Source organism: Molothrus aeneus, chromosome 9 (genome assembly GCF_037042795.1).
Source record: "Molothrus aeneus isolate 106 chromosome 9, BPBGC_Maene_1.0, whole genome shotgun sequence".
Classification (NCBI taxonomy): Eukaryota; Metazoa; Chordata; class Aves; order Passeriformes; family Icteridae; genus Molothrus; species Molothrus aeneus.
In genome coordinates this window covers 31,150,624-31,291,994 of record NC_089654.1, presented here as the reverse complement: position 1 = coordinate 31,291,994, position 141,371 = coordinate 31,150,624, and the positions used below count along the sequence as shown (strand labels likewise).

The following is a 141,371-nucleotide window of genomic DNA, read 5'->3' as shown; positions in this document are numbered from 1 at the left end:
TGAGCTGGAGGCTGGCGGCTGCAAGCATTTAAGGAGGCTCACCAAAAATAAGACTTACACAGAAAATGGGGTATCAAAGTCACCACTGGCTTCTGAGATGGAGACAGGAGAAAAGCTGAGAATCCAAGTGGATAAACTTATGACTGAGAAAAATCATCTTAGGACCCTACTTGCTTCAGCAGAGTGTAAGGAAAGACAATTATTTGAAAATATGAATAGGGAAAATTATAGAAGAGAGAAACAAGATCTGAGAGAGGAAACCTTATTTATCCCTGTTACTGAGAATTGAACAATTGCAGAAACAGTTCCAGGAAGAAAAGGAGAAAAGATGAAAACTGAAAGAAATGGCAAAGGTGATGCTTAAGCAAGCTACCAATTCCTGTATTGTGCAGAGTCCATTCAGGTGGCTGATTTGCAAAAGCATTCCAGACACAAGCCAAGTGAGACTGAAATGCAACAAGGGGAGCCCTATCAATACATACTAATGACCCATACATCCAGATTCCAGTTGGTTCTTGTCAATGATTAATTACATTTCTAATAGATACAGGAACACAACATTCAGTACTAATGAAGCAGGATGCCAAGAAGCTGGGTGTATGACCCAGACGCTTTAGTAAATGGAGCAAATGTTATCTGCCAAGCTGCTAAGGTTAATTTATGGGTCCCAGATGAGAAGTGGATATTGGCTACTTGCTTTGCAACCAAAGATCACAATGACAATATTTAGGGTTTTGATGTTCTGAACATTTAAATCTGTTGTCTGCCTGATGGCAGTGAGTCAATGTTAATGTTTGAACATTAGCCCAAACCCTAAAAGAAGTTCAGAGACTGTGCTGACTCCACATGGCATCTGCACTCCCTGATCCAAGGACTGCTAGTGTGTCCCCGTGCTGGATTTTTACTGCAGGGAGAAGTGGAATTTCTGAAGTTCTGGCCTATTTGGCCCCACTAACAGTTGAAGTACCCAATACTCCAAACCTAACAGCCACAATATAAGCACCCATGTGCTTGGGCATTGATGGGGTGGTGACAGCAGGTGATTTACAAAATTGTGTGTTTGACTCCTGAAATGGAATGACAGTGCTTTTACATGGGAAGGAAAACAGCTAGCCACAGATTATAAAGTGGAGAGGGGAGGAAAATGCCAGCAAGACTTTCTGCCCTAGTCTGTTTGGTGTGAGAGCAATGTCTAGAGCCCTGGATATATTCAATACTGGAATTCGGCTCCAAATGCTGCAACTAGGTTTTTCAATGTGAATGACAGTACCTATTCTTGTGAAGGGAAACACCTTGTCCAACTGATGGTGCTGCAGATGATCATCTGCCAGGTGGAGGTAAAGGGCAGCAAAATGTTTTCATCCTAAAACACTGCGACTAATAATTTATTTTCCAAGGAAAAACAGTGTCATTCCCTTTTGGGAGCACATATGAGGAATTTGGAAACCACCTCTACTAATGAGTATGTCCAAGGATTTCTCCAACAGAAGAGGTTCCTGGAGAGATAGGTCTTGTTTGCCTTTTCCTTTTCTGGGCTGACAATCATCTGCAGCACCAACAGTAGAACTAGGTGTTTCTCCTTCCAAGGAAATGTGCTTTCATATACTTTCTGAGCCCAACCTCCTAAATTTGGTGCCAAGCTCAAAATTTGGATCCATCCAAGGGTTGCTCCCATTTGAAATGTGCCAGGACAGAAAGGTCTTTACCTTGCCTGGGCAACCTCTCATCTGCCTGTGAAACTCTGGTTACCTGTGGCATCATGGGTCCACTGAGCCAGAAATAACTCACACTTGTGTGGCCAGGCCAGACTTGCCTGAGACACTTTAATCCTGGCAGCCCCATCCCCCTGTCCATTGTTGTGATGCTCTTCAGTGCCCGACTCCTGGGTACATGAGCATCCACAGGAGGGACTTTCACAACCAGCTTCTCCCCTAGCAGCGATGACTTGCCCCAGTCCAGCAGCCCTGATGCATTTCCATTGTGTTGCCAATTGCCCTTTTTCCATTGTTCCAGGCACCCCCACGGAGCATTTGCCACCATCCATGAGTCAGTGCTGAGGCAGAGTGTTGGCCACTTCTCTCATTCAGCCATATTCAAAGCCAGCTAGATGGCTTTAAGCTTTAAGCTCTGTAACCTGACTGGATCCACCTTGCCCTTCTGTGGCTTCCACAAGTTGTCGTGTAGGACTCCATACAGCAGCTTTCCATTTTTGATCCATCCCTACAATATGGCAGGAACCATCAGTAAAGAGAGAGTGAGACTTCATTTCCTGGTAGTCAGGGCGTCCTTAGCATGTGCCACCTTCAGCTCTTCCCCTTCTGATGATAATATGAAATTTTTGCCTCAGGGCCAGTTCGTAATGACTTCCAAGATGCTTTTCCCTTTGAACATCCAGCCCAGCACTGGCAGTCGGGTGCAAGTGAAAGCTGTGCTTTGGTGCCAATCACTTCTGAAACAGATGGAACCTCCTCAAAAGCTGCCAGTAACTGCAGTGTGGTGTAGAGATATAGCTGGACTCAGATCCTTTGTATCCCAGACTCAAGAGCCATAGGGTGGTCCTCAAACTTTCCCAGGTACCTTCTGCCAGAGGCTCCAGGATGGACCACTCTCCCTGACTACAGTGTGAAGCCTGTTTTCCACACTTTGTTCTCTCCTGACTGGTCCAATGGCTACTGTAGGAACAATCTCCTCTAATTTGTTCAAAAGCTTGTTGCTGTGAAGGATCCCACTTGAAATCAACCTTCTTCCATGTCACATGATAGAGAGGGTTTACAATCTGACTGTAACATGGAATATGCATTCTCCAAAACACCATAGTGCCAGGAAAGCCTGTGTTTCCCTCCTGTTGGTCAGTGGGGACATGGCTGCTATTTTGTTAACCACATCCACTGGAATCTGACAATGTCCATCTTGCTATTCTACTTCTAGAAACTGAATTTCCTGGGCACGTCCCTTGACTTTACTCTGTATTATGGCAAAATCAGCCTTCAGGACGATCCGTCTCCCCTCGCACCCCCATGGAAAACCCACAGCCGCCACTCCACGTGGCCAGAACAAGCCAGCTGATACTTGCTGCCAAGTCCAGGTCGCAGCAGCCTGTTCAGCTGGGGCTGAGGGCAGGCAGGTGAGGCTGGCGCCCAGGGGGCGCCACTGTTGCCAGGCAGGTGGGCAGCCCTGCCAGGGGAGGGCTCAGAGCCGCAGTCCTGGCAGTGAAACCGCTGCCCCCTGCCCACCGGCCCTGCAATAGAAGTCCTGCACTGGCAGCGCCTGCGGGCACCAGCCAAGAGAGACCCCCGGGAGGGGGCCAAGCTCCAGTATGGCTGCCAGCGCCAGGAGCGGGACTGTCCTAGGTTAACTATATATGATGCTTCTATCCCAAATCGTCTTGTTGTATTTATGCTGAATAATAAGTTTTGCACCTTTAAGACTTGTTCCAGAGTGAAGAGGGGAGAGAAGAAGCGTGCAATTTGTTTTCAGACACTGCACTCACTCCTCCACATTCCTGCTCCTGGACTGTGTTGTCTGTGGATGAACAGACAGTGGGACAGAGCTCTCCTTTGCTTTTAGTTAGTTTTACCTTGCTGAGGCAAAGAAGTTCCCTGGACTGTGATTTTTTTTCCCCCCTTTTCTTTGGACCTCTTGAAACCTGCTCTGGACTGAACATCCAGAAGAGCACCGGCAGCTGCACCTGTGGCCCACTGGGCTGGGACTGGGCCACGGCATTTCCAGCACCAGAGGGGCTGATAAGAGACTGAGTGACCTGAACTGCAGTCCGGGGAGGGGACTTTTCTGAGTTTGTCATCTCTTTTGGAGCAGCAAGAGGTTTTATTGTTTAATGTTGTTTAGGTTTTATTGTTTCAAAAACAGTTTTTTCCACTTTTCTATAAAAATGTATTTTCTCCCAAACCAGTTGAGGGAGGGGCCAAATGAATCTGCTTTTCTAGAGGAAACCCTTTGGGGGTTCTATCCCAAATTTGCCCTGAACCAGGACAAATACATTTAGTGGCACCCAGCACGTGGCCTGAGAAAGTGAAAAAAACCTTTATTAATTGTATGTTAGTTGTGCTTGCTCTGTAGTGGGTAAAAGCAGTCAGTAGCCACATTGCTTGAATTTGTAATGTTTCTTGGGGTGGAGGCCTTCATTCGTTCTAGTCTCTAGACTTTTTTGAGGTTTCAATACCTTTCTGGTCACTAAGATTATTGTCCCTAATACCTAGTTTTTACAGTAGAGAAGCAAAAATTAGAATAGCTATTGTGCTGGGCTTGGTGATAATGATTTATAGCATGTTTACAAAGATACTGGAGTCTGCTTATGGTATGTATGGTTTATGGTTTCTTCGTCCTACCCTGTGTTCCAGTTCCAGTAATATGTTTTGGGAATTTATTAGTAATTGCATCTGATTTGTTAGAGGAGGAGCAGGGAATGAGGCTTTCCAGCCTTTCCTTTCCTTCTTCTCCTTTGAATATGTTATGTCACCTTTTGAGAATGTTCATTTTCCCCTGAATGTTAAAGAGACCATTTTTCTGGTATTTAATCTAGTAAGCTTCCTCTATATGGTCTTCAGCTTCTCTAGAATGAGGGCTGAGATGTCCAGAAGAGCTGATGAGACCCCTGACCCAGAAGTAGACCCAGGCGTGGAAAATCCTGAGTAGTGTGGAGAATGGGAAAATATGGGCCAAACCCTGAAGGAATTTTCTGACCCTGTAGACTGAGATTTTCCATGTGAACAAATTCAGAACCCAGCTGAGGCAGGAAAATACCTGAAAGAGAAGTGCCATGATGACTCTAAAGAGAAAAAGCTCATTGCAATAAGCTGGACCCTGGCCTATGCTTATTGCACACTGCTAGATACTGTAGGGCAGCAGATAGAGGCAGGGGGGCAAAGAGATAAATCAGCAGCTATCCCAGTCAGGCTACAGCCAACACCCCAGCTACTCAGGTTGTAGCTAAACCAGACAGAGAACCTAAGCCACTGGCAATCGCTGCAGGAAAGAAGCACACAAGCAAAACCAATCGGCCAGCAACCGATGATAATGATCCGGTGGAAGGACCCTCAACACCAATTACTGATACAAAAGCCAAAGTTAAAGCAACTGACACAACATCAGAAGCCACTATTGAGTTCTATTCCCTAAAGGACCTTTGTGGCCTAAGAAAGGATTACACTTGAAGACCTGACGAATCCATAATTAGTTGGTTAGTCCATCTTTGGATGCTGCAGGCGAGGCTACAGTTTTGGACTGCACTGAAGCGAGGCATTTGGGACCCCTGTCACATGATCCCGTCATCGACCAAGGAATGATGAGGGGGGCAAACCCTCACAGCCTCTCGGCATGGGTCCTGGAAAGTGTAGCACAAAGATACCTGTGTGCAGACGATCTCTATGTGCAGCAAACTCAGTAGAAGACCATAGAACAAGGGATCCAACACTTGAGAGAAATGGCAGTGGCAGAGATTGTCTTCTCAGATGATGTGAACACTGTAAATCCAGACTTGGTACCATGTACATCTGTGATGTGGCAAAAATTTGTACAACTTGGGCCACACGAATATGCTTCTGCTTTAGCAATAATGAAGCGGGATGACAGTGAAGAGACTGTGCTTAATATGGCAAAGAAGCTCCGAGCATATGCAGATACTTTACATGGCCCAACACATGCCAGAATTGCAGCGGTGGAAACACGTCTGCAAAAATTAAAAGACAAGATGGACGAGAATCACGAGAGACTCAGGGAAAAGATTAAAAAGAGCTTTCTCCAAATCTCAGCAATACAAATCAAAAGTTCTGGTATCCAATGCAAAAATTCCCCAGATAGGGAGAGAAGGTACACCCCAAGAGCTGAGCTGTGGTTCTTCCTGCGTGATTGCGGAGAAAATGTGAGGAGATGGGATGGAAAATCTACTGCTGCTCTGGCACAACGGGTACGTGAACTCAAGGAAGGCAAGACTCAGAGAGGAAGTTCCAAAAGAGAAGCAGCTCTAGCTCTATCTTGGTTTGGAAAGACAGGAGTCTGCTAAGGAAGGCAGGAGTCTCCCCTGAAATGGAGAATGTAAACCCTCCCCACCCCTCTGAATTGCTATAAATTTTAAATTAAGGGGCTCTCAGGCAAAAATATGGGAGCAGGAAATAACAGCTCTTTAATAGGGAAGAAAAATAAAAGGATAAAATAAACAATGCAGTACACCAGAACAACACTGACAGAGTCAGAACTCAACCTGACACCCTGTTCGTCAGGGTGCTGGTAGCAGTCCAATTGGAAATGTGGCTGCAGTCCTCCTGAAGTGCCAGGTGTGGTTCTGTTGGACCAGGGGGTCCTGTATAAAAGGGTGTATTCTTCCTCCGAAGATCCAGTGGAAGAAGAGGCAGCTGCTGTTCCTCAGGGAAATCCAGTGGAGAAGCTGTGCAGCTATTCCAGGAGCTCCAGATTATATCTGGGTACCAATGCTTGGCTCCTCCCACTGGGCAGAGCATCTCCCAATGGGATGCTATAGTTCTTATCAGTCATGCAGTGACATTCAATAGCCTGTTATCAGCAGATGTCCCCTCCCTAGGGAGGAGTGATTGTGATCACTCAGAGAGAGAGATAAGGCAAACTGCCCACTTGACAAAAGACAACTGCCATACAGATGGTAATACAATACATCTTGCCTTGCAATCTGGAACAAGCTCCGGTAGCCCATAACCAAGCTGCCACATATGATGATGATGACAATATTTTCAATCCCCTTGAAGGAACCTTGAAGACATATGCCCAGGGAAAGAAGGATAACCAGGCTTAGAGAGGCCCTGCCTCTGACCAGGTAGAGGCTTGGGAAAACCGCATTTTTTGGATTGTGTAGATTCATTAGCCTGGCACATCTGAACCATAAGAATATAAAGCTTTAGTCAACACTGGTGTGCAGTGCACATTAATCCCATCAAGACATGTGGGGGCAGAATCTGTTTCTATTGCTGGTGTGAAAGGGAGATCGCAGGATTTCACTTTGGTGGAAGCTAAAGTGAGCCTGACTAGAAATGAGTGGAAGAAACATCCTATTGTGACCGACCCAGAGGCCCCATGCATTTTGGGCATAAATTACCTCCAAAGTGGGTATTTCAAAGACCCAAAGGGACTCAGATGGGCATTTAGAATAGCTGCTGTAAAGACAGAGAGGGTCAAGAAATTGAACACCTTGCCTGGACTATCAAAAAACCCATCTGCAGTAGGACTCCTGAAGGTGGAAGAGCAACAAATGTTGATTAACACCTTGACAGTGCACCGCTGACAACACCAAACAAATCAAAATGCCGTGACCCCCATTCACAAAATGATCTGTGAGCTAGAGAGCCAAGGGGTGGTCAGCAAGATCCACTCACCCTTCAACAGCCCCATTTGGCCTGTGTGTAAATCTGAAGGAGAATGGAGATTGACTGTGGACTACTGTGCATTAAATGAAGTGACTCCACCACTGAGCACTGCTGGAACTCCAGTATGAGCTTGAGTACAAGGCAGCAAAGTGATACGCCACTATCAATATTGCCAATGCACTTTTCTCCATTCCTCTGGCAGCAGAATGCAGAGCTCAGTTTGCCTTCACCTGGAGAAGTGTGCAGTACACCTGGAACTGACTGCCCCAGGGGTGGAAGCACAGTCCTACCATCTGCCATGGACTGATCCAGACTGCACTGGAAAAGGGTGAGGCTCCAAAACATCTGCAATATATGATGACATCATTGTGTGGGGGAAGATGGCAGCAGAAGTGTTTGAGAAAGGAGAGAAAATCATCCAGATTGTCCTGAAAGCCAGCTTCGCCATCAGGAAGAGCAAAGACAAGGGACCTGCTCAAGAGATCCAGTTTCTGGGAGTGAAGTGGCAAAATAGGCAGCGTCAGATTCCCACTGAGGTCATCAACAAGATCACAGCTATGTCTCCACCATACAGCAAGGAAACACAAGCTTTCCCAGGCGCCATAGGTTTTTGGAGAATGCATATTCCTGAGTACAGCCAGATCGTAAGCCCTCTTTACCTGGTCAGCCATAAGAAGAACACTTTCCACTAGGGCCCTGAACAGCAACAAGCCTTTGCCCAAATTAAGCAAGAGATCGCTCATGCGGTAGCCCTTAGCCTGATCAGGACAGGACCAGAGGTGAAGAACATGCTCTACTCTGCAGCTCGGAACCATGGGTTGTCCTGGAGCCTTTGGCAAAAGGTGCCTGGAGATACTCAAGGCTGACCACTAAGATTTTGGAGTCGAAGCTACAGAGGGTCTGAAGGCAACTATACTCCAACAGAGAAAGAAATTTCAGCAGCCTATGAAGGAGTCCAAGCCACCTCAGAGTAGGCACTGAAGCACAACTCCTCCTGGCACCCCGACTACCAGTACTGGGGTGGATGTTCAAAGCAAAGGTTCCCTCTACCCACCATGCCACCAGTGCTACATGGAGCAAATAGATTGCTCTCATCACACAGTACGCCCATATTGGAAAACTGAAGAGCCCTGGGATTCTGGGAATAATTACAAACCATCCAGAAAGGTGAAAACTTTAATCTTGCTGATAAAGAGGAATAAAAAGTGACATGTGCTGAAGAAGCACCACCATATAACCAACTGCCAGCAGAAGAAACATGATACACTCTTTTTACTGGTGGTTCTTGCCGCATTGTAAGAATGAAACGAAAGTGGAAAGCAACCATATGGAGCCCCATATGACAGGTCACAGAGGCCACTGAAGGAGAAGGTGTGTCAAGTCAACTTGCAGAACTCAAAGTTGTTCAACTGGCCCTGGACATTGCTGAAAGAGAGAAGTGGCCAAAGCTCTACCTCTACACTGATTCATGTATGGTAGCCAATGCTCTGTGGAGATAGCTGGAGAGGTGGAAAAAAGCTAATTGGCAGCATAGAAAAAAATCAATTTGGGCTGCTGATGAGTGGAAAGAAATTGCTACCAGGGTAGGGAGGCTACCTGTGAAAATCCACCACATAGATGCCCATGTCCCCAAAAGTAAAGCCAATGAAGAACACCAAAACAATGAGCAGGTAGACCAGGTTGTGAAGATAAGGGTGTCAAAGATAGACCTAGATTGGGAACTCAAGGGAGAGTTATCCCTAGCTCGATGGGCCCATGATGCCTCAGGCCATCAGGGTAGAAATGCCACCTATAAGTGGGCAAGAGACCAAGGGGTGGATTTAACCATGAACAGTATTTCTCAGGTTATCCATGACTGTGAGACGTGTGCTGCCATCAAGCAGGCCAAGCGAGTGAAGCCCCTATGGTACGGTGGGCGATGGTCCAAGTACAAGTATGGGGCAGCCTGGCAGATTGACTACATCCCACTGCCCCAGACACGCCAAGGCAAGCACTACGTGCCCACAATGGTGGAAGCCACCACTGGATGGTTGGAAACCTACCCTGTGTCTCATAGCACTGCCCGGAACACCATCCTGGGCCTTGAAAAGCAGGTCCTGTGGAGACATGGTATCCCTGAGAGGACTGAGTCAGACAATGGGACTCATTTCAAGAACAGCCTTATCAATACCTGGGCTAGGGAACATGGCATTGAGTCGGTGTACCATATCCCCTACCATGCACCAGCTGCAGGCAAAGTGGAGAGGTACAATGGACTGCTAAAAACCCAGTTGAAAGCCTTGGGTGGGGGATCTTTCAAAAATTGGGAGCAGCATTTAGCAAAGGCCACTTGGTTAGTTAACATCTGAGGTTCCACCAAGCCAGCAGGTCCTGCCTAGTCTGAGTCCCTGAATATAATAGATGGAGATAAAGTCCCAGTGGTACATGTCAGAGGTTTGTTAGGGAAGACCCTGTGGATCAATTCTGCCTCGAGTACAGACAAACCCAGTCATGGGGTTGCCTTTGCTCAGAGACCAGGTTGCACATGGTGGATAATGCAAAGCGGTGGAACAACACGATATGTACCTCAGGGAGATTTGATTGTGGGGTGAGAATGATATGCAAATATCACTGTTAGTTGGATGTTACTGCCATTGTCTGTACATTAAACCATACATGAGATAGAAGGAAATGTGTGTCGAAGGTCTGAGCAGGTGAAAGATGGAGTTTTGAGCGAGTAGAATGAAAGTGGGGAATTCAGCAGTGCTATAGTATGGGGCCTGGTTTCAGTGGTCCAGTGTGGGGATGTGACGGGGGCATGATGGGTATTGCTTGTAATTTTTTGGGGGAAACAGATGGAAGTTTTTACTTGAATAAAATGCATGATGTTTGGTAGTATATTGACAATATGGGGATAAGGAGTGGAATGTCCTAGGGTGACGTTATGATGCTTGTATCCCCAGTCGTCTATTCTGTTTATGCTGGATATCATGTTCTGTGCCTTCAAGACTGGCTCTGAAGAGCAAAGTTTTGTTTTGTTATCAGCCTGCTCACTCCCTCACACTTGGCGGGCACAGAGATGGAGCAGTATATAGGGCTGCTTTTGTGGGTTTTTTTGCACTTGCTTTCGCTTTGCTCTTGCTCCTGCTTTGCTCTTGCTTTTGCTTCTGCTTGTTAGTTAGTTTAGCTAGGCAGTCCAAATTTTCCCTGGACTGTTTTTCTTTCCCTTTTCTTGGAACCACTTGAACCTGCTGTGGACTGGAACCTGGGAAACACCGAGAGTTTGCACCTTGTGGCCTGCAGCAGCTACCCCAGCACCAGAGGGATTGATAACAGAGCAACCACCACCAAGAGAGACTTTCTGAATTTGTCATCTTTTTCAGAGTAGTGAAGGAGTGTTGCCATCCAGTATTGTTTATTTTGTGTGCTGGGGGGGGGGGGGCTTTGCCTGTTAATAAACAGGTTCTTTCCACTTCTCTCTGAGGAATCCTTCCCGAACGAGTTGGAGGGCAGGAGCTGTGTGGGTTTGCTTTCTGGAGGGGCCCCCTTTGGAGGTTTTCTCCCAAATTTGCCCTAAACTAGGACAGTACCTTAATGTTGGGCAGTGTTTTATGTAATCTTCTAGTAGTTCTTTTGTTTCATACTGTGTAGTAAGTAACTCCGTTCAAGACCTTTTGTCTAGTATCTCCTGTCTATTCAATAAATAACTAATTTCATAATAGACCTGATCTGTCACTCTTACAACTTGCGAGCCAGAGTGGTTTAGGTGCAGGCCACCTAATTCAAGCTGTACCCAAAATCTTAGCCTAAGACAGGGCTTGTCTGAAGCTCCCACTCTATTCATAACACCCAATTACTTGTAGGTGACCCCAGGAGTCAGTGCTGGGTCCAGTCCTGTTCAACATCTTTACCGGTGATCTGGATGAGGGGATCAAGTGGAAGTCAAACTAAGTTCACAAATGACACCAACTTGTGTGGGAGTGTGGATCTGCTGGAGAGCAGAAAGGCTCTGCAGAGGGATCAGGACAGGCTGGATCAAGAAGGCTGAACCAGTCTTCTCCCTCATTGGGGCACCTATTGGGTAGGAATCATGTCCCAAGTGCCTCCACCTGAGGGACTGGAAAGGGCTGGAGCAGTTCTTGAGAGACTCACACACCCCAACCCATCTCCCCCAGGAGCTTTTTCATCAGGTTTTCTCTTGCTGTCTCTTCCTGAAGCGTGAGTGATGGAACAGCCTGGGGGGGCACCTGGGGTCAGCCAAGGTCACCTACCCCAAACCTCCCCCACTTTTAGAATCCCAGGCTGGTTTGGGTTGGAAGGGACTTCAAAGGTCATCTTGATCCACCCCCTGCCATGGGCAGGGACATCTCCCACTATCCCAGGTTGCTCCAAGCCCTGTCCAACCTGGCCTTGGACACTTCCAGGGATGGAGCAGCTGCAGCTTCTCTGGACAACCGGTGCCAGGTTCTCACCACCCTCACAAGGAGGAATTTTCTTCCCAAAATCCCATCTAGCCCTGTCCTCTGGCAGGTGAAAACCCTCACCCTCCATCCTGTCCCCTGACAAAGGCCCTCCCTAGCTCTCCTGGAGGCCCCTTTCTATATTTTATCTCTCTATAAGATTTATACCTACACACATATCAGCCCAAAAAGTGACTCAGGCAGTCCATGACTAGTTGTGGCCACCTGGGGCAGCCCCTTTTGGGGGGTGCGGGGGAGTGCCGAGATCTATGGGTTATTTTAGAGAGCCACATGAGGTTGTAGAGGGAGGTTTGGGAGGGTTCTGAGGGTTTATAGGGTGTTCACGGGGGAGAGCTATGGAGCATTTTGAGGGGATCCTGAGGGTATTTGGGATCTGCTGGGGAGTCTGTAGGGGATGGAGGGATTTATCTCCACCTGTCAGGGAAGTTCACCACACAGGCTCTGTTCCTGATTTCTATGAAATCTTGATGCGCACAACACACAGGAATGTTTTTCCTGCAACTTCCCTGGCCCCAAGAGGGACCACGGGAGTAGCATGAAAAAGTGGGGAGGCTTGTCCATCCCCTACATCGGCCATTGCAGTTTTGATTCAAATTTTAATTAAAGGCTGAATGGTTGCTGATACTGCGATAGAGTCAGGGTCTTTCTCTACATTGTTGTCATCACTCCAGTTCCCAGGAGACACTCGAGGGGCGCTTGGAGGCCAGCTGGGGGGTGCTTGCGGGATCATTAAAGGGTCTGGAGGGGCGCTTAGGGGAGGCAGTTGGAGAGCACTTGGGGGTCCAAGAGGACACACAGGGGGCATTTTGGGGGCAAGTAGGGGACGGGGGGCGGGCGGACATTGGGACCATGAGGGGCACTTGAGGGTCAGGAGAGGGAAACTGAGGGTACTTACGGGGCCCAGGGGCGCACTTACGGTTCAGGGAAGCACTTGGGGAGCAGCCGGGACGGTACTTCTGGGACAGTCCTGGCTCTGGTGGAACTCTTCAGGGGCCGTGGGGCATGACGGGAACCGCAGTCCCGGCTCTATCGGCGGCCTACAGGGACCCGCGGTCTTTCGGGAGTTGTAGTCCAGGAAGTGAGTAAACTGGCGCAAAACCAGCGGCCAATGGGAGGTGGGGGCCACGAGGGATTTTTGGGGGCTCAGGGTGAGCTTCTGATGCCCCCTTGACCCCCCACAGCGCCCCCAGGGGCGGAAGGACACCAGAAGCCCCCGGTGCCACATCAGCCATGAGAAGGTGAAGAAGACAGGTGAGCCCCACTCCTAAGGGTTTGGGGGTTCCCCGCCCTGATGCTCCCAATAAACCCCCAGACGCCCCTATAGACTTCCTAGTCCCCACAGACCCTCCAACGCTGTCCTGGGCCCCCCAAAACATCCCACAGACCTCTGGACTGTTAACGACACTCCAAAGCCCAAGGGTCCCCCAAAACCCCTACCTGGACCCCCAATATCTTTCACAGATTTTCCTCAGCACTCCTAGAGTCTCCCCCCAAAATCCCACAGACCTCTTCTAGATGCCCTATAGACACCCAGTGCCCTCCCAACTACTCCTGATTTCCAGCACTCCCCGTACAACCCCCCAAAATCCCTTCCTCAGCCTCATCAGAGCCCCTCCAGACACTCCAAAGACCCTCCCGGACCCCCTAGAGACACCCAGCGCCCCACCAACAGCTGCTTTTGAGCCCCCAGAAGCCCCCTAAAGCTCCTGGGGACATTTGGGGGGAGAGGGGATTGGGGACAATCCCAAAGGTGAGGGCGGTAAGGGAGGGAGTTTTGGGGGTCTCCCCACCTCCCGGGTGCAATTTTGGGGTGACATTGCTTTATTGGCCCCACCATGCGTTGGGGTTGCCCAGGTGGGCATTCCAAGAGGATCTTGATGGCCCTGGGGAAGGGAAGGGAGAGCAAATGGGGAGTTAGGGGGACCTGGGGAAGGTGCAGGGGCATACCTCTGAAATTTGGGGGTGGGGATGTCTTGCCAAAGGCTTCCCCTTATGGCCTGGCGGTGGCATCGCAGCATCCAGAGGAGGAGGTCCCCGAGAGGGCCTGGGGGGGCTGCATGTCATGAGGGGTGGCAGTCCCACAAGTGTTCCCCCAGCCCCACAAGGGACTTCCTGAGCCAGAAGTGTCTCCCCAACCCACAAGTGCCCCTTCAGCCCCTCAAGTGACCCCTGACACACAACTGCCCCCCTGCCCCACAAGTGACCGCCCTTGGCCCACAAATGACCACCTTAGCCCACAAGAGTGCGTCTAGCCCCACCAGTGACACACTGAAGGATTTCTCCTTTAATCTGATGTGTGTGACGAAACTGCCACAGGGTATGGTCCTGTAGGGACCACTAACGGGTCTCTGGTGGTCATATTCACAGAATGCTTCCATATTACACGTGACCTTTCCTTGAACGTTTTCCTTGAGTGTGCACTGTTACTTCTTGTTACATAACTTGACAAAAACCCCACTATATTCCTCATTACCTATTTGTCCACTGGGTCCAGCTGTGCTTGCGATCCTCTGTGCGTGCCTTTAAATCCTTTCAGCTTTTCTGACAGTTGTCTTTAAGCTCCATCCAGCACCTTCAGGGCAACTGAAAATTTCTCTTCTCCGTGTCATTTATCAGGACCCCCAAAACCCTTCCAGAGACCCCCATCTTCCTGGAGAGACCTTGTGGTTTGGGAGGTTTAGAGGGCTGAGGGGATCCCTGGGTAGTTTTGGGGGATCCCCATGTAGTTTTGGGGGTCCCTGGATGGCTTTGGGGGTGGGGTCTCTGTCTCTGGACAGTTTTGAGGATCTCTGTGGGGTTCAGGGTTTCCCCGTTTTTATGTCTTCGTTTTAAGGCAAAAGCCCTTTAATTCCCTGTTTGCCATCATCTCTCCTGGCTCCAGCTGGTTTTCTTCAGCTTTTTCAGTCATTTGGGCCAGAATTTCCCATTCGCTGGAATTCCCTGCTGGGACTTGGATCATTAATTTTGGGTAAAAAACATCTGGAGTTGGCTTGTCCTTTCCCCAATGTCATGGGGTCAGAAGGTACCATGGGGACAGCAATTCTGGGACTTCAGGGAATTTGGGATGATTGCTATGGGTGCCACACCTGTTATGACATTCCTGTGGGTCCCACACCTGTCACAACCTCCCTGTCAGTCACATCCATCAAGATGTCCTGTGAGTTCCACTCCCATCATTTCCTATTCCTGACAGGATCCAGCTGCCAGTTCCCAAATTCTCTGGAACTGTGAGTCATGCCCCTTGCTTGCCTCCCCCTGCCCCCATCCTGAAATTCTGCTGAATCTGCCCAAATCTGTATGGTTTGGCTGTGGCTTGAGTATTTTTTATTTGGGTATAAAAAGAGTGACTTTGGGACAAACACTCTGTGGCTGAAGGGGCCCGGGAACTGAACTGCCAAGGGGCTGGTGAGTGGGAAAGAGTGGGGAGGCTTAATTCCCTGTTTATTCCTGGTTTTCCGTGTTGTTTGGTGATGGGCAGAAATTGAGGATTTTTCTGCCCAAATTTCAGATTTTTTTACCCTTTCCCTTCCCCAGTTATATAACTTTGGCCCCCTTTTCCCCACAAGTTTCATAATTTTAACCCTTTTTCTTTCAAAATGTTGGGTTTTAAACACTTCCCAAATCTCAGGGGTTTGCCCTTTTTGTGCATTTTTCTCCCAAATTTCAAGTTTTTTTGTCCTCATCATGCCCAAAATTTGGTGGATTTTTTCTTCACCTTTTTGAGGCCAAGTTGAGCATTTGGGAGGGTTTGTGTGGGACAGGGTGAGTGAAGGGTTTTCCTGGATGTTGAGCCCCATTTGGATCCAAAATTGGGGGTTGTTGGGCAAAAAAATACCCATTTTGACTGAAACTGGGGGGATTTGGGGAAAAATTCATCCTTTCCATGAAGTTTTAATGTGGATTTGGTGGAAATGGGGTATTGAGGTGGCATCAAGGGCAGGGGTTGGTGGGAGGGCTGTGTAAGCATTTTAACCCCATTTTGACATGAATTTAGGTGATTTTAGTTAGAATTAATTTGTTTTTAGAGTGAACATGATATAGATGGAGACTCTGATGTGGCCTCAAGGGGATGTTTAATTCCTGTTTAATGCCATTTTGACCAATGTGGGGGGTGATTGGGGGAAAAATATATTTTGACCCAAAATGGGATAATTTGGGAAGAAAATCCATTTTGATCCAAATGTGGAGAATTTTGGACAAAAATTTTGTAGTTTCAAATGTTTGGAGTAGATTTTGAGGCAGTGGGGGCCAAAATAAGCCCCAAGAGGTTTCCATGTGCTGAAAAAAGGCATTTTTGGGTAATTTGGAGGTTATTTGAGGCTTCTGGAGACATCCCAGGGCTCACATGGATTTTTCCCATAAAATAACAGTTTTCAGTGATTTTCAGTGTTTTTCATAAGGATGGCACAAGATGGGATATGGTGGCTCCTCCTTCCATTCTGTGGTAAGTAAAACTGCTGTTTTCCACACAAAATCCCCAAATTTCCTGGATTTTGTACATATTTCCAGGCTTTTTAGCACAGAAAATGAAATCCTGAGTCCCAGGGCTTGTTTTTGCCTGAAAATTCCTCTCTTCCCTCATTTTGCATTTTCTCCAACAACCTCTCAGCTGAAGATTTATTATTTTTAATCAAAACCCCCCATTTTGAAATATTTTTTTAATCCAAAAGCCTTTAGAATCTTCTTTTTTCATGAATGCCTCTACAATTTCATGGGGAAAATCCCCTTTTTCCTCACTTTCTACAGGAAAAAAAGAGTGCGCTTTGTCCTGGTTATTTTGGTTTACTTTTTGGTTTTGGGGTTTTTTTTTGGGGGGTTTTTTAGTTTTTTTTTGTGTGTGTGTGTGGTTTTTTGGTTTTTTGTTGTTTTTTTTTTTTTTTTTAGCTAAAATTCTAATGATTAGTTTTAGTGTTTTTCCAGGACAAAACCCCAAGATTTATATGCTGGAACTGTATTTTCTTCCCGGGAAAAACCATATACTTTAAAAAGATGTTTTTAAATGAAAAAAAGTCCTTTTATTTGCTCTTTTTAAATAAAAGAAGTTGGTTCTTAAGGAAAAAACCCCCTTTTATTCCTTATTTTCCTGGCTTTTTTCTAATTGTCATGAAGACCTTTTATCAACCCAATTTTTAGGTAGTGTTCTAAAGAAAAAAATACTTTTTATTCTCTTAATGTTTTCTTGTTTATTTTTTTTGTTCAATTTTATTTTAAAAATTAATTTAATGAGGAAGAAAAGCCCTCTTGAACTCTCTTTTAGGTTTCAGGTACTTTAAAGAAAAAAACCTCTTTCACTCTGTTCTAATTATTAAAATTCCAATTGCTCATTTCCCTCCTAATGTTTCTTCATAATCCCCCTTTTTTAAAAACACAACTCTTATTCATGTATTATTGCAGAAAGCCCCCTTTAATCCTCTTTTTTGTTCAAAGTTAAACCTCATTATTCCCTATTTTTCCCCCAAAACACTAAAATTCCATTTTTTTTCCAAAAAATCACCTGAATTTTTTTTTTAATCTACCATCCCCAATTCCCTATTTTTTAAATTTAAAAAAAATCCTTTGATGGGCTTTTATATATACAGAGTTTTATTCAATTTTCATCTCATTTTCCTGGGTTTTTTTCCCTGCCAATCTCAAGATTTTTTTTTTCCTCCCTTTTAATTAGGAGAAGATACCCACTTTTTTAAACCTGCTTTGGGGCAAAAAATGGCTATTTTGTTGTTTTGTAACATTAAAAAAATCCCTGAAAATATTTTTGATCCTTGTAAAGTATCTTTTGTTTAGTCTTCTTTTATATATTTATATATATAATGTATATTTTTATATATGCATTTTATCTTATACAAAAGACATAAAATTTTAATTTGCTAATAATAATATTAAATAGTGTAATTGAATAGCATCATATTGATCAATAGGACAGTAATTGCTTATTATTACTTATCTATATTTTTATGTGTTGTGGATATATTAATAATATACATACACTGCAACATTTCTATATGAATATATAATATCTCTACTGTAATTATAAAAAATACAACGTATGATCTATAATGCTGTAATTATCTTATTATCATTATTCTTGATTTCCATTTTTTAGTAAAAATTTCTATGAAAATTCAGTATAAACTTATTTAAAAGTTTATATGGATGTACAAAAGATGTGAACTATGGGAACGTAATATGTCTTCTATTAATATAATATATTACTGCATTTATTAATATAGCAGACTATATATTGCTATTATATATAACTATATCTAGTTATTAAGATATAATTATAAACTATAGAATAGATATAAATTACTACAAATATAATTATATAATACAATTCTTATTTTACAATATAATATGATGTAGAGTTGCATAATATATGAATGACATTGTTATTGTATTACATTGTATTATAACAGTATGTAATTAATGCATATAATATTTATTAACATAATTATATATTATTATATTCTGCATTACAATGTAATGTCTACTATTATAATTGTTATATTAATTGCATATAATGATAGATTATATTGCAATATAGTATAATATAATGGTATATTATTTTTATTCTGGTCTCTAATATATTCTCTACCTTTGTAATTTTGCACCTTACTGCTTATTTTTGCTTGATTTTTACAATTTTTTCCCAAACCGTTTCTATGAAAACAAGAAATAAAATTATTTAAAATCATTATCTGTATACTTTTATATAGAGAAAATATAAATCATCTACTGTTTTATATAATTATAAAAATAACATGTAAATTTATTTTCTACTATTATTAATACTGAAATAAATTCAATAGCCACAATGTTTATTATTATATTACTTTAATTATGTTAATGTTTATGGAGTTGGATTAAATATTTGCTGATATTTCTATCAAAATTAAGTACAAAGTAATAGAAAAAATACTACTATATATTTAAATATAAGTATTGTATATCACAGTTTTATAATTAATAGATCTGTATAATAATAACATGGAAAATTGTATAATGAAGTTATATAATGGATAATAAGTATAATAATACAGTAACAGGCCAAAATGTAATTGACATATTTTCACTGATATATGAGTCCTATATTATTAATATTTTATCAGTGTGCTAATAAGTAGTAATATACTTAAGTATATTGCATAATACTAGTAATATATCATGAACACAAGGTATAATAATATAAATATCTAGTAATATTGTTGTATTAAGGAATAATATTTTATGTAATTAATATTAGTTAATAAAACAACATTATTTCATATTTTTAACACATTGATGTATTTTAATAATTTGTTAATAGAATACAAATGTTGTTTATTAACATAACAAGCTGTAAATAGAATTTATATTATTATTATTATTAGATATAAAAATGAACTCTATAAATTGGATACTGCAGTCATATCTTTAATGTAATTTCAGTACAATTCCTACTGTAAAATGGGAAAATTGATATATAAACACATACAGTAATGATATAAAAATATAAAAGCCCCCTTTATATAACCCCTTGGTTAACATAAAAATTAACCAAGTCCCCCTTTTCCCCCTCTTTTCCCAGCACTCTCCAGTGCCAGCTACCGGGGCCGGGAGTTCCTGGCTGTGTTCCCACAGAACGATGACGAGTCCCCCAGAGCATACCTGCAGCTGCTGCTCACCTCCTATGGCCCTGCTGATACCCAGGTGTCAGTGATGCTCCATGGCGGCTCTGTCACCAAGAACATCACCCTGAGGCCAGATGTCACTGTGCCCTTGCCTCTCCCTGCTAACCTGGAACTCACTGGAAGCCACACTTCCCATAAAACCTTGGTGGTCCAGGCCAGCGCTGACATCTCCGTAGTGTCTGTCAGCACCAAGAGCTACACTGTGGGTGCCACTGCCCTCCTACCTATGGAGAGCCTGGGCACCAGGTACTATGTAGTGACACCTGTTGGGAACTACACTTATGGCCTGACTGAGTTCGTGGTGGCCACTGGCGCCACCACCACTGCTATCAGCATCACCACCACTGCCACTTTCCACTATGCTGGGGCCACTTATGTCCCTGGTGCCGTGCTCCGCCTATTCCTGCAGCCCTACCACAGCCTGCAGCTCCAGAGCAGCCAGGACTTCACTGGCACAGTTGTGGTGGCCGACACCCCGGTGGCCGTCCTCAGTGGCCACACGTGTGTCAAGGTGTCTGCTGGCTTTGACTTCGTGGTGGAGCAGCTCCTCCCAATGACAGCATGGGGTAGGAGCTACATGGTGCCACCCAACCCACTGCAGACAGATGTTGACTTCGTTTATGTGGTGACAGATGAGGACAACACCATCACCTACAACACCGGGAGTGGGAATGCCACTGTGGCCATGGCGGCAGGGGAGGTGCAGACATTTGTGCTGAACCATAACTCCCACCTGTATATCAGTGCGATGGTGGCAGTGCAGGTGGTGTTTTTCTTCAGCGGGTCGTCCTGGCAAGATCCCTTCCTCCTTGTTGTCCCACCTGTCACTGCCCATTGCACTGCATTCCGCTTTAGCAGTGTGCCCAGCCAGTATAATCATGCCATCCTCATTGCACCCACCACTGCCACTGCCACCACCACCCTCAACCATCAGCCAGACACCACCATGGCATGGCAGGCCGTTCCTGGCACAGATTTCTCCTGGGCCAACATCACTGTGAGAGCAAAAATGCAGAGCGCTGAGAACTCGCAGGTGCCCATCGGGCTCCTGGTATTTGGGTTCCGGAGTCACACTGGATATGGCTTCCCGGGGCTCTGTGCTGCCAGTGAGTACAGTCAGTCCACTGTTTTGTCACCCCAATGGTTGGGTGTTGTGCAATTGACCATTCACGGGTTTTCCCCTTTTTTTCAGTCCCCACACCACTCTCCTGTGAGGATTTTCTATGTGAGGAGAGGTGTGAGATGGTGGATGGACAACCAGAGTGCATCCAGGAGACTTTCTCCACCTGTTGGCTTGCTGGCGGGTCACACTACCGCAGTTTTGATGGAAAAACCTTTGATTTCATGGGAACATGTGCCTACACCTTGACCACCATCTGCGATCCCGATCCCACCCTTCCTGTCTTCTCTGTTGAGGTCACAAAGAAGGAAAAGGAGAACTCCAAAGTTTCCTCCATCAGCTCCATCACCATCCATGTTGACAACATCACTGTCACTGCTGTCCAGTCAGAGAATGGGATGGTGAGGGTAAGCCATCATAATTTCCCAATTTTTAAAAATTTTGCTGAAATTACATATTTATCAATGATCTTGAGGGTCTCTTCCTAAATAATTCCTGGATTTGCTGGTGTGCAGGTAACCCTTGCATGAAAACACTTCTAGTCTTCTTGAACTCTATGCCAAATTTTGATGGATTTTGGTTGTTTTGATGGTTTTTGTTGTCCTCCAGGTGAACAACCACCGCTCGCACCTTCCCATCTCCCTCTCCCAGGGGAAGCTCCGCATCCACCAGAAGGGCAAATCCATGTTGATCCAATCAAATTTCAAGCTGAAAGTCCTCTACAACTGGGGTGATCATGTAGTGATCAAACTTCCGGCTGCTTTTTCTGGAAAAGTCTGCGGAATGTGTGGGAACAACAATGGGAATCCCCAAGATGACACTCTCTCTCCTGATGGAAAACAAGTGTGGGATTTTGTGGAATTTGGGCGGAGCTGGAAGGTGACCAGTGAGAGCAGCCACTGCCAGGACACTTGCGACGGTGACTGTGGGCGGTGCAGATGGGACCAGGTGGTGACATACAAGGCAGAGACCTGGTGTGGGAAGTTGTCCCAACATTCTGGGCCATTCCGGTCATGTCATGACACTATCAGTCCTAATATCTACGTGAAGAACTGTATCTATGACCTGTGTGCCAATGAGGGGCATCGTGATGCGCTGTGCCACGCCTTTGAGACCTATGCTGATGACTGCCAGGAGGAGGGGATCAATATTTCCGATTGGAGGACAACAGTGGGATGTCGTGAGTAGAGGATGGTTGGGTGAAAATACTCCTTGGGGTGGGAAGAGCCTAATTAATGTGGGACTAACGATCCATAGGATCATGGGTTGGGAAAGGTTATGGCAGCAGATCCAAGCAGGAAACCCATGGAAGGCCAGGGAGATTCCAGAAAGTCCATGTAGAAAGTCCACAAAGTCTGTGGAGTCTCTAGAAAATCTGAGCAAGAAGTCCTCAGAGACTCCAGAATGTCCAGGTAAAAGGTCTAGGAAGTCCATGGAGACTCCAGGATATCTGCGTAGATAGTCAAAGAAGTCTGTTCCACCGTGTGCTGCCCCACCCTGACTGCTGTCTCCCTCCCTGTCCAGCTCTCACTTGCCCACCCAACAGCACCTACAGCACCTGTGGCCTCGCCTGCCTCCCTACCTGCAACATCCCTGCTGTGTCATCCAGCTGTGCCACTGTCACCACCTGTGTGGACACCTGCATGTGCCACGAGGGCCTTGTCCTTGATGCCAATACCTGCATCCCCCCTTCTGAATGTGGCTGTGTCTTTCGGGGTCTCTTCTATGGTCTTCGCGAGGAATTTTGGGGTGACCTCACTTGCACCCAACGCTGTGTGTGTGACGCGGAGAAGCGGCAGGCAGTGTGCTGGGATTCTGGTTGTGGCACTGAGGAGGAATGCCGGGTGAAGGAGGGGATCCAGGATTGTTATCCCAAAAGTTTTGGGGTCTGCACTGCTGTTGGAGCCACCCACTATGAGACCTTTGATGGCAAGAGGTTCATCTTCCAGGGGACATGTGTCTACCTGTTGGTAGGGTTGTGTGAGGACACCCAAAATTTGGTGGGATTCCAGGTGTTGGTGCAGAATGGCCACCGAAGTGACAACCTCATGTTGTCCATCACCATGGTGACAGTCAAAGTCTACAACAAAACCATCAGCATCAGCAGGGAACATCCTGGAAAAATCATGGTGAGTTTAGGAAATGATCCCTTCTTTTTTCACCACATTCTCCACCTTGTCCCAAACCTCATCCCATTAATATCTGAAATGTAATTAAATCAACATAATTTGGCTGTTCCAGATCAAGTGGTTGATCAACCTCCTCTTGGGACTTGGTCCTTCTCATTCTCTTAAATCCAAAATTTAATTCAATTCAAAATTTAATTAAATTGATGCTTTTTGATTGCTCTGGCTGTTGAAAATAGTTTACTATCAATTTGCAAAGTTGATCAATTTTTATGGTTTTCTCCCCAGATTGATGAGCAGTTGATCAATCTCCCATATCACTACAGTGAAAGAAAGATTGTTGTCTATCGTCACGGGCAGGATGCGGTGGTAGTGACCAATTTTGGCCTTGTTGTCACCTATGACTGGTACAGCCACGTCACCACCATGGTGCCCAGTGGCTTCACCAATGCCCTCTGTGGGCTCTGTGGGAACTACAATGGTGCTGCAAGTGATGACATGATGATGAGGAACAACCATGTGACGTCAGACCCAGATGCCTTTGGGAGCAGCTGGAAGGTCACGGATGTCACTGGATGTCGTGAGAGGTCAACAGTGGAATGTTCCAGCACTCTTGCACCTTCCCGGCTGCAGCAGGAAGTCTCTGGGATGGGGTGTGAAATTATTTTGGAAGTGGATGGACCTTTCAGAGCATGTCATAGTCATGTTGATGGCCACCAGTACTTCCAGAGCTGCATCCATGACTCCTGCCTGTTCCCTGATCAGGAAGAAGGGATGTGTCCAATCATTGCCTTCTACGCCACCGCATGCCAGGCTGCTGGTGTGTCCATCGGGAGGTGGAGGACAGATAATTTCTGCCGTAAGTTGGGACAATGGGAGGGTTTTTCCTTCAGCAGTATCCAAAGGATCCTCAGGTCTGCTCCAAATCCATGTATGAACAACCTAGAGGTACATGGGAATCCAGTGGGAATTCCACCCAAAGTTTTGGTTGATCCCATAATCCACCCAAATTAAACCTTTCCTAAGGAAGAAGTTGTCTCATCTGGAATAATTTACCCCCTCAAAATCTCCAATTTCCTGGTGTTGGCTAAAAGGTGGATAATTTAGAGGGAGAACCATCAAAAAATGTACCAAAAATAGTGGAATTAGGTTAAAGGGATTCAGCCTGGAGATCAGTTGAGGACCCAATGTGGAGTGATCCCATTCTTTGAGTGAATGTTACATTTTTCTCCATACAAAGGTGAGAAATTGGGTGGTTTAGTGGAAGAATTCCTATTGAAATGGGCTGGGATGTTCTTTATGGATGATCATTGGATCATCATCCAATAATCATTGGATCGTCATTTGATGATGCCCCTTGTCACGTGCACAGGGATGAAAATTGAGAGTTTGCCATGGGCTAAAAAACCCTGTATTTGGTGAAGTTTGCACCTGAATTCCAGGAATGTTCCAGGATTTGGCTTGGAATTTCCTGATTCCTTATGAATCCCATTGTTTCCCGGCAGATATTCCCTGTCCTTCCAACAGCTCCTATGAGCTCTGCTCACACACCTGCAAGCACACCTGCAGCGCTGACTCTGCCACATGCCAAGGGCGGTGCCGTGAGGGTTGCACATGTCAGGATGGCTTCATGCTCAGCGGTGACGAGTGTGTCCCCATGTCCCACTGTGGCTGCAGCCACCATGGAGTCTACTACAAAGAGGGGGAGACATTCTACCCCACAGAGCAGGAGGTGTGCCAGTGCCTCTCTGGTGGCACTGTGGAGTGCCAAAATACTTCCTGTCCTGATGGTGGCCATGGGAAGGTCGTCAGTGATGTCGTCCAGTCTCCCTTGCAGCTGTACAGCACCTGTGTAGCCACAGGTGACCACACCTATGTTACCTTTGATGGGATGGCCTTCAACATCACTGGTACTTGCTCCTACATCCTCACCCAGACCTGCACAAGTGAAAACGTGACATCATTTATGGTCACAATCCAGAAGGAGGCGCGGCAGAAGGGGAAGGTCTCTGGGATCCAAGCGTTGTCTGTGGAAGTCTATGGGGTCACCTTGACCTTGAAACAAGGAAAAAGGGCAGATGTCATGGTAACGTGGCACTTTATGTTCCAAATCTCATGGGATCCCCCCAAACTGGGTTTCTTTATAGAAGGGACACCTCAGCCCATCTCCCATCCCAGTCCAACTTTTCTTTCTAAGCAAGATCTGTAAATGCATTAAAACCTTGGTTGGAAGTTGTTTTCCCTAATTTTTTTGTTCTACCTCAATCAACCCCAAAACTCTGTTTCCTTGGTGAGGGGAGCCCTCACCCCATCTCCAAGACTAATCCATCCTCATCCAAACTTTTTTCTTCCAAGTGGGATCCACAAATCTGTCAGAATATTGTTTGGAAGGTGTTTCCCCCAAATGTTTGGTCCCACCTCCTCACTGGAGGACTCTTCCTTCTCTATCCCAGGTGGATTCCATCTCCCACCACCTCCCCACCATCCTGAGTGAGGGACAGGTCCAGGTCTACCCACATGGGACAGGTGTCCTGCTCCGCACTGACTTTGGCCTCGTTGTCCACTATGACCTCGTCCAGCACGTGATGGTCACGGTCCCCCAGACCTACATGGGGCGCTTGTGTGGCCTCTGCGGCAACTACAATGGCCAAGGCAATGATGAGTTCCAGCTTTCCAGTGGCCAGCTGGCTCCAGATGCAACAGCCTTTGGATCTGCATGGAAAACAACAGATACACCTTGCAATGACACCTGTCCCAAGGATGAGTGTCCCACCTGCACAGAGGAGAAAGTGGCAGTCCTCCAAAAACCCAACTATTGTGGCCTACTCACGGCCTCTGAAGGTCCCTTTGGCTCCTGCCATCGCATCATTGACCCCATCCCGTATTCCCAATCCTGCATCCATGACCTCTGTATGATGGGAGGGGACACACATGTCCTGTGCCAGAGTATCCAGAGCTATGTCACTGCATGCCAAGGTGCCGGTGTCACCGTGGGGGCTTGGAGGACATCATCCTTCTGCCGTGAGTTTGGGAGGGCACAGGGGCAAATATCCCCTCTTTGGAGTTGGGAAGATCTCTAGGTGATACTGGAGTTTGGGGGGGGCACAGGTGGGGAATGTTCCTTGTTTGGGTCTGGGTGACAGTGCTGACACATAGGACATGGGATGATGGTGATGGGATGAGCTTTAAGGTCCCTTCCAACCCAACTCAATACATGATTCCATGAAACTTCCAGCCCCCACCTGCCCAGCCAACAGCACCTACTCCCTTTGCACCAACACCTGTGCCAACATCTGCACCGGAAATACCACCACCTGTCCCCAAACCTGCACTGAGGGCTGCCAGTGCCACCAGGGTTCTGTCTTTGACGGACACAGATGCGTTCCCGAGGATTACTGTGGATGCTTTAGGGATGGGGAATACTATAAGGTAGTTTTTCTGGCCTTTTTTCCTGTTTTTAGGCATTTGTGTCTTTTTTCCCTTCATTTTCTCCCTATTTTTATATGTTTGCTTCCTTTTTCCTTATATTCCTTCTTCCTTTTATTTTTATGTCCTTACCTATATTTTTCATGCATTTGTTTTCCTTTCTCTCATATTTCTCTGCATTTACTTCTGTTTTCATGGTGTTTTCCTTCTTTTTCCTGGCTTAATGTATTTATATTTTAAAAATTAATTTCCCCACATTTTCTCTATTTCTTATGCATTTACACCTTTCTTTCTTGCATTTTCCCCTACTTTTCTTTCTCATTTTCCCAGCACTTTCCCCTTTCCATCCTCCTATTTTTATGCCATATTTCCCGTGTTCCCTTTCTTTCCCCCTATTTCTAGGCAGTTACATCTTTTTTCTTCTCTGTATTTTTCTCTGTGTTTTGTGTTTGCATTTATTTTTCTGCATTTTCCCCATTTTTCCTTTATTTATGCTTTTCCCCAGCATTTCCCCCCTATTTTTATACATTTATGTCTTTTTTTTCCTGCATTTACCCTTTTTTCCCCCTTTTTATAGGGAAGGTATGCATGTACATCCCTTTGCCTAGCAATTTGTTCACTATTTTCCCTATTCTTCTGCACTTACATCATTTTTTCTGCATTTTTTCTTTTTATCTCCTATTTTCATGGATTTCCCTTTCTCTTTTCTCCCCCCTGCAGCCCCATGAGATGCTTTTCCAGGATCACTGCCAGCGCCGTTGCACCTGTGTCCCTGGCCAGGGCCTTACCTGCCATGACCACGCTTGCACTGAGGATGAATTCTGTGAAATCCAGGAAGGGGTCTTGGGATGCATCAAAAAAAGTGAGGAAAAATTGAGGGAAGAAGGGAGTTTTAGATGCAAAGTGGATCTGGGAGAGATTGAGGGGTTGATTGGGGAAAAAAGGGTAGGGGAGGTGGAGGGAACAGAATTCTGCCTCTAAGGGTCAGGGATGGGACAATTCTTCCCATGGTTTCTCCCAAGGTTTCTCGCTTGTTTTTCTTCCTCATCCCATGATGTTTCCCATGGTTCCTCCCATGTTTTCTCCCATCCCATGGTTTCTTCCATGATCTTTCCCATGCTTTTTGTCATTGTTTTTCCCATGGTTTTCCATGCTATGATTTCTCCCATTGTTCATTCCATGGTTGTTCCCATAGTTTCTTCCATCCCGTGATTTTTCCTATTCCATGGTCTTTCCCATCTTGCAGTTTTCTCTCTTATATGACTTCCCTCCACTTTCTTCTCCATCCTTTTGCCCAACCCATGGCTTCCCCCAGTGTTTATCTCCTATTTCACCCAGCCCATGGCTCATCCTGCTCTCCCTCCCCTCCCAGACCCCTGCAAGTCCCTGCACTGCCGCCCCAAGGAGCGCTGCCGGCCCCGCGGTGCCCAATCCCGTTGTGTCCCAGCCCTGGTCGCCACATGCTGGGCATGGGGTGACCCACACTTCCGAACCTTCGATGGCCTTGACTTTGACTTCCAAGGAACCTGCACCTACACCATGGCTGAATCCCATGGGAATGACCCTGGGCTGGTGCCCTTCAGGGTCCAGGCCAAGAATGACATCCGTGGTGGGATCCAATCTGTGTCCTATGTCTCCCTGGTCAAAGTTGACATCTATGGACAACGCATCTCCTTCCACCGGAATGAAAATGGAAGAGTCCGGGTGAGTTGGGTGGAGAATTTGGGCTTTTTCCCAACTTTTTGCTTCATCCAGCTCTTCCCTACCTCCTTCTTCATCCAGCAGTGCCAATGTTATTTTGGGATAAATCAATCAGATTGGGAGGCTGATTGTTGAAATATTGACATATTTTGGGAATAAAATGTTGGGATATGTTAGGAATAAAAAGTTGAGAAATTATGGGAACAAAATATGGGGAATAGAATATTTGGATATGTCAGGAACAGAATGTTGTGATAAGATTGGAATAAGATGTTGGGATTTGTTGGGAAAAAATATTGGGATATGTCAGCAAAAAACCAGGAATAAGATGTTGGGATAAACTGGGATAAAATGTTGGTGTGTCTAGGGAATAAAATATTAGGATATTTCAGGAATAAAATATTGGCATGCAACAGAAATAAAATACTGTGGAGTGTTTGGATATTCTGGGAATAAAATATTGGGTCATAGTGGGAATGGAATATTGGGACCTATCAGTAATAAAATATCCCTGGAATAAGGGATATGTTGGGATATGTAAAATGTAAAATGTGGGGATATGATGAGATTTAGTGTTGGAATATGCTGGGAATAAAGAATTGAGATATGTGAGGAATAAAATATTAGGATACATTTGGAATAAAATATTGATGTATGTTGAGAATAAAATATTGAGATAACTGAGAATGTTGGGCCATTGGCAGGTGAACGGGGAGGTGACGCTGCTCCCTGTGCTCCTGGCAGACGGGAAGGTGCGGGTCCATCCCAGTGGGCTCCGTGTTGCTCTGGAGACAGACTTTGGTCTCCAGGTCTCCTATGACTGGAACTGGCACCTCCAGATCAACCTCCCCAGCAGCTACTACCGCCACGTCCGTGGTCTCTGCGGGAATTTCAATCTCAAGCCCCTTGATGACATCCCTGAGGCTGGTGACAACATCACTGCAATTGTCACATGGGCCAAAAACTGGAAAAGTGCTGACTTTGAGGTTGATGACCCAATTTGTTGGGATTATTGTGATGGAGTATGCCCAGTGTGTGATGAGAAAAAGAAGGAGCTTTATGGCGGGAACCACTATTGTGGGATCATCAAAAAATCCTTCCAGGGGCCCTTCAGAGCATGTCACAACATAGTGAAGCCTCATGACTTCTATCGCAACTGCCTATCCGACCTGTGTCTGAGCAATGGGGCAAGGTCAATCCTCTGCCAGGTGCTGGAGACCTATGCAGCAACGTGTCAGAAGCATGGGGCCATGGTCCATGACTGGAGGACGCCATCAGGATGCCGTAAGGGCTGGGGTTTTCTTTGAGAAGGGAAAGAGCCAGAGTGGGGGAGGAGGGGAATGGAGTGGGATGCATCCTGGGTTGAAACCCTCAAATCTCTCAGGTGATCCTTGGAAATTCTCCTGGTGCTCCAGCTGCTTCTTGTGTCCCAGAACCCACCACATCTTTCCAAGAATCCATCCTACATTTTCAAGATCTTTCCCACATGTTCCAGGCCTTTATCATTGTGTTCCAGACCTCATCTTGTGCATTCCAGACACCATCCCACAAGGCCCAGACCCTTGCCACATGGCTCAGACCTCATCCCACTTGTCCCAGTCTTTTCCCACATTTTCCAGACCTTCCTCCTTGCAATCCAGGCCCTTCTTGTTTCCCAGATCCTTCCCCATGTTCAAGACCTTTTCCCAATCCCCACCTACTCTGTTGAATGCTGTCCACTCCCCTAATCCCTCCCTCATCCCAGTTTCCTCCCCCTGCAGCCTTACCTTGCCCTGAAAACAGCCACTATGAGCCCTGTGGCAATGCCTGTCCAGCCACCTGCTCCGACTGGGACAGTCCAGCCACCTGTGACCAGCCCTGCGTGGAGACCTGTGCCTGTAACACTGGCCACGTGCTCAGTGGCGGACAGTGCGTGCCGGTGTCACGCTGTGGCTGCACCCGTGATGGCCGCTACTACCATCCTGGCGAGGAGTTTTGGGGCGATGACACCTGTCACTCCAGGTGCAGGTGTGACATGGAGCTGGGAATGGTGGTGTGTGAGGACTCCGGGTGTAAGCCGGGTGAGGTGTGTGCAGTGGTGAAGGGTGTGCGGCGGTGCGTGGCCAACAGACACTCCATCTGCGTGGCCACTGGTGACCCCCACTATACCACCTTCGATGGGCGCCGCTATGACTTCATGGGTACCTGTGTCTACCTGTTAGCTGGGCTCTGCTCCACTGACCCCACCCTCATCCCCTTTGCTGTCACTGTGGAGAACAATCACCGTGGCAGTCACCTGGTCTCCTTCACCAAGGTGGTCACCATGGAGGTGTACAACATGACCCTCAGCCTCAGCCAGGAACATCCCCAGAAGGTCAAGGTAGGGATGAAGGAGATGATGGGGGTGGTTCAGAGTCATTGCATGGCATCTGGTGAGGGCTCGCTCAAGGTCATGGTATGGTCTTCAGGTGCGCTTCAAGGTCATCACATGACACTTGGGTGGAGTTTCAAGGTCCTTGTAAGGTGTTTCGGTGGATTTCAAAGTCATTTCAAGGCATCTGGTTGGGTTTCAGGATTCTTGTATGGTGTTTAGATGGGTTTCAAAGTCATTGGGGTGGCGTCTGGGTGGGCTTCACCTTGGTGGGCTTCAAAGCCATTGCATGGTGTCTTGGTGGGCTACAAAGCCGTTGTGTGACAGCTGTGGGTTTCAGGGCAATTCCATGGCATTGGGTTAGGTTTCAAGGTCATTGTATGGTCTTCAGGGGAGTTTCAAGGTCATCATGTGGTATCTAGGTGGTCTTTAAGGTCATTCTATGACACCTGGGTGGGTTTCAACTTCTTTGGGTACCTCATGCCACCTGCAACTCTCTTGCCAGGTTAATGGTGTCCTGTTGGACCTTCCCTTCACCCACAACCATCAGCTCCAGGTGTCTCTCCGTGGTGTCCATGGCTTCATCACCACTGAGATGGGTGTCACTGTGACCTTTGACTGGTACAGCTACGCCCGTGTCATCATCCCCAACACCTATGCTGGCGCCGTCTGTGGCCTCTGCGGCAATGCCAATGGTGACCCCCATGACGACTTTGTCACCCATGATGGCCACCATGCTGACAATGAGACCCACTTAGGGGACAGTTGGAAGGTCAGCGATGTCCCTGGGTGCTCAGCTGGGTGCAGCGAGGGCTGCCAGGTGTGCAGTGATGCCCAGAAACGTGCCTACCGTGGGGATAAGCACTGTGGGCTGCTGGGGAAGAAACGGGGGCCCTTTGCTGCCTGCCATGACATCATCGACCCCGGCCCTTACTTGGATGACTGTCTCTTTGACGCCTGCCTGTATGAGGGACACCAGGACACTGTGTGCCCGGCCATTGCCACCTATGTTGCTGCGTGCCAGAGCCAGGGCGCTGCCGTGCGGCCGTGGAGAACGGCTGCCTTCTGCAGTATGAGGGGACCTGGGGGGCTTGGGAGAGTGCAGGGGGGATTTTGGAGGGCAGAGAGGGACACAGGGTTTGGGCAAGGAGTTTTGGGCTGTCCATGGAGGTATTTGGGGTGTCTGGCAGGGGGAAGGGGAGTGGGGGCTGTCTGTGAGGGCTTTGGGGTTTCCATGGCAGGTTTGAAGTGTTCCCAGGGGTTTTTGGGTCTCCATGAGGAGCTTTAGGGTGTTAGTGGGGGTTTTGGGGTCTACACAGGGAGTTTTGGGGTGTCCATGGGGGATTTGAGGTCTGCACGAGGGGAGGCCTGGATGAGGGACTCTAGGGTTCAGACAAGGGAGTTTTGGGAAATCCATGGGAATTTGAGGTGTCCGTTAGGGTTTTGAGGCTTTGCAGGGAGTTTTTGCGGGGGTTTTGGTGTTCCCAACCCTTCTCCCTTCCTGACAGGCCTTGTGTGCCCCCCAAACCAACACTATGAGCTCTGCGGCCCTCCCTGCCCTCCCACCTGCCAAGGTGAAGTTGGACCTCAGGACTGCTCTGATGCTTCCACATGCTTTGAAGGTTGTTTCTGTGATCCTGGATTTTTCCGGAGTGGGGATAACTGTGTGCCCCTCCCCCAGTGTGGCTGTGTTTTGGAGGGCCGCTACTACCCCCGGGGAGAGCAGTTTTACTCTGCGCCCCCCTGCACTGAACGCTGCACCTGCTCCGAAAATGGGAGGCTGGATTGTCACCCCACTCCAGGCTGCTCCAGTGACGAGGAATGCACAGTGCAGGACGGGGTACTGGGGTGCCACCCCCGCACCTGCAGACAGTGCCAGGTTTTGGGGGCAGGGGCTTACAGCACCTTCGATGGGCACCTGGGGAATTTTGGGGGGTCCTGCACCCTCCTACTGCTGGAGTTGGAGAGGGGTGAGCCTGAAGAAGAGCTGGAGCCTATCACAGTGGCCTTGGAGCAGGAGGACACAGAGGTGCAGCGGGTGACGGTGGTGGCGCACGGGGTGACTGTGGTGATGGACAGGGGACAGCAGTGGGAGGTGATGGTGAGTGGAGGCCCTGGGGGCTTGGGGTTGCAAGCCCTGGTTCTGGGGGAAAAAAGATACTTGGGGGGCAAAAAAGGGAATGGAAATGGGGTTTTGGGAGGTGCAGCAGTGAGGAAAGGCCTTGTTTAAGGTGAAAGCTCTGACTTTGGGGTGCACACCCTGTTTTTCAGGAGCAAGCCATGTTTTGGGGGCAATGCTTTTGGGGGTGAAAGCCTGGTTTCGCAGATACAAACCCTGTTTGGGGTACACACACCACTTTTGGGCTGTACAGATCCTTTCTGGTGTGCTAGCCGTGTGATTGAGGTGGAAACCATGATTTTGGGGTTGAAAACTCTCTTTTTGGAGTGTAATCACCATCCCTTTTTGGGATGTAAACCATGGGTTTGAGGTGCACAGAAGGAAGTCCAGACCCTAGTTTTGAGGGTGCAAACCCTGCTTTGGGGGATGCAAAACCTGGGGGGGTTTTGGGGGATTAACCCACCCTTGGTCGTCCGACTTCCCTTTTGAGATCCTCACCCCTGTCTCCCCCAGGTGGATGGCGAGCGCCACTTGCTGCCGCTGTGGCTGCGTGGGGGTGCAGTGGGGGTGGCGCAGGTGGGGTCCCACCGGCTGCTCCAGGTCCAGGGGGGTCCCAAAATCCTCTACGATGGCAACGCGTATATGGTGCTGACGCTGCCCCCCGCATCCCACCGCCCCCGGGGCCTCTGCGGCAACTTCAACGGGGACCCACACGACGACGACCCTGACAGGGAGGCTCTGGGCATCTCCCCCCCAAACTGCACCCGCCTGGCGCCCGCCCCCAGCTGCTCCCAGGCCCAAGCAGGGCGCTGCGCAGTTCTCGAGGACCCCGAGGGACCCTTTGCGGGGTGTCACAGGGTGGTGCCGCCCCGCACATACCTGGTGACCTGTGAGCGCCAGGTGTGCGGGGGGGATGGAGACCCCTGCACCGGCTTTCAGGGCTATGCAGCCGCTTGCCAGGCAGCTGGAGGTGCACTCCAGGAGTGGCGGGAGGCCACGGGTTGCTGTGAGTACATGGAGGGCTTGGGAGTTTTGGAGGGGGTCGGGAATTTGAGGTGACAAGATGATTGGAGTTGGGAATTTGGGGTAGTGAAGTTTTGGGAGGATGGGAATTCACGGGTCAGGATTTTTGAGGGGGCAGGAATTCTGCAGGGAGTGGAAATTTTGGTGGGGGTGGGAATTTGGAGGTTTGGGGGAGTGGAATGGAGCAGGGTCTCATTCCTGCATGGAAAAAGGGGTACATGTCTGCATTACTAAGCCCCCATCTGGGGAATGCTCAAATCACACCCCCAAAGGGGACCCCCCCCCCCAAAACGGGGGGAAGCCTGTGTCCCCTGGTGGAACCCTGTACAACCAGTGGGGCCCCCGTCGTCTCCAAATGGGAGCCCCATGGGAGCATCCACCCCAAAGATGGGATGGCATTGATCCCAGAAGACACCTATTGACCCCAGATGACCCCCCAGTAGCTCCACTGCCTCCCATTGACTCCCTTTGTTTCTTCCCTCCTTTTCCCAGCCCTCACCTGCCCTCCCAAGAGCCACTACCAGTTGTGTGCCCGCACCTGTGAGCACACCTGTGCAGGTGTGTCAGCCCCGCCCCCCTGCAGTGAGCGCTGCTTTGAGGGGTGTCAGTGCGCTGAGGGGCTGCTGTTCGACGGGGCCCGCTGCGTCCTCCCGGGCACCTGTGGCTGCCTCCACCAGGGGCGCTACTTCCAGGTGAGTGTGGCCCCAGTGCCTCCCAGTACAGCCCAGTTCCAGCCCTAGCTCCTTCCAAGCTCCCCATGATGATCCTGGGTCCCTTCAGTGTGCTCCCACAGTGTCCCCAGTCCCTCCCAGTACACCCCAGCATCCCCCATGTCACCATTTCTCCATGTGTGTCCCACTTTCCCCAGACACATCCCCCAGTAGACCCTTTAGCCCAGGGTCTCTCCTCACGGTGAGAGCTCAGGGTCTCTCCTCCCTTCCAGTCTCCCCTGGTATTCCCTGTATTGTCCACAGTCCCTCCCAGGGCAATCGAGTCCTCCCCCAGTTTCCTCCCCAGTGCTCCCAATCCCTCCCAATTTGTCTCTGTTCCCTCCACAGTTCCTCTGAATGCATCCCAGTTTCTTAGTGGGGTAACTTAGTGTCCTTCCCAGTGTCTCCCAGCATGTCCCAGTGTCTCCCTGTGTCTGCACCAGTGTTCCCAGTGTCCCCCAGCAGGTCCCAGTACCCCCAAAGTGCCCCCCATGGGGGACATGGGGATGTGTGGGGACATGGCCACATGCTGGGGACATGCTGGTGGTTCCCATGGGCACCCATTGGGAATATGGAGACACACAGGGGATATGGGAGCCATGGGCCCCCTTCCTTCCTCCCATGAGACCTCACAGCGTCATCATCCCCATGTTTTGGCTGTTTTAGGCCACTTTTCCCCACTTTTCACATTTTATCCATGGAAAATAGATCGCTGAGGCCATCCTGACCTCTGACTGCTCCCAATCCTGCACCTGCCGGGGGCCTGGGGGCCTCCAGTGCCGCCCCTTCACTTGCCCCTTTGGCCACACCTGCGGCCTCCGTGATGGCACACGCACCTGCATTGCACGCCCAGGGCACTGTGCTCTGTCCCCTGCCACTCGCTTCGTCACCTTTGATGGTGTCACTGGCCCCACCCTGGTCACTGGCATCTATGTGGTGGCCAGCGTGTGTGACCCCCGGGACCCCATGTGGTTCCGGCTGCTGGGGGACATCAGGGACGTTGGGGACCAGCCAGCAGTAGTGGCACTTCACCTCTTCACCCCCCACGGCCTCATCACTGTGCAGAGGAACAGGAAGGTCTGGGTAAGTTTTCACCACCCTGGCTGGTACCCAAAAATGCTGTCACCACTGCATGTTGTCACTCTAAACATCATTCTAACCTTCATTTTAATTAAAAAAAAAATGATATTTTTCCCTAATTTCAGACCTGGTAAGAGTCCACATGGGTTGACCCATTCTGCCAGCACCACAGGATGTTCTTACCTTAATTTTTCCCAAATTGCTCTATTATGCTCCCAGTTTCCTGCCAGTGAAGCACCTTTGTGGGTCATGGTCACTAAGAGACATCCATAAATTGACACACCCCATAATTTTGACCAAAATTGCTCTTTATTCTCCCAATTTCATGTCAGAGAATCACCTACATGGGTTGTCCCTCATCTTACCCCCACCATGCCTTGATGCATCCCATCATTTTCCCACAAACTCCCTCTTTTCCACACAGATTCTTCCAACTACCCTTCACCCCTGCATCACCCCAAATCCCCTTTTTTCCATTATTTTGGTGTTTTCCAGCTCAACGGGATCCCCACTCCCCTGCCCGCGGAGTTCCCAGGACCATTGACCATCACGGAGACACGCACAACACTCCGGATCAGTCGAACCCCGGGATTTCTGGTGGAACTGGGCGCTGTGGGGGTGACAGTGGAGGTGCCCAGGGAGGCACGGGCGAGGCTCTGTGGCCTCTGCGGTGACTATGACGGTGCCGCCGGCAATGACCTGCGAGGGCCCGATGGGACGGTGACAAGTGACACACGGGCACTGGCCGAGGCCTGGCGGGCACCCGACTTCACCTGTCACCATTGAGTCAGAGATGACACGTAGTCGGATTAGAAAGCAAAGTGGCAAAAACTCTTGTTTATTTCATCCTCGCTTCTTTTATAGCTTAGTTTGCGACAGGTGGTCATTTAATCAATACATTTCACCTGATTGGCTAATTAAAAAGACACCCATTTGTAAACAATCTTATTAGAAAAACCACCTGCAGGCTGTTTTAATATTTGGCTGTCATTGTTTATCCCCAGCTCCCTAAACCTTTCCAGGCTGATTCTGGGAAAACTTATCTAGCTTTCTCTATCTCTGATCAGGCTATCACATCCACAATCACCCAGGTGGGTGATACCAGGGGCACACTGGGAGAGGGGGGATTGGGGCGTCTTGGGGGTGGCACTAGAGGGAACAGTGCCAAAAAAAGGGAGAAAGCCTAAAAAAGAGGGGAAGAATCCCCCAAAGAAGGGAAAGAAGGCCCAAAAGATGGAAAAGAGACTGAAAAGAGGAAAAGGAGTTCCCCAAAAGGGAGAAAAGAGCCCTGAAAAGATGGGAAAGGAGACCAAAAAGAGGGTGAAGAGCCAAAACTGGGGAAAGGACCCCAAAATTTAGGATAAGAGACCAAAAAAAGGAGCAAGAGCATGGGGGGGGTGGGGGAAATAACCCCAAAAGATGGGAAAAGAGACCCGTAAACAGGGAAAGGAGTCAACAGAGGAAAAGAACTGAAACAAGTGGAAAGAGATAAAAAAAAAAAGAGAAAAGAAAGTGTAAGGGATCCCCCAAATGAGAATAGAAACTCAAAGGGATGGCAAAGACACCAAAAATGAGTGTAGGACCCAAGAATTGGGGAAAGGAATATTAAAAAGGGAGCAAGAGCGCAAAAAAAATAGGGGGAAAGAGAGACAAGAAAGAGTGACACCAGAAATAGGAGAAAGAACCCTCCACAAAGGGGGGAAGAGGGGTGGGAGAGAAGCATAAAAAAGGGGAGAAAAAAGATTCCAAAATAAGGGAAAAGCAAATAAAAAAGGGGGAAATAGACTCTTAAACTGGGGTAAGAGATGAACAAGAGGGGAAAGAGTAAAAAAATGGGCATAGCAAGTCCAGAAAAAGGGGAAAAGACCCTTAATTGGGGGAAACTGCCACAAAGTCCCCTTTGAGTTTGTCTTTCTTCCCACCCAGTGATGTGGAAAATTGACATTTCACCTGGGTGGTCATGCCCTATCACTGGCATCATCATCAAACAGCCTCAGATCCAGAAAACCTGGATTTTTATAAGTCCCAAAACTGTGCTTTCATCCCCAAAATGAAACCTGGGAGAAAACAACATTTGCGGGTCACCTGGGATAAAATCCTGGGAATTCTGGGAAAATGCTGGGTGGCAGTGGGGGGCTGTTGAGGGCTGTTCCCATGTTCCCACCCTGTCCTGCCACGGGTGGTTCTGGGTTCTGCGTCCCCCCTTCCCCCAGCCTCCCGTCGGTCAGTATTTCCCAACGCCTGAGTCCCGGGGGGGGGGGGGCGGGGAAGGGTGGGGTGGCACCCGGATGTTTGGTGCCAGGGAGGGGAGGGGGTTCCCGGACATCTGAGTCCACCAGGGGAGGTGTGTGCTACGGCACACATGGAGGGGACCCCTCACCACTATCCCCAGTTCCTCCCAGTACATGCCAGTACCCATCCCCCAGTCATCCCCAGTGTGCTTTCTGGTATCCCCAGTCTCTCCCAGTACAACAAACCCCTACCCCACCCGTCTCTTTCAGCTTCCCTCAGCTGCCCCCAGTATACCTCCATGATAAATGGATATGATTCGTGCTAACTACATTGTAACTATATGAACATTTTAGAAATTATTTGCTAATAATGGGAAAGCAGATGGACCCTTTACAGTTGTTACATGTGAAAAATAGTATACAGGATATAGTATAGAGATAAGCTAGATCCTAAAACAGAATCAGCCTTGGGATGAGCAAAGTTGGGACGATTCCAGATCTGTAGTGGTAGAGTAGTGGTCTTATCTATGAAATAATAAGGCTTATTTGGAACATAATGCTTAACTTTACATAACACAAAGCTTAATGCACATGCACAACCTGCATGGTTATTCAGGAGGCAGCGAGGAAGATGGTGAGCCTTCCTCTGAAAAGACTACCAAAAAAAACCAGTAGACCCCAAGCGGAACATGTGCTATGCAGTATAGTGACGTAGATTTTAAGAATCCAAAATAGGAGATTTGGGGAATATGTATGTGCATATAGTATATAAGCTGTGTTTGCATTCCATTGTTCCTTGTAAGGGAGGCAGGGTAAGAACACCCCCCCCCCCCCCGCCACGCCCCCATACCCTGATCTGTTTTACTTATGCTTTATATGAACCTTAATCATACTTAATTAACCACTGCCAAATTTTTGTATATGCTTGATTATATTTTATATACTTGATTGTATTTATTTTATGTAAAATTGCTGTTTGATTAAAATGGCTGCTAAATTCAATTTTGTTGTTTATTAAATTAGACATATAGAACTTCATTCATAAGAATTTGGTGATGAAACCTGGGAACTCCAGCCTGGGGGAAGGGAGGCTAGTCTTGGGAAGGAGGTCCCCACCAATCTTTAAGGTGGTCCCAAGGTTAGACTCGCTTCCCTTGGAGAAGGTGTTCCAATTACAATAAAGCATAAACAAAAGAAGCTAGCGATAGGAAGCACAAAAAAGGGCTCCCTTTAGGAGTGCCATCTAAAGGTAAAAGTGCCCATGAAATGTCTTGTGCCCAAGAACCATGAGGAAAAGCGGACTGTGTGAGTTGGGCAGGGGGGTGGCTGTGTGCTTGTGTGTGTGTGTGTGTGTGTGTGTGCATGGAAATTTCGAAAAGTAAAAAGCGAGCAGAAAATGATCAATTATTGTATGTTTGAATGGACAAAGGAATGATAACTGATATTAGCCAAAGTTCGGATCATCTGAAGACTGGATTTGTCAGGATTTAAATCTGTATGTAAATTCAAAGGACCCTTTTGATCAGGAAGAGAGCAACGATGCTGCCTGTGGCTTCCCTGGGGGGAGGGGTGAATTTATTGCCCGAAGGCAGGAAAGTGAGGGTTATCCATTGTATCCTTTACAAACTAGAGGGCAAGCAGACAAAAAGGACAGACAAGAGCCATGGGATCCATTAAATCAACTCCCACCCCCTTACAGACAACGTAATCAGCCCATTCAGCCCCAAGTCCCTGAAGGTCCTCCTGTAAAGGCAAATGCACCCCCTATTCAGGAGGAGCCAGAAGCACAGAGAACTAGAGGTGGGAGGGGATGGGGAGAAGAAAGTGACGAGGGAGATGGGGAAGCAGAAAAGGGTGATCAATTATACCCTCTCAGAGAGGTTCCAATGGCAAATCCAGTGTCAGGACAGGGACCTACTGGTATGTGAGTGCTCCCCTGAGCACAGGGGACGTTAGAGAATTTAAGAAGCAGATGGGCAAGCTGTTAGAGGATCCTATCGTGTGGAAACCCAGGGCACCGGGAATAATTCTCTGCCTGCTCTGGGGTGCCCTGACCCCCAGGGAAGCACTGACTTTGACACTCATTCATGGAGAAAGTTTCCTAGACTTCAAGATAGACTAGAATCCACAAAAGTGTGAAATAGATTATGGAAAGTAGTGTAGGTGTCTCACTTGGTGAGAAATTTAGGGTTTGGTATTTTTAGTATGTTGTGGATGGAAGCAAGATGGAGGGCACAGGGTGTCATCCTGGGTTTCTTCTTCATGCTTCTTCTTCCTTCTTCTTCATGGTTTGGGTGGCATTTTGTAATTGGGCAAAAAAGTCTGCATTGCAGGCTCTTTGGGATCAGTTATTGGGTTAAAAGGGAAAATAATCCAGGTGTCAGTTCTTCATTGGATAGTTTAGTCTTAGGAGTCCTTGAAACGAGATTGTTGGCCATTTCGTGCCTTCTAATGAAAAGCTGCCAAACTCACAGTAGTGAGACTGTTTTACTGGTAAGAAATAATAAGCACTTGAGTCTGAACATGAACTACCGTCTCAAGTGCCTTTAATCCAGACACAGAGAAACTGACAACTGGTACCGCCACACTATTGGAGTAGCAGAGAAATTAGATCAGTTCTTGGAGCTGAATATATACACCTGGGTGGACCTGCAGTCTATCCTAGGAATCTTGTTTACAATGGAAGAGAGATAAATGATTAGACATTCAGGAATGCGAGTTTGGGATAGAGAACATAAGGGGCAGGACAGGGAGGATCAGAAATGGCCTATGCAAGATCCAAATTGGAATAATCAGGAGGCGGGACATAGGCAGAATATGAGTGATCTCCGGTGAATGATTATCCGAGGAATTCGGGAAGCAGTGCCCAGAGGGCAAAATATAGGAAAAACTTTAAGTGAGCATCAAGGGAAGGATGAATCCCTGGTAGAATGGTAAGAGAGACTAAGAAAAGATTTGCAGCTATACTCAGGCATAGACCCCGATACCACAGCAGGGCAGGTTCTTTTGAAAACACAATTTGTAGCTAAGTCCTGGGGGGACATCAGGAAGAAACTGGAAAAATTAGAAGATTGGCTGGATAGGGGGCTTCAGGAATTGTTGAGGGGAGCACAGAAAGTGTATGTAAGAAGGGATGAGCAAAAGCAAAAGACGAAAGCAAAGATTTTGATAACAGCACTCAGGGAAACACAGGCAGCCATGAACACAGGGAAGTCCTCAGGAAAGTATAAACAGCAGAAAAAATCAGGCTCCACCTCTGGGGACATGAGACCCACGTGTTTTTCCTGCCACAAGAAGGGAAACGTACAAAATTCTTGTCCTACCTCTGGGGGTACAGGACCCACCTCTTTTTATTGCCACAAAAAAGGACATCTGCAAAAAGTCTGTAGAAAAAGGCAACAGGATGAAAAAATATTTCCAAGAAGATTAGGGAGATCAGTGGCTCTATTTAATGAGGACCAAAACGCCAGAAGACCACTTGATAAAACTAAAGATAGGTCCTCACAAGGAAGAAATAACATTTTTAGTGGACACAGGGGGCCTCTAGGTCCACAGTTAGAAAATTATCACAGGGTGTGAAATAAAATGTGAATGTGTCCCAGTAATTTGGATTAAGAGAGAAGCTTTTCAGGTCACTGTGATTAAAAATGTGCAAATTGAAATGTGCAAAAAATTTGGATTGAATGATTTGTTACCAATACTTGAGGCTGATAATAATTTATTAGGAAGGGATTTAATAACAGCCTTGGGGATTAAAATAACACCTTGTGAAGGAAAACTTAAAGTCTATTCTAAAACTGAAGATGATAATCTGGAGATTAGTGACACCATATGGTATTCCGATGAAGTAGGAAAGTTAAACATTCAGTCTATTTGTGTTGAAATACAGAACCCAGAAATCCCCAATAGAGTAAAACAATATCCAATATCATTAGAGGGTTGGAAGGGATTGAAATTGGCAATTGAGAATTTAATACATCAGGGAGTATTAGAACCCTGTATGTCTCCACGTAACACCCCCATTCTTCTGGTAAAGAAGCCCAATGGTAGTTACTGACTAGTTCAGGATCTCAGAGTGGTGAATCAAAGAACCATTACCTGCTCTCCAGTAGTAGCTAATCCATACACATTACTTAACCAATTACCCCCTAATTACACTTGGTACAGTGTAGTGAATTTAAAGGATGCTTTTTGGACTTGCCCTCCGAATGAAGGCAGAAGGGATTATTTCAGTTTTGAGTGGGAAGATCCAGACACAGGCAGAAAAGAACAGCTTAGGTGGACAGTACTACCCCAAGGTTTCACTGATTCACTGAATCTTTTGAAGTTCTTTGAGTTGCCCAAAGGAATTAAATTGCTACAGTATGTAGATGTTAGTAGCAGGAGAAACCGAAGAGGAAACTAGAAAGGGTACTATTAAGCTTTTTAATTTTTTGGAAGAAAACAGGCTGAAGACATTCAGGTCAAAATTATCAGTTTGTGGAGTCAGAAGTGCGGTATTTAGGTCATTGGATCAGTAAGGGAAAGAAAAACTAAATCCTGGCAGGGTCTCAGAAATATTAAACATGGGACCCCTGAAGTCAAAAAGAGAAATAAGGCAGTTTTTGGGTCTTCTGGGGTATTGCAGGCAGTGAATAGAAGGATTCAGTGGAAGAGTAAAATTCTTATATGAGAAATTAACAACAAATCACTTAAAATGGACCAAAAAGGATCAGGAAAACTTTGAACAAATTAAAGAAGTCCTACTGCAAGCTCCTATACTAAGTCTTCCCTTTTTAGACAAGCCTTTTCAATTATTTGTTAATACAACTGATCCAACAGCTTATGGAGTATTGACTCAGGACTGGGCGGGAAGGCGAAAGCCAGTAGGATATTATTCCAAATTACTAGATCCAGTTAGTAAGGATTGGGCAACAGGTTTACAAGCTCTAGTAGCAACTGCTTTGTTAGCAGAAGAGGCTTGAAAAGTAACCTTTGGGGAACCATTGGAAGTATACACTCCCCACAATATTAGAGGAATTCTCACTCAAAAGGCTGAAAAATGGTTAACTGATAGCCGAATATTAAAATATGAGTCCATCTTGATAACCTCCCCTGAATTAGAGCTGAGACTGATGAATGTACAGAGCCCTGCCCCGTTTCTCTAGGGAGTCCTAGAGAAAGAATTAATACATGACTGCACAGAAGTCATAGAGCTTCAAACAAAAATACATCCAGACCTAAGAGAACAGGAACTACAAACAGGAGAAAAATTATTTATAGATGGATCATCTTGGGTGATAGATGGGAAAAGAAAATTTGGGTATGCCATAATTAGTAGGGAAAAACTAGAAGTAAAAGAACCTGGTTCCCTTAGCCCCTCCTGGTCAGCACAAGCCTGTGAACTTTATGTGTTATTTCGTGCATTGTTATTATTAAAGGATCAGGAAAGGGCCATTTACATGGACTCAAAATATGCTTCTGGAGTAGTGCATACTTTTGGAAAAATTTGGAAAGAAAGGGGACTTATAAACACTCAAGGAAAAGGATTAATACACCAGGAATTGGTAATTCAAATACTCAAAGCTTTGAAGAGTCCAAAAAAGATAGCAGTAGTTAATGTGAAAGGACACCAGAGAGGGAGAGATATTAAAACAACAGGAAACAATTTGGCTGATGATGAAGCTAAAAAAATTGCCCTGAGGGAAAACAGCAGTGTAATTATGACTTTTCATGAAGCAGAAACACAGAACGAAACACTATACTTTTCCTTAGCAGAGGTAGAAGCCATAAATAAGCTAGGGGCAACTCTGAAAGGGGGACAATGGATTCTCCCTGATGGTAGGAATATAGTACCATAACCTGTGGGAGAGTCAACAGAGAGGGGGAATTGTGGGAATCCATAAAAACCAGAGGGTTTTGGGAAGGTGGTAAAAAATACAGGCCTCAGATGCAGCAGGAATTGTGAAGTGCTAAAACAGCAGAAAAAGATACCTAAGTGGTAGAGAAGATGTGAGAAATAGAACAATAGAGCTGTGTAGTTTGGCTTTCTAAGTTGCAACAAGTTTATTTAGTAGATATGTAGAAGGTTAAGTATGAATAGAGCTCTGTGCTTTGTCTTTTATAAACGAGCCATTGTGTTTGAGAATAGGCCACTATTGTTTTAACCAAAGCTACGTGTGCTTAAGGTGATTGGATAGAACTACTGTCAGCATGCTTTTGCTCTACGTAATTGGCTAAGATGGCTTTATGGTATGTTGTAACATTAAGTTTCTTTGGCTTACAGCCGGACCAGTGAGTTGTTAGCATCTCTCCTCTCCATTGTCATAACCATGTAATGAGACTGATGCTGAAAATAAATAGCTCACAACACTAATCCCAGTGGCCCCGTCCCATTTGTGTCTGTATATAAACTGCCGGCGTCACAACCTTTAGCCCAACAGATCCTAGACAACTTACACTGACAGACTCAGTGGGGAACAAAGGCACTTTGTGATCACTTTCTAAAATTTTATGGGTGTATAGGAATATTTGAAATTGGGAAACAAATTACTCAGGGATGTCTCACCTGTCAAAAAGTGAACAAAAAGGTGTTGAGGAGTCCTCCCTCTGGAGGCTTCTGGACAGCCTACAGGGCATTTGAAAAGATCCAAGTTGATTGTACCGAATTACACAGAGTGAGCTGGTGGAAATATCTATTAGTTATAGTAGATCAATTGGCTCAGTGGGTAGAAGCATTCCCTGTGGCTTGAGCTACAGCTCAAACAGTAGCCAAGATTTTGTTGGAGCATATTATTCCAAGATTTGGATTAGTGCAGGCTATTGATTCAGATCAGGAATAATTAAAAACTTAAGTCAAACATTAGGAATTACTTGGGAATATCATACCCCATGCCATCCTGAAAGCTCAGGATGAATTGAAAGGATGAATAAAACTATTAAACAGCAACTAACTAAGTTAATGATAGAAACCAAACTGCTTTGGACCAGGTGCCTTCCCTTGGCCCTGTTAAATGTTAGAACCAAGCCCCACTCTGAAATGGGGATCACACCATATGAGATGTTATATGGATTGCTTTACCCTCAAGGGATGACAATGGATCCCTCAGTAATCGGGGACAAAACCATTCAGGGGTATATTACAACTATCGCAAAAAATTTGAGGGAGCTAAGAGAGAAAGACATTTTAGCTCAGACAACTCCCCTGAATTTTCCAATATATTCTGTTCAACCAGGACAGTATGTGTTGATAAAGTGCTGGAGAGGAGAAAGTTTAGAACCTCAGTGGGAAGGACTGTTTCTTGTTCTTTTAACCACAGAAACTGCAGTTCGAATGGCAGAAAGAGGCTGGACTCGTGCTTCACAGGTAAAAGGACCTATACCCAATAAAGATTGGAAAATTATTTCAACACCAGGAGACCTGAAAGTAAAATTAAAAAGGACTAAAAATTGATTAAACCATTTTTACTAAGGTCCAAAAACACAGTATAAAGTGAAATTGTAATTAATCCATGACATGGCTGATGAGAGTACTTGGTGCCCAGAGGCTACAGCTCATATGGAAAATCCTTTTTGGCTGTGGATTTCATGTAATCCTGTGATACATTTGGTGTGCTACCCACATGTCAAAAGAATAACACAACCCCAGGATATCCAAACATGGTCATCGGTGTGCCCCTTATTGCATAGTAAAATGTGAGCAGTGTAAAGTGGTGAAAATGAAGTGGCTAAGACAACTATATCGGCATGGAATAGCTGTACCTTGTGTAAGTCTCTGTCCGAAGTTCCTCTCATCTGCCTCACAATCAATGTGAAAGGACAGAAACTTGGACCACTGAAAAGACCCTGGTCGGAATTCTGGCCTTGCTTGAAATGATTGCTCACCAAGATTCTGAGAACCCTGCTGGTTTACCAAGATACTGTGTGCAGGTGTGTTTGCTGCCATGGAACACCGAGTCTGGCAAAGGGGGGTGACTTGCCCTGAATGCTTGCACCTGCTTCATGGTTCCTGCTCCAATAGCATGTGAATTTCCCCACCTCTTAGCCTGGTTGGACTTTTCTGGGGTAACCTTTGGTGGTCCCCCCACGGAAGACCCCTCACCTGCTTTTCAACCACCGTGACGTATGGACTGAGATGGAAGAAGCCTCTCTCTCAAGGACTGAGACATGAGACCTCTATACAGAGAAGCTCCCCCCTCCCAAGGACTGAGACTGAAACCCCTAACATGAGGGAGGTGTGTGGGGGAGCCGACCCGACCAAAGTGAGATATTTGCCTGCAGGTGTGGCCATTGGACCAAGAAGACAATGGTTCTCACCTACTGCTGAGAACGTGGACTACCTGTTACATCTATTCTTTATTGTATCTGTTTCTCCTGTCGGCAATTTTCAATAGACTTACCTGTTCCCCCCCCACAGCAGTTTATCATAATAAAACCCCCTGAGTTAACCAGAGATTTCGAGATTTCCCCAATGTAACAGGTGGATACTCAGCCAGACTGCAAAGGACTTCATCACTACATTTGGTATCTTTAACCCCCTCTCTTTCTCTCTCCCCCTTTCTCTATGTTTTTTCTCTCCCTTAATCTCTCTATCACATTTGCTGTGGTCATTCAATAAAAGGTGCATTTGTTTCAATAAATACTGAAATCCCCACTGTGTTGTGTTTTGCACCCTAAAATGAACCATCACAACCCCCGCTTGTATGAGTGGATCGTGACACCTTGGGACCAAAGAGATGTAGCTTTCATGATTAATTGTATACGATGTTTTAGTATAATAGAGCAAGACTTTAGAATGCACAATTGTGTTTCAGCACAGACCAGCATTGATACTTACTTGCAACAATTTATAATAGAAGATCAAGCACAAAGAGCATTTATTTACTTAGCGTATCACGCGGAACAATTAGTGGCTTTGAGAACACTCCAAGAAAAACAAAGAGTAATAAAAGTAAGATGTGGACATAGTAAGATACCCAGAAACAACAGAAAAAGATAATTAATTGTCTCTCTTAATCTGTTTAAATTACAGACCATAGAACCCCTTTGATAATTAACCATTAAAGGTTTGTGTTTTGTAATCACAACTATCTTTAATCTATTAGAAAAATTAGGCATTCTGGATTGGCTGCTGACCACAACTCTCTTGAGTCTGGAGGCAGAACAATGCTGATGGGAAAGGATTCGACGCTTCCTTGATTAGTGGGAAGAGCCCAGGCAGACTGAAAATTTTCTCAGAGGCCTCCAGCGATTAACACTAACAGATTTTATTGAGGAGCTGCAATTCCAGAAAAAGACACTGTTATTAAGAGAGTCCAAAAACAATTAACACACTGGAAGTGTATTAAGCATGGCTTAGAATGTCACCCATGGATTTGCATTATTTGTACATTTTGCTTTAATTTGTGGTGGAGAGTAACCAGAGCAGAAGAAAAAGAGAGGCAATTGATTTATTTAGCTTGCTTGGATCGCATGTGTGAACACCTAACCTTAGAAAGCCTTTTTAGTGATTTTTTTGAACACCTTTGAGACAGGAAGATGGAACCTTTTATGCAGCGGTTCAACTAATAGAGAATTTAGAATTTAAACGAGTCCTTGCTGTATTAGTTTTTGAGGGTAAGAGAGAAAACAATCCATAATATTATAGACTAGTGTATCATAATTAACAGTTGCTGTGGAGAAGGAATCTATGTACCATGCCATAGACACATTCCTGATGCAGATTGGCATTCCGAGTGTGTCTATTGGTGGCAATGAAGACTTAATAACCAACCCTGACTTCAGAGCAAAAAGCGACCAACAAAGTGGATAGTTAGCTGAAGTAGTGTGAAAGCAGATCTTATTGAGGTTGGCATATCTCTGGAGCTTTGTTGATTTAGATTAAAGAAAAAAACAAAACCAAAAAGGAAGTAGCTGACTAACCCAGGGAGAGAGATAGGGCAGTGCTGCAAAACTGTAAGTAATTTGTGCCATTTTGGAAACAAAAATAGTTAAAATGGCTCATACAAACTTTATGAGGCTAGGGTACCAGTGGGACCAAATGTACCAGTGAGTAGATCCCAGGAGATAAACTCTGCTACCAAGAAGATTGACATCTTGGCCCTTGTCTGCAACCCAAGGGGCCTTGAGGAAGGTAGAGAATTAGAACTATTGAGGGTAATTTTCACTGTGCTTATTATGATACCCTTGGCAACTGGCCAAAACCATAAAACTGCCTGGGACAGAGTCCGAGAAATAAGAAGGGAACAAGCAATGCAGGAACAAGCGATGATAAAACAAGCAGCGCAAGAGCAAGCAATGAGAAAACAAACTATGCAAAAACAATGTTGTAGGAGTGTCGGGGGGTAGGACGGTTGGGAAGGACGGAGAGCAGAGATCTCTGAAGCTAGGTCATGGAACTTGCGGTTTATTGCAAAGGGCCTGGGTGCAGGGGTCAGCTGGGAGCTGCCAGCCACAGCTCAGAGCAGGCCCGAGAGAAGAGAGGGATAGAGAGGATGAGAGGGTGAGAGCGTAAAAGGGTAAGAGAGCAAAAACGTAAGAGAGTAAAAGGGGGTAAGAGAGCAAAGTTCCTGTTACAATACAATAAGTCTTCTTCTGTGTTGAATATTCTGATTCTCATTAACCAATCTAGTACAATCTACAAATCCTATAGCATTTACATACAGCCTATAAGAATCACTACATTACCATACTGTGTTACATTTTAAACCCTAAAAACTCCTCTTTGGACCCCTTCTGCCAAGCTGGTAAAGTCTGCTTGGACCCTTGGACCTGCCTGCAAGCAGAGGGTATTGTTCCATCAAAAGGGGATTACCTTCAGCTGGCCATATCATTGTTTTCCTGTTGTTCAGTAACTGAGGTATCTCAAAGCTTGCTTTCATTTCAATCTCGCTTATAGTTTCTATATTCTCAAAATCTTTTGCCAGGCAATCATATTTATAAGGCTTTCCTGTTTCATCTTCCCCAACACAAAGTCCCAATAATTCTGATCCCTGTGACAAATGCAATCACTCTATGTGAGTCAGGGACAAGATGGAACCTGTGTTCGTGGCACATCCATATGTTAGTGCTGCCTGTTACGATTGCAGCAGTTTTATAGATGTTTGTGTTAAAAATAGAAAAATGCATTAGGTAGGGAAAAACTTAGGCTTCAATGGACAAGTTCCTTATCCTTACAGTGATCAAATTTGTCCTTGATATGAAACATTTTTTTGTTTTGAGAAAGATGAGAATGGAAATGATTCAAGTACAAATGTAAGAGGTAGAGCATTAAAGGAGAAAATAGAAGAAAAACAAAATGAAACAAAAAGGAATATGAAAAGGATCACAGAGAAAGAATTAGAGGAACTGAATGAGTTATATAAACAGTTAAAACAGCAGTATAGCGACTGGGATTTGCCAACCTCAACTAAGAACCTTTTTCTAGATTTGATGCAAGAAATTGCCACAGAATTAGGATTATCCAAATGCTGGATTTGTGGGGGACTTAGAATGGCTGAAAGATGGCCGTGGAGAGGTGACAGTCTAGCTCCAGAACAATTTTTAAAATGGAATCATACTCAAATTTCCAAGACATTAAAATGACCCTGGGGGATGGATTTTGAGTCACCAAGTAATTGGAACAGTTTGTATAACTCGAGAAGGAAGGAAATACAATGAAGTGGTAGGATATACTCCTTGTATATCTACTTTAGTAGTAAATTCAGATAATAATACTAAGACCTGGCGATCCAGAATTCCTACTGGATATTGGGGAATAACAAAAGAAATGGATTGCTAGTGGGATAATCAAACTGATTTGTGCTGGCATAGAAATCCTGGAGCTAACCCCTACCAATCCATAAACGACCTAAAATCCTATTGGGAACAATCAGTTAAAACAGTTAACAAATGGAAAGCCCCTGATGGAATATATTGGATTTGTGGGCAATGAGCATACAGTGAGTTACCTCGAAAGTGGGAAGGAACCTGTACCTTAGGAGTTATATGACCCTCCTTCTTCATCATACCAAGGTCCAGGAGCAATATACTAGGAACACCACTTTATGAAACCCTAGAAAGGAATAAAAGAGACTTAAGCCTCAACTTTCCAAAAGCAGGAGGAAACCAGAACTGGGGGAAGATGAAGGGCCGGCAGAAAGAATTATAGCCTATTATGACCTAGCTACTTGGGCTGAGGATGGATCCTGGGGATATAGAACCCCAGTTTACCTATTGATTCAGTTGATAGGGCTTCAGGCAGTAGTTGTGGTTGCTTCAAACCATACTTCTGATGCCCTAAAATTGCTGGCCAAGCAACATTCATAAATGCAAGCATTTGCATATCAAAACAGAATTGCCCTAGACTATCTGTTAGCAGAAGAAGGGGGAGTTTGTGGCAGACTAAATGAATCTGAGTGCTGTGTGGAGATAGATGATCATGGGGAAGCCATCACAAAACTTGCTGAAGAAATTAAAAGAGTGGCACATGTACCAGTTCAAAAGTGGAATTCTATTCTGAAAGCTGATTGGTGGGATAACCTCTTTAGAGGTGCTTGGTGGAGGAAGCTGGGATTTATGCTATTACGTTCTACTTTAGGATTGTTGTTTTTACCTTGTATGATTCCATGCCTTATTAGACTAATCCACTCAGTAATTCAAGGACTGCAAATTACAGCAATGCCCATTGATCCAGAATTGGCAGCAAAAAAGAAACCAAATTCTTTGATGATATAAAAAGCAAGATCTACTCGCACTCAAGGGAAAGAAACTGAAAAGAGGCTGACCAAATGTAAAGAGAATGCACTAGCACAAGAAATGCTAATCAAATCTGAGAAAGAGTGCAAATAGCTTGACACATCATGGGAGATGTTAGAAAACTTAGAAGTAGAAATGAGAGAACATTAAAACCTGCATTATTGGGAATATAGAAGATACCGAGATTCAGTTTAATAAAAATCACTAATCAATATGATCAAAAAGGGAAATGGGGGAAATAGTGATAAATGGATATAATTCATGCTAAATAAATTATAACTATATCAATATTTTAGAAAATAATTGTTATAAAGTAAGAATGGAAAAGTATATGTGATTAGAGTAACAAAGCAGATAGGTCCCTTTGCAGATGTTACATGTGAAAAATAGGATTCAGGATGTAGTATTGAGATAAGCTAGATCCCAAAACAGAATTGGCCTTGGTATGAACAAAGCTGGGATGATTCCAGGTATGGAATCTAAATTGAGGCTTTATCTATGAAATAATAAGGCTTATTTTTGGAACATAATGCTTGCTCACCTAACACAAAGCTTAATGCACATGCACAACCTCCAAAGTTATTCAGAGGACAGGGACAGCAAGGAAGACAGCAAGCCTTCCTCTGAAAAGACCACCAAAAAGCCAGGAGACCCCCTAACAACAAGTGGAGTATGTACTATGCAGTATAGCACATAGTGACGTAGATTTCAAGAATTGAAAATAGGAGGAGACTTATGAAAAAAATTAATGAATATGTATTTGCATACAGTATATAAGTTTAGTTTGGATTACTTTGTTTCGTACGTGAGGCAGAGTGAGAAGCCCTCCCCGTATCCCAGTGGGTTCTGCTTATGCTTTATACGAACCTTAATGATACTTAATTAATCACTGCCAAATTTTTTTGTATATGCTTGATTATATTTAATATACTTGATTGTATTCATTTATATACAATTGCTGTTCAATTAAAATTGCTGCTAAATTCAATTTTGTTGTTTATTAAACTAAACATATAGAACTTCATTCATAACAGAGATTAAAAAAGACCTTCTCCAAATCTCAGCAATACAGATCAAAAGTTCTCATACCAAACACAAACATCCCCCAAATACAGATAAAAAGTATACCCCACGAGCTGAGCTGTAGTTCTACCTGCATGGTTGTACAGAAAACATGAAGAGATGAGATAGAAAATCTACTGCTGCTCTAGCACAACAAGTGCTTGAATTGAAAACCAGCAAGAGTCAGAAAAAAACACCACCAAAAAAATAGTCACTTCAATAGTCCATAGCTGAACTGCCAAGTATAATGATGATGACATGTCCAATCCCCTTAAGAAAACCTCCAAAACATATGCTCAAAAAAACCCAAAACCAAGCTTAGAGGGGCCCTGCCTCTAGCCAAGTAGAGGCTAGCGAAAACCATGGTTTTTAGACTTCGTGAATTCATTAGAGTAGCACATCAGAACCACAAAAATATGAAGCCTTAGTCAAACTGGTGCGCAGTGCGCATTAATCTCATCAAGACATGTAAAGACAAAATCTCTTTCTGTTGCTAACATGACAAGAAGATCACAAGATTTTACTTTAGTAAAAGCTAATGTAAACCTGACTAAAAATAAGTAGAAGAAACACCCTATTGTAACTAGCCCAAAAGCCCGATACATTTTAAGCATAAACTTCCTCCAAAAGAAATATTTCAAAACCCAAAAAAAACCTTAAGTCAGCATTTCAAATAGCAGCTATAAAACCAGAAAACATCAAACAATTAAACACCTTACTCAAACTATCGAAAAACCTGTCTATAATAAAACTCCTAAAAATAAAACCACAACAAATAGCGATTATCACTTCAACAATACACCACCAACATATAAAGCAACTCAAAATAATATAATTCCCATCCATAAAATAATCCATCAACTAAAAACCAAAAAGTAATCAACAAAACCCATTCACCCTTCAACAATCCCATTTAGCCTATACACAAATATAAAAAAACCAAAACTGTAGACTACCATACCTTAAATGAAGTAACTCCACCATTAAGTACTACTGTACCAAACATATTAAAACTCCACTACAAACTAAAATCCTCGACAACAAAGTAATAGACCACTATTAGCATTAGAAATGCATTTTTCTCCATTCCTTTAACAACAAAATCAAGACTCAATTTGCCTTCCCACAAAAAACATAAATACACCTAAATCCACCTACCCCAAAAATAGCAACATAAGCCCACCATCTACTGTAAACTAATCCAAACTAAACAAAAAAAAGTAAAGCTCCAAAACATCTGCAGTGCATCAATAATATAATTGCATTTAAAAAACCAAAATAATTTTAAAAAATCATCTGAATTCTCCCAAAAACCAATTTTGCTATCAAAAAAGGTCAAAAAACCTACTGAAAAAATCCAATTCCTAAGAATAACAAAATAAACAACATCAAATTCCCACCAATGTCATCAACAAAATCACATCTCCACCACCACCAACAAAAAAACCCGCAAGCTTTCTTAAGTGCCATAAGATTTTAGAGAATACATATTCCTAAGTACAACCAAATCATAAACTCTCTCTACGTAGTTACCCACAAAATAACACTTTCCAAGAGAGCCCTAAACAACAACAAACCTTTGCCTAAATTAAGCAAGAAATCACTCATACCATAGCCCTTAACCCAATCAAGACACGACCGAATATAAAAAAAACATACTCTACAACCAAAAACCATAATCTGTCCTAAAGCCTTTAACAAAAAATACCTAATAAAACTCAAAACCAGGCATTAAGATTTTAGAATCAAAACTACAAAAAATCAGAAGCCAACTACACTCCAACAAAAGAAAAATCTTAGCAGCTTTTAAAAAATCCAAACCACCTCAAAAACAATAAGCACTAAAACACAACTGTCAGCAAAAGAAACACATTTCACTCTTTTCACTGACAGTTCTTGTCGCATTGTAGAAATAAAACAAAAGTAGAAAACAGCTGTATAAAACCCAACACAACAAGTTGCAAAAGCTACTTAAAAAATCAAGGCAACTTGCTAAACTCCAAACTGTTCAATTAGCCCTAAACACTCCTAAAAAAGAAAAGTTGCCAAAACTCTATCTCTACATTAATTTGTAGATAGTAACAAATGCTCTATAGAGATAGCTAAAAAAATTTTTAAAAGTAATTAACAGCATTAAAAACCCCAGTTTAGGCTGCTAAAGAGTAAAAAAACATCGCTACCAGAGTAGAAAAGCTACCTATAAAAATCCGCCATATAAATATCCATGTGCCCAGAGAAAAACCTAATAAAAAACACCAAAACAATAAACAAGTAAATCAAATACAAAAATAGAACTGTCAAAAATAAACATACACAAAAAAAGTTATTCCTAGCTCAATAAGCCCATGATGCCTCAAGTCATCAAGGTAGAAATGCCACTTATAAATAAGCACAAGACCAAAAAATAGATTTAACCATAAACAGTATTTCTCAAATGATCCATGATTATAAGATGTGTGCTGTGATCAAGCAAGCCAGGCACTTAAAACCCCTATAGTACAGTAAGGGGTAGTCCAAATATAAGTATAAAGAAGCCTAGCAAATTAACTACATCACACTACCTCCAACCCACCAAAGCAAGCACTATGTACTTACAATAGTAAAAACCACCACAAAATAGCTAGAAACCTAGCTATTTGTTTCTATGAGCTGTGCCTCACGCTACAGCCCATAACACCATCCTAAGCCTTAAAAACCAAGTCCTTTAAAAGCATAGTGCCCCTAAAAAATTAAATCAAATTATAGGACTCATTTCAAGAACAATGGTATCAACACCTATGCTAGAAAACATAGCATTAAGTAAGTATATCATATCCTCTACCATACACCAACTACAAGCAAAATAGAAAAGTACAATAAACTAGTAAAAACCACCTTAAAAATATTAAATGAGACATCTACCAAAAATAAGAGCAACATTTAGCAAAAGCTACCTAGTTAGTTAACAACCAAAGTTCCACCAAGCAAACATGCCTTACCCAATCTAAACCCTTACATACAATAAACAAAGTCCCAATAATACATATCAAAAGTTTATTAAGAAAAACTATTTGGATTAATTCTGCCTCAAGTACAGACAAACCCTTTAGTGGGATTGTCTTGGCTCAGAAACCAAATTGCACATAATAAATAATACAAAAAAAATAAAACAACACAATGTATACCTCAAAAAGATCTGATTGTTAAGCAAGAATGATGTGTATATATCACTATTTGCTAAATATTACTACCATTGGGTATATATTACTATATACTGTATATATACATGTATGTATAATATATATGTTTGTAGAGATAGAATATGTATTGTAGTAGTAAGCTGATGATATAGGGATATGGGGTGGAATGTCCTAGATGACTTTGTGATGCTGAATTGTATCCCCATTCATCTGTTTAGCTCAAAGACAAATTTTACACCTTTAAGACTGGCTCTGAGAGCAAAAGAGGGGGAAAGAAGAAGCACACAGTTTGTTTCTGAAACTGCACTCACTCCTCCACATTCCAGCTCCAAGACTACAACACAGACAGCAAGACAGCACTCTCCTTTGCTTTTAGTTAGTTTTTAGCTAGCTGAAGCAGAGAAGTTCCCTCAACTATAGTTTTCCTTTTTCCTTAGAACTATTTGAACCTACTCTAAACTGAAAAACCAGAAGAGCACCAACAATTTGCACCTATAGCACACCAAGACTAGCCTAGGCCACAACATTTCCCAATGCCAGACAAACTATTAAAAAACTAAGTAAGCGAAAGTACAACCCACAAAAAATCTTTCTAAGTTTGTCATCTCTTCAAGGCAACAAGAAGCTTTATTCTTCAATATTGTTCATTTTTTTGTACTAGTGAATACTTTGCCTATTAAGTAAACAATTTTTTCATCTTTTCTACAAGAAAATATTTTCCCAAACCAATTAGAACAAAATCCACTTGAATCTGTTTTCTAAAAAAAAAAAAAGCTTTAGAAATTTTCTCCCAAATTTGCCCTAAACCAAAACAATGACTCTCCTAACCACTCACTGTAATTTCAGTGTGGATCAATTCTGCTTTTTCAAGAAGAAGCATTGGTGCAGCTTATTTAAGTATGTGCCTGGCATCCACTAGCCATGCAAATTATTTACCCTGCTTTACAAATATTACACCTGGAATAATTGCTCAAATTACAGGTGTCTGCCCAAATTACAGTCAAGCAGGAATATTTTACTGCTTGGAGTAAAATATTCCCTTGGAGAGGAATATTGGAGGCTGTAATAGTGGAATGGAATTTGTAACATTCATAGAGAGGAAAATTAAAAAAAAAAAAAAAACTAACGGAAATCAGCAATTTGGCTTGGAAGACATTTTGTGAAACACAACTCCTAAGCAGTATCAGGAAGAAACATTTTGAGCAAGCTAACCCTCAACAACCTCAGCTTCAAAGATCTGGGAGATTCTTGAACAAATTAAATGGACCTGTTCAGAGCTCTACAGTTTATTTCAGCAGCATACATTTCCAGACATTGTGAGATACTTCAGACATAATACAAGGAAATGCAGCACATTCAGATAATTTCCATCCACATAACATGGGATGGTAAACCATCTTAGCCTTTTAATTTGATGTATCTAAACCAGAGTCCGCAACTTCCAAATACTTTCATAAAAGGCAGAATCCCAAAAAAAGTAAATACTTGCTTGGTGCTGCAAAGCAGCTGCAAAGCTGGTCTGCAGAGCTCTCTCTCCCTGCTGCTCACATGAGTCCTAAAAGCAGTCTTCTCCATATTGATGAGAAAATCTCTGCATTGCCGAACAGATTGCTGCCTAAAGTTTCCTTCGTAACATGTGCATAGAAACAAACATGTGCATGTGAACGGTTGTTTGTAATCTTCAAAGTGTGTAAAAGAAAATTGTCGTTAGAGAGCACGACACAGTACAAAGTACCACGACTCCATCAGAAGGGTGCAAGAGAGATTTATTACAACAATATATTGCTTTTATACTTTTTCAAGATATTTACATTCACTTAACATACACATTCACTGCCCATTGGTTATAGGAATGAAACAAAGTTTTCAGTGGGTGACCAAGGTGCCACATCACTCTGTGAGCCAGCTAGAGTCTGTATCCCTTAACTTTCTGTCCTTCATCACATCTCCATGGTGACAACCTCGGTGTCTTCCTCAGGAGAGATATGGGGCTTTCCTTATCATCAGGAAGCCTTTGCTGGCTCACAAGAACAGCACAGAATGTCTTTCCTACAATTCCCCCTTTTTGTATTTGACCCACAAATACAACTGCTAAGGACTTCTGCAGGGCCCTTGCAAAAATTCAAGCAGATGGAGGATCCATTCTTCATTCACTTACAGATAACCAACTTCTACCAACTCCACAACACACACACACCCTCACAGTCTTAAGGTTCATATACAAACAAAGTACATAAAGACAGATCTTTAAATACTGTTACAGACCTCGCAATTTCCCGACGAAACATTTGTAGCAGAATGACACCTTCACTTCTAATCAAATAACTTTCTCCCACACAGAATCAGAGACCAAGTCATCTGCCTAGTCACCACTTAGAACCAAATAGCATCCATTTAACTTTACAACTGGTTGCTGCTATCATAATGGGCAACCAACCTAGTTGCTAAAACTGTGGACTTCAGTTACTAATTCAACCCCCTGTGCAAAGGCAACACTTCTCCCTTAGATGCATCTAATTCCCCTATTTTGGGACTGTCAGTGCCCTGCAAAAGGAAATTGTACAAGACACACTTTTCAGTAGTACCAACCTCTCTGTAAGAGAATTCAAGGAAAAGAAGCAAAAGTAACATCCACCAACTTAAATTTTGGATTTTCAGCGTAAGCCTATAACTACCTTTACTCTGTCTTGAATTACCATCTTTACCACACATTCCTTGAGGGTCCATGCTTCCATCCACCTAATAACCAATGCAATTACCTACTCATTTTGCTCTCACTGTAGAACCCCCCATCCTGTCCTTTTTTGTATGCTCCAAATAAGGTTTAACACAATGGGCAGAGACCCAATGAGGGCCATTTTCTGTTAAAACACATGTGTATCCTCTTCCCCATGTTACTAATTCCACTGGGACAGTCCACTTTCCCATGACTAAATCTTTTACCCATACCTTAATACCTTTCTTAAAGTTTGGCTGTTTTGAATTCAAAGATGAAAAATGGTAGAATAGAGGAGACACTTGTAAGTCAGGTAAAGGACACAAGAAGTTTAAATGGCTTTGTCTAATCTCACTTGAGGTGACTCCCGCTGCATTCCCCCTTTTTGTTTTTGTACCTGGTGCTTCAACACACCATGAGCATGTTCAATAACTGCTTGGCCGGTTGAAGCATGAGGGATACCAGTAGAATGACCAACACCCCAGGCACGAAAAAACACTTGCAATTTCTTTGAAACATATGACGGGCCTTTACATGTGATGGAACGCCTAAGATGGAAAAGGCGTGGCAAAAATGATAAATAACATCCTGAGCTGTTTCACCTGCCAACGCTGCGGCAACCATGGCATGAGAAAAGGTGTCAATTGTAATGTGAATGTACTTTAAATGGCCAGATTCAGGCGTTTTTGTAACATCTGTTTGCCATTCTTGGAAAGGGAGTAAGCCTCTAGGATTACTACCATAATATTGTGAAACATGAGACATATGACAATCAGGGCAAGAAGAAATAATTGACTTTGCTTCACTATGTGGTAATTCAAATTGCTGCCATAGTGCCTGAGCACCCTGATGAAAAAATTGGTGAGATAGAACAGCTTGCTGTAACACACTAGCCACCGTTTTTGCTGCTGAGGCAGCCACAAGGGAATCCACATAGGCATTACCTTCAACAAAGAATCCAGGTAGCGATGTATGGCTATGGATAGGCATAATAAGAATGCTTTCGATTACAAATAACAATCCACAATTTTAACAACATAACAAATAATGGTTTCTCCTTTACATTATGCAACACAGCTTGATCCAACTGCTTCACTAAATTAGCAACATAAACACAGTCAGTAACTCTATTTACGGAACTAGGAAATAAGATAAAGGCCAAGAGTATGGCACAAAGTTCAATTAACTGAGGAGACCCTTGTTGAACCATTACTTCATATTCCCAGCGGTCATCCTTCTTCCAGGCTACAGCAGCTTTTCCAGTTCTTCCTTATCCATCTGTAAAAACTGTTGCACCTTCCACTGGCACAGAAGAGCAAAGTTGTTTCCCCTGAAAAGGAATCCTCTTAGTGAAATGCAAAATAGGATGAGAAAGTAAATGATGTGCTATTTGACCTGTAAAGGAAGATAAAGCAGATTGCAGCTCATGATTGTTTTGAAAACACCACTCAAAATACCATTGTTGTACCGGCATGACAATAGTTACAGGATCATGGCCTAAGATCTCATGGCAGTGTCTGTGATCTTTGATAATGATGTCTGCAAAAAGCTCATACAGGCCGGGAGCTGTTTTTCGGGACCCGAAAGACAAAAATATCCACTCCAAAATATGCAATTTATCTTCCCATTTATTATTCCATTGACACAACAATCCACATGGTATTTCATCATCTCTCAAAATAAATAATTGCATACCAGCAGAAACATCTATCCTAGTAACAAATTTAGATGTCAAGGCCAATTCAATTTCTTCTACAGCCTTTCTGGCGCAGCAGTTAAATGTCTTTCATCGGTAGAGGAAGCTATCCCTGATAGTAAGTCATACAAAGGTTGCAGTTGATGATTGGTTATCCCCAAGTATGGCCTAAGACAATCTATTGCACCAACCAATTTCTGTATGTCAACAGCAGTTTTAATATCAATGTCCAGTTTCACAGGTTGAGGCACAATTTGTGTATTGGTGATTATCAAGCCCAAATATCTCCAAGGCATCTGTCTTTGAAGTTTCTCCAGGGTGATAACCAAACCAAAGGCTTCTAAATTTTTCACAGCACATTGTTTGAGAGCCAAAAATTGTTGTTTATTTTTGGACGCCAACAAGATATCATCCGTATAATGATAGCAATAACAATTGCTAAATTGCTCTCAGACCTTATATAAAGCCTGTGCCACAAACCATTGACAAATACTTGGAGAATTTATCATTCCTTGAGGCAAAACCGTCTACTGATATCTTTGGGCTGGTTCCTCATGATTTAAAGAACGTACAGTAAAGGCAAATTTTTCCTTATCCTGATCAGCCAATGGAATTGTAAAAAAGCAATCTTTCAAATCAATGACAATTATTTCTCATCCTTGTGGAATCATTGTAGGTTTTGGGAGACCTGATTGTAAAGCACCCATTGCGGCCATCACAGCATTTATCGTGCAAAAGTCTTCATTTACCAGATTTCTTTTTTATTACAAACACTGGTATATTCCATGGGCTAAATGATTTTTCAATATGTCCAGCTAGTAATTGTTCTTTCACTAAGCCTCGCAGGCCAAGAAGCTCTTCAATAGGCAGAGGCCACTGATCAGTCCAGACAGGCTTATCTATCAGCCATGTCAAGGACACAACCAGACGTTTAAAGCCCTGCATCCCAGTGGCCCCCACTAAAAATCCATTGTGATCGTAACACCCCATTGGGTTAAGCAATCACGTCCCCATAAATTAGGCTGAGCATTAGTAACATATGGTCTAATATTAGCTTGTTGGCCTTTCAGATGTGTTACAGTGATCACAATAGCAGATGAAGCACCAGCAGTTGACCCACCTAACCCAAAAATTCCAAAGGTTGATTGAGTGAGGGGCCATGTTGGAGGCCAAACATGCTGTGAAATTATAATTACATCTGCTCCTGTGTCAAGTAAACCTGATATTGTTGTAGTTTCTGGGTGACATCCCTTAGCAGTGACCAAACATTGTATTACTGGACGCTCATCTGTCACCTTTGGAGTCCAGAGAACCTGAGGTGATCCTGTAGATCCAAAACCTCCAGTGTCATGACTCCAGTCCACTACAGTTGAAACACAACTCATAAAAGGAACAAGTTGAGCAATACAAGTACCTTTTTGAATAACAACAGGAGGTTCACGAACAGACACTATAGCCTGAATTTGTCCCACATAATCAGAATTAAGAAGACCCAAATGGACAATTAATACCTTGAATAGTGCTACTAGATCTTCCCATCAGAAAAGCACTCAAACCTTGGCCTATAGGACCATAAGCATCAAGAGGCACTTTACATATACCTCTTGTCAAAATAGTTACTGTATCAGCTACCACCTCTCGTGGCTCCTGTGTATTGGACACAAATGGAGAGCTTTGCAGTGCTGGCAGGGCTCGTGGTTGTCGTCGGGGTATTTGTGTCTCCACGTGCCCCTTCACGTTCCTCTTCCAGTTTCCCTGCACTTTTGACCACCTGAAAAAGATCTTAACTTACAAAATTTAGCAGTATGGCCAAAGTTACCACAACGATAACAAGGCACTTTACTGGTCCAAATTACCCTAGAGAGTGCATATTGTCCAGTAGTTTGATGGCATTGGGTCTTCACATGCTATGATCCTTCACAAGCAGAACATCTGGGTGAGGACTTTATGACTGTTGCCAAAGAAGCCAGTTTATATTCAACTGAACTGACCTTTGAGCAAGCAACTACAAGATCAGACAGTGAGGGATCTCTTGGTAAAGAATCAATAATTCTCCTACAATCATCATTCGCATTTTCCCGTGCTAGCTGTCTGCATAAAATTTGCCTCAACTCATCATCTTCTACTTGCTTCTCAAGGGCTGCAGCAACCCTCTCCACAAACTGCAGAAAAGGTTGCTTCACCCCTTGCTGGATGGTAATATACCTCGGTTTAGGAGCTGCCATCTCCATTGTTTCAAGTAAGGCACTCATACCCAGCTGCTGGGCCTGTTCCAGAACCAGGGGGTCCCATCTTGCCTGTAAATCCAAGTTAGAGAATGGTCCATTATCCAGCAAGGCATCAACACCGTGAGGTGGATCGTGCTGAGGTAACTGCATATTGTCCAGAGCTACCCTTTCAACCATTTGTTTCCAGGTAGCTTGAAATACACCATACTGCACTGGCTGAAACAGAATCGTAGCAAGGTGAACAATATCATAAGGTGCAAGTACATCAGCATTTAGAACATGAATCACTTACATCACCTGTGAAGAGTTAACATCATACTGATCTACTTTTGACTGAAGGTCCTGTAAAACCCTTCATGCAAAAACCTGATGGCTATCTTGTTGTCCTCAGTTAGGAGCAGCTTTGAAAACAGGAAAAGCCACAGGCCCACCAGAAGCAGCAGCAGCAGCCATCTCCATCCTTTTCGGTGGACCTATTTTCTCTAACAAATTCCAATCTCCCACTTCAGCTGCTTTCATTCTCACATGCTCCCAAAACAGCAAAGGGTGTTGAGGAGTCACAGCCACCTGGCAGGGAGGCAGAGTCCAAGAAACAGCAGGCCTGCATCTGCTATGAGGTCTAACAGAAACAGACTCCTGCATCTTTTTAGGTGTATTTATAACCGGCAGTTCATCGTCAGAAGTATCACTAGACAAGGAAGGACACAATGTTAAAGATTGCATTTGTTCAACCAGATCAGGTGGGGGGCGGGGGCAGATGGCTCAAGAGGGGTGGAGAGGAGGAAGATGACTCTAAGGAGGGGTGGATGGCTCAAGGGAAAGCGGTGGGGGGGGGAGCAGCCGATCCACGGGAGGGTGGGGGAGTAGCAGCCGACCGAGGGGAGGGGGAGGGTGAGGGGGGAGCAAGTGGCCCAGGGAGAGACAGAAGGGCCGATGACCCAGCCTGTTTTTCACTTCGCTTCTTCTGTAACTTCATTTTTGCTAATTGCTGTGCAGGCGTAAGATACTTTGGTTTAGTACTCAGTTCAACTAACTGCTGAGCAGGTGAAGTATACAAAGGTTTAACACAGTCTTTTGGAGATAAATACCGAGGAACAGTCTTAGCCTGCCGTTTGATTCTCCTGATAGCAAACCCTGGGGGAAGCTCCACAGCAGCTGCAACAGCCTCCTCGGGGGGAGATTCATTGACAGGCTCAGCCTCATCTTCCTCCCGTTCTTCTACTTCAGTTTCTTGCTCTAATTCCTGCTCCTCCAATTCCTCCCCTCTATCTTGTTCTGCTTCCCATTCCTTCAATGCCTCATACAACAGTCTCCAGGTAGTAGCCAAATCGACAACCATCTTATCCCCCTTAGATATCACTTCCCATAGTCTCTTCCCAACATTTTTCCATGCCCGGACACTGAAGGCAGTGTCGGCATCAGCTTCAAAGTCCTGTGATTTACACCATATCAGTAATCTACAAAGAGCATAATCAGAAGCTTGAACATTTTTTCTTCTCAACAAAGTTTTCCATGTGGACAAAACAGTCTTTTCCTCGTTTGATAAATTATTTCCCATTATTTTTCCCAATAGCTCACCTCGAATCAGATCTCTGAATTAGATCCAGACCTCCGCAGCGTCCTCGCTGCCTTCACTCATTTTTAGGGTACCCTTCAACTTTTTTTTTTTCTCTCTTTTTTCTTTCCTTTTTTACAGTCCAGTTGCAATCACGCGGGCGGCCACCAGATGCCGCTAGAGAGTGCGACACGGCGCAAGCACCAAGACTCCATCAGGAGGGTGCCTAAGAGAGATTTATTACAGCAGCACCTTGCCTTTATAGTTTTACAGGATATTTAGATTTACTTAACAAACACATTCACTGCCCATTGGTCATAAGAAAGAAACAAAGTTCTCAGTAGGTGAACAAGGAGCCACATCATTCTGTGAGCCAGCTAGAGTCCACATCTTTTAACTTTCTCTCCTTCATCATGTCACCATAGTGACAACCTTGGTGTCTTCCTCAAGAGAGATACGGGGCTTTCCTTATGTTCAGAAAGCCTTTGCTGGCTCACAAAAACAGCACGAAATGCCTTTCCTACATTTGACTAAATTACAACAACCACTGCAGTCATCCTTATTGGCTTTGGGAACACAGCAGTGGTTGTTATCAAACATATTACCAAATTGGGAAAAGGTAAATGTAAATTATCACAAATTGGAAATTGATGCATTTGGTGCTACACAAAACAACTTTTCTTTGGCTCTCAGCTGTATCCAGGCACAACTGTGGATGCAGTCAGTTGCTGCCTCAATTATTATAAGAGAAGGAGAAGAAGGCACTTTTCCTGCTGAAATTCAGAAAATACTTTGGGACAGTGCCACTGATTTTGAAAGAGAATTCCAATCCTGGTGGAACTGGGTGAATTTTACTTATGATCCCATTACAAACACAGCCACAGCTCTTTTGTTAACCATACACAATGCCTCAGCACATTTGATATTTCCTATTATTGCATTAGGGCTGAATCCTGATGGAGCTATTCCCTATCTTTCTGAACATAGAGAATGGGCTGTCAAACTGGTGAAAAATGGCAAAATGTTAATTTGGAATCTTGTATTGTCTGAGAACAAGGCTTCATCTGTGAAAGTAATGCAATTATAGCTCAAGACATTTGTTTGGACACAGTGAAAATATCTGTCATTTTGAAATTCATCCTAACAAGACTTCTGAAACAGTACTTCTATATATAGGCAATGGGTATGCATGCTTTAGAACTACTTGTGATATAGTATTAGTAGAAAACGTGGTAGTAGATACTAAAAATCATTCAAATTTTTGTGCTTGTAATTTTACCTATTTATATACAATATTCACATCCTCCCCCAAATTATCTTTCAGCTATATCGTCTAACACCAAGAAAAAAAAAACCAAAAAAGTTTTACTTTTTTTTAAAACTAACCTTGCATTTATTAGCTAAACCAAAAAAAAATTTCCCCAAATGGTAACTTATTCTTCTAAAACCATTCAACTTTACTCCAATCCAAAAAACCAAGCTATCATCAGAAAACCCCATGCCACGACCCAAAAAACCCATGCCACACCCCAATTCCAAAAAAAACCAAAACCACAGCTGCAAAAATACCTCAACATCTACTGACTTTTTCTCCACAACAGAAGATTTATTACCTAAGTAATTATTTTTTTTCTCTTACCTACATACACTCTACTTACTAAATAAACAAGTCTTTTCACTTTTTCTTTAAAAATTTTTCCTTTAAAGCCTATTAAAAAATGACTGAAACCTGCCTTTTTAACAGAAGAAACCCATTCATTTTAAAGCATTTCCTCCCGGTTTGTCTCGAACCGAGACACTTTCTAAGGTCTGGATCCCGTTCCGGTGCACCGGAACCAAATCAATCTGCTCTGGCTCCGAAAACATCAGCGACACCAAACTCAGCTACCAGCACGAAACACCTGGCTGTTCCTATCCCTCTGTCTATCTCTCGGGCCCTGCTCTGTCGTGTCCTACGCTTCCACACTACAAACGCCCGGGAGCGAGATTCATCCCTCAGAACCGTCCCACCGATACCCTCGGGCATTCCAGTTTCCATGGGGATATCGCAGGAACCTGCCGCATTCCATTCCCTAGTGCAGCAACAAGAAAGTCCTCACCCAGCCTGTCTCTTCATAAAATCGTGTACAAGGATAAAACAAACCTTGAGATCTGAGGGGCACCGTCGGCCCAAAAAGCCCCAACTCTGCATCCCGAGGAAATGAACACCACAAATAGATCAATGAACATCAGATGCACGGACATTGTCAGTTTGGGCCTGCATTAGCTCAGCAATGCGGAAATTAGTTCTCTAGAGCCCTAAGTTCTCATTAGAGAATGCAGAATGTATTGAGCACTGTTTCTAGAAGGTGCCCATGTCAGTATTTAAAGCTGTGGCTCGGTTAAAGAGCAATACTAACAAAGCCCACAAACAAAAAGCCTGGGGTGTTAGGGTTTTCCCCTTTTCCTTTTGGAAAAGCACACTCCGAAGCTGTCAAGCTACAAGCGTCCCCCAGCTCCCCTCACCGGGCGCCGCTCCGCAGGCGGGAAACACCGGGGAGGCCACGCGAACCCAGAGAGCGGCGGTGCTCGCAGCCCGGGCGCGGCCCCGCGCTGCCGGCCCCGGACGGAGCGCGGCTCCCGGCAGGAAAGCGGCTCCTCCTCCGGCACGCAGGGGCGGTGCCGCCCCGGAGACCCTCCCCGCCCGCTCCCCCTGCCCGGCGGGGCCGGCACCGGGCCCCGGGGAGCCCCGGCGGCGCCCGAGCCCCGCGCCCGGAGCGGACAGAGCGGCCGATGCTGGCCGGGCCGGCTCAGCAGCGCCCGCGCCGCCTCTGCCGCCCTTTGCCGGCCCGGCGCCAGCCGCCCTCGGCTCCGCACGGCGGCTCGCACCGGCAGAGCGGCTCCCCCGCTGCCGCGCCGGCCCGGCCGCGCTCAAATTCCCCGGCCGCCTCAGCAACTGCCCAGGCCGTGCCAGGAGCGCTCCCGAGCGGGAACGTTCCGGGCCGGGCCACGGGCAGAAGAAGCACCCTCAAATGCAGCGGGACAGCCAGATTGCAACCCTGCAAACGCTGCCAGAGCTGCAGGTTCCCGCAACTGAACCCCGAAACTGACGCCGCAGGTGGGGCTCAGCTCACTTCAGCCAACACAAGGGCAAATAAATGTCTTCTCTCCTTCTTCCCTTCAATTTAATCCCCTAAATTAGCAGAAAAGAAGTGGTTTTTCTCAAAACTCTCAAACGATGGGGAAAGGAGGATTTTTACCTCAATTCAAACCCTTAAAAAGCAGGGATAACAGGGCTTTTCATGAGCTATTTGAAATTTTAGCATATGAAGAATGCTTTTTCCCTAGAGTTTGACTCATTCTTAGTTCTGAAAGTCTGTGCATTTTAACAGTCTTACTAAAGACAAATTTCTTACATAAACAGCTCATGTAGACATGTAGAAAGGTTCATGCCTGCGTGTACAGTTTATGTTTTTGATTAGATCCTGTCTTTGAGGAACTGCTCACTGTATTTCTAAATTGTTTTCAAATGTGACATCCTGGTATCTTAACTGTAGAGGGTGAGAAATACCTTCAACGTTTTCTTTCACACTGTAAACAAAACTAAGTTCAAAACAGCTCTGAGAGAGTAATGAATTAAAAGTGAGATGTTTAATTTAGTCTGGGCTTCAGTTCATTTTGTTCTTAGTCCATTATTTATAAGAGGTTTTATATTTTACTGTAAGCTCTCAGTGTTTCAGGTCACCATTTTTCTGCTAAACCATCTATTGAATGAATAAAAAAATCTTCTATATACTGTTTCCATTCCTCATATTTATCTAAATTTATTCTTTGTTTCTCTTGTCACTGCTTTCCTGACATTTTTTTCTTCTGGAGGATGGCCTAGCAAAATACATCAATTTTATGAGTTCCAAATAGAAAGAGGTTGAAGAAAAACAGTTGAGTAATATTTACAGGGGCAAAGACTACTTCAAAATTACAAAATAGACTAATCTGCTTTGCATGAAGGACTAATTAATTAATCCAGTCCTAACGTATGCTTTTGCACTTTTATTTCTTAGAGGGTAAAACATGCAGTAACAGGTTTTTAAACTTGAGAACCCCATTTCTTGGATGCCTTGTAGAACTGGACATATCAGGAGCCTGGGAGGATGAGCTTGCTGCAGAGAAGGACTTTTCCTTTCCCCTCATCCATGTGGGGGAGCACCAGGTCTGGATATTCTCCTGAGTTGAAGCTACTTCTGGTTTATAAGTGCCTTCAGAACACCCTGACCAGTGAGTATTTTGTCCTAAACTAAGAGAAAACAGAGCTGATAGCAATGGATCCTCTCTAGCTGTTTGCTGTTCATATTTTCATATTTTGCTGTACCTGTCTATTCTAAGCTGGCTACACTGTAATTTATTGTGGTTATTGGAAAATGCAGAAACTGGAGCCAGCAGAAATTGATGTAGAAGGCACTTTGCTTGTAGAAGCTACTTTGCTAGGGTGGACAGTATTTCTGGGTTTTTATTGAGCTCTTATTTTCTGCCTTTATCTAGATGAAGGTACATCTGCCCCTTCTGTTATGCTACTCCCAATGAAAAATTAGATTATTTTTGCTTTCTTCCTTGGAGAATCCTTTAACCACGAGGAGGTTATGGAAGAGGTAAGCACCATCACTCTGCACATCTTTAGAAGAAAAGAAGAAGAATCCTGTTCTTGTTTGGAGCAGAAATTGTGGGATCATGCTCATCAGGCATTCTCTGGACTCTGCACACATTGTCACCCTTTGTGATACTACACTGGGGATTGGATAGACCACTTGTAGGTGTTTCCATCTTCTTGATGTGTTTTGGACACTAAGTTCCCCCTCAGTGTTGTAGGAGTGAAGATTTCACTGGAGGTTAGACTAAAAGATAGACTAAAAGACGTGACTAAAAGGTACAGACCTAAACTCTCAGATTCATTAATGGAGTTGGATGCCATGAGTTTCTCTGAAAATCACTGCCCTCAGCCATTTTGGGTGTCTTCCTTGGCGACACACATTTTACATGATGTCCTGCTTTTGGACCTGTATCTCTTCACTGACAGCAGTGGGGAGAATCACTGCACAGAACAGGACTGGGTCTGGGTGAAGCCAGGACTGCACTCAGCTGCTGCTCAGTACCTGCTAGATATTCTCATGCCCAGTCTCCACAAGGCATTGCTGTAGCATGTGGGATTTGCCTGTTCTAGGCTACAAGAAGCTGAGTGCTGTTTATAATTACTTTCTAATTTACAGAGCATAACATGGTTTGGCTTTAAGCATAAAGAGAAAAAAAAAAGAGTTTTTAATTGCAATTGGAGCAAATCATAATATGGAAGCTGCTGGCAGTACACCTTCTGGTGTAGAGAAGTCTTATATGCAGTGATTTAGAGAGTACATTAAATTAATCACAAACTCTTAGAAGTTAATATTAACTCAATTAGACTGAAATCACCCTTATATTTTATTTTTGGAAATTCATTAAATAAGGATGTTTGTGCTCATGTTCAGTTGTATCAACTGTCTCATGATCCATTTGCTTGCATCTTTTTCTTTCTACAAGTCCTTGACACCTACAAATTATAGAAGAGAGCAGTCATGCCTATAGTTAAAACACTGTCTAAATCCTTAACAGGATTGAAAAAAATTCACTCTGGTAACAGCATCCCATTTTTGCCTCAAGATGTGCAACTAATTGCTTTCTGGTTTTCTTTGGGGTTTTTAATGCAATTTTCTCTTTTTTAATCTTTATTTTGTTGATTATTTATGACTCTCATGAGCAGATGTTGCATTTTATGTTCTTAAATAGTTATGTCAGTGTATTCACATAGATAAAAAAAATCTGGCCTACAATTGTCAATATCACTATCTTGGTGGGCAGTTTGATAAATTTTTTTTTTCGTCAACCTTTAATTTGCATTTAAGATACTGCATAAACATTGATATGGTTTTGATATGTTATCACTTATGAAAGGCTCTCGTCCCACCAATAAAAAAGATACAAACCAAAATGAAAAAAGTCTTGTGGCAAGATAAGATATCTGCTGACACAGAAAAGCATAATTGCTTGCCAATCACTGCATTGTTTCTCAACATCCGTTCTGGGTTTGAACACCTGTATGTCCAACAAACACCAAGAACTTTCATTATTCCATAGCTGTTTTGAACAGAAAAATGGCTTTTAGTGACATTTCAAGTGCAATAATCCTATTTGCATTGGTACGCATAGCTCACATGTGTTTCACTTGTTTTCTGTCCAAAACAACATTCCTTTTGCAAAGTTTAGCTTTGGATATGGAAAAATACAAGGGTTTCAAATGCCATTCGCAGACTTCAAACTAATGTCTACCTTAGAGCTCTTGAGGAATTGGAAGTGGAGCTTAGCTGTGAGTGCTTTAGTTGTAGTTTCTGTTGCTGAAGTGGAAGGTTTAGCTCACTCTATCCTTAGTGCATCTGCCAAAAAACTGTTATGACAACTTCCAATTTTTATTTCATTTCAGCAGGAAAAAAAATTACCTGAGTTATGAACCTATAATATGAATTTGGAAATATCAGTTAGCCACTTTCCTGAAAAGACTGGAAAATTCTATTTTTTAAAGTTTATTTTGAATAGGTGCATTCAGAAGGAGTCCTTTCTTGCTGATAGTGCAGTGGCCTCTGAAAGGCTCCAGTTAAGGCTTAATAGACATGGCACAAAAGATGTGGTATAAATTTAGCAAAAGAAGTTAATAACAGTGTGCAAAAATCTCAGATGGCATCGATGAGTTTATCTCCCCTGCACTCAGTGGTGTGAAATCAGTCTGCAGCAGCACTAGTTCCCATGTGTTTATGTAATTGTGGGAATAAAATCTAATGAAGCTCCTGAAAGTAAAATTTTACCTTTTGTTATTCATTTTTATTTCCTCCCATTGCCATTTTTGGGTCAACAAACTCAGAACAAGAGCAGAAGCAGTATGAATATTAGCATTGCATATTACTATTGAAATATATATTTGAAATATAGGAGTGGGAATATTCCTATTGCATATGTAGGTGTGAGTAATTTAAAAAAAATTAAACTGGTTTTGACTGTTACATGTGCTTGCATTTAAATATTAATTTGTGTAAATCAAACCTCAGGTGCATAAAGACAATAACAAAGCTGCAAAGGGATGCTCCCTCCTCTCTTTCTGATCCTAATTTTGATCTTAAAAAAAATCCTCAATGTTAAAATTCAAATATTTTAATTATTGTGTTAGGAAGAAGAAAGAAACAGAAGAGCAAGTGATTTTCTGCCTCTTTCTTTCATCCCAAACTTTGCCTAAAAACCTGAAGGTGCTTCTCACAGCATTGCCAAGTTACCCTACTTCAAAGGGATGCCTAGGATTTATAGTATTGGTTCCCTGGAAACTCAGGCTGAGTCTCTTTTGTTTAAAAGCCTTCATTCAGTTACTGAAGATCTTCTCTATTGATACAGTACATGTTAGATAAAGAATCTATATGCTTATTTTAGATATACCTCCTATTCTGTTACAACTTGATTGCTTTTGATAAATACTGCTAGAGGAGAACCTCAAAAGGAGTCACTGTCTTACTTGTCTTCTTCTGAGTTGTTGTCAGAAACTGCATTTAGTCTAAATATCCATGCTCAGCCCACCACTCCAGAGCTCTCCATAACAGGACATGTTTTTCCAGTTCTTTGTTTTAAAAGGGAATGTTTTCTATTAAATCCCTTGCATGAGACTCACATCACTATGACCTGAAGCAAATGTTTGTGTCTTGTTTCGTAAGAGGGGCTGGCTTGTGGGAGAAAGCAAGCCCCAGCAAAGACAGACCTGCATGTCTTGCAAAAGTAACTGTAACATATTTTTATCTTTGTCCTGCTATCAGGATGTAAACCTATCTAAATAGGGCCTGCACAAATTCTGATGTAGATACATCCATTACTTACAATGTGAGTATTGGAACTTTTGTGCCCAGGTCCAAAACTTACGCTATTGAATTTCACAGAACTGAGTAAATGGGCTGAATTCAACAGTCCCCAGAAAATCAGGGAGAGCATCCTTTTGTGCATGGGGGCAGGAAACATTTTTAGGAATTGCTGTCTTTGCCTTTCTGCAGTATTGCACCCAGGGCATCCCCGGGAAATGCAGACCTTGCTGTTGGCAGAAATGCTGTCACAGAAATGTGACTGCTGAGCAGCAAACCAAAGGGAGAACAAGTCCTGGCATAAATAATAACAGCCCTGGCTCTGCAGGGGCTGGAGCTGAGCAGGGTTTTGTCCTTGGCTGCAATTTCAGGCCTTCCCTTGGTGCCTCAGACACTCAGTGTTTGAAACAGTGACCTGCAGGTTGGGTTTGGCAGCCAGGGCTCTCCACAGCCCCACTGCCAGCCAGGAGGAGAGCAGCTTCCTAGCTTTCTTAGCCACTCTGAGCAGCTCTGCAGCTCTCTCCCTGTGCTTTCCGACGCAGCTCCAGTGTGGTGGCTGGGGTGGGGGGAAGGGAGGAGTGTGTGGGGGGGTGTCTGCATCTATCCCAAGGCTTCTCTCAGGAAATGGCCCGGCTAATTTTAGAAGCAAAAACAGTCAAAAGAGGCCCATTTCAAATGCAGCCAGAGTACCTCCCCTCTAATCAGCACTGAAATCTGATTGATGCTAAAGCCTTTCCTTAGCAGAATGTTTATTGCTCTTGAAGGGGGTGGGGAGAAAAACAACATAAGAGACCTTTTACAAGGCAGGCATAAGTGAACAGAAGCACTTTAAATATGAACTTGTGGGAACCAGCAGACTGATGCAATATATCACAGGGACAGAAAGGCCAGACGACAACTTTCTGAGTACATGGCATAAAATCAGATGGGGAGAAAAGAAACTGGTACTTTTTGCCTGACACGACCTGAGGAAAATTACTGGCTGTTATGCGGCTCTTGCATGGTTGTTTCAGGCATATCATGTTTTGAAGTGATTAAAATACAACTGGTGACTGCAGGAGCCCAAATGCCCTTCTGAATTGTGTGCAAAATGTGACAGTTGTTCCTTCAACCCAGGTAGTTTTCAGAACATGCTTCAGCAATGGCTTTTTTTTGCATTTGATTTCTGTATTCTTGTACTGAATGAAAACACAGGAAGTGCAAAATCTTGTGGCAATATTTTGTTTATAAGGGGAAAGGTCACCTCTTGTCAGGATCTGTGGGTGTTGTATGGATTCACACCGTGCCAGGAAGGTAGGGAAGACAAAATCAAAATTATGCACATTTTTCAATCTTTCATCTAAACTCTGCAGCACAAATTGAATTTTTTTTTCAGTGAACAGCTGTTGGAGAAAAAAATTTACTCCAGGAGTCAACTAGTGATAGTTTCATTATTTTCCTAGCAGGACTGCCAATGAAGGCTCCTCTCTTCCTCGCTGACTACAGGAGCCTGGGAAATGAAGAAAGTCCTAAAGAGAGAGAGTCACATCCATTTTCTGCTGTCTGCTCTTCAACAGACCTTTATCATGCTTCTTTTCACAGAGGGTGGGGTGTTTTTGCACTGGGTATTTTGTCTTATGGAACTATTACTACATTTGAAAATGCTACTTAGCTGCAGGCATAAGAAACAGACTTTAACCTAAATAGAGTAGACCTGAAACTGATGTATTTGGGCATGGCTTTAAACGCTCACATTTTGGGCTGCATATTATAGCTCAAGTTAAAAGGTACTGCATTGTTTCTAATTGTATGTACATTTCTCCTCTGATTGCTACATATGAAAGAGCCAATTCCCTTTTATTTTTTGTAGGAAGGTACTTCCTGGTCTTCCTAATAGCTTCAGAAAAAGAGCAGTTTTTCTCTGTAGGAAATATCTGCCACAAACCTAGTGCCAGTCTAGAACATTTTGTTACAGCTGATTGTGCCTCAAATCTCATCTTTCGGACATTTTGGGAATAATTCTTTTCTCTCTGTAGTCTGGACTAACATGAACACTGGTGAACGATTTCTTGCATGATTTAAGTTCTCAGAGCACAGCTGGTAAGTGCAGCAGCAGTCATGTAATGTACAACTTGTTACACCTGTCTGCTCTAGTGGGTTTTACCAAGCTCTTGCCACAAATTCTAGTGGGAACAAATGAGTCTGTGCTGAAGGCTTTTGACAAATCCAACCAGGAACATTTTTTGAGAACTGTAGGACCTTTTTGAGGATGAATGTAAAGATCTAATATGAGGCACGGAAGTGAGAGCCTTAAGGCAAGGAAACTGCTTCATTGTTTGTGCTCTTAAAATTGCTTTAGGGTTCAAGTCACTCCTGAACCAAAAACAATAAGATATTAGATCTCAGCAAACTCATGGATGTCAGAGCTATTTTGAGAAATTGGAATACTACATAGTAACCACATATTTGCCATGATATGATGTGTGGCCCCAATTCAAAGAAATTGTAAATACTGCTGTTTGTCCAAATTATTATTCCCTTGCTATGTCTAAACTTCAAAGAAAAACAGTCTCTTAATAGTTTGTATGCTTCTATAAATAATATTTCTCTTTATTGCATACTGAGAAAAGAATAGTATTCAATGAGTCACACTTTTTGTGGGGTCTGTGGACAAAGCTCTCAAGGCTTTATGAGCTTTTACAATGTGCAAAAGCTTTAAGGTTCAACAGTCTTGCTTCTTCCAGCAATAAATTAAAGGCAGATTCTTAAAATATTTCAACATGAGTAACAGAACTTGCTTTAAGAAACACCTTGGTACTAAGTTGCTCTCAGATTCAAATGGTGGAGAGCAAAACCTCCTCCTTATGGGTAAGGTGAAGGAAAACTTTGTCCAGACATTTCTTGGGTGTGATTGGTGTTATTATTTAATAAGGTGGAGGTAATGTGTTCACTGAATGCTGTAATGCAAAACTGCCAGGATTGATTTGGGAGTTTTTATTTACTTGAAATGAAACCTACTTAAGAGAAGTGAGATTTGGCCATCATTTATTGCAAGTGGCACAAATCCTGTTCTGTTACAGCCCTAGTCCTGTTGAAGTGCATGGTAGCAGAGAGAAAAAATTGACCTTCCTTATTATAATTTACAACTATTTGACCTTCCTTATTATAATTTGCAACTTTGAGCCAAATTGGCAGATAAGCTGCTTCAATACCATTTTGATAATTTTGATATTTCTCTTGTATAAGAATTGCAGTATGCGGAAATTCCATTGGGATTGTATCTTTTGTAAAATGACAAGCCCAAAACCTGAAAAGACAGTGATTTTGAGGCATGCAGTTCCTTGCCTACAGAATTATCTTTTGCAAATAAGTACCTTTGAGTGGCCTGGGGCAGCAGACCTGCAATTTTTTGCTGTCCCACGTAAATGTCAAGAGGTGTGAAGTTCGGTGGATGCATCTTGATGTTTTACCAGGCCTGGCTTAGCTGGAAGGTTCATGGCAGTATTGTTCATTTTGTCAGAATAAGAGCTGAAATAATAAGCCCACTTCTGTGACTGAGCACAGCTTTATCTTCAGTACCCATCTGATAGGAGAGAGAAGCAATCAGAGCCACAGTAAGGATGGGATCACCGGGAAGCTATTGAATAAGGTTATTTGAAGAAATTTCCTGTGTCTTCAGATACTTAATCCAGAAATCTCTCTCCATTTTGCAATGGCTTTGAGGGAAGCATATGATACACTGAAAGATACTGAATAATCTTCTGACTGACCAGATCGATTCCATAATGTTGTCAAAGAGCCCAGTAAATACATGGGGGAATAATTTCCATTTATGTGCAAAAGCAAATATAACTGACCTTTTAATACACTTCTGCAGTCACGTCTGTGAACTTTGCATCCTCAGAGGTTGCATTCAGATTGCCTCAAAAGCTACGCCCAAACTTAGAAGATGAAATGAAACTCTGAAGTTTAACTTTTTTTTCACCCTTTTGAGGATGAGGTTCTCCTGAAAAACCTTGGTTTGTTGATTTCTCCTCAGCTTTGGAGCAGAGGTTTCTTATCTCCACTATGCTTCCAATTTCTGCTTTGCTAAAATGTGACAGTCTCACTTCTTTCAATTTGGAGATTAGAGAGAATGATGCTATGTTACTGAAGAATATACTTTGAATTTGTCTTTCATTAGATTTTTACAGGTGAAAGTACTATAAAACTAGTAATTGGTCCTATATGATACACTCTGTAAGGAAATGCAAGATTTAAGATTTCTAGGTGAAAGCACTGAGATGAGGCATTGTGCTACCAATGTTTCAGGAACTATTTAAACACAATAAACACTGTGAAAATGGACTGCTGCAAAGGAACTGTGGTATTTCAGAAACTCCATGCTTGCAAGGGGAGCAGCTCTTGCACCCTTTTCCCTCTCTGCTTTTGCAGAATTTGCAATAGTTTTTGTAGGATTTCATGAAGACTCCTCATGAAAGGAGAGAACACAGAACATGCTGTATTCTTTTTACTCTAAGTGTGATTTTACTCTACATACTAGACAAATGTCAGATGAACTATAGGGAAATATTTGATTACATGGGAAATCTGCTCTTAGGGCTAGTGGTTTTTTGTTTAACTGCACTGTTAGGTCCATGAAAGAGCAAGATACTCAAGCACAGACCCCTTCATTGTACAGCTTGTTTACAAATAGTGAGTGGCTGCTTCCGTGGGATCTCACCTAACACACAACTGTCCATAATTACTGGGGGGGGGTTCAGTCTCTCATAGGCTGCTAAAAGCATTTTCTTGCAAGAGATCAGGATTTTCCACCATCAAGAAATCTAAAGCTTTTTACTGCTGTGGTGTAGGACATACTGGTTGCAACTAAAACCAGTGCTGGAACAGTAAACAAAGGTTGATTTTGTCCATTTTTCACAGGCATTCATCCAAACCAAGTCATTTCAGGTTCTGGCCAGTTGGAGTAGCTGAATACAGACACAGAGATGCTACTTAAGGACAAGATGAAGTAATGAGTAAGTAATTTTTCTATATCTGTCCTTCTCTAAGGACACTCATATCTGTAAAAACTCAGATTAACCTCAGTAGAAGACAAATACACATACTAACATGCCTTGAGGAACCAACCCAATCCCCCAATCCATAAAATGAAAATAAGGATTAAAAAAAAAAAAAAACCTACTACATTATTGTAAATATTATTTGAATATAAAATACATACAGTGGTGGGACGTGTTGGAATCTTGAATTGTCAAATTTAAACCTAGCAAATGTTAAATATAATCTCCTAAATAAGTCTGAAAGACTAATGATGATCTCTTGGCTAAAGTTGTCTTCTACATTGTAGGACATTTATCAATTAACTAATTTATTATTGGTCAGGGGTTATTTTAAAGGCTGCTGAGACCATCTGCTGTGCTGACTTAGAAGAGCCTTAGCACTTTGGAAGTTTTGACTTCAGAAGTGAATGCTGTGGGTTCTTCTAGAGATATACTAAAACATGTATATATTTCTGGGGGACAAAACAGGGGCTGTTTGCTTTTGCTGTTTGCTTTTAGTTAGTGAAACTAACTAAATGTCATGGGTTTGTACAAAATGCGGGTTTTTATTTTTCTTGGTCACAAAATGTACCAGCTGATGATAAAGAAAGTCGAGAAAAAAACTACCTCTATAGTTTTCATATTTCATATTATTTACATGAAAATCAGTGTGAAAGTTATTCCTGTAGCAGAGCAGAAGGGATTGTATTACAAAATCTTTTGTCAGAGCATTGTTTCTGACTGAAATTTTTATGATGATGTTGAATAGAGCTTTCAGTTGGTTGAGATATTTTTGTTTCTTGCCTGTAGGAGAGCAGAGGGAGGAGGAGATGCAAGAGAGAAGACAAGAATTTGTTAGAATATTTAAAGAGCTCAGTCATAGACATCAAGTGCATCTTGTCCTGGTCTTTCAGTTTGAAGATGAGGATAAAATATGGAATCATCAGGGTCAGAACAGAGCAAGGGCAAAGGAAGCCAAACTCATTATCAGCAACTAAGTTTCCAAATACAGAATAGTTTGTCTGTCCTTGTTAGGCCTGTTTTCTAGATTTAAAAATAGCCAAGATTACTCTTTAATCAACACTTGCAAATTATGATCTGGCAGTGATCTGTGAGGAGCATCCTGCATGTCTGTGCTGTTTGGGTAGTCACAGATTTACGAGTTTTCCTGAATGCCTCCTGGAAAGCTGGGAGGAAGGCCACAGTTCTTTTAGGCACATAAATAAATGCCAATTGTGGTAGTGGCAAAACTGAAACTTGGATCATGTCCTTTACCTCCTCTCTCCCCTCATGTGTAAAATACAGGGAAATATCACAATATAGTGACCTTGTTTTATTAAAATATTTCAAATTTATGTTTACTGAACTCTGAGATTTAGACCAAACTGGTCTAGAAGGTGCTGTCCTCCCCTGCTTTTGGGGGGAAAACTGCCCAGTGATTCACAAGGGATTTTTAAAAGTTTGATCTAGTTGATACAAAAGAATTCTGCCTACCCCTTTAGATTACTGTATTCACATATGTGATAATGTTTCAGTGCTCCTCCTATTTATACTCCCCTAATCTTTTTTATGTAATGAAATGAATTGTTGTTTCTCTAAGTGTTTAAAAATAAAGAAATAATTTCTTGCTTACAGGTGATTGTGTAATTGGGCAAAACTTAATCGAATGTCTATCTGTATAATTCCACTAGTTTTGATGCCTTAAGTTTTTGCTTTCATATTTTCCAGATTCTGTACTGCATTAGTTTATAACTCTGAACTCCATATAAAGTGTTGGCAGGTTCTCCTCACAGCTCAGTCACACAGAACAATCCTTTTCCAGCCCCAGAACCGTTGCAGCCTCAGGCCCAAAAAGTGCAAACAACATCAAATTGAGGAGAGCAAACTGGGAGGATGGGACTGCATTACCTGGAGCTGAAATTGGACAATTAACCCCAAGATGGAAATGGACCAAAACTTATAAATGTGCGAAAACTCATGACCCAGGGTCCATCTTGGGTGTAGCCACGGCCAGGCTCTTGTACTGCCCAAGGTGTATCCTTTGAAAGCCTTTAATAAATCCCTGCTTTATTCCTTTAACACTGTCTAGCCTCTGTTCTAGGTAGCCTCTCAAGGCATCAGTTTCAGTGGAAAAATCTCATTAGAACTTGTAACTGAACTGAAACTCTGCTGATTAAAGCAGCTGATGACCCATGAACAATAGATATGCCATTATACATTTTTATAATCTTCTCTGAAATGGAATAAGAAATTAAATGAGAAAATGTCTGTATGGAGGAAAATATTGCATTATCTCTACATATTGTAATGTCATCTTCAAAAATTACTCTGCAGGAAGAATGACTCATTTTGGAAACAGAGAATGTAATGAAATATCCATGAAAGGTCTGAAAACTGGATGGTTACAGTGATTGCTATAAATAGGTTTCCATAAGCTAAATAAAGGGTTTCTGTGAAATGTCCAGGTGCTGATTTGGGCAAGTCATTAAATGTGTTGGGAGATGGGATTGCCTGAGTTTGAGCTACTGGAATACTGAAGAATTCTTAAGTCACAAGAAGTATTACAGTATGGCTCTTATTTTGGCTACCATTGCCTCTCCTGCATCTCTTCTTTCTCATGTCCTCTTGTTTGTAATTTCTCTTTGTGTATTGCAGAGTAGTAGAAATGTCTGCACCTGTTGTACCTTTATGCTTGATTAAAGCAAATGATACCAGAGGGTATCATAATCTGGTAAAATATTCCCAGGAAGAGAAAAAAGTAATCCCTGTGAAATGACTCTGTTTCTAAAAAAATGGAACAACTTATTAGACCCGAATGGTTCTTCTCAAAGATGAGCCAGTCATGGAGCTCATCCATCATTTCCATCAACATCATGGCAACAGGAGTTGTGGAAAGGAATGCTCAATTACAAATTTTCTGATCTTGCCCTGTGGCTTTATGACAGTAACCCTGCTTTTAGGTAAGGTTTTGCTTCAGCTCTGGTCTTTCTAACTCTGACATGTAGTGAGAGGGACACTTGTAAACACGGATGAGAAAAATAGTAGTGTCCCACTCACATGAGTATTAGTTACTGCACAAATAGCTATATGGGACTGCTTGTCCCATTCACATTTTCTGAAAAATCCCTTTGCCCAGGATTTTTCTCCTGGGAAACTGAAAAGCCTCAGATAAAAAGGGAAACAAATTCTTATCTCATTTTCTTCTCCTGTGTTGTGTTCACATGTGGAATGTGTTTGGAGATTGTTTACCACAGGTGATTGTTTTATTGGTTTCTGGTGTGAGTTGTTTTCACTCATTGGCCAATCAAGGCCAAGCTGTGTCAGGAGTCTGGAAAGAGTCACAAGTTTTCGTTACTACCTTTTTAACATTCTGTAAGTATCCTTTCTGTAGTCTTTAGTATAGTATAGTTTAGTATTCTTTAATATATTATAGTATCATAAAATAATAAATTAGCCTTCTAGAACATGGAGTCAGATTCATTGTTCCTTCCTCCCTTCATCTGGGGGCAACACAAATAAAACAGCTGCTCAGTTTTCTTTTCTCTCCCTCAGCTTGAAAAGTTCTGATGTTTCTTAGTCTCTATTGTTTCATACTATTTATAACTTGTAGCTACCCAGATCAGCTCACTGTAGCTCCCTTGCTACATTAGAAGATTGTTATTGTCGCCTTTCTGTCTAAAATTACCCTAGAGTGCTTTATCTTCTCGGTTTCCTCTTATTATTCTCCCTCAGATCATTGTTCTTGATGCTATTTCTAAAAGTAATGTATTGATTTCCTGTCTCTCTCCCTGTGTTTTGATTATTAAGATTATAAATGTTTTAAGATTGTCTGTCATTTATTACCTGTATTGTATCTCTCTTACAAGACAATTGCTACCCTGAATTTAAAAGCTGAATCACAAGCCTAATGAATCCAGAACAGCCATCAAATACCTCTGTGTTCTTTGTTTTATTACTTCATTTCCAAGGTGCTGGTAACAAAGGACTACTTTTTTTCCATGAACAGCAAGATGATGGTTTGCATTTACCTCTCTGAAACCACCATCCATCCACTCAGTCTCTATCAGGGAAACAACTTCTATAAAGAAGCTGCTGTAACAAAAGCATTCATCTAATTTAATTTACTTTAGCTCATAAATCTGATATGTGCAAAGCCTGAAAGTTTCAGGTCCATAACTATACTACTTCTTTACTATTCAAGCTTCAGAGTCAAATGATTCCAAGATAAAAGTCGACTGCAGCTCATGAGTTCATGAGGTTTAAACTCGTTAAGCTTATGAAACCAGTGTTGTTTGTCTACACAGAACCCTAAGCCAGCCTAGGTTTCTTCAAGCTGGTAAACCGTCACATACTATGATTTAAAAGGGAATAATTTGCACTTTTGCTTGCTTAGAATCAGCTTTGAGTTGGTGAGAGCTCACACACCTCTGCTGCTGGGGGAGCCTCCTGCCTCAAGGGCAATGTCCTCTCTGCAGTGTGTTGTCTTTGACTCTGAGTACCTCATGTTTCTCTGATTCTGCTGATATGCTGCAGTTAAACTTCCTTGGAGAAAAGCAGCCAAGGCTTGTCCTGCAGGATTGTCTGGTTCTTGGGGACATTGTGGGAAAAAGGGGCGCATAAGCAACTGAAGGCCTGTAGGAATCTGGAGATGTGGAGAGAAATGGAGCTATGAAAAAGAAAACTGGGTGAAGGGCATGGACCACAGGAGTGAGGAGAGGTGGATACTGCTCCCTGTGAGCTTGGCAATTCAAAGCCTCCTGCTGGAAGCAGAGTCTGGCATGCCTACACCCTGTGTCTGAAGGGCAGCGTGGGCAGTGCTGAACTTCAGTGCAGCTAAAACCCTGCTTAAGGATGTAATCTAAAGATTGAAAACAAAAGCTAACCCAGCCCACATGTTGGAACATGGCTGGATACTATTGACTTGAGTGGAATTTCACTCCAGCAGAGGCTTACTCCAGCCATGATCCTATATTTGAAAAGATAAACATGAATGTATGCTTACATCCCGAATGCAAGTTATTCAAGGGAGATAAGGCAAGAGAAAGTAAATAGAAGTCATTCTATAGACCAGGATGCCAGCTGACCTCGTGTTTTGTCAGCTCACTTCCCAGTATTTGCTCTGCTGAAAGGAAAACTTGAGTATTTCTTTGCAATGTTTGTGAATGGATTGGTGCGTTCATCTTTACGCTTGTCTGTCTCAGCTCTGCAAACAAGATAAGGAGTGATTAACGTACCCTGCTGACTACGTGGGCACCCTGAGCAACACCCCGGCTGCTCCCACTGCAGCCCAGCCAGGAACAGGGCCGGAGCAAGATGCTTGATGTGCACAGTGTGTGAAAGGATCTGTGGGGAGCTTAGGATATTTATCCAGCCATAAAGAGAACAGGTGTGTGTGTGTGACTCCATAGAAAACCCAACGTCCTGTTTATCAAAGGAAGTTTCTTGTTTTTTTGTGGCACCAGTCATCCTTGCATTTGAATCTTTGGACAAGAGAAATAAGGAACAAAAGTAATAATAGCTGCAGTATTAGACTTTCTTCCTGAAAGCTGCTTTGCATGGAGGGTGGTTGAAAGGCTGGGCTTACACAGAGAGATGTAATTATGTGGCCAGGGCCTGGGTGGGAAATCTGCTTTATCTCTGAACAATAGAATATTTTCCATCTGCTTGGTTGGAGCAGAAACCTTCTCTATTTATGACAATACTTGGCATAGTGTTGACACTAAAAGTACAATTTTCCATTGTTTTTTTGACCCTTGGATAACTTGGTTTATGGGCAAGGGTTATGGCTTTTCTGCTGCATTTTCTTTAGGAGGAGGAAGCTGCAAGACAATGACTGTATGCAGATATCTTCATTCATTTCTAGTGAAGCCTTGCTGAATGGCACTGAAGGCTGATGTCCTGGCTACTGGAGATGGAGGCTGTAGAGTTATCTCCTCATATCAGTGGTTTCCAGATCCATAATTCAGATTGAAACCTTTGTCACTTTTAGGCCAGTGAAAGTCATCTCAGCATCCCAAGAGTCAAAGAGCATTTTTTTCCACCTTGTGTATAATGGCAAACAATAAATATTCCAAAAAGCCGTACCAAGGCTGTAGCAACAGCAATGAAGAGGCTGTGGTTCACAGGTAGAGCTTTGCAAATGGTTTTATTCTTGGGCTCAAAGTGGAATAAAGCCACATTCCCTCTTGCTCAAGGAGGCTCGGAGTGGAGATTTCTCCAAGAAGGGGCATGTTTGGGCAGTGGCCTTGCAGAAGGGAAATTTTCAGGTTGAAGTTGGTTCAGCCATAGAGCACCTACAAAAGAAAAATCCTTTAAGGGGAAAAAAACCCCAAAACCCAAATGTCATAATTTCACGAGATTAGGCATGTGTTACTATTTTCTATGAGAACCCTAGTATCTTTTTCTGCCAATTTAGTGGCAATAATAAAATATCTTTAGTGATTTTACCTACACACTTTTATATATGCTGCAAAGCTATTTGACCAAAATGCAACCCCTGATATCTTTGAAATGCCTTCTGCTAGAAATACAAACCAATGCTTTTTTAAAGTAACATACTGACAAGGATAATTTATGTATTCTACGGTATAGAAAATACTGCAGGCAGTGCTATTTTTAGCTGTGTAACCTTTAAGCATATTTATCTATATCGTAGGAAATTGGATTTTAACAGGTGAATAACTTAATATAGCAAGGCAGATAATTACAGATGTGGACAATGTCTGTCCAGATCTCTGTTTTTTCCTGGCTCTAAATTATTCATATGGGATGGCCAGAAGCCAGCTATGGGGATTATTGATAAAAGTGAGTTAAGAATAGATTAGAACATTTCTCTTTTGCAGTATAATGTTTCACTGTTGACTGCATTATTTTCCATCTTCCATTAAGCACTGCAAGCCAGACTTTTTTAACCCAATTTTAAACTATTCATGTTCTATATACGTAATATTATTATAAATGCTTGAGTTCCTTGTTTGTAGGGCAGGGGGTGTTCTTTTAAAAGAATTAATGTTGTAAACAAGAAGACAAACATTTCAGCATTTTGCTCAGGCATGGATTTTCTGGAGAAGTAAAACTTTTCTTCCAAAGTTTTGCTACCTGTCAGAGCTGGATGGCTGAAATGTGCAGTACCCTTTCATTTTAGTTGGTGGTGCCAGTGCCATTCTCCTGTGACAGTCAAAGTGTTAGCCCAGCTGTGGGTTTGTGTATTTTTTCTTGTTCTCTGTCACTTTTTTCACTATTGCTCTTTATTTTTAATAAATCTAGATTACCAAGAAGATTAAAGTCTTTGGCCTGTATGAAGAGATGAAGAGATGGAGGTACATATGGGGAATTAATTTGAAACGTGATAGTGGAAAAAACATAATTCCTTCTAAAACACAAAATAAATGAGATTTACTCTGTGGCTGTGCAGCATAGTTATAATAACTATGAAAAGTAAATGAAGACTGTACAGTGGTATAAGAAATGTGAAGTGACTATGTCCCTATGAAGGCCAAAGAGTATTTTGCTACGCTAACATGTTTTGCTGCATTTGAAATTCATTTGAGGCTAAAAGAGGGGGAAAAAAAGAAAAAAGAAGTTTCACTAATGAGGAAGAAAAAGGTATAGAAATAGAGTTCAAAATATTGAGGTTTATTTTGGAATTGAAGTATTTTAGTCTTTGGTCACATTTCTCACCTATGTTGTGGCAAATAGCTGTAAGGAAGGAATGGTCAAAATAGTAACACTGAATATTTCTGGTGTACTGAGAAATGTGGAGAAAGGACAGCAGCAATAGCCAAGTGAGTGCTAGAGATTAAAGATTCAGCTCTAAACTCTGAGCTTGCCTTTTTGTGTCATCAGGGTAAATTTCTTTAGTATTTTTCCCTGGTGTAATGAAGATCATTTTCTGATTTATATTGACAGAATTATTTATTTTCTTCTTTTTGTTTTTCATTAATTTTATTTATTTCCATGAATGCTTTTTATAGTCCCAAGATGAAAGTTTCCTGTTGTGTTGTACATTTCCATGTGACTTTTAACTGTAAAAAAAACTACAATTCACCAACTTTGCTGGTAATATTAGGAAAATATTGTCCTAAACTTCTTTCCTAGCATGCTTCTGGCTCCTGATCTTTCTCCAGCTCTAGATTTCTGAGCTATTGCCTATGTTGTGTAACTTGGTCATGTAAGATTTTGACCTTAGATGAGTGGAAGCTGTGGTACAGGTGCATATATGAAGGTACTGTTTTTAAGATGTCCAACCACTTCATTTTTATTGCTCTTGGCTTTGCATTTGTGTGTAATTGGGACAACTGGAAATACTGAATGGTGGTGGTGCTTCTCACTGAACTGTCATTGCCATTGCAGTCATTGTTTAAATAATAATGACTTCAAGAGAAGGAGGTTTGGTAAGAACAACAAATGGGGTCTCTGTGGGAAATGGAAACTGAATGACAAAATGATCAAACATGCACAACGTTTGTAGAGGCCATGCAATAAATTATGGGAGTTAACATAGTGTAATCACAGAAACAGAAGATAGTTGGAAGTAGAAGATAGCTCCAGTGTGGTCTAAAGCTGATACTGTCTCTCAGATGATTTTCTGTTTCCACTTGCTAACATGCTAACTTATGATAAAGAATCATATCATTATACACTTGAGGTTTTTAAGATTATTGTTGTCATTCCACTAAGTCTGACTGTTTCTTATATTTCCTTGCTATTCTTCATATTCCTGCCAGGGTATATCTTGATGGCCAGGATGAAATTTTTGAGGTGTTCAACTTTGTTTACAGTCTGGGCATTGCAACAGCTTGTTTTGGTGTCTCTTCTTCACCCCTGCCCTACCTCTTCCTTTCTATGCCCTTTCCTCTGCTCACTCTTGGCTGGCCAGTCCTGCCCCATCCTTGAGCAAGTTCTGAGCTGTAACTGAGTTAATTTATCTTTCTAACTAAATCTAAAATATAGTAAAATCTTTTTTCTAGATTGTTTTCTGTCCTTTCAATGAGTTAAAAAAGAAGGGCCTGATGAATACTGAAGCCCAGCTGGGCAAGCTGGCTGAGAGAGTAGGGGGAGGGCTGGAAAATAATGGTTGTGCAGAGGGATTCATCAGTTCTGTCAAGAGAGCCAAGTCCTTGTGGCTGTTTGCATTTGTTATGCTGAGGAATATCTTCAGTGCAGATAATTTGAGGAGGCAGGAGGCCCAAGAGGCCTTGAATTGCTGACCCCTTGGATAAAAAAGGGCTTGGGGACCTGTGGCACAGCCAGATGAGGGACACTTGGGGACACAAGGAGCCGATGGCCCCAGACATGTAGATTGTGAGGCTGTAGAAGCTTAGAGTCTCCTTTGCTCAGGGTCCCTTCTCAGAGACATCAGCTTAAGCTGTTGATTCTCACTTATTATTGTGCCAAAATTAAACTACTTTAAGGATCAGGATGTCTGAGATGCTGCAATGGGAACCTGGGGCCAAGCCAGTGAGGAAACCTGATGTGGCTCTGTGAGTGTGGGGGGTGTAGCTGGGAAGGCACCTCGTTCCCAGCTCAGGTGGTGCAGGTGTGACTGCCAGAGCAGCTCCTGGATGGTTGGACAGGGAAGTGTCCTTAACAGGAACTTGTCCAAAACACACCAGTTTGGTGAAAATGGAGGGTTCCGAGAGTCTGTGTTAGGATGAATCAGCCAGAGCAGGGAGCAAACCCTGTAGGGCACAGCAGAAAGCACTTGCCCGGTTAACCTTGGCACTTCTGTCTCCTTTTTCCCTGTATTAAAAGTTTTCTCTTCCTGGACTTTGCATTGTGTTTCCCTGAAAGGTTGCAGTCTCCCTCATGGAAATTATGCAAATGTCACTGTGCGCACGCAAAAAATCTGACAATGGCACAAAAAGTACAGGACCAAAATAGGTTTTGCTAAAAAAAAAAAAAAGGTCTATGTAGCAATGAGAGACGTAATTTCCCTTGGACATATTAGAATTATTAGGAGATAGTTCTGTTTATCAGTCTGCCAAAGTGTCTTTTAAAAATGAACTATACATTTCAAAAGGAAATGTGTGTACAAATTTAGTGACAATGATGAAGTAAAAAACCCTGGGATGTAAAAGCAGATTCATTTGCTGCCCCAGATCTTTAACAAATGAAGGAGTTTAGTTCATGTTGCAAAACAAGCTGGCCTTCTAGCAGGGGCCAGGGCTAGAATCTTTTGCCAAAGGTGAATGGTTTGGAAAACTGAGCCTGTGTGAAAGGGAAACAGTGGAAACTATTCCATGCTTGGAGCGTGCCTGGGCTCTGGAAAGCAGCTCTGTAAAAATGTCAGCCTCTGACTGAGTAGGTCTATTTTCTATGTGTGGCAGCAGCCTGAGCCTGTTGCCTGGTTTGTGTCCTGTGTGCAGGTTGTGTGCACACCACGGTCGATATATTGGTGTTGGGGCTTTGGTTGCTTGGTGCTTCCCAGCCACCAGCACATGCAGCAGATGCTGTCCCAGCCCTCACCATAAGTGGAAACCTTCCTTTGCAGACTTTTCTCTGCAGATCTCCTCCTGCTTCACCCTTGCAGGTGTCTGCAATGCCGCTGGTCCCAGCAGAGTTCCTTTTAGGGGTGTTTTTGGAAAGCTGGGGCTCTGCAGAACAGACCTAGAGGCTACCCTGCCTTGTGAAGTGTGAGTGTCCCTTTGCCAGAGTGCCAGATTTCTGTGTCCCTCAAAAATGCCACAAAAGGAGCACTTAGGTCTAGCAAAGCGTAGTAATGCCACTGAGTCACTGTAGCTTTTCCTAATGTTCTGCTGATGACTTGAGGTCCTAAATTCTGACAGGAGCCACTCACAAACATCTACTTGGATGTAAATATGTGTATTACACATTGCTACATTTATACTTCAGTTTTCCATCAGACTTTAAGCTCATTTAACAACTCCTGAAGTGTAAGACACAGGTATAAATGACCTGAAATTGAGTGTCCCTTGTCTGACAGGGGAAGTTAATAATGTTAGTCTCTGAGGGAACTAGAGCAAGAAACATAAATAGGAGCAGAACACTGTGTTCCTTCCTCAGTGTCTTGCCCTAATCCTGACATGTGAGCACCTACCAACACAAATAATGTTATCGGGTCAGAATCGCCAGCCAGTAATAAATCAGCGAGGCTCTAGTGAGGCTCTCACTGCTGTACAGCAGTATGACCTCCAGTCAGGAAGAGACTTTTTATTTGGGCAGAGATGCTTGTGTTTGGTAAGAAGCATCTTGCTACAGTACCCGGGAGATGTGCATGCAGGTTGGAAAAACAGAGACAGAGGAAGGTGTAAATTTATATGGACTCTGTGTGGATGATGTTCTCTTCCAGCTACCCAGAGCAGCTGCAAGGCCAGTAAGGGTTTCCAAACGTGGAAGAAATGGGCAGACAGCAAATGCTCAGTGGCATGCGGGTTATAGCTCAGAGTTGGACGTTACTGGTTACAAATGATTCACTGCTGGCATACACTGGAAGGGTAAACCTCTCCTTGCAAATGTGCAACACTTGAAAAACTGAACATAGGTAGATGATGAAACCTGCTTTTGGAGTTACTGGCATTTCTGTCTACAGAAAAGATTGTCTTTTCTTCTCAAAAACTACTTGAGAACTCAGTGGAGAAATCTCAGTACAACATGAGGTTAGAATTTACCTCCTTTGAAAAGAGCTGGATGTGGAAGAGCCAATTTCAGTATTCTTTTATTTATAGAAATCTTGGTGGCAGTTTTGTTGCAACTGTGTTCCTACGTGCTATAAGCATCCATCAATACATTTCAGATAGATCTCAAGCCAGCAGCTCTAGGGTTTTTCCATTTCCACCCCTGCACTTTCCAAGCCTTTTCAGTCCCTGTCAAACACTTTATCAAGAGTCATGACGGGTGGATAAAGCACTAGCAAGCGTATCAAGAATTATAGTTTCTGTTGGAAAAACAAGAAGTATTTGGTTCAAAATGTTGGTTCTACTGGTTATATTTAAAGTCCTTTGAAGTCAATAGTGAAAATCTACTGATCCTACTGCAAGATGAATTCTTCCAAGGGATCCAGTACAAACATTCAGAGCTACTTATCGAGAAGAATCAGACTTTCAAAACCAGAGACAAAATACCACCTTTAATGCACATATTTACTCTTTATGTACTAAGCACAAAGAGGAGGCCATAGGGCCAGGAGAGAGATAAGGTAACTTACAGTTTATACCATGAAATTGTATCTGACACCACAGTGTATCTGTTTGTGAACAGTGTAAATGAGTCTGAACCATCTGGGGAAGTGAGTAAGAAGGGATCTATGCAGCTGATGGCAGAGGACATCCCCTGTACTTTCTGCACTGTACAGAGGAGGAAGGAAGGGCAGGTTGCACAAAGGCAGTGCCAAGCTGTCAGGATTTCCTCCCTGAGAACTTCTCGTGAATGTACAGAGCATTGTGTGTTACCCAGATATTGCATTGGTGTGTAAAAGTACAGGTCACAGGTACATCTGTGACAAAAAAGGGTAATCATGGCTGTAAAACTGGGCATGCAAAACAAATGCTTGAATTATGGTTGCTTGTAAAACTTTCCTTAGTCTTCCATCTAGAATTTAAGTACTGCTTTGATTTCCAGAGACACTTTGAATGCATGCTTCTGTACTAGTTTGGGCAGGGCTGTGGCCAGCTCGTACCCCCATCCCTGTGCAGATAATTCACAGGTAGGTGACATACAAAATCCGCATGGAACTGGTATTTTTTGGTGCCCTTGTGCATTCTCTAGTTTCTGTATGGCTTTGCTGTTGCACAGAATGTCTATAAACATAACCCACAGTCACCTTTTGTACTTTCTCATTTTCTCCCCAAACAAGAATGGTCTGGTCTGGACTTTGCAGTAATCTCTGATGTACAGGCAATCTATCTCCAGTGATGCAGGAAAGGAGCCCCAGCCTCTGTCAGCGATCAGGGCTGGCTGGCAGGAGGAGGTGAAGGTTCTGCCTAATGTTTAAAGGCAAAAGGGCAAAACATTGCACAGATCAAAGGGACTCAATTATTCACTTTACACAGGCAGAGGCCTTCTGTGGTTTCAGGACAGTGTGAGAGCTGGAGCACCCAAAAGAAAACCTGCATTTCCACTGAGCAGGGCATGGCTGGTGATGGAAATGTCTTTTTACCTTGCAGTGCAGTGGCTTGCAGCACTGCTGTCTGCATGTCCTACAGGAACAAGCTCTTTCAGTTGCTGTGAAGCTTTTCAATCACTTTGAAATTCGTCCAGGAAGCAGCTCCTCTGTGACTCCCAGCAGCAAAGAGCAAATCGGCATTTGGAGACCTTTCTCGTAGTACTTTGCTAAACTATCTCAGAGATTTGTATGTGACACTGGCAGTTTTTCTGAAAGAATAATCAAAACTCCTCAAAGTGTTTAAGGAAAATATGGCAAGAATTTAAGCCTTGTGTTAGAAAAGTTGTTTGTATAATTCCTCAGAGAATTTATTTATAAACAATGTTGTCGTACATTAACTTCTTGTGCACCCAGTCCTACCCGATCCGCTTTCTGTCTCTTGAAATGTTTAGATAGAAAATATAAATAATCTTTTTATGCTTACTTATTGTCTGCCTCTTGCATTTACAAAGATGCAATCAAGTTTAGAGTTAAACCACAGTGCTTGTTTAAAAATGTGCTGTTTCAGGGACTCTTACGTAAATGCTACTTGAAATTTATTTTTTCTTTCTTCAAATTTTTTATTGCCCTGTCATCAATGTGGAAGGAAGATGTGTGATCAAAAAGAAATGTAGGCCCAACATATTTAGGTCAGTGACATCTGTGCGCTCAGATCCTATATCCACACAGATGTAGGTGTAAGGGCTGGACAGTAGGAAGGAACTACTTCAAGAAAGAGCTGTCTTTATCCTGCGATTGACTCAGCATTTGGAATATCTCCCTGTCCAACTCCACAGGTAGTCTCTGGAAGCCAGAATAATGTGCTGCTAAATGTGAGTAATGCTATTTGTATCCAGCTTGTGGTAACAAAAATTGCAAACCAACACTCCAAAAACCCTGAAAATCTTCAGGCCCTAAAACCATTTAGAATTACATGCAAAAAAACCCAAACAAACCAAACCAAACCAAACCAACCAACAAAAAAAAAAATACAACAAAACAAACCCAAAACAGAAACAACAAAAAAGAACCAATAAAAACCCCCAAAAACCTCACCAACAAAAACCCCCAAATCCCTCATTGTTGGGACCTCATGCTGATTGTACTGGATTAAGTACAAGTTGTTGCTGCAAAGGCTGCACAGGCCTTGCAACACTCCCTGGAGAGGTGACAAACGTGGCAGCCTGTTTTGTTTCTCTGCTAATTGAGCAATCACTCATTGCCATCATGGAGGCAATTCCTGCCTGCTCTTGCAGCAGTGTGTGCTGGTCCTCCTGCCCCTCGAGCCCCTGGGAACTGCTGTCCCTGCTGCTGGTGGCAGGGCTGGCATGTGTCTGTCCCCAGTACAGAGACCAGGGGCTCTTTCACCCTTGGTGCTCACACTCCGGTAGGTGTTGAATGAGCAATAATCCAGTGCCTGTTTCTGGGTCTGTGCACAGCTCCATGCTCGTACATCCCTTCTGTTGTCTGACCATAGGTTTTTTCATGATGTGCCTGTATTTCGTCAGTTTCATTTGATTCTTGGAGTCTGAAGCACTAGGTTCATACATCAAAGGGGGATCCTACTTCTGGCTGAGGGGTTATGGCCATACATGGTACTTAGATTTATAAACCCGGTAAAACTGTTGCTATTTTAAGAAGATGCTGCCAGAAGTCTGGCTCTGGCCCTCTGGAACTAGGTCTAAATAATAATTTTTAAATGTTCCACAGTGGTGACTCTATCACCCTCCAGCAGATTCTCTGTGCTGCAGCAATAGGGGCTCCAGACAAAGGCAATGGCATGGCACCATTTTATTTTAGTCCTAAACACTCAATAAGAATTAAAAAGAAAGAAGAAGATCTCTTAAATAATAAAAAAGGGGATTTGGGGACGAAAGTGTAAGTTATTAGCCTTGTAGTCTTTTGTGCTTTTGGAAGTCACATTTCAGCCTTTGCTCTGCAACCACAAATGCTATAGATATGTTTTAAAAAGAAAATTGAATTAGTTTTATATTTAAGCAACTGCTCCAATAGCTTATAGCTCCCATAAAGCAGAAAGGACACCAGAGAAGTTAAAAATGCTGCCCAAGTTCAATGTGCTTTTGATCAACATGTGCTTTTAAGTCTTAAACTTTCACTTTCCATTTTCTTTGCCCAAACCTTGTCAAATAATCTCACTCTAGCACTGAATAGCCAGTTAATTAGCATGCCTCTTTGTTTTCTGCCACTGCTCTAGTAACAGCAAGGAGTTATTTCCTCACTGCCCTGCTTTTACTGCTCTGCTCAGGAAGCTGTGACATGAGGATTTGTCAGTGCCACCACACTGACACCACAGCTGCGCACGATGACATCTCCCAGTGAATCAAAAGGGAAAGGCAAATGCCATTACGTGTATCCTGGGGTGCAGCACTGACTGATATGGAAAGTATTAAGAAGTGGCATAATGAGCAGTGTGTGTAGGAGTGCTGGGTGCAAGTAGGGCTTCACTAAAAAAAGCCTTGTGCTGTCTGACAATTGTTTGAGTAAGCCTTAAATTGACAGACGGGGAACAAAGACTGCGCCTCTACTTTTTGGGCTGGCTTATGTGAACAACAAAGCAAACAAGCAGGGAGCATCAGGTTTCTATTTTTAAACCAAACATTCCTTTTGATTTTGTGCAGAATGATGTGTGAGCAGTGAAGGGTGCACCTTTCTATAGTGTGTGATGATGGGGACTGGAAGTGAGTCCCTGCTCCTGTAGGCTGCAAGCATGGGAATGTGCACAGTTACCGCGGTGTAAATAACCCCTCTGTGCTCGGGGGAACGTGCAGGTAAAGTGTAAGCACTTGTTAACCATCCTGGTGTGGCTGTCAGCGCAGGAGGTTATCAGAGCCCACCCGGCGGGTCAGGATGCGGGAGCCGTGCAAACAGCTCCTGTGGGAATGGCACAGGTTAACACCGTGTGCATGCAAGTGTGTGACAGCTCTGAGTCACTCCTTAATCTTTCTCTCAACCGCATAAGGTGGAAGTGATGGACAGCCACCAAGTTCTGCCATGTGTTCGCACACCAACTAAATACTGATCCTTGTGACACCGCTATGGAAGGAGATGCAAGAACCTGCTCCTTTTCTGTGCAAGGAATGCCAGAGCTGGCATCCTGCTGGGGGTGAGGATGTGTGGGCGAAAGGGTGGCATTGCAACACCCTAAATATAGATGGGAAGTCCCCAGCTACGCTGCGGTGGGACTGCATTCCAGTCTCTGACAATAGTGCATGATTTTCAGACTGCTTTTTTGCAGCATAGTGCTGGCTTTGCCTCTTTCTAAAGTGCCTTGTGCTGTGCTCTTCAAGCCCTGGCTGTGCAAGCAACATTGTTATAAAATAGAAACATTCCCCTGACATAAAGCTGGGCAAGTACTTTCTTGTTAGAGTGCATGTCCTTGTCTGTGATGTTAAATAAGCTTGTCCTGGACTCCTGCAGTGATAATTCAGAAAGAGAACTTTTAATCACATAGGTTTTTTTACCCTTTGTGGATGGCTGCATTTTTGCCCCTTCCTTAGCTTGCGGAATTCACAGCTGGCACTACCAGCTGTGTGTGCTTATGAGAGTGTACAGGGAAGACATAGAAAATACGACGCTCTTATGTCCTGGTTACAACCTCAGCAAAAGTCTGAGAAGTTTTTCAACTTTGCTTTAACCCGTCCCTAGATCCACATGTCAACTGATCCCTGTAACTCTTAGGGGGACTCTGCATAGTGGCACACAACTTGGGTCCTTATTTTCCTTAGGATAGCTGAAGGGAGCAAAGATAAGATGATCCCTCTCTGCGCTGTGGCAGCAAACCACTGCTTGGACATTTGTTGCAAGCAGGCCATCAGCTCTAGTAATCACTCAGCCTACTTTTTTTTTCTTTTTCTTTTTTTTTTAATCTAACCTGTCGTATCTTAAAGCTGTTGATACTTTCAATCTCTGGATGATCCAGAGTTTAATTACAGACTGTGCAAGGACATGTTCTCTCTTGTTTGTTTTAGATGTGCCTCCCAGCAGATGTAGTTGGGTGCCAGACACTTCCTGCGTTGTGTGAAGCAGGGAGGGCTTGTTTTGTTGATTTTTTTTTAAACTCCTCTGCACTATTTGCAACATTATAAACAGGCCCCTCTGCCACTTTTTTTCTTGGCTTAAAATATTAAAACCTGTCAAAACTCAAGAGGGATTTCACACCTTGTATCCCCAACTGGCTGTTGGGGTACAAGGTGTGAAATCCCTCTTGAGGACAGACCCTCTGCCAGCTCCCAGAGCAGTGTGGAGATGAACATTGGTCTGATTTCACAATCCAGGGCTTTCTGCTTTTCGTCCTTTTCCCATGGGCTTTTCTGTGGGAAACAAATCTCTGAAAAGGAAAGTTGTCCACTGTGGTAACGGGATTTTTCTTAAGTGCTAGCTGCAGTGAAGGGAAGCTAAAATTGCTTTTGAAAGCTGTTCTAATGTCTCCTGGGCATTTTGTACGTCTCTCTATTTTCCACCTCCTCCCAGTAATGTATGGCAATAAAATAAGATCTAGTGTTAGGAAATTGCTTTAGAGTTAGCTCGGGTTTGTCCTAGATTTAAAGTGATTCCTGAATATTTGTATTCCTGGAACCTTACTCCATATGAAAGTCCATTTTAGCTTAATGTATTTCCCTGAATAGTCTAAACTAAAAGGAAAGGAAAAGACAGCTGGGTACCAGCACCTAAATATTTCTATTATGGGCAAAATATTCTGGCTTATTTTATTTCACATTTATTATTCCAGCAAATTCTCTGATGAAAAAAATGTTAGTGGAACTGTGGAAAGAATTGAATCCCTTTTTTCCCAGTAAATCAAGTCATCACTGTAACCTCATTGAATTGCTTCATATTTTCCCAGACTAAGGGACTGAGAGGATATTTTGGATAAAAGATTCTGTTACGCTGATGTTTATAAATGCCAGTCTTTATACCAACTATCTCTTTTTAGCAAAATCCTATACTCTGTTTAAAAGGCCTCATTTTAGTTTGAGAAGTAAGAAAGATACAGCAATAACTTCTCTTTTTGTAACAAAAATGTGCCAGCCTTGTTGTAGGGCAGAGTCAAGTCAAAGCCAGGGTGGATTTTCTTATTTCTTTGTATTTGTCCCCAAAATGAGGTTTCTCATCTCCATTTCTCACATGCCCTTGCAGGTGACTGGGCACCCGGGAAGCTGAAAGATCTTTGTGTCACTCGCCTTTTCCCCATACTTTAATTATTAAACATGGTCACCATTTATCAGGCACAACTTCTCAGCAAATGTCTTTCTGGAGGAAAACCCACAAATCTGCAGAGCTGGAAAGCTGATGTTGGCTGCTAACAGCAGGCAGAGTAGAGAGAAAAGCAACCTGGGGCTGCTCCAGGACAGGATGAAAGGTGCCTCTGCTGCCAGAGCTGTCCATCATCACACCGCACTGGCTATGAAAATGTGGCAAGCTTTTCTTCAAGAGGCTAGGTTTTAAGTGGCAACTTTGAGTTTGCACATATGCCCAATTAACTCAAAATTAATGGCCCAGAACTTAGTACAACAGTTGTGCTTAATGTTGCAGAACAAAACCTCCCCTTTTATGTCCAGGGTAATACTTTTTTTCCTGAAACAGTGTTGGTTAGTCTTGAATATCAAAGGATTGTAAGCATAAGTATAATGTATGCATTTAAATTTATTTAGTTTCTTGTGCCCTTTGATGAGCCTTTCCTAACACCCAGTATTGCATTGCTTCAATTTTTTTTTGTCTTTACAGCTTTAATTTTAAAAATAAAAAAATAAATAACTCCCTCTTCTATGTGTTTAGCTGCATGCTTATGAAATCCCTGTACACATGGTCAGATGGAGCAATGAGAAAAGATGGAGTTAATGCTTCTGTGGCTGATTGCTTGATTTGCATTTCAGGCTTTTCTGAAAGGCTAAACTTGAGGGGGATATCTATTTATTCAAAATAGTTGCAATCTCATATATGTTTTATTTTAATATTAACGAACACTTGTATTTTAAACACAGACTTTACAGATTGTAACTACTCTCCAAGCTCTAGCTGATAGATAGATGTATATGGTCAGTCGTTGAAATGAGTGTAATGATTTCAATGGTGTGGTGCCAAGGGGGCACCAGACCTAGTTATAAATTAATAACTTGGATTTATTACATAACACCAGTTGGAAAGAAAAATGCTTTAAACCACCTCCAGAGTGCTCTGGTATCTTGGAATGTAACTCACTGTGCTTTATTTTGGGTCTAAATCAAGAGCTGTACCTGTTAGCCTTTTGTGTCAGAGACTTTTTACAAGGGCATGTAGTGACAAGGGAAAATGGCTTTGAACTGAAAGAGAATAGGTTTAGATTAGATATTACTGTGAGGGAGGGGAGGCCCTGGCACAGGGTGCCCATAGAAGCTGTGTCTGCCCCTGGATCCCTGGAAGTGTTCAAGGCCAGGTTGGACTGGGCTTGGAGCAGCCTGGGATAGTGGAAGGTGTATCTGCCCATGGCGGGGGGTGGGAATGAGGTGATCTTAAAGTTCCCAACCCAAACCATTCTATGATTTTATGAAGGAAAGTTTTGAAGCTGAGACTTGCCAGCAGAGCTGTAGGTCTTGGAGTGCTTGATCCTCGCCTTGGAAGAAAGCAAGAGGGCATTACTGCAGGTGTGATGTGACTGAAGTAATGTTAGCTGAGCTTCCAAAACCAGTTTCAGACAAAACCTGACTTCTTGTGAAAGGTTAATTGGGAAATATAAATGCTGCTTGTGTGAGGAATCTATTTTGGAAAACACCAGATGCTCTTCCTGGGAGGAAGGTGGCAGCTGCCAAGGTTAATGGAAAGAAAGCTGTGCTGCGGCTCAAGATGTGCCCGTTAGCAACAGCCATCATTTGGTGATAAGGAAAAGTTACATTTCAAAGACATTTCAAACAAGAAACCTGGTTTGAAACGTGGCTCCAAGGTCTCACAGTTATTTTCTGTACATCAGATCCAGCTCTTAGTGATCAAGGACAGATTGGGTTCTTTCTTCATAAAAGGATGATGGAGGGAAAAAGATATCTGGTATTGCTGATGTCATTTACTCCTGCCAAGGGGAAAATGTGGGTGAAAAGGATTCCCTGAGTTTTGTAATACTGCAGTATGGCAGTAAATAGAAACGGTGGCTGGGGAAGACTTCAAGAATAGAAATCATTATCATCAGTCTTCAGGCTCTAGGAAAGGGAAATAATCTGCTACGTCAGTTTATCCAAGTCTTTTGGCATTCCTGAAACTGCATCAGGGAGCCTTACTTCAACCCCATTTTCAAGTAATGCATCTCTGCCTCTCTGGGAGAGACTAAAGTAGGAAATACTGATTAGTTAGGAACATACATGTGCTGTAAATAAAATTTCCTTGAAACTTGAGCAAATTTAGGTGCAAGTTGAAGCTGTTCAAGCAAGAGCAGTTAAAGTGCTTGCTTCAATTAAAACTGTTTGGCCCTAGTCAAAATGTAACCAGTAACTACAGTCAATAATAACATCAGCTTCAGCTGCTGTGGCTGAGCTGTACCTGCTGCCAGTAAACCACTTTTTGTGTTATGAATAGTGCCTGAGAGGGGCAGAATAGTTATAAACTCTGCAGGAAGAAAGACGCAGCAACACAGTAAGTTAGTTCTAACCCTCCTCTCAAATATACTGGATCCTTGAGTAAATCAGTATGGTCCTAACTAGTTTGGGAAGGCATCACTGCTTAGTGAAAGCAGGGAAAAAAAACTGGCTACTTAAATCACTTAAAACAATCTCCTGGCAGCAGATTTGTAGTCTGATATTTTCCTTATAAAAATCAATACACTGTAGGCAGTGTATCCTGTTCCATAACAGCATGAGTTTTACTTGTTCTGGAAACTGCTCGTCATCAGAAAGCCACTAAATAAATGAAGATGTACTGCTGGAAGATATGAATTTCCATCAGTGCTTTTCCAGCCCTGTTTGGAAGCCAGGTAAGCTGCTTTTGGAAAAGGATGGTAATGTTCTGAGCAGCTTTGTCCATTGACACTTTTGCCCATTTGAATTACACCAGTGACTCAGGTCAGGTCACGTTATAAATGTACTAAAATTATTTCCAGGCCATAATTGAACCTTGTACCTCCAATTTTACACCAGTAGGTGCTCAGGTGATCTGTAAAATTAAATTATTTCTTGGATGTTAAACCAGCCAACCAGCCCTTCTCTTTCTTAATGAATGACCTGAGATGTCCCTTCTCTGTTTGAACACCACCACACAGTTTTGCTGGTGATATCCATTTCAGCTGCCCTCTACAGTCTGTAAATATCTCCTGAGGTGCTGCCCCGTGACCAGTCTCATTGGGTTATCAAGGAAGGGGTGGCAGAAAATCAGGAATGCCATTTCCAGATGGATGGCATTCCTTGTGAAGATGCACCAAAGCAAGGTGGATGTGGAATCTAAAGGGAAAAGTATGACAAAGCGGTGATGAGGGACTTGAACCTCAATGTCAGTCAGCCACACCTTCCTGTATCTCAGGCCATCTCTCACCAGTGTGTCCCTCTCTTCCCTGTCACCCTTGTTTAGCATCTGGGTGGCTGCAGGCTAAGTTGGATCAGTGATCTGATTCTGTGGAAAACAAATCCACCAAAAAAAGAACAGTTTCCTGCCTGACCAGCTTGCTCATCCAGCTCCACAGCAGCTGCACAGCTGCTAAATTAGATGCAAGGGCAGTGAGGGACAGGCAGGGAGCGGGGGAGTGTGACAGTGTGACCATCCTGCTTCTCGGGAAAGCAGCTGCTCTGGGTGCGTCAGACCACAGCGTAACGAGAGACACATCCTTCGTTTGTCTGAGCAGAGTTCCCTGAATCCATGCAGCTAGCAACACCCTGTGGAAAGCTCATGGAAGAATGCTGATGCTGTCCCAGCACAGGCATATCCTGTGCCCTGTCAGTCCCCTGGTGTGGTGGGACTGGGGAGGATATGACCAAGCAGCTGTCACCCAGCCGGTGATGTCACTCCAGGTCCTTTGATACACATGTTAACAGCATGTTGAGATTTAAAAAAGCTGCACAAATGTGGCTGGGGTAAACTGCTATTAAAGTAACCCTGTGTATTCATTTGTGGTTATGTCAGTTCTGCAAATAACTTGTCCCTGGAAAAAGTAATTTAGGCCGTACTGAGTCCCACAGGCACAAGCTATGCTTTGTTGTCAGCAAAGCAGCAAATCAGCTGCATTATTTCTACCCTTGGGGAGTGCAAGCTCCCCTTGATCTGAAGGGGGGAATATTTCCTATCTTCTGGCAGTCTGCTCTCTGCTCTACATCCACGCTTCCTTAGTGACAGTTCTTCCACTCTCCTCTGTTGTCCGTGGCATTGAGATGCCATGCAAAACCTGTAGTTGATATGTTCTTTGCTTGTAAATAGTACTTTGTTCCCCTCATATTTGATTGTTTCTGGTAGCATTGATTCCTGGCCCTCCAGCTGTCACGAGCAGCACTTGCCTGAGCCCAGCCCTCCCCCTGGGCAGCTGCGGGGCAATACTCCACTATCCTGTGCTTACTCAGAGGAGCTGCTGCTGTCTTTGGTCACTATTTCCTAACTTGTTAACTGCCATCATCATTAGTCACTTACTATTTCCTAGTGGAAAACATGTTCCACAGGGACTCCTCTCCAAGTCCATGCTAATTCTACCTGTTCATGTGGAAACAGGGGATGACTCCCATCCTGAGCCTGACCCTGAAACCTTCACTCAGTGGTGATTCACGGGGCTGAAGCAAATGCTTGGCAGGTTGCTCCCCTCACTAGTGGCCAGCTGTCCTCTGCAAAGTCCTGTTTTGACCATGCTGCCAGCCAAGTGGTTGGCTTGGTGGGAATGCTCTGTCTTCCCTAGGGAATCCACTTCCTGTGCCAGGGGTGCTTCTCTTCAAACCCAGTACTCCTGTAATTAGGCTAGGCTGCTGGGCTGGAGTAATACTCCTGTTCTAAAACGTGTACCAGTGACTGCTGCCGGGTGTTTCAGAGAGACTCACCATCCTCTGGGGTTTCTAGGTACTATCTTTAGGAGCTGGCTATTATGGGTATAATTCCTGCTTTGCTGTTTCAGTTATACTGCATAAACTGAGATTTTTCTGGATGCTCTAGATTGATGTAATTGCCCCACACAAAACTGAGGATCTGTATTTAATATTTCCTAATATATCATTCTATGTCTTATGTACATCCTTAACTAACAATCAATTATTTGGTTTCCCTATTTCTATCACAGAGTGAGGCCATGAGGATGAACCAGGGGTGTCAAGGCCCTTGTTCAAAGGAAGCTGAAGAAGGGCTCTGGTTATGCCTGGATGCAGGATATCCCACTGATGGTCAGCTGGGCAATGCTGAGCTGGTTTTCCTTCTGCAGACTCTTCACTCTGCACAGGGCAGGAGTTCTGCGCTGCTCTGGGGTTATTTGGCACCAGATCCAACACTGTGCTCAAACCCTTGATGAACATCATAAAAAATAGACTTTGCTCAAGTAGGCTTTACATAATAATTAGTCTTGGTTAAATGCAGCAGGCATGTTGCAGGGCAGGTGCATTAGCCAGGATGTGGGCTGCAAATCATGTAGTTGCTTCTTGCTGCTTCTTTTGATACTAGGCATTGTCATTAGTTTGTTGCCCTGATAATTGTTTGGTTTTCTCACAGGAATGAAATTACTGATAATTGTGGTGTCCAATAGAGCTGATAAAGAAGCATATTTCTTCCTATTCCAGCCATGAAAAGGGAAGGCAGGTGAAAGCCCCTTTCAGGAGGTTCTCCCAAAATTAGCATCCTTGACAAAAAAACTGCAAAGAGATTTGCTAAAGTTCTTGCATATGAGGTGGAGGTACCTTCTCCAAAAGTTACAGGGCAGGAGCAGACCAAGAGACCTTTTAGTGTGCAAAAGCTGCTTGTTCCAGAGCACAGTGGGGTTTATACCATTGTGATTTTTTTTTTGTTTGTTTGTTTTTATAAGGAAACATACAAAAGGAGAGGCTGTTTACAAGTTTGTTTTTCAGAACATCACAGTTCAGAGAAATTGTGGGCTCTTGTATTTCCTCAAACAGCTACAAGACAGCTACCCAATCCCTTCTTACAACCAGCTCTGTGCAGTACTTTGTGTTTCCCTCTAAAAAAAGTGAAGCCAGGAGCCTTTATTGGGATATTCTGTATATTTGCAGTAGTGACCTATGCATTCACACAGGCATTAGCCTGTTGGAACATGTGTAATCTCCACAGCATCACAGAGCTGCAGCCAGTGGGACTGTGTAACTATGTCACTGCACTCTGACCTCCACAGAGCTCTGTGACTCTCTGCTCCTGAAGTCACGGCTGATCTCTCCCTCAGCTCTCAACTGTGACCCATTTACGCTGCACATTTATCTGGCATTTTCATCTTGAAGGGCTTCTGGCTGCTGAGCAAGCCAATCTCTCGTTTTGAAAACAGGACTTGGCTTCGAAAGCCAGCAGCCTGCAGGGGGGCCAAGGAACAAAAATGACATCTCGGTGTGCCGATGGCAGCTGAAGGCAGCCGAAGAGTGCTGTCCTGCCTGGCAGGCACTCCTCCCTGTGTGCCGACGCCTAGACCCTGCCCACAGCAGGTATCAGAGACAGCAAACAGCAGAAACCAAGTACAGAAGACAGCTCAGCTCTGCCAAGAGCCGTGCTCGGGCTGGGCAGGTGCCAGGCAGGGCAGCCACACCCGGCACAGAATCCCCCTGACGCAGTACAGAGCCTGCTGAGAGTGAGGAACCTGCCAAGCTCTGCTCATGCCACAGCTGGGATGGCCCCAGGACACTGGGGACAGCTCTCTCCCAGCGCCCCTTCGCCTCCCATGCTCAGCCCCACCAGCTCCGGCCGCTCCCATCGAACCCGCTAATCCCAAGGGCCTTTAAAAGTAATAGTCAAATCAAGAGGGTGCCAGCACAGCCCCTCTGCTGTGCTCCTAGTATTTCCATTTCCCTTGGACGCCCACAAAGGCAAAGGGTGTTCAGCTCATTAAACTGCCCACTCTGCTCTCGAATGTCTTTTCCATATTGGACAGCTGACTTTCCGAGCCCTGTAAAAATCATAATAGTACCATGTCCCCTTGAAGCCCAAAGGCAGGCTCCCATCCAAAAAGCCAGCAAGCTGCTCTCTAGTCTAAATCTGTAACACAGAAACGCAACTTATTCCATGAGATCCCAAGTGGGAAAACTGGCTGGGAAACATAAGTACTAATTTATGTCAATTAGATTATCTTGAATTGAATATTTAATATTTTTAATGGAACATTTTTTAATTGATGCTCATGGGTACTTTGTAGCTGTTGGAAACTCTGCTCTAAATGATTATTTTAATGAAAGATTGCCAAAGGACTCACATTTAAAACTCCTTCATAGGTTAACAGTGGGACTGTTTTCCCTGGGCTGACCAGCCCTTGTTTCCCAGTCAGGGCACTCAGGGTAATGCCAATTAGCACAGCTACAGAACTCAAGGAGGCAAATTGCTGAGGGTGTTCACCACAAATCTGACTGTGGAGCCCCCTCAGAAACAGTCTGAGCTGATGGGTTCATATGGATGGCCCAGGAGCTTTCAGAAAAGAATATCTGCATATTTGTGTCAGGACCCTAAGGTTTAACTGGTCTGACCAGTCCCTCCTGTACTCCCCACCTGCTGCCCATTGGAGGGGTCTCCATTTAAGCTCAGCCTTGAGATGCCTCTGTTTCCCACTGTGAATGTTGCCATAGGTGCAGCCTCCCATACAGCTCTTGCTCCCAGATGGATCAACATCCTAAGCTGCAGATTGGCAGATGGGTCTGTCACCAGCCCCGTTTCTGGCCTGTCTCTGCAATGCACCTTGCATTGATGTAGAAGCCTTGCGGCTCTCTGGCATGTGTTAGCTGTGCCACCTGAAGGAAATTGAATTTGGAATGCTGTCCCAGCTTCTGACCAGTTTTTCCCTCTTGAATCACAGTAAGTTAAATCTGGACCAAAAAAACCCAAACCCATGAAGACCCTAAAACTATTTCTAAAACTATTTCATGGTTCTTCTCTGTTCAAGTTGCCAAATCAGAAAGTCTCATCCCAGAAACCCTTCCACACACATACACGTGTGCCTATACAACCCTTTAAATCATCATTAGTGTCCCCTTTTCCAAAGGGAGAGATGCAATTTCAAGTGGAGAAGCAGATTGATTGTATTTACAGTCTGGTTTTATTTTTCAGCCACAATACACAAATCTATGGAGCAAGATCCCTGCACTATCATTTGTTTTCTGCATGGCATTGCTTTCCCATTCTCCTGGAGTGGTGAACCATCCTCGCTGCTGAGCTCACCCTGCTTTCAGAGGCCCTCTCCAGTCTTGGTGCCACAGGGCAGTTGATGAGGGTCAGCAGCCTTGGTGTTGTTCTTTAGAAGGTTAATTTACACGTTGCCTCTTGGTAGCCCAGAGGACTCTCCTTCAGCATGCCCTGTGCTGTGGTGTCTAGGCAAGCCCTTCAAAACCCAAATTGTTGCTAGATGCGGTCAGTTCAAACTCCTGACCTAGTTTCTCAAAATGATGTGGATGGCTTAAAAAATTAGATTTACTGCTTTTTTAAATGATTGTGTAGTCTTTGCTTCAAGTTCTTGTTTGAGGAATTGCTAGAGATACTCCAGTTGCAATTATGAATTTCTCTTCATTGTCATAAAGGTGACAGGTGTATTTTTATGTGATACATGATCAGGGAAACTGCTTGCCTCTAGCAGCTAGGAAAAATACTAACTATTTTGACATTGTGATTTAAAAACAGTCATATGTAGATAGTTAGAAGTTGCTGTTATTCCAGTTTTGCTGGGTCTTGAAGGCAAAGAGTTCAATGTATTCAAGTCTGTCTAAAAGCTTTCTAGCATAAATTCCTGAGCAAAAGCTGCAGCAGCAGCAGCAGCTGCTACCTGGCATAGAGTCCCTGGCATCGAGTCCAAAGTTCTGAGAAGGAGCAGCAGCAGCAGGCTTCTTTCTTCTTGATGAAGATGATGATCATGGAGAAGAAGAAGCAGCAGCAGCAGGAGGAATAACAGCCATTTTTCTTCTTCTTCTTCATTCTCCTTCCACCCCATTACAGGGGCATTTAATTCATAAAACAACCAATCAGCTAAAAACACAATTCTAAAACATTGTTTCTAAACTAATCTAAGCATAATTCTAATGTACAAAAGTAGTACAAAACTAATACGAAAGTAGTGTCAGTTATTACCTAAATGTTTATGCATATAATTTTATCTATTTACGCATATAGCTTTATCTGTTTACATGAATAATTCTATCTATTCTATCTAGAAACACAAGCAATGTTCTGCTATGTTTTCGTTATGTCTGGAGCTAAGTTACTGAACTTTAAACTAGGTTTTAGGTCCTTACTAGCTAACACAGTCTCTTAAAGCACTTAAGATATATTTCTACTTACTTAAAACTATAACTAACTGCTGCCTCCACTTACTTAAAGTTACACTTCTACTTCATATCTAGGTGGCTTTATATATTTCAGCTTCTTTAAAGGGTCTAATTCAAACCCTACATTTCTTTCTCTCTCTGAAGGACTCTGAGAGACTTCTGTGTCGTGCACTCCAACAGCGGGGGTGTTTCAACAATTCCAGATCCTCAGACCTATGTGCAGTTATCAGGTATGGGCTGGCAGTCACTTGCTTGGGATCAGTCTGGGCTCGCTGTGTGGCTGGAGGCAACACCCAGGTGCTGGGGTGCCCTCCTGCAGATGCCCACTTCTCACTCCTCAGCTTTTTGCAGAATATCTGTTACCTATCAATGCTGGGCTTGTTTACGCATTTGTCCAGGTTCTGTGCTCCTTCACAGCTATTAACTGAGATCCTTCTTATTTTTCTACCTGGACAGCTCCAGCCTGTATCCCAAATAGAGAATGTGGGCAGGAGCAGTTTTATAACCTACTAAAAAATGGACAGTGCTCTGGCCAGCTGCTGAGCAGCACCCAGACCTTGGCCCAGAGGACCCCAGTTCTGTTACTCTCCCCTTGCTGCTTCCATGCCAATCCTGTCCCCATGTTAGTCCTATCCCTGGCATCACAGTGTGTTTGGCTGTGGGCAGCCTGGTGGAACTGGGGGTGTGTGAATGTGGACAGCCTGTGGGGGAAGGAGTGGTTTATTATTTGTTGCCATTGGATACTGATACCAGAGTACCAATTTTAACTGCAGCTGTGAGGCTGCCTGGAGTACAGAACCAGCATCTCTTAAAGCAATTGTTTGGGTTTTATTTCCATAGGAAATGTTCATAGCAATATCTCGGGTTGCAGCACTCCCAATATGCCTGTATTACCTGGTTTTCTAGTGAAGCTTCCTCCTAGGAGTTGGGAAAACAGATTAAAAATGGAAAAGCAGAAATTGGAAGGAATGTTGTGTGTTGGATTTTACAAGCAAGATGTTTTAATTTTTTTTTCTCTTTTATCAAGGGTTTTGTTTTTTTTAACCAACCCTTGATAGCAGGTTGTTTTGCTGCACAGCTTGGCTGTGGAGCCAGGCCTCTCTGTGCTGCAGACAGACTGTGCTAGGGACTCAGCATGGCTCAGTTGCTTTGTGAGCCCAGTGGCTTGCTCTGTGGCAGCTGCAGAGCTGCCTGCATGGCCTTGCTAATGATCAATACTCATAAGTCAGATTTTAAAAATACCCCAGGGCAGCCTCCGGCAGAGATGCCAGGCCTAACAGCCCCACTTAATTTCCTCTACATACTGTGCTATGAGTTGTTCAGGCACCTGCTGAAACTAGAAATGTTTCTTTCCTTAAAACAAGACACCAGCAAATGTGGGTAATTACCACATCACAAATTGTCACAGTTGAATCTTCATGGAATTATTCCTGCCCCAAGTCTGAGTCTTTAATAGGTATACTGCATACTATTTTTATTATTTTGTTACATTACAAAAGCAATTATCAGCCCAAATCTGTTTTCCCTTGTTAGTAAAAAACGTCTGTTGCAGGAAATTATTGGGATGAGGGTTTTTTTGTGCTTTCTTTATGTGAACTTAACTGATCAGCAAATGTAGCTGCATGAGAGCTGGCTCTCACAGCCCCAGCCACCTACGGCAAGGTGGGGGCCATACCAAATAAATTTCTGTGCAGAGAGCCAGTATAATAGACGTGTATATCTGCAGGTATGTATGTATTCACTATACAAAGAATCCTCATGTAATTATAGTCTGGTTGGGGTTGGAATAAGCCCTAAAGATGATCTAGTTCCCGCCCCCCTGCCATAGGCAGGGAACCTCCCTCCAGACCAGGCTGCTCAAAGCCCTGTCCAACCTGGTCTTGAACACTTCCAGGGATGGCACAGCCACAGCTTCTCTGGGCTACCTAGTCCAATGCCTCTCCACCCTCATAGCAAAGCACTTCCTCTTAACATCTAATCTAGTCTGACCTATTCTGTTAGAATCCATTCCCCTTTTTCTTGTCACTCCATGCTCTTGTGAAAGCCCCTCTCCATCTTTCTTGTAGGCTCCTCTCCTGCAATGCATATATACAGACCTGAAGGAGCTGCTTTTGAACAGCTTTTTGGATGTGTAACTGAAGTAGAAAAAACCATAGTTAGAATTCTCTTGATGCTTGGATATACATGAAATCAGCAATTAAAGCAGAGAAACTGTGCATTGGAATAAAAATAGCTAGAGCCAGGACCTAAACAGACCTGAAATGCAGATGCCACAAAGCTAACTAGAGACTGGTTTTGGGTAAAATAGTATAGGGAATAACAATGACCAGTAACTTTTCCCAAAGCAACTATCACCTAGCTGGGAGTCAAATGCCTTTATTGTACTATTGCCTCTCCTGACTTTGCACAGGTTTTGTGATATTAAAATCCTCCTAAACACTGTCTGAAGAAGAGCTGTTGGGCAGGAGCAAGTGCAGTCCATGGGTGCCTGTGTTCCCAATGTCATCCTGTGAGCTACAGCAGCATTGCAGCTCTGTTTGATCCGGCATCATGGGTAGCTGAATGTGTGCCTAGCACATCTTAGAGATTGGCTTCACAGACATGTTGGGACAGAGGATGTAGTTGAACATGTCTCCCTGTTAAGCTTTCAAGCTCTGAAGGTTTTTATTCTGTTGATAAAAAACAAAGAGAAAACTCAATTCATAGATTAAGAACTACCTGCTTTAAAATTAGCTCTATTAAGATCTCACCCAGGACCCACAGTCCCCATACTCTGGAGTCCAGCGCCAGACAGTGTTTATCTGTATGTGCAACACACATTAGGCAACAAAAGAAGCTTTGTACCAAAATAGTTTATTAAAAACAATAAAACTTCATTGAATCTTGCTGTCTTCAAGACAGAATTATGACATTGCAGCATTCAACACAATCATAATCCACATATAAATATAGTGCTATACAGCTCCTCTTTCCCTTGGCCAAGTTCTGCCCTCAGTCTGGCCCCAACAGCCCTGCTGACACAACCCAGCCCTGCATACTTTAGCTGCAGAACCTGTTCCTCTGGGAACTGAGTTATTCTATCCTTTCCTCCCCTCACAGTGCTGTTACTGTGAAGAGGTTACACAGAAACCCAGCACAGCTCTTAGCAGCTCAAGGCAGTAACAGAACCGGTGTGAGCACACTGAGCCACCAACAACAGCATCCCACTGGGGGATGCTTAGGAAAAATAAATAGGCAACCAATTACTCAAGCTCCCAGCAGTGCCCAAGTGCAGAGAGCAGCTTCTGTTCACAAGAAGGAAGCTCTGTCTGAACCCGCCAAATCGCTCCTCAGCCATGACAGAACGGCTCCTGCAGAGCCACCTCTTGCTGCAGCTCTGGCAGAGAAGGGCAGTGCCAGCAGCTGGCTGGCACGCCTCTGACATCTCCTCTGAACACCCTCCAACAGCATCACTCTGGGCCATCAGCTCTGCACCAAAGTCAATATTTGTCCTTGCACTGTGGCATACAGACTGAGTGCCCGGTGCCCCAGCCTTTTGGGTCAGGATGCTGCTCATGAGCTGTGGCTCGGCTTCCTCACCAGCCCAGAGGTTGCTTCTTCCTCTCCATCTCTCATGTGCCCTGGGCTGCTCTGCTGATAGGTGTCTTCTTGCACAGTTCCTGATAGAATTCAGATTCCAAAAACCGTGGGTAGGAGTTATTCTCCATTAAGCTGTAAACTCTCTTCTGTGCCACACTGAAGCAGTTATGGGTGGCTTCCTGGATGTTCTGTGCGATCAGGTTCTTGGTCTGGAAGTCTATGTTTATCTGAAATACAGAAAGATTACTCCTTAGAGCAGAATTCAAGTAAGTGTTAATACACAGTACAACTTCTGAAGAGGTGAAAAAGGCAAGACCCCATTACTGCAGGGTCAAATTACTGGAGAATTTTCTTTAAAAAAATTCTTCTTTTGCACAAAACCAAAGCTAATTCAGATATATCTTTTCTCAGTTAAAACGGAAATTCTCTGCAATGCTGCTTGTGCCATTTTCCAGCTTGGTGAAAAGGCACTTGTATTCAGACCCAGACGTTAATAGGGAGGTTATGCACAATGCAGTTTGACATCTGTATCTTGAGTTCAAAGAAATAACAGCTGTGAGAACTCAAACAGCAGAGCATTTATGTATAAGCAGCTTTTCTTTACCTCTTTGGGAGCCTCCTTTTCAATGAAGTCATTATAGATTTTCTTTGCTTTCAATGTCAGCTTTTGGGGCGATTTTGTTTTCTTGAAGTCCTCACAGGCCAACCAGAACTCAATGTTCTCTTCACAAAATTCAGACTTTAAAAAAGCTCGGAAAGCAGCAAGACCATCTAAGGAAAGAAAAAAATACTCATCATCAATTAACTATTTCAGGAACCTTGATTATACCTATTGGTTATATCAGCTTCTACCAGAATGCTTTGTTGTAGGTCTATTTTTTTCAGCAGTATCATGGCAAAAAAAAAAAAAAATCCATAATTTATGTTTGTAAGCAAGTTAATGCTTTAACAGCTTGCAGATGTCCCTTTGAGTTTGCCATTTCTTAGGCGAACACAAAAAATAAAACCATTTCTATGGTTATGTTTCCTTCTGTAATGCCTGAGAATGCATTAAAAAAACCCATTTCTTTCTAGATAAGATCTCCTCTGTTAACCTTTACACTGCAGTAAATGACTGCTACAGTACTCTGGAATATTCTTTCAATGGAAAGGATGACTAAAGCTCAAAGAGCAAATAGCACTATTATTTCTTAGTCATTTTGCTTTGCTAGTGAATGCTGCTTCTTGCAGAGCTACAGTAAAACTCCAGGATCACTGAACCCCTGTTGCATGATCCTTCCCACATTACTGGAAAGCATTTGCTTTGCTTATGCAGTGAGCTCAGGGAAGAAACATCCTTCTCCCATTTGGCAAAGCCAAGGTAACAGGTATGATTTTAGCTATGGGGGTTTCAAGGAAGAAACAAAATCTACTGAGATATTCTTTGTTTTATTATTAGTTTACATTAAAAAAAAAAACTTCTATGTATTTTGGCTTTAAACTGTTAAAAGCGTTTAACTTGCAAGACCAGAATCAAGCTCTTTATGTGAGAGGTACAATACTGACATGAAAGGAAGCAAACTCTTACAGACATATAAACTTCTCCTTCCCTTTGCTCCCAAATATTACTTTTTCAAGACAAACTTACATTTGTTAGCAAGCAGTTCATCAAAGGCTTCTGACCACAGCTGCGCTTCTTCAGGTGAAGGTCTGCAGAAAGAGAGTGAGAACATTAGACTACACTGCTCAAGCTTTACTGCTTTTGAAGAACACTCAAGTTATTTAAACAGAGTCTCTTTCTCATAACTTACCTGAAGTAGTTGCGGTGTTTCCCTGCCTTCTTAGATTTCCTTTTGTTAGAGTTGGATGAGTTCTGCAGGAAGTAGCTCAGTCTTGTTTTCCAATCTTTAATGCTGGAAAAAAGAAGAGGGATATGCTCGTTTAAAATGACAGCTCGCAAAGCTTTAGACAGCAGCGCTTTCCCTGAGGCGGCTCCTGCAGCAGCAGTCACCCACAGCCCCTGAAGGCAAGGAAAACGCTTCCCGTCCTGCGAGCGAGGGGACTCACATCGTTCTCTTCATCCTGCCCTTGTCGGCCTCCTCCGGCTCGCTGCGGCGGCGGCCGCCCCGCTCCATGCGCCCGCCGTGCCGCACTACCAGCAGCACCGCGCTCTGCATCGCCAGCCGCTCCGGCCACCCGGGCCGCGCCCGCTCTTATGGCCCCGCGGGCGGGCGGGGCCGGGCCGGGCCGGGCGGGGCGGGGCCGGGCTGGGCTGAGGGCGGCACCGAGCCAACCACGGTTGCTTGTCTTTCCCAGCATAGCAAACTGGGCTCTCTTCTGCATCACGTCTGCTTTTCCCCCGTTATTTTGTTTTTCCTTACTCCCCCCCCTTCTTGGAAATCTTTCGGCGTATCACACTGCCAAAGGGCTGGCTGTCCTTTCCGTCAGTCAGAAACATACCCTGCTCTTCTGGAGGTTTTACTTTTAAGGTTCAGATTTTTGAGTGTGACCGGTACGTGAAAAAGGAAGGACTTAGCCATATTTCTTAAAAAATTTAAGTAGATCTAAGTTTGAGTTTACGGTGCTTTTGGTGTCGCCCCTCTGCTAACCCAGGCTGTGAATCCCTTCCACCCCGTGTCTGCGCAGGATTTAGCTCTGGGCAGTGTTGCCACCTACCAGTGAATTGTGGAAATCACTCCCAGTACTGGAAGCTGAAGTTACAGCGCCTTACTCGAGCACTCGGCTTGTTGAATAGGCCATGTGGTCCTTCTCAGCAGCATCCAGCTGGAGGGTATAATGTCCAAACAATTTGGATTTAGGAACCATGTGAGTTTCTCTTTACCCTCTCTCTGCTTTTCTGCTCTTTTCTGTGCATGTATCTTCCTCTCCACAATACCCTAGAGCCTGTCTTTCCTGCAACAAAAAACACCGTCCAGAGAAACTGACTCCCAAAATGCCAGCTAACTTCAACACAATCATGTAGCATAAATGTCTGATCCTTTGAGATAATCACTGTGTCCTTACAACCCCTGCTTGCTGAACACTCACAAGCCGCACTAAAGCATTTTGCTTTAAATGGGGAAAAAGAATGCCATTTAATTTGTGACAGCATTTAAACAACTTTTCACTGCTTCTGATTGTACTTTGCAGTAAATATTGATGACCTGATAGGAGAATAAAGTTCAATCCTACAAATTTTAACAAATCACTTGAATTTTTGCGACAGGTAGCTCTTAGTCCTGTATGTACATAAAGCAAAATTATTGTGAAGGTGGTTACCATAGGAGAAAGTATGGAAAGAGGAGGGCTCTAAGTGGTGTAAAAGCATGCATTCCAGAAGCTCTGTGGAGTGAAATTGCCAAAGCAAAGAGCGGGCAGGCAGTGCCAGGACAATGAACGGGTGTGTGCTGACTGCCTTCCAGCACTTCATTCTTCACTGGCGTGGAGATCCAGGGCCAGGTGAGCTGTGAGCGTTCCGGGGCTGCGGGACAGCCTGTGACAAGGAAAACACTGCCTGGGGCTGCGGGACAGCCTGTGACACAGGAAAACACTGCCCGGGGCTGCGGGACAGCCTGTGACACGGGGGAACACCGCCCGGGGCTGCGGGACAGCCTGTGACAAGGAAAACACCGCCCGGGGCTGCGGGACAGCCTGTGACACAGGAAAACACTGCCCGGGGCTGCGGGACAGCCTGTGACAAGGAAAACAGTGCCCGGGGCTGCGGGACAGCCTGTGACAAGGAAAACACTGCCTGGGGCTGCGGGACAGCCTGTGACACAGGAAAACACTGCCCGGGGCTGCGGGACAGCCTGTGACACGGGGGAACACCGCCCGGGGCTGCGGGACAGCCTGTGACAAGGAAAACACCGCCCGGGGCTGCGGGACAGCCTGTGACAAGGAAAACACCGCCCGGGGCTGCGGGACAGCCTGTGACACGGGGGAACACCGCCCGGGGCTGCGGGACAGCCTGTGACACGGAGGGGAACACCGTCTGCACGTGCGGGCCTGGCACAGGCAGGCTTGGAATAACACCGGGAAACTCAGCCTTGGCCTTCCCCACGCTGTAGCCCCGGAAAAGGATCAAATGGTCTGCAAAGCAGAACAGCACGTCCCCACCTGCCACCTGACTGCAGATTTCCCCAGTTTGGATGCTGGTTTCGAGTTTCTTTTATCTGATTCTCAAAGCTGAAGGGGGGAAAATGTGCCAGCTATTGGGAAGTGGGAAACTTCAGAATCTAGCAAGCTACAGTAAGGTTTGGTCTAGCAATTATATTTTGGGAGCTTACCCGTAGCACACCAGAGATCCAAAAGATGTTTAGATCGTGAAAAAATATTTTCTTGTTGGTCCTAGAGGAGGATTGCAAGGGTAGAGCTGGGATATTCCCCGCATCTGCCAAGTTGTAAGTTGGCAGTAGTGAGCATATGGAAAACTGCAGCATGAATCATGTATTTATCTGATACTTTCTATTTCAAACTTTAAATTGCTTCTTTTAGAAACACGTAAACTGGAAGTACCAGTTAAGGAAGGCAGTTATAACGTGTAATATCTTTCAAGTGTAGAAAAAACAGCTAAAACATTAAGCTGAATATGGAATTATGGGCTTAGATGACCTTATAGAAAATTCTTATTGTAACATTTGGTTTAAAAACTAGATTGAAATTGTCAGCTGTGTTAGGTATATTTTGGTTTATATATTTATTATACTTTTAAAGAATGGATATTACTGCTTTTTCCAGTAAAAGAGACACTTTACAAAATACTTTTTCACTTCACCATGGTGAGTTTTCTGGCTGGGACAGTTACCTTTGCAAGGACATAAATTACACATCTGCATGATAAAATGTTCAAAGACCAAGAAAAAGCATCTGACTTCCGACAATGTCACCAGTGTGCTGTGCAAGGACCCAGTCAGGGCTGGGATGAAGCAAAGAGGCGGCTGGGACATGGCCGGCTAAGTTCTCTCCTTGAGAACTTCTCTAGGTGCTGTGGGCATGAAGTGGCCCTGCATGGCTGCATTGCCTGCAAGAGTGTTTGGGCTCACTGAGCAGTTTTAAAGGTACCAAACCCAGGCATTACTTCATCTTATCAATTTCTGGTTTTCCAAAGCAAGATGGCAAAATTGTTCGGGTTGTTAGCTTGCCTTTCTGAAGGGGCGTCTGTTTCACACCAGAGGTCCCATGCATTGACTGGGCAAGGGAGATTTGGCATCTCAGCCTTGTCCTGCACTGTCTTGCAAAAGGATATTGAAATATTCCAGGAAAATTAGGAATTGAGGTCGTAAAGAAAAGCCCTGGGTTGCAAGTGCAATACAGGTTCGGGTGTGTTAGCACAGCACAATGTGGAGTGCTGCTGGAAAATCTTTGTCTCCAAGGTGTGATTCCTTTTGTAGGAACGGGGGTGAGTGGCTCCAAGCAGTGCCCAGGGCGGCACTGCAGATCTGCCTCTGGGTAGGCTGACCTCTGCCCTTTGGAAAAAGGGAAGCTCTTGGTGGCTGAGGACAAACGCAAACATAGTGCTCAAGCGTTTCCTTTACATCCTCCTTAAAGCTTCCATATATTTCTGTCCCATTGATCTCATTGTCAAAGGGCAAGGCCGAGGGAAAGCGGTGGGAGGAGAGAGCCCAGAGCCCAAACTTTGCTATTGAAGTCGGTGACAAATTTGCCATTGCCTGCAGCAAAATCTGATGTCAGACATTTAACGGCACAAGTGCTCACCCTGGAGATCACACTTTGCTTTTCAGAGCCTTTCTTGAGAATGTTCTGTTCTTTTTCTGCTTATACAATTCCTACAGGCACCAGGGATGGCTGGATGTACATGGGACTGTAAAACAGGCAATAAACATCCCAGGGAGAAGATTAGGATTTTTCCATCTCGGTCATGTTCTATGTCGCAATAGCTATGCTGATCTTTTGAAGTCGTCAGCAAGTTGTTCTCACTGAATGACACTTAAATCCATGTCTGCATTTTGTGAAATGCCAACACTTGTTTCTTTCTTTTACTTGGCTGGTAGGACACAGGAAAAGTGGTCCAGAGTTTATAGCTGAGTTTCATAAAGCCAGGAGGATAGAACATGCTTTTGCATGGTAGTTCAAACCGTGCATGGGAATTATTTGAGGGATGTCTTATTGAACCCTCAGCTATGAGTAGCTGAAAAATCATATTCAAAAGAAGGAACAAGATGTTGAGCCATGTCTTTTTGTATTGTAGTGCAAATTGCAAACAACACAGGTGAAGTTTCCTGTTTTTTTATTGTTCTTGAATGTACAGCTGTATAATCCTGTGCTGTGCTGTGATGATTCATGTAAGCATCAGAACAGGAGATCAGCAAAGCACACCACATTGTGACCCTCTGTTCTTACCTCCCTTTCAGTCTGTGTCTTCTCTGAAGTGCAAGGACTGATCTGCATCAGTGCAGAGGAGCACAGATGTGCCCAGCTATGGTGCTGGTGAAGGCTTTGTGCTGTACATTCCTCAATAACAGCAGCCAAGCTCAGGCTATGTCAAAGGGCACAAATTTCTAAATGAATGGTTATGAATATTAAAATTGCCACTCTTTCTCATTTTTTAATAAGTCAAGAAGTTCACTCAAACCCTAGGTCTAATACTAATCCTGTTCATTGCATTCTGCCTTTCTAGCTCCTGTTAGAATTTGAATTACATGTAGTAGGAGTGTTGTTTTCTTTGGATTTTTTTTTCTTGGGTTTTAAATTTTTGTTTGTTTGTTTGTTTTGTGTTTTTTTAATTGCTTGGAGAAGTCTCTGACTCTGGCCCTGCAGGCTGTGCCTGACAGGCAGTTGTACTTCCCCCAGTATTATTTTCCAGCCATAAAGCTCAAAAAGTGCAAATCACTAGAAGCCATTTCTGGATCTAAATTTAGCACTACTATGGATTAACATTGGACCAATCATATGCTCAGCCTTTCCTAAATAAAAAATAAAATATATCTCATTACAAATGGATCTTTTTTCACTTAGCAGCAAAATCCTCTGAGTAATGTATAAACTAGACAGGGTTCTCTGAGAGCTCATCAGTCCCAGCCCTCAGCCACCTTGTTTTACATAAACACTGACATTAGTTTATAAAAGTTTTAAAAATAGAGCTGAAATTTGTCAAGTGGATCAGCTGGGACTGTGTGTCTACATACAGGGTTGCTGTTGTGTGGATGTGTACATCTCCATTTTACTGATGCTGTGAAAAGAATATGAATTTAGGCATTGAGCCTAAATTGTGATTCACCCTCTGCCCCTGGGCATTTGGAAATACTGGTTTTGAAAGAGATACTGGACAGCAGCAGGCAGGAATTGGAACAGCAGGTTCCCTGGGAAGCAGGGATGGCTGTCGTGCTTGTATCAGATCTCCTCTATACCTTCTGCAAAAAAAGCTGAAAAGAGACCTGTTAATATAGTCTGCATTCTAAAGAACAGGACATTCTCAAATTCCTTATGCTTTTTGTCAATCCAGAAAGCAAGCAGCTTAGCAAGAAGCAGGTTATTTTTAACAATGAAGTTTTCTTAGCAGATAGAAGCTGGGACACCATCTCAGGTGAAGAGACATGATTAATCTTGTTTGAGGTTAGCGAGGTAATGCAGAACACTGACTCCGTGTCCTTTTCCACTTGCAGCCTCTTTTGCCCCCCTGCCTTTACAAAGATTGTATTTGTTAACCTGGGTGTACAGAGGGACATTAAACAATCAGATATGTTTGTTAAATCTGGATGTGGGTACCATCTTTATCATGATATCTGCATGTAACACAGTCAGCAAACAGCCCTTCTGATGACTCTTTAATCCATGTTAATAAAAGTCTCTGCAAATACCTGAATGGCGTTAGTCAGACTTTGATTCAGAAAGTCTCTGTGGCTTAGAGAATCACTCCCTTTTACAACTTCCACAGGTGGATACTGTCAGGAGCATAGCAGCAAGAAAGCTAGAGGTCAGAGCATAGGAGTATAACTATTTGTGCACCACCTTAAAAGTTCAAATTTAGATAAGCATTGAAAATAAGAAGTAAAAACAAGTACTTCTTTTGAAATGAGATAAAATTTCTTTCTCATTTTGCAATGGGCAAAAAAGTGTTAAAAAGCCCACTTCTTGGGACACCCTGATCTCCATGCTGGATAGAACTAGCAGAAGTTTTATTACACTTTTTAGTGGAAAACAAAAACAGTAGCAAAATTTCAAATTTGTCAGTGGAAATTTTTTCATTTCTTTCAAATTATTTTAGGGTGATATTTTCTTTTTATCACTTTCAGCACTGCTGCATAGGCTTTTCGGTGAAGTGTAGAAAGGTAATGAATGTCTTTGAGATGTGATAAAGACTTCATGGCAATGGAGAGGAAACACTGTCTGAGCAAATCTGCTTATCAGAGTCAGGAGGCATCTCAGGAAGGGCAGCCTTACACCCTTTTTAGTCATCATACTGACAAAAACAACTTCCAAATTTGTAGAGCAAACTCTCTGGAGTCAGAAAAGGCCAGAATGAAGGTTCCCTGTACAAGGCTATTAATCCCACAGTGGCACCCTGTGGGCTACTCCCAGAGTGAAGGCTAGGAGAGAAAGGAAAGACAGGATGAAATTTGTCCTCATCAAAGTGTGGAAATTCCCTCCCTGTCTCCGACACTGGGGAGGTCGGAGTATAACCAGGGTGTTTTAGGGGCAGTCTGGGAGACAGACATAGCCAAGTACCTTGACAGATTAGTCATTCCCTAAATGTTGCAAAATAATGTCCCAATCCTCCAAGCCCTGTAGGCAGGTACATGGTTCCCCAATAACTTTTTTTTTAATTAGTTCAGCATTCTAACAGGCCTTCAGAACAGAGCAATTCATAGATGACTTTAGGTGAATCATTCAATGTGGAAAATACAGGTCCAAACCTATACAAATATGTGGAGAGAGTGATAAAAGAATTTCTTCTGTCTGAATAAATGTTAGGTAAAATTCCACAGAAATTAGTAAAGCTGTCCTTGCTGATATTGCAGTGCTAGATGTAGTCAGAACACTTATTGTCACAGCAAACAACAGTGATAGGTAATTTTGCATTAAAGAAATTTTGCATTTTCTGGGCTGCTTGCAGTGCTAGAAAATGTCAGTGCAGGACTGTACATCACTACGGGTTGCACTCAGAATTTTGAGAGGCTGCAAATAACTTATTGACTGTTCTGGCAAACTCATTTTTACAAGAGTCAGACTGTGACACGGCCTCCAGTTAGGAGCTGTGATGAAATCTCTACATCAAGCACTCGGTATTTCTCAAGAAAGCTCTTCAAGGATTGCTTGATGCATCATAGAGAACAGAGAGCAAGAAACCTGATTTAATAAAAGAATCAACAAAAATGTACCTTTTTTTTCTCTGGCTATAAGTACTAAAATGTACCAAATAGATAATTTAAAGGGAAAAAAGGAAATCTTGCCAGTTCTTAAAGGATGGGACAGGTTAATTGGAGGTGACAGAGAGGAGAGTTGAACATGTCTGTTCAGCCCTTCTCACCTCACAGGTTCCTCTTTTCCAAGATGCACTAGTGCAGAGGAGAGGATGCTCTGTGATGTTGGCTGTGATTTCACCTGCTCCTTCCGGGAAGCTTCTCTTAACTCTTTCAGAAAAGAAAGCAACTGTGTGACAGGTTGTAAACGCACACTTCAAAACAGGATCTTTCAGTACTTTTTCTGATGCATGTTGCTGTGAGGTGTGGCACATGAGCTGCAGTTCAAGCTCTGGAATGGTGAACTTATTTCACATTTAACATTAAACTGGTGTTTAGTTGCTATGGGTTTTTTTTAAATCAAATTGTTTACCTAATGTCTTTGTTTTAAGTAAGTTTGTTTTTCTGGTAGTTTTCCAACAGAAATGGTTATTTGAAGAATGGGACAACATTCCTGGCAAGTTTATGACTGAGAAAGATACCAGGGGACAGGAGGGCTCACATCAGCTCTCTGGGATATATGTGAACATATTAGGAATCATAGGATGCATAGGGGTTTTGAATTGCAAGGGGTAATGAAAAGAAGAACAAAAGTTATCTGGAGGAAATTACCTTCTGCTGTGTCCTATACCAGTATCCATTGAATGCCATCAATGCCCAATGTATTGATTATGTTCTGCTTGCTTTGCCTCCAGGAGACATGAGGACAATTTTTTTCTGTGTATTATTTGAGGGATACTTCTTTGCATAAGTATTTTCTTTATTTCAGACAACTACTCCAAGCCATACACAATAAGCAGTGAAGAGAGATTTGGAACTGGACACAGAATAAACACAGGGAAAGCTTCTTGAAGCTAGAAGGTATTTTTGCATTGACAGTTTCTCTGCAAGTAAATGGAGAATAAAGAAGGATGTGGTGAGGTTCTCTGCTGGGTTTGCAGCAGGTATTGCACAACTGCCCTGTGCACATCATATAGGAATAGTACTTTGAATCTTTGCTAAATATTCTTCTACTAGTACTATCTGCCAGTATTATTTAATTTGCTTCTAATAAAACAAATTGAAACAAGATGTTATTTTGTTACAACTCAAAATGCACTCAAATCGAGCTACTTTGTTTTCTTTGCCAGTTTGCATTTACATTTATAATGCATTACTAGACAGCTCATTTTCTTTTTTTTTTTTTGGTGCTAAATACAGCTGAGAAATCAACAGGTTTCCATTAAACTACATCCCCACATTTTTTTTCCTCCCTCATCGGAGGAAATCTAGTGAGACTGGGTTTTGCTTGCCTGTCTGCTTTCTTTTAAGTTTCTGAGTGAAGAATCAACATATATTTGTAATGTTGTTACAGTGAGTTCTTTCTGACCTGGGGAAAGTGGATCAGTGTCCTGGTTTAGGGCAAATTTGGGAGAAAACCTCTAAATGGGTTATTCTAGAAAGAAAATTCAAGTGGCCCCTCCCCCAGCTGGTTCAGGAAAAGATTTCTTTGGAGGAAAGTGGAAAAAACCTGTTTATTTAGCAGGCAAAGCATTCACCAGCACAAAAAAATGAGCAATATAAAACAATAAAACCTCTTGCTGCTCCGAAGAGATTACAAACTCAGAAAGTCCCTCTGTGGGCTGTAGCTCGGCTCACTCAGTCTCTTATCAGGCCCTCCAGGGCTGGAAATGTTGTGGCCCAGGCCCGGCCCAGTGGCCACAGGTGCAGCTGCCAGTGTTCTGCTGGGTGTTCAGTCCAGAGCAGGTTCAAATAGTTCCAAGAAAAAGAAAAAAAACACAGTCCAGGGAAATTCTCTGCTTCAGCAAGCTAAAACTAACTAAAAGCAAAGAAGAGCTCTGTCCTGCTGTCTGCCCATCTGCCGACAGCATAATCCAGGAGGAGGAATGTGGAGGAGTGAGTGCAGTGTCTGAAAACAAACTGCTGCTTCTTCTCTCCCCTCTTCACTCTCTGGAACAAGTCTTAAAGGTGCAAAACTTATTATTCAGGATAAAGAGAACAGATGACTGGGGATACAAGCTTCATATAGCCAACCCGGGACAATCAGGAAAGACCATGTACAGTCAGACCTACAACATGTCTGCTGTAGTTTGGGCTGGCTGTCTTGTCGATGGAGCTGGGTTACTATGATGGCTGTAGAGGTGAAAAGCATTATTTGTCAGCTGTGGCACATGTGTTTGTGTAGCTTTCCTGCAGGATCTAATCCAGCCCACTGGCACCTCTGGCAAAACTCCTACTATGACTGGACACACTCTGAGCAGAGTAGCCCTCAGAAGCATGCAGATTGTTCTCAGAGTGTGATAACAACATTTTGTGCTCTTTGGAATTTAAGGTAGTTTTAGGGAGAGAGAGATTGCAAGCTTCAATGATTCTGTTTCTGTAACCATTTTGAGACAAAATCCTATCTAGAGATATCCATTTGTGTTGTTTACTTTGTCACAGTCAGCCTTTGCTCAGTCATTACCAGGCTGAGTTTTCATCAGCTCCTGGATAAATTGAGTTTCTTTTCTGCTAGTTCCTTAGTTACTCCAATGCCATTTTCAGGGCTCCACAAGACACTCCATTTTCTAGACATGCATTTTCACATGCATTTTGTGAACTACTGAAACATTACTTTTGCTCCTGTTGCCTTTTTTCATTTTTCCCTAACCAGATTTTGGTGAGTAGTTGAAAGTGCATGCACTCAAGAAATGTTGCGAGTGCTCAAGACGCAAGACAAAAAACATTACCAGGCAAATAGTGTTTGACACTTAATTGCTGCCCTTTTTGGAATGTCACGTTCAGAGCCACTAGAAAAATGTGGTGATGGTAAATCTTGCATGGTTTTTTTGGTATTTCCTGCCTAGTTCTTGCTGGGAGCGGGCTGGGATGTCCATGGGCAATAGGTCTGTACTATGGGTACTAAAGGACAGTTGGTTTGGACTTATCTAACATGAGGAAGGAGACAGTGCAAAGAAGGGAAATTACAATGACTGAAGAGGTGAAACCTCTAGGGGATCACTTGATACAAGCAGTAAGAGAGCAATTAGAATAAAAGCAAACCTGTCTTCAGCCAACAGGTAGTGACCACCTGGAACTGGCTTCCATGGGAGGCTGTGGGGGTGGGCCAGTCACTGTGTTCAAGTAAATTTATAGACAACAGATCCACAAAGAGATGTTGAAAAGGATGGGGATGCTCTAAGATCCCTATTGTAATAGGTGTGAATGCAGAACCACTGTGAGTGGAACAGAGCAAGAAAACAGTTGGATTTTTGTGCTTTCCCTACCTGCTTACTTCACCACCACTGGAGACTGAGTGCAAGGATAGAAAAGGCAGTCCTCTGCCCCACTGTGGCATTTTCTGTGCCCTTATAACTTTTATTTATTGCTCAGACCACCATAAAATTAGAGGTTAAACAAGCATTTACCCTTGAAAACTGTACAAGTGAGGAACTTGTATGTGTGCAAGATTTTGCTAGACTCAGACCCTATACTTTATTTGGTTAAAGAGGACCACGAACATTCACACAGCTGTATAAATAATCACGTCTAGTTAGTCCTGTCAACTGAGCCAAAAGAGAGATTTTAAGTGCCAAGGACTTTGAGCCAGGGTAAAATTAGAAAGAGATGTTCTAAGTATGTTTAGAAGATGAGGCATAGATAAAATCAGATAAGCAAAATTATTTAGTATCCTGTCACTTGTAAAATGTTTATCAGTTAAAAATAAAAGAAGTGAGAAAAATAAGTTAATCTTTTACAAGAAACAAAACCACATCTGATGGCTGGGTTAGGAGCCTGTGTTTAATAAGCAGCAGGGGATGATGACAAACAGTCCACAGCAACTGCTGACAGCCATCCTGTTTTCAGCAGTTTGTGTACAGCTCTCCAAGAGATGCTACCTCAGAGGTAGAAAATCTCAATGTGTTGTCTTAGCTGGGGGTAATTATCTGGAAGATGAGTAGAAAAACATGAATGACTCAGCTGGATACTGGAGCTGTTTGGAGGTGTTCCAGCTGATTGGTTTTCTGATAGAAAAGGCTGATTCTTTCAAAGGATAACATCTCACTAAGATATGTAATCTCAATAAGAATGTCTTTTGTGCTGTGCCCAGACTATTCCTCAATTTTGCCAGGCTCTCTGGCAGTCACCAGGCAGGTGCTACAGAGGTGAGCTCTTCCCAACTTCCTCTGCTGGATTTTCAGTGGCTCCTTGCTGGTCTTGCAGTGAGCATTTCTGTCCTTCCAGCCACATCAGCTGACTCTGTTGTCTGTCCAAGTCTACCATTGCAGATGATATTTTTTCATACGTTTGAAATATTTTGCAGGCTGCATAGAAAATCTTCCTACATTAATATACAAAGAGCCTGGAGGCAAGAAAAGCCCTCAGAGAAAATACAGCAGATGTTTTTTTTCCTCCAGCAAGAAAAATGTCAATAGGTTCTTGTTTATTCATTTGGACATCAAGAGGGATTTTCAGTGTTATTCTGAAATATTGCCAGCTGCCCTTAGCAGTACACTAATATCTAATGGCGTATGCTAAGCTTCACCCTTATTTTGTTTATGAAACGGGACTTGTGGCACAAAAGATCTTGAGGAAGGTGCCTATACAAAAAATATATTAGTGAGTTTCATAGCTTATGGCATTTATCAAATCTAATGATTCAGGCTACTTGTGGGGAGACAGGGGCAGAAAAGAGAAAAGAAAAAGCATCAGAGGTGACAGCAGGGCAAACAGGGACGTGCCAGGAAAGCACCTTGCAACACCAGGCTCCTGCATTTCTTCTTTGCCAAATCTGCTCATCTCTTTCAATACCTCATTTTTTATCAAATACGCCTCTTAAAAAATCACAGGATTGTGCCTAAAGGCATGTCATAAGTTGGGATGATTTTGAGTGTTTTCTGAACCTAAAATGTCACTTTAGCTGAGTGTTTTACTGCTTTTACAACCATGAGTATCACTGGAATGGCAGGGCAGGAACAAACAACCATGTGTTCTTCACTGGGAAACAGTTCCTTATTTCAGTTATAACATTTGTAACTTCTTTGGCTCCGAGGTATACCGGTTCTCCATCAGAGAGATTTATTTTGTGCTTGGTAATTTATTATCTTTGTGTCATGGAAGTCAAAACTTTGCAACATATGAGGCAATGAAAATGTTGAGCTCAGCAAGTCATATTCTGGGAAAAAGACTGGAAGAAATGTCAGCCATGGACTTGCCATTCCTGGAAGGCAAGGCAAGATTTTACCTCAAGGAGAAACAAAGAAGTCACTTATGTTTGTTTATCACAGTGTAAGGACTAATTTACTCAGAGGGTGGAAAGTTTGGATTCATCTTTGTCTTTTCCGTATGAAAACTACTGTCCTAATAAGGAAGGAAGAAGAAAAATGGGGCAATTGCTTGACAATTAATTCTTGCAAAAGAGAAAAAATATGTTTATAGAACCATATTTCTATTATGGGATGGAACAACCAATTGTGAATTCAAACATGAACCATTTCAGCCTCTATAACTCCCAGATGTTTCTGCTGGAAGAGGCCAGCTCAGCCTTACTCCCTGTGCAGCCGAAAAAGGGATGTAGAGGGCTGGGGTTTCACCTGACAGCTAAACACACCAAATGGTGATTTGTTTCTGCAGGGGGTGGTCTTGCTTCTCTGGGTCTGACCTTCATGTAGCCTCTGGATGTGACCCAGCTGGCTACTCCACTGCCAAACTGGTGCTCTTGTCCCTTTCCCAGTCACTGCATCTGACCTGAGAGGAATAATGAGAAGAGGGTTCAGGGTAAAGCTCCTGTCAGTGCATCTTTATGTCCTGCACTGCCTTTGCTGGATGACATTATACCCTAAGAAATGTAAAGATTATTCCTGTGCAAACTCATTGCCTGGAGTTTGGGACCTACAAATTATATTCTGAGGGGCAGACATTTAGAAGGAAAAATAGGTATTTTGTTGATCAAGTGACTTCTTTTTGGTGAATGCAATAAGAATGAAGCCAGTTTTCAGAAGTGTGTTTTGTAGCAATGAAAAACAGAGTTGGGTTGAAAGATTTGAAGTGGTCCCATGGCACAATGTTTTGTTTGCATCTGGATTAGGGAAAACACTTAAAAAAACTTCTCTGCCCTGTGAAACATTTCCTTTTAACCCTGAACTGATGGACATTGGAGAAGCTGGTTATTATTTCTTTCCTTTACAAGCAGAAAACACCAGTCTTTCCATATTTCTGATCAGCAAATTTCACCATGGATACAGATGACATAAAATACTCTTTTTTCTTTTCATTATGTGCACCATTAAAATACACTTAGCACGGTTCAGAGTACTTGTGAGATAGCCAGGTTTTAACCTTCAAATAAAAATATGCCTGTGTTTCTGATTTATTTGTCCTATTTATTAACTTTTTTTTTCCAAGATAACAAACTAGCTCTTGGGAATATAGCAACAGGTCAGAAGTGCTGTGGCAGGAATCCCAGCGCAGTGCAGCCTACACAGATGTTCCAAGAGCAACTGTCAGCCTCAGTGGGGGCTGAGCAGAGGGGTCAGCACAGGCAGGCGACAGCACTGCTTAGATGGATCCTGGCTGGCCAGAAAGCTGCCAGAGCAGGTGGTGGTGGTGACCTCAGCTGCATTTTATTAAGAGATGGAGCTGGGGACAGGGGCTGTAAATATTATTGAAGGACTTGGCATGGCCCAAAGGCATGGCTAACAGGGTCCAATATGAAAGGAATGTTTTTGTGTGCATGCTATATGGGCTGAGCACTACAGACAGGATTGCAGGTACATTTCAGAAAGCAGGGGCTTCAATAGCACATCCCATCTCTGGTGCAGGGTTTGAGCTTGTCATGGGTTCTGCTCTGATCAGACTTCAGGGGCAGTGGCTTAGTTTTAGTGCTGGTTTATTATAATGTTTATTATACACAGGGCACAGCAAGTTGTATTTGGGGTGCTTGTTAAAAATAAAAGCAGTCTACTTGTGCAGTGAAGATTTAAGTTCTGAAGCTCTCACATTCCTGCAGTCCCTGGGAAGGAACAGGAGAGGCACAAGCTCCAAGAGGCACATACATCTTACATTTTTGGAAGACACTTTGGAGAACATTAGTATTATTTTGATCACATGCATTCCAAAAAAGAGATAAGGAGTCTCACTGCAGGAAGATGCTAAAATAATCCAATCTCATGTTTAAAAAGTGGAAAACAAATTTCCCAGTATGATATTTAAAGGTTCTTTGGGCTGCTTGAATTAAATGTTCCTGTCTCTCGCAGTGCAGTATTGAAAGGATTGACAACAGGTAGATTTAAAATAGCAGAAAAAAGGAAGGCAGCCAGAGCTCCTTTTCCAGAAAAGTTTCTTCTTGCAAGTTTGATGGGAAAGAAGGAAGAAATAATAACAAGGGTGTTGTCTTAACTTCTTTTCTCCAAATATATTCTAAGAATGACTTGAAAAATATTCCTTCTCTAACCAGGCAGTGAGGGTGCTCTTGCATCTCCAGGCTCACTCTAACAATGTGAGAATTGCTACAACTGGAATAAGATCAACTCCTTGTCAGGGTTTTTTTTAAACTAGAAGTTCCTCATTAGAAGAACAACTTGACACCAAATTTGCAACCCAATATTTTGTGGAAGTGCCAGCTTTGTGGGATGTGTGTAAAAGTTGTAAGAATATGATCTATCCTCTAGAATTATTGCTTCCTAATTTTAATAAGGCAGCAAGTGCCTCAGAAGGTATCAACAACTACCTGCAGATATTCATGCAGGAAGGTTTTCAGTGTCTGCAAGAGTGTAAACAGCACTGTATAATCTGGTTTCTACTGACTGTATTTTAGCTTGGCTTTGGTGGTATAAACATGGGAGTTTTGGTTGGTTTGCTGTAAATGGATGTCATGGGGATGCTGAAAATTCAAAAATGCACTGTTTATGTCATGTGTAATTTTCTTCTCATTGTGTAGGATCGCTAACAGTCAAACCTATTATGCTGTACAGCTTTGCTGCTTAGAGTTATTACATATTAGTGGCAAAGTTGCTTAAGGAATCCAGGAAGGCCTTCTCCTAACAGGAGCCAACCTCAAGGACCAGATTTCCAGTTCTCAGGAAAAGATAACTGTTGTCTTATTTCCAAAATATTTGTCTTCCATTTCATCTATGATTGTGTGGTACTTCTGATAGTATAAGGATAAAATGTTTCTAAAATCATGGGATATTCAGGGGAGTTGGAAAAAGGTTGGGCCTGATAGGCCCTGGGAAAATGTTAGGCTTTACTGGATCATGCGAAACTGCACCTGTATAATCATTTAATGACTATGATAAATGATATGATTGTTAAAGGCAATGATTGTTTGGTAATTGGATATAATTATTGTTTAATTGTAACGAGAATCATGAGAAACGATGTTTGGGGCATTTGATGGAAATTACAAAATCCATGCTTGGATGAAATCGATGTATACAGTAGAACAATATAAGTTTAATAATTAATATGTAGTTATATAATGATAAGGGTATAAAAACGTGTTCATCCCGAACCCATGTTGGAATTAGCTTTGGGTCTGTACCCCTGACACCCAGAGTTCTTCAATAAAAGCACCTGCATATAATCATTCTGTGATTATGTGTTCCTGAACACTTCTAGGAGACATTCTGTGTCCTGAACCTCAGCTCATCTCGTAACCAGACAGAAGAGGCTTTATAAAACCCTATTCCACAGAGATATTTTTTGAATAACAGCCCTCTGATACTGGAGTAAAGTTGAAAACTAAAAGCATTGTTTAGTTTAGCTTATTTTTGCATAGTTGTTTAAGATGGTTAGATAATACACTTTTGTGCAAAATCACGGTGTTGACCAGAAGATTTACAATGGTCCCACTTAACATCTGTATAGCTTGTCTGTAAACAGGGGAAGCAAAGGAAAAATTATGCGGAGTCACTGGCTTGTTTTCTTCATGCAGCTCTAGGCTCAGTCTGAGAGACATCTTCCTTTCTGAAACACAGGGAAGGACATGAAGAGCATCATGGTGACTGTTTGGAGAGAAGAAAATTCTTTCGTATAATCTCAGAAAATTCAGAAGTGCCAGGTAGGCAAGAGAAGAGGACACACTTGGACTGCATTAAAAAACCAAAAAGACAAAACCCCCCATGCCAGCAATAAGCCAGATTTGAAGAACTGACCCTCAAGGAAAGAAATTTTAAAAAAACCAAACAAAAAACCCTAAGAAGACTTCCAAAACCCCACACAAACATAAAAAAAAAAAAAAAAACCTAAACCAAACTGTTGCAGTGTGTCGCCATTTCCTGTTTCAACTATCCAAACCTCCTCAGGTGCGCCAACCTTTCCTCCTCCCCCTTTTGCCCTCCTGCCTAAGAGCTGTCCATCAATCTTAGCATTCCAACAGGGCATCCTGTGGTTGGCAAAATTTCAAAAGATGCCCCCAGGTCTGGGCTCATTGGCTTGTCCAAGTGTCTGTATCTCGGGACCCTTCCCCCGCTCACACCTGGTTGGCCCTCACCTGTCCCTCCCTCCCCCTGTCCCCGGGGCTTAAAAGGACACGAGACCATGCAGCTGGGTGTCTGCCTGAGAGCTGTTACCACGTTCAGAGGCCGACCATGCTGAAATAAAACTCTGGATTTAAGCTCTACGGCAGAACCCGCTTCTTTTCTCTTCACTGTCGTCTGATCCTTTTCCACCAAAGGTAAACTGAGTTCCTATTTTTCCTGGATTTTTTCTGGGTGCCCAGCTGCAGCATCCAGCCGGCCAAAGGTATCTCTGCGGTGAAAACACCACAGCTGCAGCCTCTGGTCCAGCAGCGAGGCCAGACGAAGCCAGGCAGGACACACCCAAAACATTCAGGGTCTAATATTTAATACCCAACCCTCCCCCAAAAAACCAAGAAAATGACAGGATGGTTTGCAGGCAGGAGTTGTTCTTCTGTTCTGGAGGAGGGTAGAAAGGGTGCGTGTGGCAGAAATTATTCTTCTGTCATTTATGAGAGCAAACATTCACAATTTGTCATTGTCTAGGGGGAGAACTGCTTGTACACCTAGTGACAAATAAAAGCATATTTAACCATAGTAGTAATAATAATAATAATAAGCAAGGTGGGCTTTGTTGTTTTCCAAGAACAGCCTCTCGGACATGACCCCGCCACACTGGCTGAGGATTTAAAGCCATTTCAAAACTTCTACAGTCCAGAGGCCCAGAGTCAGCAGCTCCTAAGCTGGAGGGGCAATTCCCCTGCTGGAGTGTCTTCAGGGAGGTTCTCTTATCTGCCAATATTTGTAAACATTTCCTTACTCCCTGTGGATTGAATATAGAGCCCTCATGAATAATCATTGCCATAGAGATACTGAGACACAAAATGCAACCCGTTCACAAATATTGTTGATGACTGTAAGGAACTAATTCCAGGAAGACCATTGTTACAGCCCTCTGCTTGCTGTCTAATTGCAGTCCCATTACCCTGTGGCCAGAAAAGCATTGTGCTTGGTCTTTTAACTCTCAGAGAATGAGTCAGAGGACTTGTTTAACCCATAAAATATAACAACTTTTTCCTGTTTTTGATTTCCTGGCTTTATCTTGGTAATCATGGTGTAAACATTGGCCATTATTTCCAGGTAAACTTCTCTGATAAATGTTACATTGCATAAAATTAATATTTTTCATTATTAACCAAAATATTTATTTAATCCTCCGTTCATAGGGATGATACTAGGAATCTTACACAGAAGGATGCATTCAAGGTCTGAGTGACTTCCTCTAGCATGTGTGACTAGCTTTACTAGCAAACTCAAAACAAAAACATGGAACTGCTGCAGTCCTGTCAAAGTCTGTGAAAAAAGTCCTTAAAATGCAGCTGAAGAGCAGAGACCTCATTTTCTGGATGAATACAGCAGCTCCTGCCTTCAGCTGTCTGCAGGGATGAGAACTCAGCTGCCAGCACCCAAGACTATCAAGATGTGCAGCATATCAGGTCAGGATAAACTAAAATTGCTGGGTTAGGCTGTGAGATTTTAGCAGTTGTTTCATTATCAGCTAAGCAATCCTTGCAATAGGAAATGAAAGCCTAAATAAGTTAGGTTGCAGGACACAAAATGGTCCTTCTTCTAATAGGGGAAATATAAAATTTGGAGGTAATTTATTTGAGAACATAACTGCAAGACAGCAGAATGGTAGCACCAAAATGTAAGAGGTAGAAAAAGGAAAAGAGACATTGAGGAGATCAGGAAAGATGCTGGTTAAAATGTGGGCTATGGAAGAGTGCCATAACTTCTTGTTTTCAAGTCTGTGCATGTTTAGAGTGGAATAGGAAATGGGATGCTGGTTTTGGACTAGTAAATTTGGCAAGCAGTTCCTTTGAGGATGAATTGGTTAGTTTCATAATGCCCAGGCTTACAGCCAGGGTTTGCCACAGAGTTTTGAGCTGTACATCTAAAAGGAGGGCTGTAGGTCTTACGTAGCAATGTATCTGAACCACTCAGGCTACAGGGTGCACCAGCCATTTCGCTTGTAACTCTTCCTTTTCAGAATTTTATCAGGGCTCTCTGGAATTCATCAAGGTTATTAGGACATAAACTGTGCTAAAGTAAGAAAGAAGAAATTGAGAAACTGAATTCCAAGATCACAAGAAGGAGATAACAGAAAGCTGTGAGCCACCTGGACTGTAACCAATCACATATTCTGAGAATTGCATACAGAACATGTGGACAAGCAAAGGCTCCAATAAGAAATGTGTGATCACTGTATGCAGTAGGCTTAGAATTTATAAATAAGTGCATAATGTAAACAATAAACAGCTTCTGCTTAATTATATTGGTTAGTCATACAGGAGTCCTGATTTCCCACAGGCTTAGTGTACTCTTGCAAAGAAATTTCTTTTTTTCTCCACAGAAACATTTTCCCTTCCTTTTGTGAGCTAAAAGGGAACTTAAGGAATAGGGGCAGTATTTATGGATTGCAAAAATACTATAAATGCTACAAATACTGAAGACTGAACTAAGTGAAAGATAAGCAGGAGAAAGTATACCCAATTCTGTTTGTCCATCTCCATGGAGCTCAGACTGTAGGTAAGACAGTTCCCTTGTGTAGGACACTCCTGAGCTGAGCAGAAATTGCAATAAATCTGAAAAATCTGCAGTACAAACTGAATGTACTGAACCACAAAATTTATGAAAAATAGTGCTATCTCATGTTCTCTTGTAAGTTCAGACTGTTTCTTAGCCTGATGCCAGAATTTAATCAACAAGGCGTATTTTTGAGACTAATTGGATTTGAAAGAAAATATTTTCATGGGCATCAGATGCACTTTTTGTTCCACCCCCTTTCTTAAACTCATATTGAGGATGTACTACTATTACTGGAAATAAATACACTATTTTTAGACAAAACTATATTACTATTTGGCAAGACATACTGTAGCAGTCACATGTGATGTAAAAATCCCAGCAGCTCCTTAAAATCGCTTTATTACCAGCCAGTATTGACTCAACCATGTGCACACTTGTCAGTTAGCTGCTAAACTCCAGTTTTTTGGCAAAGGACTGCTCCCTCTGTAATGATTTCTTATGCTACCTTTCTGTTTCACTCTGCCTCCCTAAAAGCTTCCTGCTTTGTGTATGAGCAAGTAAGAAAATGGCTGGAATTCAGGAAAGAGCAGAGTGACCAAATATCTAATTAAAACCTTGTGCAGTTGTGATTCCTGCCTCTAAACCAAAACAAGTTGGAGCTAATCAAATATGGGTCATACAACTATAAACACAGACAAGAACCCAACTTTTGGCAGCCGGTTTTTGGAGAAGTTTGGCACAGTTTTCTTAAAGTGAAGTGTATGAGCCATTGCTACTTGATGGATTCTGTGATGGCTGTCCTGTGATGAAACTTGTATAAAGAAAACAAGGACAGGCTCAGATAATCACATTTTAATCTCCTGTTCTGTATTGTCTCTGAATAGAGAAAGAATTTGGCCAGGGCTTTCCACCAGTTCATCTTTACTGAAAACTTGTGCTGAATTAATTGGCAGGCTCTGTAATGCTTTTCTACTTTTGCTGATAGTGATTACAAATCAGCAGAGAAGTGACTACAAAGCTTCGCAATTGCAACCTACAGATTATTACAGATTGCTCAACTGCTTTACAAGAAGAGCAGAGAGCTGTTTTCCTGGAGAGAGACACTGCAAGCAGAAAGTTCTCCTTTAATTAATGGTCCCTACTGGAAGGGCTGGTTCAGGTTTCTCTAGTATTTCAAGTATGTTGTTATGTCAAGGAGTCTTGCAAACCCAAGTCTAACACCATGTTTTCTTGGCACACCAAGGATATGTACTTGTAAACAAAATGCAGTTCTTCAAACTAGACAGAAATATATGTTGGAGAACACCATAGACAGGAAATACCAGGAAAAATATGCCATAATTTTGTGAGGATGTACTGACATCCAAAATTGGCTGTACAGGTAGTTTGAGTAACGGTAGCCTCATTTGAAACAAGTAGCAGTTCCTGCCCCACAGCAGGTGGGGTTAAACAGCTCATTTAGCAGCTGCTGCTGCTCACAGTCTTCGTTCCCCATGGGTTTTGGGCTGTCCTAAATGGTAAACAGGTGATTTGATAACTGCTAATTGAGCAAATAACTGCTGTAATATAAAGATGCTGAAGGTGGAGGAGGTTTTGTGTGGTGGATGTATTTGGAAAATAAGAAAATTTTTAAGTTTTGATGTAAAGGGTTTATTTAAGCTATTGATAAAAAAATATAGTGTTTTAAAATTTGAAAGCTATACTGAATTACTTTTCTAATTCACTAAGAGGCTATTTGCATCAAATCATCTGAGCAGCTGAGCCTAGAGCGTTCCTCCAGTACAGAAGGCTAGGTATAAAACCTGCAGGTGAGCTCCATTGAATTCTAGTGCCATGGCCTTAAGTAAATATGTTGAGTAGTAAAATACAATTTAAGTAAATAGTTAAAGTAGGTGATCAATTGAATGATCTTTCAGAAGTTCCCTGCAGTGTGGGCTTGAACCCCTTCAGGGAGAAGAAAAAACAGAACCTGATTTTTGTTTCGTACATCCTGGGTGGATGTCACGTCCCTCAGCTCTGAGGGAAGCTGTACTTATAACAAAGCTTGTGAACCCAGTTCAGCCCATTGGAGGTTCCGAGCAGCAAAGTCTAGGGAGTACTGAGGTGACATTGGTGTGGGTATTTCAGTGCCTAGAAAACTAGCACTGGTGGCAGGCAGAAACCACCTGGCTCTGCCAATGTGGTGAGCTGCTGGCAAAGGGCCTTACACAGACCCCTTGGGTTCAGTAGGTCTGGGCATGCTGCAGCGCCATGAGTCCGTCTTTACCTGTTGCTTTATAACTTGTATATCTTCTAGCACAGGCAAGAACTTCTGTCTGCTTTGGTAATGAGCCGGTCAAGCTTATTTCTGCTGGCAAAATACTCTAAGGTTCAATACTTAAGGCTCAGTACAATCTGTAGGCTCAATAGAAGGCTAAGGTATGTCCAGCCAGAGTATGCAAAAAATACCTCTTATCAGTTCTGTTTCTCTTGTGCATCTCTATTCACTTTTAATAAAGCTTTAATTGTCATGTCTCTCATGTCACTGAGAAATTAACTTGGTGGGCAGGGGTACGGATTTGAGCTACTACCTGGGAGACAGGAGGTACTTGCTGCTCAGTAACTTATTAATGATAGTTAATAAGTTAATTAATTAGCTAGTTGAGCTCAGGTGAGTTTACAAACTGATGCTTTGAGTCTAGCTAGCAGCATTTTCCAGCACTACACAGACCTGTTTTAAATTCATCTTTGTGCTGTTTCTGCAGAAAGGGCTTTTAGCCAAGTTCTACGTGTGCTGCCTTCTGCTGCGTGCCCTGCACCCCGGGATGTTCAGCAGAAGACAATGACACTAGATGTGAGCCCATACCTGCTCTGGAAGCTCCTAGAAGTGCCCCTTTGCTCCTTGGCTCTTAGTGAGCTGCACTGGCTGCTTACCTGTGGAAGGCCTTATGTTCCTGAAGCTGTTTACCTAGACCCTGTCAAAACCAGAAATAACAGAAAACAAAACCAGGGAAAATGTTGGTTCTTCACTTTTATCATCTAATATGCTTTCAAAATCCAATCCAGAATCTGGAACGGTCTCACTGAAGAGCTGCAGCTATTTTGATTGCATCATAGTCTACATGCAATGATGTCTATCATAAAATGCAACACCTGCTTTAGACTCAATTTGGGATGGGTTTGCTACAGATACCACTAAATTCATCACAAGGCAGTGGGAATTTTATGTCATTGTATGAGCTGTTATTTCTACAACTACTCTGCACAATAGGAGCATCTGCCTTTGGGAAGAATGCCATTAATATTCTTGTTTCTTATATTTTCAGCTCTACTTTCCAGGCTTGATTATCTTCAAATTTGTGCATCACAACAGGTAAGTCAGGTTAAGCCATGTTATGTGTTCTTTATTTCTGTCTTCCTTTGTCTTTAGTGTTTGCATTTTGTAGCCAGAAAGAAGGAGAGTGGAGAAGAAAAAGAGAGCAGGTTACACCACATATTTTCTTGCATAAAAATTGGGGTTTTAATGACTTTGAAAATCCTTTTACAGATTACACAGTTTAAAAGAAGCCATTGGGATATGCTATTTAGAAGTATGAGGGCCTTTGGTTGTGAAAAGTCACCAATTAAAATGCTAAAATTTTTGTCACTAAGATTTTTCTTGAGGAAAATTTAATGTTGGAGCACATTGGAGTTGGAAAACTAATGTTGGAGTACTTTAATCTGAAACATTATATTGGAAAGAGTTGTAGAAAGGGGATGTAGATGAAATGGTTTTTGATACTGGAAATATATACAGAAGGAGGTTGTGGTTTTATGTCACAGAAACCTAGCTTGGCTTAATCAATTACCCCTTCTCATTAACTTTCCTTGAGGGAATTTGGCACTTGTTTCATTAGTTAAGGTTGTGCATAGTTATGTTTTTTGTTATATTGCTACCATGTTGCAGAAAATAATATCTGTAAAGAAAAACAGGGCAAAAAAGTAAGTGCCACAGAGGATTGATGTCATGGTCATAAATCTGCAAGCAAATTTTAATTTGGTCTAAACTATTTTGTACTTCTGGCATTGGCAGAAAAGCAATGTTGGTAAGCTGGAGCAAGTTTTGTGTTTGTGAGATTTTTTTTTTTTGTGTGTGTTACATCTGATAAGATCTCTTTGGCCTGCAGTCGGTACAGCTTTGCTTGTCAGGACCAGGTTACTGAGAAGTCAATTGCTGCATTTACTTTTCTTCTGGAGACTAGGCTTGGTACTCCTATCTCGTTCTCTATGTATGGATTTGTGTGAAAGTTCTCTCATAAACTGCCTTTAATTTCTTTGTTTACAATATAAAACCAAAGTATCCTTAATCTGCCAGGAGTCTGGAAGGATTTAGATCAGTAGTGGCTATTAGTACCATGTCCTGGGTCAAGGTGACTAAAACCTATTTGTCTCTTAATTATGTCTTTCTGAATGGCATCACTCACCCTTTCAAACAAATCTTCCTTTTCTAAAATATATTCAAATATATTTTCGAAGTCTTTCTTTTCTGAAGCTAGAAGGGAAACATGGCTTTAAATGTAACCAAAATCAATTGATTGCAGTGGAAAGCCCCAACTCTTGTCTTATTTCAATTTTACTGTGGTTTTGGTGTCTCAATCTGACACACATTGTAGCCTGGGCAGAGTAGTCAAGGCCCTGTCTTTCCCAGCTCCTGCTGCTCCTGGCGTACTTCTGGGCAGGAAGGTGAGGTCTCTTGTTCAGGAAGCTTTGTCTGCCGTAGGGCCATGAGATGCAGCTAGGCTGCTGGGAACTTTCACAGGGGAAAATAGGCAAAAATTTGCACAGCAGAGTTTTTCCTCAGGATGCAACGCTGGTGCACAGTGGAGTGTGATTTTTACATCATTACTCCTGCGTTATTTTACATCTTTTTGCAGAAGCTATCAGCCTCTTGTTCCTTTCCCCTAGTAAGAGGTTTTCTGTAGGGCCAAGCCTGTTGGGCATCACCAGGTAGCTAGTGCTCTTTCTCCTGCAGATGAGGCTTCAGGGGAGGCAAAAAAAAAGCCAAACAGAAAACCTTAGAGGGATCACATGAATAGTGTTCTGAAGAAACCATTGAATAAATGTTTGTGACAGAGTTCTCTAAATGTGCAGTGCTTTTCCAAGTACCCTGGGAGGAAGCATGCCTCAATGACTAGGGACATTCATGGCTCCATTGAAAGATGGGAGAATGAATAAACAACACTTTATTTAAACAAACAAAACAAGAAAAAAGCAAAACCCACCTCCGGGGAACTAGGAAGCAATGGTGTTTGCTTTGATCCTTTATTTGCACAGTGGGTAGACATTTTAATCTCTCTTATTCCAATTACAGTGGCAAGTACATGCTGCCCATTTCACTTTTGTTGTTGGGTTTTCTGTTCCAAGTATTGTAATTCATGTAGGATTGCCTGGAAATGCAAAGTTTGTTCTTGATTTAACTGACTTTGCTCTCAGTTGCTTTTCAATAGGGCTTTGGCCTGTATCTGATGGAAGGGACAGAACAGCTCTGTGGTGTGCTGTGCATGATGAGGAGATAACTGGGGCAGTCTTTACATCTCATCTAAAGCCTCTGAGGATTCCTGTGGTTCAGCATCACAGACGTTAAACTTGTGAGGATGGATTTATTTCAATTACACCTGTAATCTGATCTGTGCTTCTAAAGGAGCATGATGAGTCCATATAGTAATGGTGCTCTTTTTTTTTTCCCCCACTTTGGGGGGACTCGATGATATAAGGATTTGAAGCTTGACATAAAGGAATTGAAGCTTAGTATCAGAGTGTTCACCAGATCCACATGATAAGTAATGGAACAACTTGCTATGGGAAAATATCTCTTGGAGATATGTGGCAGTTAGAGATGTACGTGATGAACCTCAACTTTCTTGCCTTTCCTTCCCTCATTGGTTTCTCACCCTGCTAATAAGCAAGATCAGTAAATTTGGTTTCCTGTGTTATTCTGATTCTCTGGCATAAACATATCCACAAACCAACGGCAACATTCCTGTGGATGTCTTCATTACTTGCTTGCATTCTTATCAGAAATGAGTGTCTTTGCTCAGCTGAGCCATTCAGTGGCTACAGGCACTAGGTATATTAATGCTTTCTCCTTATCAGAAGCTGTTGGTAGCTTTCTTTTGAAAGACGAAAATGGCAATTTCAGTAGTCTTACTGGTTTTGATAAAAATTAGTGGTATCTGAGCTGCTGCTGGTGAAGATTTCTTAGCTCTTGTGGTGAAATTGTTTTCCAGAGTTGAAAGAAAAACACTTTTAAAGCCTGTTGCCTGGACACTGGGGTGGCTTGAACCCCCAAAGTCCTCCATTTGGTTTTTGGAGGTCTGTCTAAAATAACAGTTTCCTGGCTGTCTCAGCTCCCTTCTGTTCAGCTGTGTGTAACCAAATTTAACAGGGACTTTTTCTTCCACATAGCAGCTGAGGATGAAACCATCATTTCACCAAGGTTTCATTATCTGGAAGCTCCCTGTGGCATAGCCCAAAGCTGTGTATTGTGGGGATTTAAGACATCAAGCTCTGGCTTTGAATGAGCACAGGATGTACTGGTAGCCTGTTATTTAATGTGATTGGCTCCTGGAAACACAAGTGGGCATCCAAAACTGATGGATGTCATTCCCAGCCTGTACTCAACCTCAATTAACACTGTTTCAGTATTTTTAAATGCTTTCTTAATGAAATTTGGCTGTTAGTGATTGCACCTCATGAGATCACCTGGAGAGCTTGTGCTTGCAGGAGAAATCTTTCTGCCATTGACAAGGGGATTACAGGGCTCACCATGGATGAAAGGGGGGGGTGTTTCCATCAGTCTGGGGGGTGGGAGGGGCTGGAGGAAACTGCTGGGGAGATTTTGAGGGCCTTCCAGAGGTGAGCCCTGGAAACCTTGCAGCTGAAATTAAGCACAGCCTCAGCCACTGCCAGCATCCTGAGCAACAGGCATTTTATCTGATTTTGAAAAAGCTGATCATTTTGGGGGCTACAGAAAAACTCTGCTTTGTAAATGCTAACTTTTTTGTCTGATGCTAATAATCCTGGATCTGTCTTGGATTACTGCCTAACAGACCACAACTTTGGAGCCAGTGTATCATAACAAATTAATCGAGATGTTTGCTTTGTAATAGTCACACTTTCTTTCTTGGATTGATGAGCCAACACTATGCAATTTCAATTTATTTGAGGATATGTTGCCATTTAGTACTTTGATAACTTGCCAAGGGTTAGGTGACTGAGTTTTCCAGCAGCATTAGCACGTGAAACTCTGAATTCCTTGGTTTTGTTCCTTTGAACTGTTATTCCATGTCACTGGCGCACTGTGTTAGCTGATACACTGCAGCTATTTGGTAATATTCCTGGAATATGGTAGAAGACAGTTTATTCTGAGAAATTACGAACTAACAGTGACATATTCTAACTCTGCAGTCCTACTTCTCTTACTCATTACAGCTTATTCCAGCTGGCAGCAGAGGCCACATGCTTTTTGCTCTTTTTTTTTCCCCTGGGAAGTTTTTGGTGAAATGTGTCAATTCTCCAACCTGTGGTACCAGCACATCTCTCAGGAGATGCTGTCAAGAGCCCCTGCACAGTTTCATGCGGAAAACCTGCTCTGTTCAGACCTCTGCATGAGGAAAGGGATCTTTGATGACAGTGGAGCAAAGGTTGACCTCGAAAATGGCACACACTAGAGGCAGGGATGAAAAATGAGATTTACGAGACTGTGGGCACATTAGAAGAAAAGTGAAACATTTCAAATATAGAAAAGTCCACTGTATTTACTGACAGAGCTTCCAGCGATGTGTGGAGACACCAATAAGGAATGCTTTTAGTTTTACAAAGCATATTTTGGCTGGGTTTTTTATCCTGTCCCTGCTTCCTGTGAGCAATGCAAGAGTGATTGACTATGTGAAAAGCTATGGAGTAGGAATTCCTTGGATGAAAATTGTTTGGTGGCAACAACTTTTGCCAAATTAGACCCCTGAGTTTTATATACCCTCTGAAGGGGTATTTAAATGCCTCTCTTTAAATCATAACTAGCGTATTGTGGCAGTGAAAGGCATTATTTTAGGATCAGCTAGTTCTAAGCCTGTGTGCTTTTTGGAAGACATGTAACCTCTGGAAAGGAAAGGATTACATCTGAAAATACCTCTAAGACTGCTATCAGGACAGAAAAATGCTTCCAGGCTCCTTGCCAAAGCCTGGGGTTGCATCTGTCCTTTTAGAGTATGTTTTGTTATGCTAGGGAGATGGTGTGCTCTTGTATGTGTTGTCTCTTCTAACTGGAGTAAGAGAAGTGACCTTTCAAAGGATAATTAATTGCATTTTCCTTCCTATTTTGTTGTTAGTTTCCTACTGAACCTAAGCTGTAAGTGCAGATATCTGCAGGCTCAAATTGTACCTTCATCTTCTCAAGGCAGCAAATTACAAATTTAAAAGCTAGAATATCTATTGATAATAAATAAAGGGTTAAGTGGGAAGTTATTTTTCCAAAATACCTAGGTATTGTGCACTTGTGGAGGAGTGCTGAATAATAAACAAACTTATAGTTGCAAAATTTCTGTACCCAGTATATAATCAGGCCATAGCAAAGTCTGAGAACTCATTTTCAGGTCATTTTAATGTGGGATTTTTTTTCTTCCTTGTTTATTCTGGCAGCAATGGATGGAACTGGGGAGAGGCCAGGAATTCAGGTTCTATTCCAGGCACTAAAATACGCTTTCCCATATGATGATGGAGCAAGCTGGTTTCTGTAGCAGATAATTGGAGCACTTAGGAGAGCAGGCAGCCAGTGGTGTGAGTGCTCAGAGGAGCTCTGGTGCCACTGTTTGCAGGAGTAGTGACCAGGTGAGAAGGGCTGGAATAACTGGGTCAGAAACACTGTAGAGCTTCATGGAGAAGGAAATGGGCACAATTGCCATGCAAGAAATAACTGGAAGAAAAATCCACAGAATATTCAGCTGACAAGCGATCCAAATGGAAATGATAATGGTCATGGAAAGAAGGCCCTAAACATCTAGGGAACTTGCATTTTGAAAAGTTTGCTTCCAAGCTTCTCCCTTCAAATATGGGTCCTAAATTGTCTTAATATGCTCATCAGTTTGCGGTGTTATTTCTTTTTGATGCTGCCATTTTCTGTATGACTTCTCAATTTCTTCAGAGAGTCGAGGAAATGTATCAATGGAGGAGCAGAAGTTCAGTCTGTGTTTATAGAAAATTTCAATACATGCCATTTAGACACAACACTACTCTGACTCTTACTGAGCTTTCTTCATGTTTGAACTTAGAAGTTTTTCCCTTTTGCACATACATATCTGTATTAATACACTTATTTATGAGTAATAGCTGGCAAGTTTCCAGCATGTAGAAGTGTCTGAAAAAACCTTATGCAGAGCTACATTCCCTACAGTGGTGAGAAGGCAGAGATAAGCTGCACTTCTGATAACAGCACCTTTTCAAGGAATTACTAAAAGAGAATACAAGTGACGCATCTTTGTACTTATTTGTGTTAGAACTGAGTGAGGTGCTTGATTGGCTGCTGAGCATTCTGCAATGTGTACCCATTAGGGCTTTGGCAATGTCAGTTGTGAGCTACGTCACCTTCCTCTTGCTGAACAAACTCTCTACAATATTCTCAGAGGGAAGGTAAACACAAGTTTCATTCCAAACAGGTTGGTTTGGCTGCCTTATATGGATTAAACTGTGACAAAACCAAGGACAAGCTGAGCTTTTGGCAGTATTACAGTCTAAGAGGGAATGAAGAAAAAAAAGAATTTGGCTTATAAGAGTTTTAGGAGTCCATTATCAATCACTGGAAAGAATTTCTATAAGGAAGTTGTGGAGGTTTAACAGATTTTAGGTCATCAATGAGAGTCTATGAGCAAGTCTAAGAATTAGACTTAGATGATTGCTTGGAGAGTATTTCCAAACATTTTTGGCTTGGTTCATTAACTGAGCCCTGCACAGTCCTCCAACTTCAATTAAAAGCAGAGACATCAAACGTGCCTATAATATTTGAAGTCTTATGCCATGCAGAATATTAGTAGTTGTAACAAAGTGCAGACCATTCCTTGTGCTTTTCTTGCTTAACATAAATATTTGTGTGGTCTCTGTATAACACATGTATAAATATTAAGCATGTTAAAAATCAGTCTTGCTAATGGCATGCCTAACAGCTCTGATTCATGCTTTGAAGACTAACAGTTAATTGTCTATTATTTAAGCAGCTGTTGAACCATCTTAGCATGCTGAAGCCTTCTGATGTGCTACATATTTGTAATAACAAATAAAGCTGCACTGATCTTCAAAGCAGGTGGCAGAGATAAATGGTCTCTCTTGAAATTTGAACACTGTAATAAAATATCAGATTTTTCTCCAGGCAGGTAAAAGTAACTTATAAAAAATTAAGGCAAAATACATGACTACTTGTGTTGAGAATCTAGAAAGGCACGCACAGGAGCAAAACAGTGTCAATCAGCTTGAATTAGCTGGACTATTCAGGACTTTTTTTTCTGAAGATAGATGCTTCTAATGGTGGGGAGTAGAAAAACCAAACCAGAAAACAAAAACTTCCCCTAGATCCTTGAGAATGTACTGGTGGGTGGAGAAGTTGATGCAGTAAGAATTTGAAAGGTAAACGAAGTGTGTGGGCTTACTGCTTTTCTTTTCTGTTTTGTTTTGTTTTTTTTGGTTTTTTTTTGGTCCACATACAGTACCTATTATACATTCCCACTCTGGACACAGTTCTGGGAATGCTTTGACATCATCTTCATTAGATGGAATTGTTTTCATGCTTTTTTTATGCTATATTACTCACAGGAAGAGGCAAAAAGGTTACAGTAGCAGGTTGTGCAGGTGTGGTCTGGTTATAAAGATACAACTATACTTGAAGTAAAACTTCTCCCATGGAAGATGCTGGATTTGAGAACTAAATTCAGAGTTGTAATTAAACAAGGAATGTTGCATATCTTTAAATGTTATCTTCAACAAGGAATGAGAGGAGAAACAAGAAAATTGAGTTGAAACAAGTACAGAAGCAAATAATGGTTTAAGAAACAAATAACTGTTTATCTAAGACAACTACATCTTTTTATACACCAAAAAGGCTGTGATTTTTGTCAATGCTCTTAGTGAAGTTACTCATTTTGGGAGTCCAGTTGGGATTTTTGTGTGTGTGAAATTAGCCACATGTTCCCTGGGAACTGCTGTGACAGCTGTTGTCCTGCTTTAAGCAGTGCTGGGTAATTACTTTCTTTCTGGGAGCTGATGAGGCCTTCTAAGTGCCTTTGGGGGAGTTCAAACATATCTCTGACAGTAGTGTTACTTTTAAAAGCATGAATTAGAAAGGGAGGGAAGGGAAGCACAAGACCCACAGCTCTGTAACAGAAATCATGAGCTGTGTCTAGCTGCTGGCTTTCCCTTCTCTCTGGGCAGTTTGGGCTGAACAGCAATGATTACAATGGCTTCCAACTGGACTTAATATTAAAGCAACTGAGAGATATAACTGGTCCTTTTTGCATGTTGCAATCAAGCTTTGCAGGGGCTGGAAAGGAGAAATGTGAAAGGGAATAACTTGCCTGTTTCCTGATCTTTTCTCTAAATGCTATTCTCTTTGTGAAGCTACCTTTCAAATCTTGCTTCTGTATCACTGTATTCTTCTTTTGCTCTACCATTCCATGTCCAGGCACAACCTCTTGTCCATGCTCTTTCCTGATCATTATGGATCAGTATGAGTGCCGGGCTGATACAAGAATAAAATATAGATGTATAAATGATAAAATTGCTACAATATATAAAATCGCCTAAGAGAAGGCTCTGCTCTGCCTGTCCAGGCAGGTCTGCTTTGTACATCCATTAACAGAGCTGTTTGGCCAAGAAAAAGAAAGAAGAATGGTGCTTCAAACAGACTAAAAATAGCAACAGTGGAAAACGGACCAAAATCAATTTTACTTCATTGAAAACCAAAGGAATGCTGAATTTCTATAATGGTATTTTCCATTGGATTAAAATTGCACCCTTTACAGCATTGATCGTAAATACTGTTTTCATTGCTTCAGTGATATTATTGTACATCTGGACTAAAGGTGAGCATTCTTGGATATTACTGGTGCAATGTGTGCTGGTGCATTTGCAGGAATGGACTGTGCACAAGCTGGGAGGGTGAAGCAAATTTCTTCTATCCTCCACATGTGCCAGTTTTTAAATTGTTTGAGAAAGTTTTGTGCTAGGCTAAATGGGAAGCAAGGTCTTTTTATAGTTTTGTTTCTCTGCTTTCTTAGCTCTTATTTCTGGTCTTGCAGGAGTGGTATCCTAATTAAAACATTCTGCCTGCTGAAGCCTGTTGAACATATGTCAATTGTGTTTTTAAATAAAAAAAGGTCAAATAAAATGGAACGAGGAAAGTCTGTTGGAAACTTTAAATTTCTGCTTTCTGTTTAGATGTTTGGTGCAGTTTGCGTCTCTAAATGCCTCTGTATAATTAAATGATTAACTGTTTTATGGGTTTTTAAGCTGCACACATTAAAAATAATTTTCTAGTAAAAAAATACAGAATTATGCCCTCTTACTGAAATAGAAACTGGAATTTAAGATGGCTTGATGTGGTAATGTGGATATTGTCTTTAGATGGAAATCTTAGAAGTATCTGTCTTAATAAAGAGCTTTATTTATGTGTCCTAATTGTTAACCTTGTTTCTTTGAACATTAACATTTACCATTAATGTCATGGGAGTAACCCCTCAAGCTTTCCTGTAGCTGATGGATTCACTAAATGCAAGACTCAGTTGCCCTTTCTCGTGGGTGCAATGTTTGTCTGGTTGGTAGCAGGTAAAGAGCCCCAGACTGCTGTGGCGGCTTTTCCATTTCCACTGCCTTGTGAGTGCTGATAACACCCAGGTGTCCTGCCTCTCCTGAGATATCAGGAGGGGCTCAAGTGTTTGTTGTGGCTTGGAGTGTGCTGTCGAAAGGTGTGGCCCTGGCCAAAAGGAAGGTGGAGGGGAGAAGGTCAGGTTGGGGTAAGCTGGCCTCACCCTGACTCCTTTCTGCTGTTTATTTGGGGCAATGTTCCCCTAGGAAACCCGAAATGCCCCTGAGTCTCATTGCTTCTTACCTCTTTTGATTCTTCTGTGTGTTGGGTTTTGTTTTGTTTTTATTTTTTTAAAGCAGCATGTACTAATGGCCTGGGGCTTTCCATGAGGACTACCAGCATTAACATAATGTAAATACATGACAGTTCAAGTCCTCTGTGCCCAGAAATCCTTTCAAGTTACATCACTGGTAAAGCCTGACAGCCTCAGAATTGTGAGTGCTTTAATCAAAGCAGCTGCTCAGAAATGGTTGTAAACTTCTGCTAATGAGGTCAGGTAGCTCTTGGCACTGGAAATGATCTTTCTTCTGCTAATGTGAAGTGCAGGTGGAGTAGATTAATACCTTCCTACAAGTGCAGGTGT

At 42.9% G+C, this 141,371-nt stretch overlaps 2 protein-coding genes and 1 long non-coding RNA gene across 7 annotated transcripts; 2 read left to right on the top strand and 1 right to left on the bottom strand.

Annotated features, from left to right (window-relative positions):
• The first annotated feature begins 19,702 nt into the window (after window positions 1-19,702).
• LOC136559813 (IgGFc-binding protein-like) lies at window positions 19,703-35,917 on the top strand. Its single transcript, XM_066555209.1, has 18 exons — window positions 19,703-20,582; window positions 20,669-21,003; window positions 21,206-21,776; window positions 22,121-22,725; window positions 23,011-23,246; window positions 23,281-23,581; window positions 25,176-25,743; window positions 25,958-26,151; window positions 26,869-27,010; window positions 27,521-27,852; window positions 28,554-29,133; window positions 29,610-30,208; window positions 30,705-31,238; window positions 31,881-32,300; window positions 32,832-33,324; window positions 33,834-34,033; window positions 34,760-35,134; window positions 35,627-35,917. The coding sequence occupies exons 1-18, from the start codon at window positions 19,703-19,705 to the stop codon at window positions 35,915-35,917; spliced, it is 7,656 nt and encodes a 2,551-aa protein (XP_066411306.1).
• A 29,449-nt stretch (window positions 35,918-65,366) lies between these two features.
• On the top strand, window positions 65,367-131,280 carry LOC136560108 (uncharacterized). Of its 5 annotated transcripts, none has more exons than XR_010784081.1 (5): window positions 65,367-65,609; window positions 66,616-66,766; window positions 67,031-67,137; window positions 75,307-75,401; window positions 131,232-131,280. It is a non-coding gene; the product is annotated as an uncharacterized lncRNA (long non-coding RNA). The 5 variants fall into 5 exon arrangements; XR_010784080.1 differs by lacking the exon at window positions 131,232-131,280 and adding an exon at window positions 77,248-79,357; XR_010784085.1 differs by lacking the exon at window positions 67,031-67,137.
• Window positions 105,760-108,658, bottom strand: RGS2 (regulator of G protein signaling 2). Its single transcript, XM_066555519.1, has 5 exons — window positions 108,549-108,658; window positions 108,293-108,394; window positions 108,130-108,191; window positions 107,107-107,273; window positions 105,760-106,729 (listed from the first exon to the last, which is right to left on the bottom strand). Exons 1-5 carry the CDS (start codon window positions 108,656-108,658, stop codon window positions 106,535-106,537), a joined length of 636 nt encoding a protein of 211 aa, XP_066411616.1. The 3' UTR covers window positions 105,760-106,534.
• Window positions 131,281-141,371: the final 10,091 nt, after the last annotated feature.

Coding starts and splice junctions, on each gene's coding strand:
- LOC136559813 (XM_066555209.1), top strand. CDS start 19,703: ATGGAGAGCCTGGGCACCAGGTACTATGTAGTGACACCTGTTGGGAAC. Junction 21,004..21,205: donor CAGAGAATGGGATGGTGAGG/GTAAGCCATCAT, acceptor GTTGTCCTCCAG/GTGAACAACCACCGCTCGCA. Junction 29,134..29,609: donor GAGGACGCCATCAGGATGCC/GTAAGGGCTGGG, acceptor CTCCCCCTGCAG/CCTTACCTTGCCCTGAAAAC.
- RGS2 (XM_066555519.1), bottom strand. CDS start 108,658: ATGCAGAGCGCGGTGCTGCTGGTAGTGCGGCACGGCGGGCGCATGGAG. Junction 108,192..108,292: donor AAACACCGCAACTACTTCAG/GTAAGTTATGAG, acceptor CTCTTTCTGCAG/ACCTTCACCTGAAGAAGCGC. Junction 106,730..107,106: donor AAAAGGAGGCTCCCAAAGAG/GTAAAGAAAAGC, acceptor TCTGTATTTCAG/ATAAACATAGACTTCCAGAC.